This window comes from Saimiri boliviensis, chromosome 14 (genome assembly GCF_048565385.1).
Source record: "Saimiri boliviensis isolate mSaiBol1 chromosome 14, mSaiBol1.pri, whole genome shotgun sequence".
Classification (NCBI taxonomy): Eukaryota; Metazoa; Chordata; class Mammalia; order Primates; family Cebidae; genus Saimiri; species Saimiri boliviensis.
In genome coordinates, this window is record NC_133462.1 from 30,103,274 (window position 1) to 30,221,479 (window position 118,206).

Genomic DNA, 118,206 nt, shown 5'->3' on the forward strand with positions numbered 1-118,206 from the left:
CAAGGCGGAGGCGGCCTCGCGGGCCTGGGGAGGCTGGGCCACTTCAGAGGGTGGGTCAATTCAGTGAAGTATGTAAGGCAACGAGACTCACACAAGTAGTGCATTTTAAAATCAGTAGCAAATTAAGAAAACTATTCCATTTACCATAGCATCACAAAGACTAAAATTAGAAATAAATTTTTTTTAGAGAGAGTTTTGCTCTTGTTGCCCAGGTTGGAGTGCAATGGCAGGATCTTGTCTCACAGCAACCTCCATCTCCCAGGTTCAGTCGATTCACCTGCCTCAGCCTCCGGAGTAGATGGAATTACAGGCATGTGCTACTACACCTGGCTAATTTTGTATTTTTAATAGAGACGGGGTTTTGCCATGTTGGTCAGGCTGGTCTCGAACTCTGGACCTCCGGTGCTCCACCCGCCTCGGCCTCCCAAAGTGCTGGGATTACAGGCGTGAACCACCATGCCTGGCCGGGAATAAATTCAATCAAAGAAGTACAAGACTTTGTACACTGAAAGCTGCAGCTAGGCTTGGTAGCTCATACCTGTAATCCCAGCACTTTGGGAAGCCACGGTTGGACCTGGTGGCAGCTGCCTGTGGTCCCAGCTACTTGGGAGGCTGTGGTGAGAGGATCACTTCAGCCCTGGAGGCTAAGGCTGCAGTGAGCTGTGTTCCTGCCACTCCACTCCAGCCTGGGTGATAGAGTGAGAACCTTTCTCAAAACAAGCTAAACTAAACTAAAACTTTGCTGAAAAAAAGTTAAAACGTGATCTAAATAAGCGGCCAGACATCCTAGTTCATGGATTGGAAAGTATAATGTTGTTAGGAGGGCAGTACTCCACAAATTGGTCTACAGATGCAATGTAATCCCTTTGAGATTTACAACATTTTTGTAGAAATTGACAAATTGATCCTCAAATTCATTATAAATTGTAAATGGCCCCCAAATACCCAAACACTCTTGAATAAAATAGGAGGACTAATACTTTCTCATTTCAAACTTAATAAAAATGTATATTAATCAAAACAGCGTGGTATTGGCATAAGGATATACATGTAAATAAATGATTGGAACAGATACACAAATAAACCCACGAGTATATGATCAACTGATCTTTGCCACGGGTGCCAGGACTATTCAAAAAGAAAGGACTAGTCCAGGCTCGCTGCCTCACGCCTGTAATCCCAACACTTTGATAGAGGCCAAGCCAGGCGGATCATCTCAGGTCAGGAGTTTGAGACCAGCCTGGCCAATATAGTGAAACCCTATCCCTACTAAAAACACAAAAATTATCTGGGTGTGGTTGCACGTACCTCTGATCCCAGCTACTTGGGAGGCTGAGGCAGGAGAATCGCTTGAACCCGGGAGGTGGAGGTTGCAGTGAGTTAGATGTGCCACTCACTGCACTCCAGCCTGGGTGACAGAGCAAGACTCCGTCCCTCCCCCCAAAAAAATGTACTTGCTTATCTGCACACAAGAGTCACCCCCTCAGTCCGCTTTCCCAGCAAATGCTTCTGTCACTTCCTTCCCCTGAGGGAGAGACAACAGGAGGTCAGCGTTATGACAGGGGAGGGGACAGCAGAGGTGAGAGTCAGTTGAGAACACAGTAGTCTCCTCTTATTCAAACTTTGTCTTTCTGAAGTTGCCACAGTTCAGGCATAGTAAATGGAAAATTCCAGAAATAAGCAATTCATCAGTTTTAAACTGCGTGCTGTTCTGTGGAGCACGATGAAATCTCGGACTGTCTTGCTCCATCCCTCTCTGTCCCGCCCAGGGTCATGAATCACACCTTTGTCCAGCGGATCCATGCTGGAGACGCCACTCCCCCAGCGCCCACTCATTTGTCACATGGTAACCTCCTGGTTATAGGCTCAAAAAACCTGTATAAGCTGGGCATGGTGACTTACACCTGTAATCCTGGCACTTTGAGATGCTGGGGGTGGGAGGACTGCTTGAGCCCAGGAGTTGGAGACCAGCCTGGGCAATATAGTGAGACCTCATCTCTACAAACAAATCAAAAAATTAGCCGGGCATGACGGCGCACGCCTATATAGTCTCAGGCATGCCGGAGGCTGACGGAGGATTCTTGAGCCGGGCAGGTCAAGGCTGCAGTGAGTTATGATCATGCCACTGTACTCCAGTCTGGGCAACAGCATAAGACCCTGTGTCAAAAGATAAAATTAAAAAGGAAGAGCGAGGAAAGGATGAAGGAAAGAAAGGAAGGGAGGGAGGGAGGGACGAAGGGAAAGAAGAAAACGAGCTGCATACGGTGTCTCACGTCTGTAATCCCAGCACTTTAGGAGGCTGAGGCAGGCAGATCACGAGATCAGGAGTTTGAGACCAGCCTGGGCCAACATGGTGAAACCTCTCTCGACTAAAAATACAAAAATTAACTGTGCCTGGTGCTGCGTGCCTGTAATCCCAGCTATTCGGGAGGCTAAGGCAGGAGAATCGCTTGAACCCAGGAGGCGGAGGTTGCAGTGAGCCAAATGTGTCATTGCACTCCAGTCTGGGTGACAGAGCGACTCTGTCTCAAAACAAACAAACCAAAAAAAAAAAAAAACGAAAGAATAAAAAAAGGAAAGAGAGGGAGAGAGGAAAGGGAGGGAGGGAAAAAGAAAAAGAAAGAAACGTATAGGGCTCAGTATTACAGTCAGTTGTAGGCATCCATTTGGGGTCTTGGGACATATTCCCCAGGGGTTGGGAGGAAAACTATAGACTCCTGAGCTTGGAGTCCTGGGTTCGAATCCCAGCTCAGTTGGCCACCCCAGCAGTCCTAGCAATTTTCACCCAGAGCTCTCACACCAGCCAGCCTGTACACAGAAGAGGACACTCCCGGGGCAGCCGCAGGTGCCAGGACACACCCTCTGATCTGGGCCACCCTGCGACACCTGCAGGAACCCCCGGGCAAATCGTCCATCCCTTCCGTGCAACCACAGAGGCCAACTTGTGGCTGTGAGGCCCAGAGGCTGCAGGGAGGCGCCTCCCCCTCGGAAGGCCAGGGAGAGGGCCAACCCGGGTGCCCCTGCACCAAGGCCCCTTCGGCCTTGCAGATGGGCCAGCCCCAGACTGTGTGGGTCCTGCCGCCTTTTTTTTTTTTTTGACAGAGTCTCACTCTGTTGCCCAGGCTGGAGTGCAGTGGTGCGATCTCAGCTAACTGCAACCTCCACCTTCCAGGTTTTTAAGCAGTTCTCTGCCTCAGCCTCCTGGAGGAGCTGAGATTACAGGTTCAATGCCCAGCTAATTTTTCTATTTTTTTTTTTTTTTTTTTTTTTTTTAGTAGAAACAGGGTTTCACCATCTTGGCTAGACTGGTCTTGAACTCCTGACCTCGTGATCCACCGACCTCGGACTCTCACAGTGCTGGGATTATAGACATGAGCCAATGCGCCCGGCCCTTTTTTTATTATTTTTTTGAGACAGTCCTGCTCTGTCACCTAGAATGCAGTGCTGTGTCAGGATAGCTCACGGCAACACCCACCTCCTGGGCTCAAGCAGTTCTCCTGCCTCAGCCTTCCAGGTAGCTGAAATGACAGGTGTGCACCACCACGCCTGGCTACTTTTTGCATTTATTTACTTATTTATTTTGGACCAGAGTTTCACTGTGTCACCCACACCAGAGTGCACTGCAACCTCTGCCTCCTGGGTTCCAGCGGTTCTCCTGCCTCAGTCTCCCGAGTAGCTGGGATTACAGGTGTGCCACACCCAGCTAATTTTTTTTTTTTTTTTTTTTTTTGTATTTTTAGTAGAGATGGGGTTTCACCATGTTGGCCAGGCTAGTCTCAAACTCCTGGGCTCAAATGAATCTCCCACCTCGGCCTCCCAAAGTGCTGGGATGCCAGACATGAGCCACTGTGCCCAGGGCCGGCCGAGTCCTGCCTTCTGAAACTCTGCAAAGGTTCTGTGCCACGTGGGGACAATGAATGAATGGGCTCCTAGCAGGCAGCAGGCAGTCTTCAGGTTTATTTCTTAAACCAATTAGAAAATAAAACCACAGTGCCCAGGGGAGTTCCCAGGAGACGCCATGGGGTCATTCACCACGGCCCCACCATTCCAGGGGCCAGGAGGTGCTGCTGGAGGGGAGACAGACGCACGGGCGGCCTGGGTGGCCGGCCCCAGAAAGACTGGCATGGGTGTCCGTGATGAGCCACTGGCGGGCCCACAGGGACCTTTGGGCTGACCTGGTGGGCTTGTCTGGGACATCACCACCAACACAGCGTCAGAGCCATCAGTGGGGACAGCATCATACCCCAGGTGGGGTATATTCAGCAGGCTAGAACCCCTGAGGCTTGAGAGGTCAACCCCAGACAGGAGACCTCCCTGATCCCACTGCTGCCTCTCCCGTTGGACCCTCCAGTAGCCACAGCAGATGAGGACACCCAAGAGGCCTGCTCCCGGAACAGGAAGCAGCCATCTGGGCAGCCACGCAGTGCAGGGTTCAGGGCCCTCCAGCAGGAGCCCATGGAGATGGCTAAATGGGGACATCGAGGCAGGGGCTGGCAGTGGCGACATTCAAGCAGTCACAGTCAATTCCGGAAGCTTTCAGGGCATCGGGAGGGGAAGGTGGGGCTGGGGAAAGGCGCCAGGAACGGGGAAGTGCAAAAGGCAATTGGCCTGGCCTGGCCTGGGCGACGTGTCCAGCTGGCCCCTGGGGCCCCAGCTCCTCCGTTCAGCAGGGAGGGCGGAGGCCTGCTTGGAACTCACACGGGGCTGTGGCATCTGGAAGCCAGCCGCTGCGGGAGGCCTGGGCGGGGCTCCGTAAGGCACAGCCGGGAGGGAGGTGGGAGGCCCCAGTCCGAGTCCAGGGCCCCGCGGTTCGAGCCCCGAGAGCAGATGGGCCCTGCGCGAGACGCAGCTCCCCGCACACACGTTCCACTCAGCAGGAGAGAAGAGGAGGGAGAGAGGAGAGGAAAAAGAGGAAAGCCGGGCGCGGCGGCGCACTACAAAAATTAGCTGGTCGTGGTGGCGGGTGTCATCCCAGCTACTCTGGAGGCTGCGGCGGAGGTCGCAGTGAGCCAAGATCCCACCATTGCACTTCAGCCAGGCGACAGAGCGAGACTGTCTCAAAAAAAAAAAGAAAAAGAGGGAAGAGTTAAGGCCAGACAGGGACAGGGATGGAAGGAGCCAGAGGCCGAAAGGCAGGAAGAGGGGACAGACGCAGGAGTGCCAATGCAGCGGAGAGGCATGGCTTCACCCCAGGTTCCAGTTTCTCAGTCCAGGACGGGCCCGCCGGGTACAGCTCAGCCAGGTGGCTGCGCAGGAGGCCGCCACCCCTGGGCTGGGCTGGGCTGTCTGGCTCAAGCCGGCCTCTCCCACCAGGCCTGGAGTTTCTGGCCAGCAGGGGAGGAGCTTCAGAGGGAGAAAGTGCCCGAGCAGATGCGAGTGTAGACCGCCTCGTTCAAGGGCAGGTAGTGGCCCTGCTTCAGGTCCAGGAAGAAGAGCCGGTCCGAGGTCTGGCGTGGGTCAAAGCCCTCTCGCTGCAGCCTCGTCTTCTGGATCTTGAAGGTGCCTGTAGTGGGGGTGGGGGCAGGTAAGGGCTGAGCAGGTAGTCTTGGGGAACGTCTCTCCTGCACCTCTGGGCCTCTACACAGGCTGTCCCTGGGCTGGAATATTCTCCATTTTGCCTGGTTGATTCCCCCTTCTCTGTCAGATCCTGGCGTCATGCCCCCTCCTCCAGGGAGGCCTCCCTGACCACTCCTCACCAGAGCAAGAAACAGTGTGCACCCTGCCTGGTCATGTGTGTATTCCCCACGTGACAGGCAGGGCTGTGTCTGTTACACAGTGGATCAGAGTTTAGCACCTTCCATCCTGTGGGCCAAATTTGGCCCTCCACCTGTTTTTATAAAGTTTTATGGGGGCCGGGCACGATAATTGCTCATGCCTATAATCTCAGCACTTTGGGAGGCCGAGGTACAAGGGCCCCTTGAGCCCAGGAGTTTAAGGGGATGCGATTTCACGATGTTGATCAGGCTGGTCTCGAACTCCTGACCTCAGGTGATCCACCCACCTCTGCCTCCCAAAGTGCTGGGATTATAGGCGTGAGCCACAGCGCCCAGCCAAGTATTCTTTTATAGCAAGAGGAAATGGACCAAGACACGAATCAGCAGACACGCTGATGAAGAGAGCGGTTGGGGGTGAGGGGACTTGCACCTGTGGTGTCCACCTGGGGCAGGAGGCGCAGGAACATGGGCCGGGCATAGGGCGCCAGCACCTTCTGCAGCTCCTGGTACATCGCATTGGGGTCCAGCAGGCTCTGGGGATCCGCGATGGCCGCCATCCCTGCCTTACCCTCCACTCCTGGAAGCAGAGGCTCAGTGAGGACGCCCCACCCCTCCGCCTCCCCACCAGCAGGACTCAATCCACTGTCAGGCAGTAGCCCTTGGTCTCTGATCTCCAGTCTCTCCCCGCCTGGGATGTCGTTTATGGAAGCAGCACACACTTTACGGAGCTCCTACTTGGCTCGTTGAAGCCCTTAGACGGGACGGCTTTCTTGATCCTATTTTCTGGATGACAAAACTGACGCTCAACATCACCCAGGTGAACTGACTCCAGATCCAGTGCTGCTTCCTGGGCTGCCATGAGCAGCTGTCTAGGTTGTGCACTGCCCAAGGGCACCTGTACCTCCAAGCCCCTTTTGGCTGAGCTCCCTCAGGACCACCCCCTGCAACCCCAGCTTGCCTGGAACAGCCACCCCATAGACGGCCACGTCTGTCTGGCCCAGCAGGCGGCTCAGGACACCCTCCACCTCGGTGGTGGAGACGTTCTCCCCTCGCCAGCGGAAGGTATCCCCGCTGCGGTCCCGGAAGTACATGTAGCCCAGCTCATCCATCACCAGCACGTCACCTGGCGGAGGGGAGAGGGGCAGATGGGTGGCGGATCCCCATCCTCACAGCCAGTCACCAGGGCCTAGCGGGCCGCACACCTGAGAGATAGACGCTGTCGCCCTTGCTGAAGACGCTGTGGGCGATCTTCTTGCTGGTCGCGCTCTCGCTGACATAGCCATCGAAGCGGCGCAGCGGGTCCTGCTGGTTGATCTGACCCACGAGGAGGCCGGGCTCCCCTGGGGAGGAGGCCACACTCAGGCTGCGCCAGGCAGGCAGAGCGTGGGGACCCCAGCTCCCGGAGGGGACCACATGGGGGCCGTGCTCACCGGCCTGGCAGGGGATGCAGAGGCCCCGGGTATCCCGCAACAGCTCCATCGTGTCCTCATTGACCTTCACCAACCGGATGGGGTACACGTGGGGCAGGATGCGGCTGTTGAAACCACAGGAGCCGACCTGGGGCCGGGCGAACTGAGTTGGAAGGAGCCGGGGTACGCCAGGTCCTTCGCACTAACACTTTGCCTGCCTTGCCCCGGGGCTTGCAGTAGCACCTCCAGTGTGGCGCTCAGCTCTGTGACCTTGGCTGACCTGCAGAAGCAGGGCCCTTCCTCTCACCTTCCCGGCCTGCATGCTGTCCAGGGAAGACCTGCAGCTGGCGACCACTTCCTGGCCCACAAAAGCCTCCATGCTGGCAGGAAGTGGACGCCATGGTGACCCTACACTACGTGAGACCCTGCAGATTCCCCTGCTGCCCGCTGCCCTGCTTGGCATGGTTCTATGAACAGACATGCACGGCCAACATGTTTGAGCCACCACACCCTGTCCAGTGTGTTTCTTTCTTTTTTCCTCTCTCTTTTTTTTTTTTTGTCGCCTAGGCTGGAGTGCAGTGGCGCAATCTCAGCTCACTGCAACCTCTGCCTCCCAGGTTTAAGTGGTTCTCATGCCTCAGCCTCCTGAGTCTGGGATTAAGGGCACATGCCACCAAGCCCAGCTAAATTTTTTGGTTTTTTAAATTATTACTATTTTTTTTTTTTTTTCTTGAGACGGAGTTTCGCTCTTGTTACCCAGGCTGGAGTGCAATGGCGCGATCTCGGCTCATCGCAACCTCTGCCTCCCGGGTTCAGGCAATTCTCCTGCCTCAGCCTCCGGAGTAGCTGGGATTACAGGCACGCGCCACCATGCCCAGCTAATTTTTTGTATTTTTAGTAGAGACGCGGTTTCACCACGTTGACCAGAATGGTCTCGATCTCTTGACCTCGTGATCCACCCGCCTCGGCCTCCCAAAGTGTTGGGATCACAGGCGTGAGCCACCGCGCCCGGCCTGGTGTGTTTCCTATGCAGCAATCTGAGCTACAGTGAGCAAAAGTGCCCGGGGTGGCGGGGGATGGCCATCCAACACCAAGCACAGTGAGGAAGGAGCGTTGTTCTTGGCACTGGGGACCCAGCTCCCATGGCACTTGCTGCTTTATTTCCTTTTTAGAGAGACAGAGTCTCACTCTGTTGCCCAGACTACAATCCAGTGGTATAATCATAACTCACTGCAGCCTCCATCTCGTAAGCTCAAGTGATCCTCCCGCCTCAGCCTCCTTAGTAGCAGTGACTACAGGCACCCACCACCATGCCTGGCTAATTTTCTATATTTTATAGAGAAGGGGGTCTCACTACATTGCCTACGCTGGTCCCCAACTCCTGGGCTCAGGTGATCCTCCTGCTTCCGCCTCCCCATTTGTTAGGATTACAGGTGTGAGCCACCAAGGCCAGTCGACACTTGCTTTATGCTCATTATTTTGATCTGTTCTTGGTCTTGGATGGAGGAGGCTTGGGAAAGGAGAGGGAGATTCATGCCAGCACAGGATGGCACTCATTAATACAGTAAGTAGTTGCCAACCACGAACGTCTCTGTGCTGCTACTTAGGAGGCTGAAGCAGGAGGATTGCTTGAGCTCAGGAGCTGAAGGCTACAGTGAGCTAGGATCACGCACACTCCAGCCTGGGCAACAGCAGGATTCTGTCTCAAACAACAACAACAACAAAAAAGAGTAACAGCACGGTACCCAGAGCCCTATTATCTTTGCTGATCGCCACACGCAGAAACTGCGGCTCAGAAAGGCTGAGGCTCCTGCCAGGGCACACAGCCGCACCTGGCCTGCAACTCTCCTGACTGAAAGACCGCAGTCACACTGTGCAGGCTGGAGGATTGTCCCTGCGTGCCCTGCACTGACTCTCTGCTGGTGCACCCGGGGTCCCAGGAATTCGCCTTAGGCCCCACCCTGTGCGCGCCCTTGGCGGAGCCTTCCACCAGTCGAGGCTGTTTTGTGGATCCCAGGGGCCCCGGGAAGAGGAGGCAGTGGTCTTCCCTGAACTCCGAGACCTCCCCGGGGCCCTCCAGGCGCGCACCTTGCCATCCATGTTGGCAATGCTGCAGTTGCACTCCGTGGCGCCGTAGAACTCCCCGATCTGGCGCACGCCGAAGCGCTGAGTGAACTCCTCCCAGATGGCGGGACGCAGACCGTTCCCCACCGCCAGGCGCACGCGGTGTCGCCTCTCCGCCTCGCGCACCGGCTGCTTCAGCAGGTAGCGGCAGATCTCCCCAATGTACTGAACCACCTGAGGGGGTTGGAGAAGTGGGCGATGGGCCCGGCAGGTGATGGGGGGTCCTAGCCAGAGGAGAGACCCCGAGATTGCCCCATCCAGGGAGCTAATCCTATGAGCGAAATAGCCTAAGGATGATGATAGCTGCAGAATCGTCCACACTCTATTAGGGTCCACATTGACTCCTAGGACTTGATCAGTCTCTTGCAAAGGTCTAGGATGCAGCTTTAATTATTATTTTTTTTTCAGCTGGAGTCCCCTGTGTCACCCAGGCTGGAGTGCAGTGGCCTGATCATGGCTCACTGCAGCCATGATCAAGTGATCTTCCAGACTCAGCCTCCCAAGTAGCAGAAACTACAGATTTGTTTATGGAGATGGGGGATCTCGCTCTGTTGCCCAGGCTGGTCTTGAACTCCTGGCCTCAAGCAATCCTCCTGCCTTAGCCTCCCAAAGTGTGAGATTTCAGGCGTGATCTACTTGTGCCTAGACGGATGCAACTTGTATCCAAGCAGATGCAGACAGTGTCTTCTACCCGCCCCCCGCGGCTCCCCCAGTGCCTCCCCACCCAGTCCGTTCATGGTCCTTCCTTTCCCCCAGGCAGCTTCCTGGAGATACCACATCCGAGGCTTTGCCTCAGCAGGCACACAGGGCAGGACTAGCAGGAGAGCTGACACCCCGCAGGGCAACCCTCGGCCTGGAGCCTGCTGTCCTGCAGAGCCCCCTGGCTGAGCCTGGGCTGGCCAGAGCCTCACCCCTGGGCCGACCACTCCCGGGTGCACAGGCTAGTCTGCGCTGCATCTACACTGAGCCCCAGGTGCCGACGGAGCCGCCTGCTCATTGGCTCCCCCTACAGGACATCCTCCCTCCCTGCCACACATTCTCCAGCCCCGCAAAGGGCTTCCTGGGGTCATCCGCCAGGTGCCCCACGGTGCCTTTGCGTTCTCATCTCCAGGCGGGCTTCACACCCAACTTTACAGATGGAGAAACCCTGAGTCACAGATAAGGAACTGGAAGGGGATCACAGAGCTGGGAAGCGGCAGAATGATTTGAACCCAGGCATCCTGGCCCCGGAGTGGGAATACAACAGTTGCATGCCAGGGATTACCCACCGGATGGATCCTAACAGCTGCAGATGTGCTGGGGCTTCCCAGTCGTGCACAGGATGAAGCCCACATTTCTGCCTGTGGCCAGCTGGCTCTGGCCCTGCCACCCTCGCGCCCGCCTCTCCCTCCATCTCCCCGGAAAACTCTTGCCCCTCAGGGTCTGCACATGCTACGCCTCTTGCCTGAAGCAGTTTTCCCCAGATGCGTCTGCTGGGACTCTTCAGTCTCAGCTCAGACTTCACTGAGAGGCATTCCCTGTGCCCCAGCTGAGCCCTGGAGAAGCAGGACATCCTCCCTCCCTGCCACACATTCTCCAGCCTGGCAAGGGCTTCCTGGGGTCACCTGCCAGGCGCCCCATGGTGCCTTTGTGTTCTCATCTCTGGGTGGGCTTCCTGAGAAGGCACTGACTAAATAGCTGATGATTAAACCAATGTGCTGAGCAGACACCACTGCCACACTCTGAGCTGAGTTTGGAATGAAGGCACTGAAGCCCAGCGAGGAAACACTCAAGCAGCCCTCCCACCTCAGCCTCCCAAGCAGCTGGGACTACAGGCAGAAACCACCACATCCAGGTAGTTTTTAAGTTTTTTTTAGAGATGAGGGTCTCACTATGCTACCCAGGCCAGTCTCCAATTCCTGGGCTCAAGTGATCCTCCTGCCTTGGCTTTCCAAAGTGCTGGGATTACAGGCATGAGCTATCGCGCTCAGCCAAGAATTCTTATAAGACACATCAACCAATCATAATGCTGGCTGTGTATTTTTTTTTAATTGTGGAAATAAAAAACACATTTTTGACATCGTGAGACAGGATTGAGCCACTGCCCAGATTGCTGACAACACTGAGAAATCACTGTCACTTAAAAACAATCCTTACTAGACACAAAAGGCTACAGTTTCTGACTCCATTGATCTGAAATGTTCAGAACAGGCAAATCATAGCGACAGGAAGCAGATAACTGGTTGCCAGGGGCTGCGGGTAGGGAAAGGGGGAGCACGTAGGGATGGGGTTTCCTCTGGGGAGCGGGAGAATGTTCTGGATCTAGATAGATCTGGTGATTGTACGTTGTGAATGCCACCAAATTATTCACTTTTTATTTTTTGAGATGGCATCTCACTCTGTCGCCCAGACTGGATTGCAGTGGCACCATCTCAGCTCACTGCAACCGCCGCCACCCGGGTTTAAGCGATTCTCCCACTTCAGCCTCCCGAGTAGCTGAGATTACAGGCGCCCGCCACCACGCCAGGCTAGTTTTTTGTATTTTTAGTAGAGACAGGGTTTCACCATGTTGGCCAGGCTGGTCTCAAACTCCTGACCTCAAGTGATCTGCCCGCCTCAGCCTCCCAAAGTGCTGGGATTATAGGCATGAGCCATCACGCCCAGCCCAATTATTCACTTTAATATGGCTAATTTATATGAATTTCATTAGAATTTGGAACAAGTCCTCATCCTTCAAAGGTTAGACTGAAACGGCTACACAGGAAACACGAAGCTATCTCAGGGATGCTCTATGCCACTGCCTAGTGAAGGCTGTGGAAAGGAGCTGAGGGAAGGGCAGGATATCTAATCGCCCCTGGTCCAGCTGAGGGATGCACCAGAACTCTCTATGCTTTTCTGTTCACATTTATGTGTATTTGCTACCCTCTATAATTTTTTTTTTTTTAAAGATACGTTTGGACTGGGTGCAGTGGCTCACTCCTGTAATCCCAGCACTTTTGGAGACCGAGGTGGGTGGATCGCTTGAACCCACGAGTTTGAGACCAGCCTGGGCAACATGGCGAAACCCCATCTCTACAAAAAAAAAAAAAAAAAAAAAAAAATGAGCTGGGCATGGTGGTGCACACCTGTAGTCCCAGACACTTGGGAGGCAGACGCTGGAGAATCGTTTGAGCCCAGGAGGCTGAAGCTGCAGTCAGTCGTAAGGCCACTGTACTACAGCCTGGGTGACCGAGTGAGATCCTGTCTCAAAAAATAATAATAATAAATAGGCTGGGGGTGGTGGCTCACACCTGTAATCCCAGCACTTTGGGAGGCTGAGGCGGATGGATCACCTGAGGTCAGGAGTTCGAAACCAGCCTGACCAACATGGAGAAACTCCATCTCTAGTAACGATATAAAACTAACCAGGCGTGGTGCCTGCCTGTGATCCCAGCTACTTGGGAGGCTGAGGCAGGAGAATAGCTTGAACCTGGGTGGCGAAGGTTGCAGTGAGCCAAGATCACACCACTGCACTCCAGCCTAAGCAACAACAGCAAAACTCTGTCTCAAAAATAATAATAAATAAAATTAAAAGATGCTTTTGTATTTCAACATGCAGATTAGTAACTTTCCCAAGACCTTCCAAGCAGAACCAAAACTCCTCAAAAGTGGAGCCAAGCACAGCTGTGGACCTTGTGGTGTACCCCAGGATGCTCAGCCCAGAGCCCCCCATCCCTGCTCAGCTGTGTGACCTGCCCAGGTAGGTGGCCGGACCTCTCTGGGCAGCATCTGTCCAATCTGCATCTGCCAACTTGCCACAGTCCCTTATTTTTGAGAGGGAGTCTTGCTGTGTCACCCAGGCTGGAGTGCAGTGGCGCGATCTCTCCCCCAATCCTTACTCAGCCAGCCTTGCTACTTCCTGCGGGCTCCACACCTGTTTCCTGTACCTCCCACCTGTATTTCCTGTATCCCCTCTTACAGCACGGAAACCCTCAGCCTGGTTTCCTCTCACCATGGAGGGGAAAGGAGAATCCCTGTTCTTAACCTCCACCTGCTCTCCTCTCCGAGACAGCAGATGCCTCCACCTCCGCCTCACGCATTCCTCACCTGGAAGCCCCAGCCTCGTGTAGCTCTTCCCACCCCAGGGTACCCACTGGTCTCAATTCCCTACAGTCAACAGCAGGGAAGACCCACGGGGCAGGAGGCAAAGGGAAGGCATTGCCTTAAGGAGCTCAGGCACCCTGGGCCCAATCATCGTCACATTATAAGCCTCAGTTTCCTCATCTGCAAAATGGGTGTGATACCCTTGTCCATCCACCAAGCAGTTATAAGGGTTGCATTGAGTTTACAGATGGAAGGTTAGACCCTCGTCTGGACACAGAGCAAGCACGAAGGAAACACTGCCATCTCTGTCCCCATCCTGGACAGCCATTCCTTCCCCCAACGCCCAGAGATGATCACGCCAGCAGGTGGACCGAGGGCGCACGTAAGGAAGTAGAGCCTGGTCGGGGGCGGGGCCAGGCTGGGAGAGGGCGGGGCCTGACCAGGAGGAGGTGGGGCCTTGCTGGAGGGGGCGGGGCCTCACCAGGAGGAGGTGGAGCCTGACTGGGAGGAGGTGGGGCCTGGCTGGGAGGGGCGGGGCCTGACCGTGCAGTTGTACTTGACGCAGTCGTCCCAGAAGCTGCTGGCCGAGAATTTCTTGCGGAGGACGACTGTCAGCCCATAGATGAGACACTGTCCCACACCTATGATGTTCCCTGCAGAGGGTGGCCTCGGTGAGGGGTCCCCCGCCCCCACCCACCATTCCCTACCCAGGCTGCCCCGTAGTACCTGCGGAGTGGTACAGGGGCAGGCAGTCATAGAGCACGTCAGCCGCCTGCATGCAGTAGGCGTGGTGGCCGAAGGCTGCGATGCGGTAGTACCTGCGGGGGGCGGGGAGGTGGAGCCGGGAGGGCAGGGGCTAGGACCAAAATCCCCCAGGGCATGGGCACGAAGAAGCATGCTGGGTGTGGACCCAGGCAGAGCCAGCACAACTGGGTTCACAAGCTGGCAGGAAGAAAACCCGCAACGAACAATTGGTGGTGGTGTTAGGTGTTACGAGGGATATAGTCGGGTCAAGGGGCAGAGGCGCTGATGGTGACGCAGCCCCGGGGCGTTGGGGGATCCTGTCTGGGAGGGTGAAGCCTGATCTGAGACCTAGCAAGAAAGAGCTGTAGGGCGAGCTACGGGAGAATGCCCAGGCACAGAGCATGGAAGGGCCCTGAGGCTAGAAGGAATGTATGGGTTTGAGGAAGTTTGAGGAGCTGAGGAGGAGTGAGCGAGGGGTGAAGGGGAGGAAAATGACATCAGTAGTAGTAGAGGCCACGCCAACTAAGAGAGGGGTTTTTTTTGTTTTGTTTTTTGTTTTGAGAAGGAGTCTTACTGTGTCACCCAAACTGGAGTGCAGTGGCGCGATCTCAGCTCACTACAACCTCCGCCTCTGGGTTCAAGTAATTCTCCTGCCTCATGAGTAACTGGAATTACAGGCATGCACCACCACATCCGGCTATTTTTTGTATTTTTAGTAGAGACGGGATTTCACCATAATGGCCAGGCTGGTCTCCAACTTCTGAAGTCAAGAGATCTGCCTGCCTCAGCCTCCCAAAGTGCTGGGATTACAGGCATGAGCCACCGCGCCTGGGCCGAAGGAGGGTTTTATTCCGAGGGTCAAGGTAAGTGCAGGGAGGTCTGGGGCAGGGCAGGTCTGATTTAGGATTTTCAGCCCTCCTGTGGCTGCTGGCAGGAGCTGGGCCATCTCGAGTGGCAGGAGAGTTGGGTGAGCAGGAGGAGCTTGAGGAGGGGGCTGGCACAGGTCCAGGTGGGGGGCATGGAAAACAGTAGACAGATGGAGAAGATGGGTTTTGCTGATGGGCTGGATGCGGTGAACAGGTGGGGTAATGAGAGGTGCCCCAGAGTACTGGGCACAGGGCAACCAGGTCCCAAGATGGCTGTGGGTGTGAAAATGGGTGTGATGCCCTCATCCAGCCCCAAGCCCTTAGGGTTGCAATGAGTGTACACGTGGAGGGCTTAGCCCTGTTCTGGACACAGAGTAAGTGCTCAGGAAACATGGGCTGCCCTCTCTGTCCCCATGGCAAGGTGGAGATGCCCACTGACCCCACAGGAGCTGAGGGGCAGATTGGGCTGGCAAGACAGCCTGGGTCACTCTCAGCTGTTGAAAACGCTATGCCCGTGGGCCCCTCACCTGCTGTGCACGACGATGGCAGCCTTGGGCAGCCCCGTGGTCCCCGACGTGTAGATGTAGAAAAGACGATCTGCAAGAGATACAGGTGTTGGGGGTGGGGCCTGGGATTTGGGGCGTGGCCTAGTAGCTGGGGTGGGCTCGGCCTGGGAGTTGGGGGCGGGGCCTTGCGGGTAGGGAACGGGGAATAGGGCAGGCATGGAAGGGTCCCACCCTTGACTCACCGTCCATGCCCTTGCTGGGGATCTGTGCCAAAGGGGCAGTGGAGGCCTCCTTCAGCATCAGGTCCAGGAGGTGGGTGTCCGGCAAGACGCCCTCAGGCCCCACGTTTCCGGAGCAGAACTTGATCAAACTTTTCCCCAGATGCCCGCTCACTTCGGCCACCGCTGTGGTCCCCAACACATGGGTTATAGTCACCGCCAGACAGACCCCCTCCCAAACCCTGGGATGCACCAACTCCCTGCTCGGGGCATACCCAGACCGTGCACCTCATGGCCACGTCCAGGGCGGCCGCCTTCCGAGGCCTGGGGCGCAGCATCTCTCTGCCCGCCCGGGGGATGCCCCAGGTCCCCGCCCACCTGATGCCCGCGCCTGGCCTCACCCGCTGCCATTTCTCCACCAAAGATGAGGGCCTTGGCGCCCGAGGTGCCCAGACAGAAGGCCAGGGGTTCGCGCCGCAGGTTCACGTTGAGCAGTGCGGCCTCCACGCCCGCCTTGGCCAGGCCCAGCCACAGCCCCACGAACTCGGGCCGGCCCTCCAGGAAAACGGCCACCACGTCACCCGGCACAAAGCCCAGCTGGAGGAAGAGGTTGGCCACCGCATTGGAGTAGGCGTCCAGCTGCGCGAAAGTCCAGCACTCGCCGGTCCCGGCGTCCACCAGTGCCAGGCGCTCGGGCTGCCGCTGCACCACCGCCTGAAAGATGCGCGGGACCGTGTGGCCGGCGCGCTGGTGCCGCCGCAGCTCCAGGCGCACGCGGATCAGCACAGAGAGACCGCTGGGAGGGGGGATGGAGGGGACAGCGTCACTGGAGCCCTGCCCGGCCTGGCTTTCGGAAGCCTCAGCCTCCCCCCTGGAGGATCCCAGGGCAGCCCGGGCTTTGATGAGGTGTAGGGTGAACCTTTCGGTAGCTGGATCTCTCAGAGGACCAAGGGCAAGGGCCAGTTACCAGCCAGCCAGGAAGTAGGTAGATTTTCAAAGCATAACAAATAAATCAGTCACCCTGTCCTCCCCCCGACACCCCAGCTGGCTTGGTGGCCCTGGTGGAGCTGGGATCTGATCCCATCCTCCCTTCCGTCCCCCTGAGACGTCCGGAGCACTTGACACCATCCCCCACTTGCCTTCAGCCTGGATTCTTCATGTTCAGACCACCCCAACCAGGACCCCCAGGGTCCAGCCCCGAGCTAGGCAGCTGCTCCGCCCCCAGGTCACTCGGTGGCACCAGGGACAGATGACTGAAGCATTCAGCATGTGTGCCCCCAATTGGGCAGGGGGTGCCCCTGCCCCAAATAGGGCCAGGAGTTGCGCGAGTAGATTGGGGGTGTAGGAACAAATGCTAAGCCCTGCTAGAGGGTTCGATGTTCCGCTTCCCCACTCGCTAGTGGATATGAAGGGCAGAGGCCCCAGAGCCCCCAGTGAAAGGAGATGGGCTCCTGAATGACTATATGGAGGTGAGCCGGCACCACTTGGCTATTAGATGAATGATAATAAAACTTTTTTTTTTTTTTTTTTTTTTTTTTTTGAGAGGGAGTCTCACTCTGTGGCCCAGGCAGCCGTGCAGTGGCCTGATCTCAGCTCATTGCAACCTCCATCTTCTAGGTTCAAGCAATTCTCTTGTCTCATCTTCCAAGTAGCTGGAACTACAGATGCATGCCACCGTGCCCGGGTAATTTTTGTATTTTTGGTAGAGATGGGGTTTCATCATATTGGTCAGGCTGGTCTCGAACTCCCACCCTCAGGTGATCCACCAGTCCCCACTTCCCAAAGTGCTGGGATTACAGGCACGAGCCATGACGTCCAGCCGAGAATGAACTTTAAAAGCAAACAAACAAACAAGAAATGCTTTAGGCCAGGCGCGGTGGCTCACACCTGTAATCCTAGCACTTTGGGAGGCCAGGCTGGTGAATCACCTGAGTCAGGAGTTTGAGACCAGCCTGGCCAACATGGCGAACCCTCGTCTCTACTAAAAATACAAAAAGTAGTCAGGCGTCGTGGTGGGTGCCTATAATTCCAGCTACTTTGGAGGCTGAGGCAGGAGAATTGCTTAAACCTAGGAGGCGGAGGCTGCAGTGAGTCAAGATCCTGCCACTTCACTCCAGTCTGGGCAAAAGAGCAAGACTCCGTCTCAAAAAAAAAAAAAGAAAAAAGGAAAAAACTGCTTCAGATCACAGAATCTGGAAATTCAGAATTTATTTATTTAGAAGTTGGGAAAATAAGTGGTCCTCACCCCTTCCTGGCTCACTGCCTCCGCCCTGCACCCCAGCTCTGGGAACCAGTTACCTTGTGTTGGGCTAAGCCACTGGCATGTGTGGTGTGTTTGTTACAGTACCCGCCCCTGCCCAGCCCTGACCAGCACAGGGCAGGGGCTCGACCCCACCTGCCCCTGATTCAGCCTGGCCCAGTCACCACCTCCCTCGAGCTTCCACATCAAAACTATCATCATCGAATCCATCCTTCGGATCTCCCCTGCCTCTCCCAAGGCTCCCCAAATCCCTGCAATGGTTCCTCACACCCCTAAACATGTTCACAGTGGACCTCAGCACCAGCGTTCACTCATCCTCTCTGTCGTTCATTCATCCGCTCCTTCATTCTTTCCCTCTTTCATTCCCTCCCTCATTCTTTCTCTCCTTCATTCATTCCCTCCTTCATTCAATCCATAATTCATTCCATCTTCACTCACTCATTCCCTACTTCACTCACTCTTTCCCTCCCTCATTCATTCCTTCCCTCCTTCACTCATTCAGTTTCTGTTTTTTTGAGACACGATCTCACTCTGTCACCCAGACTGGGGTACATGATCGTGGCTCACTGCAGACCTCCCAGGCTCAAGGGATCCTCTCACCTCAGCCTCCCTAGTCACTGAGACTACAGGAGTACACCGCACACCCAGCAACATTTCTGTATTTTTTGTAGAGATGGGGTTTCACCATGTTGGCCAAGCTAGTCTCGATCTCCCGGGCTCAGGTCGTCCTCCCGCCTTGGCCTCAAAGTGCCGGGATTACAGGCATGAGCCACCACGTCCGGCCTCATTCCATCCTTATTCATTGTCTCCTTCACTCATTCATTCCCTCCTTTGTTCATTTATTCCCTTCCGCATACATTTATTCCCTCTATCATTCACTCCCTCCTTTTTTCTTTCCCTCCATTTATCAGTTACTCCCTCTTTCATTCATTGATTCCCTCCTTCATTCATTCAGGCAGCCGGTGCATACCAGTGCCTGTTGTGTTTTAGGCACTGTTTCTGGCTCTGGGGACAGACACTCAGACCACCAGGCCCCACCCTCTGGGGTTCACAGTCCTCTGGGGAGAGAGACCCCTTATGTGTACATGACTGAATACCAGACAGTGCTGGATAGTGACAAGACTGCAAGGGGTGATGTGGTCAGTCACGTGGACCAAGGGCAGAGGCAGGGGAGGCCCTTGAGAGAGGCAGGTGGTATCTGAGCAGGGCCTGGTGAGGCAAAAGGGAGCAGCTGTGGGTACCTCCAGAAGGCGGCCAGTGCAAAGGCCCTGGGGTGGGAACAGGCTTGGGAATGGGACCAGAGTGGAGGTCAGTGCTGGGGGAATGGGGAAGGCGAGATGAAAGGGGGATGAGGTCTGAGGTGGGCTCACAGGCCCCAGGAGGGGTTCACAATGAAAACTGTGGAGATGTGAGGGTGGTGGGGTCTGCTGGGGGAGAGCATCTGGGGGAGAGGGCCAGGGTTTTCATGAAACGTCCTGCATGGGTCAAACCATTTATCCTGGAAGCTCCTAGAAGGCACCTCTAGATGCTTTGGGGATATGATCAGGCTGCTGAGCTCCTAGTGACAATGCCTCCCTACCCCCAGTGGCCACGAGCTAACTGAGCTGAGCAAAGCCCCCCCACACCCACCCCCTCACTGAGCACCCCCAGCATCCTCATCGCCTCCCTCAGGAAGCCTTCCAGGCACCACATGGCCCATGCATGCTTACTGTTCCCCCATCCCAGCTCTCCCTAAATGGGGCCAGGCATGGTCAGTGGGGCACGCTGGTCTCAGGGAGTTCTCTTGTCCATCCTGGGAGCCCTCCCTGTCCCCCTTCACTCTTCCCCTCAAAGCCTTGCACAGAGCCCCCAGATCATGGGTCTATTTCCCCCTCATTCATTCACTCACTTCACTCATTCATTCCCTCACTCATTCATTCCCTCCTTCACTCATTCCCTCATTCATTCATTCCCTCCATCACTCACTTATTCACTCATTCATTCATTCCCTCCATCATTCAATGGCACCCAGGAGATCTATGCATCTGTGTGTCTCTAGCATCTGTGCACCTGCTGGAACATGTGCTCAGTCAACAGAGGCTGGACCAATGTTCATTTCATGTGCCTGAGTCCAGCACCCAGCCAGCTGCAGATATATGAACTCCGATTCCTGAAATGGTGAGCACCTACTGAGAGCCAGGCCCACACCAGCTGAGACCCTGTGGTGACAGAGACAGACCCTCCTCCCACTCCATTCTCTCCCCCACTTTTTTTTTTTTTTTGAGACAGAGTCTTGCTCCGTCGCCCAGGTTGGAGTACAGTGGCGCGATGTCATCTCACTGCAACCTCCGCTTCCCAAACACGAGTGATTCTCCTGCCTCAGCCTCCCAAGTACCTGAGACTCCAGGTGTATGCCGCCACATCTGGCTAATTTTTGTATTTTTAGTAGAAATGAGGTCTCATTATGTTGCCCAGGCTAGTGTCAAACTCCCGAGCTCAGGTGATCCACCTGCCTCATCTTCCTAACGTGCTGGGACTACAGGAATGAGCCACCACGCCCAGCCATCTCTCCCCTCTTCATCTCCCCCCATCTCCGCTCCATCTTCCTTTTCCTCCAGCTTCATCTTCCTCTCCATCCTCCCCTCTCTCCATCTCCCTCTCCCTGGCTCGCTCCAGCCACATCCAACGTTTCGCTGTTCCTTGAACACACCCGGCATGTTCTGCTCCTGCCTCGGGGCCTTTGCACAGTCTGTGCACTCGGCCGGGAACACTCTTCCCCAACATCCGCATGACTCCTCCCCTAGGGGCTGGCTCAAGTGTCAGCTTCCCATGTGGCTGTTCTTTCTGTTTTTGAGATGGAGCCTCGCCCTGTTGCCCAGGCTGGAGTGCAGTGGCATGATCATGGCTCACTGCAGCCTCCACCTCCCAGGTTCGAGTGATTCTCCTGCCTCAGCCTCCCAAGTAGCTGGGATTACAAGCATGCGCCACCATGTCCGGCTAATTTTTGTAATTTTAGTAGAGACAGAGTTTTGTCCTGTTAGCCAGGCTGGACTCGAACTCTTGACCTCAGGTGATCCACCCACCTCGGCCTCCCAAAGTGCTGGGGTTACAGGTGTGAGGCACTGTGCCGGGCCTCAGTGGCCATTCTTGGACCCCCATCTGTTACTGATCCACTACCTACATTCCCTTTGCTTGTCCCTGTTAGATTGTTTTCTCCACGGCACCTCTAGTCTTCAAATGCCGTGTTCAATGTCCTCATTTACCACCTTGTCCTTGACCTGTCTCTCCCTGCTCTGGGCAGACAAGGGCTTGCATCTGCTACATTCTAGCCCCAGAGAGACAGCAGAGGAGGAGACAGCCCAAGACCCTGCCCTCCCGGAGCACGGAGAGCTTGCTACAAATAATCTCTAGGGAAGAGAGGTGTCTGGGGCTCTCAGATCAGGCTCAAATCCTGCGGACCTAGGAGACAGCAGCCACCACGGCCCCTGCCCCATCTCAGAAGCCTGGGCAGGTTCTGGCCCACCAGGTCTCCCTGTGGGGACCTGCCCTGCTGCTCTCTGGGTGGCTCACAGGCTGCTGATGAATTAACATTTCCAATTGGAGAGTTCTCTGCTGAAAAGGAGACCTTCAAAACATGTCAAACCGACTGGGCGTGGTGGCTCACACCTGTAATCCCAGCACTTTGGGAGGCCGAGGCAGGTGGATCATGAGGTCAAGAGATCGAGACCAGCCTGGCCAATATGGTGAAACCCCATCTCTACTAAAATACAAAAGTTAACCAGGCGTGGCGGCGCCTGTCTGTAGTCACAGCTACTGGGAAGGCGGAGGCATTAGAATCACTTGAACCCAGGAGGTGGAGGTTGCAGTGAGCCAAGATCTCACCACTGCACTCTAGCATGGTGACAAAGGGAGACTCTGTCTCAAAAAAAAATTAAAGAGTCAATCAGCCAGATAGATATGCTGGCTCACGCCTGTAATCCCAGCACTTTGGGAGGCCAAGGTGGGAGGATTGCTTGAGCCCAGCATCTCGAGACCAGCCTGGGCAACGTGGTGAAACCCTGTCTCTACTAGAAATACCATAACTAGCCAGCGTAGCGGCGTGTGCCTGTAGTCCCAACTACTCGGGAGGCTGAACAGGAGGATCGCTTGAGCCCAGGAAGTCAAGGCTGCAGTGACCCGAGATGGTGTCACTGCACTCCAACCTAGATTACGGGAGTGAGACCCTGTCTCAAAAATTTGTTTAAATCATTTTTAAAAATGTAAATGGAGGCCAGGCATGGTGGCGGGTGCCTGTAATCCCAGCTACTCGGGAGGCTGGGGCAGAAGAACCCCTTGAACTCGGGAGGCAGAGGTTGCAGTGAGCTGAGATTGCGCCACTGTACTCCAGCCTGGGTGACAGAGCGAGATTGTCTCAAACCAACCAACCAACCAAAACTAAATCCTGTGCTTCAGAGCAACATGGATGCAGCTGGAGGCCATGAGCCGAAGCCAATTAAGGCAGGAACAGAAATCCAAATACCACATTTTCAATTATAACTGGGACCTAAACACAGAACACACGGACACAAAGATGAGAACAGACACTGGGACCCTCCATAAGGGGCAGCTGAAAACGACCTATTGGATGTTCTGTAAACGACCTGGATGATACGATGATTCCAAGCGCAAACCTCAGCATCATGCAATATACCCACGCAACAAACCAGCACATGCACCCTGGAGCCTAAAATTAAAATTTTTACAAAATTGAGTGGACAGTGGCCCACACCTGTAATCCCAGGACTTTGAGAGGTCAAGGTGGGAGGATCCCTTGAGCTCAGGAGTTCGAGACCAGCCTGGGCAACAAACTGAGACCCTATATCTGCAAAAACAAAACAAAAAATTAGCTGGCCATGGCATGGCGGCATGTGTAGTCCCAGCTACTCGGGAGGCTGAGGCAGGAGGATTGCTTGGGCCCGGGCAATGGAGGTTGCCATTAGCCATGGTAGCGTCCCTGCAATTGAGCCTCAGTGACAGAGTAAAACTTCAAGAAAAAAATGACAATAGAAATATATGTCTCAAAAATTTTTTTAAAAATAGGCCAGGCTCATATCTGTAATCTGAGCACTTTGGAAGTCAGAGGTGGGCGGATCACCTGAGGTCAGGAGTTAGAGACCAGCCTGGCCAACGTGGTGAAACCCTATCTCTACTAAACATGTGATAATTAACCAGACGTGGTGGTGTGTGCCTGTAAGCCCGGCTACTTGGGAGGCTGAGGTAGGAGAATCACTGGAGTCTGGGAAGTGGAGGCTGCAGTGAGACGAGATCGTGCCAACTGCACTCCAGCCTGGGCAACAGAGTGAGACTCTCTCTCAAAAAAAAATTTTTTTTAATTTGGCATCTTAAAGTCACGTGGGGTGCTGTTCATTGTAGCTCCCCAAGAGCAGATCAGGCCAGGCACGGAGGCTTATCCCTATAATCCCAGCACTTTTGGAGGCCAAGGTAGGCGGATCATTTGAAGACGGGAGATCAAGACCAGCCTGGCCAACATGGCAAAACCCTGTCTCTACCAAAAATACAAAAATTAGCTGTGCATGGGTGGGTGCCTGTAATCCCAGCTATTCAGAAGGGTGAGGCACAAGAATCGCTTGAATCTGAGAATCTGAGGCAGAGGTTACAGTGAGCCAAGGCTGTGCCACTGCACTCCAGCTGAGCCACAGAGCAAGACTCCTTTTTTTTTTTTTTTTTTTTTTGGAGAATTGCTAAGTCTCACAAGACTCCGTTTTAAAAAAGAAAGAAAGAAGCCGGGTGCGGTGGCTCAAGCCTGTAATCCCAGCACTTTGGGAGGCTGAGGCGGGTGGATCACGAGGTCGAGAGATCGAGACCATCCTGGTCAACGTGGTGAAACCCCGTCTCTACTAAAGATACAAAAAATTAGCTGGGCATGGTGGCACGAGCCTGTAATCCCAGCTACTCAGGAGGCTGAGGCAGGAGAATTGCCTGAGCCCAGGAGGCGGAGGTTGCGGTGAGCCGAGATCGCGCCATTGCACTCCAGCCTGGGTAACAAGAGCGAAACTCCGTCTCAAAAAAAAAAAAAAAAAAAAGAAAGAAAGAAAGAAAGAAACAATATGAAATATGTCTCAAAAATTTTAAAAATAAAAAGGCCAGCATATGAAAGTCACATGTGGGAAATAACAGTACTATTCACCGTAGCTTCCAAAGTGCAGATCAGAAAAACACCAACCGCCCTACAGCAGGGAAGGGATGACCTATACACAATGGCTGGATTTTGCCACAGAAGACTGGGCAGCCCGCGCGAGAATCGGGCCCCCCACCGCAGGCTGATGACTAGCAGGGCTCAAAGCATGTGGGAAAATTCAGTGATTTCATGGCAAAGACAGCAAATCCAGTACAAAGACACTGACTGGCCTTTGTGCCTCCCTGGGTCTCCAAAACTGCCAGTAAAGGGATTTGTTTTGTTTTATTTTGTTTTTGTAGAGAAGATCGCATGTTGTTGGCCAGGCTGGTCTTGAACTTCTAGCCTCAGGTGATCCACCTGCCTCGGCCTCCCAAAGTGCTGGGATTACAGGTGTGAGTCACTGTGCCCACCTGAGAATCTTTTTATATTTTGCTTTTTAGAGACAGGGCCTCATTCTGTCACTCAGCCTGGAGTGCAGTGGCATGACCTCAGCTCACTGCGACCTCCTCCTCCCAGGTTCAGGCCATTTCTCCTGCCTTAGCCTCCAAGTAGCTGGAATTACAGGTGCCCGCCACCACAGCCACCTAATTTTTTTTTTTTTGTATTTTTAGTAGACATGGGGGTTTTACCATGTTGGCCAGGCTGGTCTCGAACTCCTGACCTCAGATGATCCACCCGCCTCAGCCTCCCAAATTGCTGGAATCACAGGCGTGAGCCACCGTGCCCAGCCCGGAGCACCTGTTATACACCCAGTTCCGCTCTGAGGGCTTCCTGTGAGTGAACTTGACAGAGCATCCTGAGAACCCCATGATGGGGTACAAATGTTCCAGCCCTGGGAGGAGGGCCGTTATTGGGGGAGTAACCACAGGAAGCAGCCCCAGGCAGCAGGCTCCCCGTCCAGAGGCAATAGAACAAGAAACAGGAACTGAGGCCACAGCTGGTCACTCTCGGGCAAACACCAGGGCTAGATGCAGGAACACGAGGATTCGTCCCCAGCCTCCCGCTCTCTTGGTCTCACTCGTTCTCTCTCAAGGACGCCCACACGGGCAGGCAGTGGATTCCGGTGCTTGGTTCCAGCCACATGCCTGGGCAGCCCTGCCTGGTGGCTGCTCAAGCCACCCCCACCCCAGGGACAATGAGCCCACTGTCCGGCTCTGGGCCCAGGACTCCGGGGGCGGAAGAAATCAACAAGGATGAATACGATCAGATTTCATGCAGGAAGTACAGGGCACGTTAGGAGAGCCAGGGCAGGGTGCTGAAATATTTTCTGAAGCCAGGGTCTAAATTTAGCACCCCCACCACACCAGTGTGGCACAGTGGCTAAGAGCACACACTCTGGAGGCCTATCCTTCCCCTGCTGTGTGTTCCTGGGCAAATGACCTCCCTTCTCTGTGCCTGGGTTCTCTCATATGTAAAATTGGATTTGTCAACATCCCTTCATTTCTTTTTTTTTTTTTTTTTTTTGAGACGGAGTTTCGCTCTCGTTACCCAGGCTGGAGTGCAATGGCGCGATCTCAGCTCACCGCAACCTCCGCCTCTTGGGTTCAGGCAATTCTCCTGCCTCAGCCTCCTGAGTAGCTGGGATTACAGGCACGCGCCACCATGCCCAGCTGATTTTTTGTATTTTTAGTAGAGATGGGGTTTCACCATGTTGACCAGGATGGTCTTGATCTCTTGACCTCGTGATCCACCCGTCTCGGCCTCCCAAAGTGCTGGGATTACAGGCTTGAGCCACCGCACCCGACAATATCCCTTCATTTCTTGAGACAGAGTGTTGCTCCCTCGCTCAGGCTGGAGTACACGGGGCAATCATAGCTCACTGAAGCCTTGACCTCCTGGACTCAAGCAATCCTCCCACCTCAGCCTCCTGAGTAGCTGGGACTTCAGGAGACCACTCCTCCAGCTAATTTTTTGTGTGTAGAGATGGAGTCTCACCATGGTGCCCACACTGGTCTTGAACTCCTGGCCTCAGGAATTCCTCCCACCTTGGGCTCCCAAAGTGCTGGAATTACATACATGAGCCTCCACACCCAGCCTCCATCACTTCTGATGTATTCTATTCAATAGAAGGGAGTCACTAGGGCATGGTGGTTCAGCCTGTAATCCCAGTACTTTGGGAGGCCAAGGCTGGCGGATCACCTGAGGTCAGGGGTTCAAGACCAGATTGGCCAACATGGCAAAAACTTGGCTCTACTAAAAATACAAAAAAATTAGCTAGGCATGGTGGCAGGCACCTGTAATCCCAACTACTTGGGAGGCAGAGGCAGGAGAATTGCTTGAACCCGGAAAGTGGATTTTGCAGTGAGCCAAGATTGTGCCACTGCACTCCAGTCTGGGTGGCAAAGAGAGACTCCATTTCAAAAAAAAAAAAAAAAAAAAAGTCAGGTGCGGTGACTCATGCCTGTAATCCCAGCACTTTGAGAGGCCAAGGCGGACGAAACACAAGATCTGGAGTTCAAGATCAGCTTGACCAACGTGGTGAAACCACTGTCTCTACTAAAAATACAAAAATTAGCCAGGCATGGTGGTGCACGCCTGTAATCCCAGCTACCTGGGAGGCTGAGGCAGGAGAATCGCTTGATCCTGGGAGGCGGAGGTTACAGTCAGCCTAGATTACACCACTGCACGCCAGCCTGGGCAACAGAGAGAAACTCTTTCTCAAAAAAAAAAAAAAAAAAAAAAAAAAAAAAAAAAGAGCCACTAGGTCCAGCCCACACTCAAAGGAAGGGGACCATGCAAGAGCAGGAAGAGCAGGAGACAGGGGTCCCTGGGGCCATCTGCAAGGCTGCCTCCCACAGGCAAGTATGTCCGGCCATGTCAGGGACTTGGAGTGGACCCATCTCCTGCCCTGTCCCCAGGGGAGACAGAACCAGGCATGGACACCCCAGGGGCTCCTGGGAGCAGAGCTGAAGAGGGAGGGATGGGCCCGGGTGAACCCAAGAAGGCAGGGACAGCCTTTCGCCTAACAAACATGTCCTGCGCTACTGCTATGTGCCAGTCCTGAGGGGCACAGGGCCACAGTGCCAAGACCTACACAGTCTCCTTCTGTGCCCCTACAGCGCCCACCACCTAGAAATAAGCCTAAGACTAAAAGGCAAGAAAACAGCCCAGATGTGGTAGTTCACACCTGTCATCCTAGCACTTTGGGAGGCTGAGGCAGGAGGATTCCTTGAACTGAGGGGTTCAAGACCAGCCTGGGCAACATAGCAAGACCTCTCCTCTACAAAAAATAAATAAAATCTGCCTGGTATGGTGGCGCGCACCTGCAGTCCCAGCTACTTGGGAGGCTGATGGAGGATCACTGGAGCCTGGGAAGTTGAGGCTGCAGTGAGCTATGATCATACCACTGCACTCCAGCCTGGGTGACAGAGTGAGACCTTATCAAAAACACAAGAAACTTCTAATCCCAAAGCAAGGAAAGAAAAGAATAAAACAACACTAAAAATTCAGGGTTAAAATGAGTTAACTATTTTTTTCTTGTTGTTTTGTTTTTTTGAAACAGGGTTTTGATCTTGTTGCCCAGGCTGGAGTGTAGTGGCCCAATCTTGGCTCACTGCAATCTCCGCCTCCCGGGTCCCAGAGATTCTCTTGCCTCAGCCTCCCAAGTAGCTAGGGTTACAGGCATGTGCCCCTACACCCAGCTAATTTTTGTATTTTTAATAGAGATGAGGTTTCGCCATGTTGGCCAGGATGGTCTCAAACCCCTGACCTCAGGTGATCGGCCCACCTCGGCTTCCCAAAGTACTGGGATTACACGTGTGAGCCACCGGGCCTCGACAAGTCAAATCTTCATTAAAGTAGAAACAAAATGATCAGAAAATAAGGACCAGTCAGAGGCCAAAATGTCATTGTGGTCCCAGGATGGGGACAGCTTAGGTGTCAGACGAGGCAGGTTTGAATCTGATAAAAACTCAAATGATGCCCATTCAACATAAAGGTGAACTGAAAATCAAAATAAGATCTTCCTTTTTTTTCTTTTTTTCCCTCCAAGACAGAGTCTCACTCCGTCGCCCAGGCTAGATAAAGTGCAATGGCGCAATCTCAGCTCACCGCAACCTCTGCCTCCCAGGTTCAAGCAATTCTTCTGCCTCAGCCTCCCGAGTAGCTGGGATTACAGGCACCCACCACTATGTCTGGCTAATTTTTGAAGTTTTAGTAGAGACGGGGTTTCACCGTGTTGGCCAAACTGGTCTCGAACTCCTGACCTCGTGATCTGCCTGCCTTGGCCTCCCAAAGTGCTGGAATTACAGGCATGAGCCACTGTTCCCAGCCAAGATCTTTCCTTAACATACACACCCCAGGAACTGAAAGGAAGGTTGGTATCTCAGAGCCTTTGCTGTTAGGAGGAAGGGGTGAAATCTCTGTGGTGACTCATAACCTCACATGAGTTGGCAACTCCAACCACCCCATCTGGGTGCCTGAAAGTCCTCAAGTAGACAACATGGATGAAAGCAGCTCAGGCTGGGTGCAGTAATCCCAGCACTTTAAGAGGCTGAAGCGGGAGGATTGCTGAGGCCAGAAGTTCGACACTAGCCTGGGCAACATGAGAAAACCACAACGCTGCAAAAAATATAAATCTGCCCGGTGCGGTGGTGTGCACCTGTCGCCCCAGCTACTCGGGAGGCTGGGGTAGGAGGGCTGCTTAACGCCAGGAGTTCCAGACCAGACTGGGTAACATACCAAGACCCCATCTCTAAAGAAAACAATCTTGTAACTGTCCAGGAGCGGTGGCAGGTGCTTGTAGTCCCGGCTAGTTAGGAGGCCGAGGTGAGAGGATTGCTTAAGCCTGGGAGATGGAGGCTGGTCCAGCTTGGGCAACAGAGGGGAGACCCTGCTTCAAAGAAAAAAAAGGGGCCAGGCACAGTGGCTCACGCCTGTAATCCCAGCACTTTGGGAGGCCAAGGTGGGTGGATCACCTGAGGTCAGGAGTTTGAAACCAGCTTGATCAACATAGTGAAACCCCATCTCTCTTAAAAACACAAAAATTAGCCAGGCATGGTGGCATGTGCCTGTAGTTCCAGCTACTTGGGAGGCTGAGGCAGGAGAATCACTGAAGCCAGGAGGTGGAGGTTGCAGTGAGCCAAGATTGTGGCACTGCACTCCAGCCCGGGCCACAGAGTGAGTCTCTGTCTCAAACAAACAAACAAACAGGGAGTAGCCAAGAGACAAGTGCAGCTGGAAGGGTGACTAGAAGGAAGCAGGCGGAGGCTGAGACATCGTCAAGGACCTCAATTCTGAGGGCAGCAAGGAGCTATGAGAGGGTGCTGAGCGAGAAAATTCAGCAAAGGTTCCCAGAGGGGGAGGCTGACCCAGCTAAAAGGGGCCCAGTATGTTCTGGGCAGCTTCAGCTTGACACTGTAGCAAGTCCTTCTGGGTGAACATATGGAGCGGGGAGTGGTGAACGCGTCGGGAACAGACAGTAGGACCTTCAGCGCCTAGCTAGGGGCTGAGTCTTCCTTCCGCAGAGGATGGGCTGGCCACTGGAAAATGTGAGAGCAGAGGGCACAGGCAGATTTGCACATCAGAACAACCGAGGGCTGGGGCCATGGTGTAGAGAAGAAGGGGTGAGTTTTAGAAAGTTCAGAACTGGCTGGGCGCAGTGGCTCAGGCCTGTAATGTCAGCGCTTTGGGAGGCCAAAGCGGATGGATCACGAGGTCAAGAGATCAAGAGCAGCCTGGCCAACATGGTGAAACTCGTCTCTACTAAAAACATAAAAATTAGCTAGGCGTGGTGGTGCACACCTGCAGTCCCAGCTACTCGGGAGGCTGAGGCAGGAGAATCGTTTGAACCCAGGAGGCAGAGGCTGCAGAGAGCTGAGATTGTGCCACTGCACTCCAACCTGGCAAAAGAGCAAGATTCCATCTCAAAAAAAAGGAAAGTTCAGAACCAGTCAACTTACAGTGGGACCCTTCCTATCTCCACACCCTCTGCGCCCCCTTACGATGGGTTCTGTCCCTCTTGCAGTCCATCTTACAAGGAACTAGGACAGCGCTGAACCCTGCCCCCACTCAGCGGTGCTCACCTGCTCCCATGTGGGGCTGTTCCTGAGATCTGCTCTGATAGGAACCTCCAGCAATGCCTGCTTCATCCCAGAAGGACCCCCAGCGGCTCATTTGATTGAGCCGCTCAGAGACACTGCAGAAACCCTCCAAGCATACTTGCCCAGGACACCAGAAGCTGCCCCCCTAGCCTGAACCCAGTGTCCCAGTCTCCAGAAGAGACCTCCAATCAAGTCCTGGAATACACAGCAGCCTCCCCACAGACTCCGAACAACTCCCAAACCCAAAGTCCCACACACACTCGAAACTCTCAAACAGTGCCCCAGCTGTAAACGGTCCCGAGGAACGACACACCTTTAGAGACCCTGCAAGTCCTTTAGGGATTTCCTAAACAGCTCGCTCATCCCTCAGAGAAAGCCCTAGACCGACCCAAAATGTCTTGGCAGTCCCCAGTGACTATCTATTGGGTCATCCCTGTGAGCCCCGGTGACCCACTGGAGAGCCCCCAGAAGTCTCTCACAGTCATCAAGCCTCCAAAGAGACCCCCACACCGCCACAGCTTTCCAATCAGCCCCAGCTCCCTGGAACTTCCACCAGCTGCCCAAAGACCCCCAAGTTGCCCCCAAATACCTCAGATCTCCTAAGTAGCCTGCAACACCCCAAGACCCTGGAGGCTACTCGTCTCCCCCGAGAAACCCTTAAGTGTCCCCTGCAGTCCGCTCAGGGCCCCCCAACTGGTCACTCTCTCAGGCCCCGTCCCCGCCCCGCCCCCAAACTACAAAGCACCCCCCACTCTCCGGACCCTCCAAGCTATCCCTGCAATCCAGCCCCCTCACCGTGCGCCCTAGAGCCCTCAGCGCCGCCCCCGGCCCTGGCCCTGGCCGGATACCCTCAACACTCACAAGAGGTCTCGCCTAGCCGTCTTGCAGACGATGCGCAGGAAGCGCCAGCCGCCGCTGCCCACGTACACGCCGAGCGCCGCTGCCGCGCTCCAGGTCCACGGCAAGCCCAGCAGCCACAAGAGCGCCAGCGAGACCACCGAGGCAGTGCCCGCACCCGGAGCCCGCATCCTGGGGAGGCAGAGAGAGCTGAGGCCGCGGGCCTCTTAGGCTCCGCCCCACCACCGGCCCCGCCCCATCCCTAGGGCAAGCCCCGCCCCCAGAACGCGGCTCCGTCCCCGCGAGTCCGGGAGCCGCGCTCCGAGTCAGACTCCGCCCCCAGGCCTGCGATTGGTCAGGTCCTCAGGCCAGGCACAGCCCCCTTTCCAGTTCTAGTTAACGCCCCATAACTAGAACCAGACCCGGCCCCCAGGCCTGGAATTGGCCAGGTTCCGGTCAGGCTCCGCCCCCGGACCTTAGCTCCACTCTATCACGTATTTTTGAGCCCATCCTTCCCTGCCAATCTTACAACGGGCCCCGCCCCCAGAGTCAGCTTGTCCACTCGGTCACTGTCAGGCCTCGCCACGTGCCTTCACCTAGCTTCTAACCTCAATTCCCGAATTCCCCTTCACGTTCTGTCCCCTTTCCTCCTGGTCCTGTCTCTACCCCGTGGCCTTCTCGCCGGTCGCTGGGCCCCGCCCTCAGTTTGGCTCCTAGCCCCACGCACAGGCACAAGACCTCTGCCTCAGAGTCCCGCCCCTCTTAGCCAGGCCCCACCCCTAGGTTAGATCCACAGCACCCCCCACGCGCCCCGCCCTCCCGGAACTAGATCCCGCCCGCGTCCGTTCAAGCACCACCCCAGTCCCGGGCCTAGACCAGGTTCCTAGGCTCAGGTTCTGTCGTGGCCACGGGCCCCGCACTCAGGCTTCGGCCGGGTCACCACCTCCTGGGTTTCACTCCGGCTCAGCCCGCAGAGCCGAGGAGGACCCTCTTCCAGAAGCCACGACCATAGAGACGCAACTGGGCCAGAGAGGCAACGGCCAACGAGATGTAGGGGCTAGAACGGCGCGCCGGGGACGGCCGCTGTCTCCATGAGAACCAAGCCTTGCCCCGCCTCCTCTAAGGAAACGCGCGCGTCTTGCAGCCTTGGGGCGTGGCTCGCAGGATCGCAGGACCCGAGCCCTAGTTGGCGTGCAGGATGCCTACCCCCGGGGACCAAAAATATCCCAGTCCACACCCACGGCCCGCTGGGCTGGATTCTTGCCCCAGTTTGTCCTAAATCCAAGCCCCAAAGCCTCTTTCCGTCTTAAAAACACATTTCAGAGCCCCGGGGAGTGCTCAACTCAAACCTCGGAGCCTCAGAAGTTTCTAATTGTAAGCCCCGCCGCGGTCTTAAACGTGTAATTTAAGGACACAGCTAATTCTTAATCCATGTCCCGAAGCCTAGTCGTTTAAGCCTCAACGTCACACCTCAAGATCCCAGGGAGGACAAAATCCACACGCCAGGTCCCCATCCTTCCTAGAAGCACCCACAGGCCCTTTCCTTGCACCCTAGGGTCCTAGATGCTCCCCCCAGCGCGGTCCAGCGCTGCCGTGGGGAGCACCCACAACCCTGTTCTCTGGCTGACCTTAAGCTGCAAGCGGTGCCTTCAGTCTCCCAGAAGCTCAGGCAGGAGGCAGGCAGGGACTAGGAGTCTGAGGCCGGGAACCTTTCTGTTTCTGCAGACTCTTGAGCCCCTCTTGGGTGCGATGTGCCCACTCTGCGGGCTTCTGCTTTGCGGTTCTTCCCTTCCAGCTCCCCCTCCTCTGCCCAAATGCCGACTCTGCCACTGCTTGTTTTCTGCCCTGCTTGGCCGACCTTTCCAGCGTTCTCCTTGGGAGGCCGCCCAGGGCCTGTTTCCAATGCATTTGGAAGACAGGGCTGGGCAGGCGCTCACTCCCTACGCTGCCATTGGTCCCTGGCAGCTGGGTGGCTGGAATGGGGAACCACGAGGAAGATCCAGAGGACAGGCCCAGAGCCAGCCACCGGCCTGTCGCTTTCTGGGCCTGGAAGAGTCAGCAATCTTTTTTTTTTTTTTTTTTTTTTTTGAGACGGAGTGTTAGGTAGAAAGGGCCCATTCCCCATGCCCGGGACCCACGCCTCCGGAGCCCATCCCCTCTTGCCACATGGCTCTTCCTTCTTCTTTGTTTAACCTCCACCAGTCACTCCATAACACCTCACCTGTACTCCCCACCTTAGCCCGCCAAAGCTAAGCCAATCCCTGCACTCCACAATACTCCCCCTTCGCCCATGCCCAACCGCCACCAATCACTTCACAACGCCTTGCCCAAACAGGCCGCCGCCCCTATAAAAACCCTCTCCGGCAGCTGCTGGGTGCAGCTCTTCCCTCTCCCGCTCGAGTTGCCCGCAAACCCCAATAAACCTGGACTCGGCTTAACAGCTCCTCGCTCTCATTTGCTTTGGGAAGGGTCTCTGCGGGTCGCACACGGAGTTTCGCTTTTGTTACCCAGGCTGGAGTGCAATGGCGCGATCTCGGCTCACCGCAACCTCTGCCTCCTGGGTTCAGGCAATTCTCCTGCCTCAGCCTCCTGAGTAGCTGGGATTACAGGCAAGCGCCACCATGCCCAGCTAATTTTTGTATTTTTAGTAGAGATGGGGTTTCACCTTGTTGACCAGGATGATCTCGATCTCTTGACCTCGTGATCCACCTGCCTCGGCCTCCCAAAGTGCTGGGATTACAGCCACCACGCCCGGCCTATAGCTGCACTCTTACCTGGTCAGGTAGCACTGCTGTGATCACCTCATTTGACAGGTAAAGAAACTGAGTACAGGCCAGGTGCGATGGCTCACCTCTGTAATCCCAGCACTTTGGGAGGCTGAGAAGGGCAGATCACTTGAGGCCAGGAGTTCGAGACCAGCCTGACCAACATGGCGAAACACTGTCTCTACTAAAAATACAAAAATGAGCCAGGCGTGATGGCTCACACCTGTAATCCCAGCTACTCAGGAGGCTGAGGCAGGAGAATTGCTTGACCATGGAACGCAGAGTTTCCAGTGAACCAAGATTGAGTCACTGCACTTCACCCTGGGAGACAAGAGCACAAACTCCATCTCAAAAGAAAAAAACGAAACAAAACAAAGTTCTGGCGTTACAGGCAGGAGCTACCACACCTGGCCAATAAACGTTTACTTTGTGTTTATTTGTTTGTTTGAAACAGAGTTTTGCCGTAATTGCCCAGGATGGAGTGCAATGGGGTGATCTCAGCTCACTGCAACCTCCACTTCCCGGGTTCAAGTGATTCTCCTGCCTCAGCCTCCCAAGTAGCTGGGACTACAAGCACCTGCCACCATGCCTGGCTAAATTTTTTTTCTTTTTTTTTTGAGACAGAGTCTCACTCTGTTGCCCAGGCTGGAGTATAGTCACACGATCTCAGCTCACTGCAACCTCTGCCTCCCAGATTCAAGCAGTCCTCCTGCCTCAGCTCCCTAGTAGCTCAGATTAGAGGCATGTGTCACCATACCTGGCTAATTTTTATATTTTTAGTAGAGATGGAGTTTTGCCAGGTTGGTCTCAAACTCCTGACCTCAGGTGATCCACCTGCCTTGGCCTCCCAAAGTGCTGGGATTACAGGCATGAGCCACCACACCCAGCCTAATTTTAGTAGAGACTGGAGTTCACCTTGTGGCCTAATTTTGTATTTTTCGTAGAGATGGGGTTTCACTATGTTGGTCAGGCTGGTCTCAAACTCCTGACCTTGGGTGATCTGCCCGCCTCAGCCTCCCAAAGTGCTGGGATTACAGGCGTGAGCCACCACGTCCGGCTTTCTTCTTTTCTTATTTTTGGAGACAGGGTCTCTCTCTGATGCCCAGGCTGGAATGCAGTGGCGTGATCTCAGCTCACTGCCCCCTCAACTTCCCAGGCTCAAGTGATCCTTCTACCTCAGCCTCCCAAGTAGCTGGGACTGCAGGTGCACACCACCCTACCTGACTAATTTTTGTATATTTTGTAGAGGCAGTCTCATGTTGCTTAGGCCGGTCTCCAACTTCCCCAGGCTCAAGCGATCTGCCTGCTTCTGCCTCCCAAAGTGCTGGGACTACAGGCGTGAGCCACCACGCCCATCTGTTACCTGTTTTTCTTAATGCATTTGCAGCTCTGGGAGCCCTGACCCTTGCGCTTAGAGGCCCCTCGGGTTAAGGTTTAAACAGATTAGTGAGGTCCTAAACTGGCTTCTTAAAGAGTTCTATTTCTGGAAGAGGAGCCAGTCAGCAGACCGGGCAACGCACAGCGAGCTGTCCCCAGCACCCAGCCCGGGTTACCATGGCCTCCTTGTTCTCTGGCCGTGTCCTGATCCGAAACAACAGCGACCAGGACGAGCTGGACACAGAGGCCGAGGTCAGTCGCAGGCTGGAGAACCGCTTGGTGCTGCTGTTCTTTGGCGCCGGGGCTTGTCCGCAGTGCCAGGCCTTCATGCCCATCCTCAAGGACTTCTTCGTGAGGCTCACAGATGAGTTCTATGTGCTGCGGGCGGCGCAGCTGGCCCTGGTGTACGTGTCCCAGGACCCCACGGAGGAGCAGCAGGACCTGTTCCTCAAGGACATGCCAAAGAAGTGGCTTTTCCTGCCCTTTGAGGATGATCTGAGGAGGTGAGGAGGGGCGGGGAGGGCTTCCTGAAGGAGGGGGCATGTTCACTGAAAGTGAAGCATCCATCCTGACTGGAGTGAATGAGCAGCCCCTGTGTGCCAGTCCATATACTGGGAACTAGGGGGTCCCCACTTCCATGTGCTGGCTTCCATGCCACCCCAGGGAGCTTATAGCTAAGTGAGAGTAACAGGTGCAAAAGAGAGACTCAACTATGTAATAGCAAGGCCAGGCATGGTGGCTCACCCCTGTAATCCCAGCACTTTGAGAGGCTGAGGCGGGCAGATCATGTGAGGTCAGGAGTTTGAGACCAGCCTGGCTAACGTGGTGAAACTCCGTCTCTGCTAAAAATACAAAATTTAGCTGGGTGTAGTGGTGCATGCATGTAGTCCCAGCTACTTGGGAGGCCAAGGCAGGAGACTTGCTTGAACCCAAGAGGCAGAAGTTGCACTGAGCTGAGATCTACCACTGCACTCCAGCCTGGGCAACACAGCAAGACTCTGTCTCAAAAATAAAAAGTGTGGCCTGGTGCTGTGGCTTATGCCTGCAATCCCAGCACTCTGGGAGGCCGAGGCAGGTGGATCACAAGGTCAAGAGATCGAGACCATCCTGGTCAACATGGTGAAACCCCGTCTCTACTAACAATACAAAAATTAGCCGGACATGGTGGTGCAAGCCTGTAATCCCAGCTACTTGGGAGGCTGAGGCAGGGGAATCACTTAAACTGGGAGGCAGAGGTTGCAGTGAGCCGAGATTGGGCCACTGTACTCCAGCCTGGTGACACAGCAAGACTTCCCCCCAACCCAAAAAAAAAAAAAAAAAAAAAACTGGGCGTGGTAGCCAACACCTATAATCCCAGGGAGGCTGCTCTGTGTTGGCAAGAGCCTGTAATCCCAGGTACTGGGGTGGCTGAGGCAGGAGAATTGCTTCAACCAAGGAGGCAGAGGTTGCAGTGAGCTGAGATCACACTATTACACTTCACTCTGGGCAACAACAGGGAAACTCCATCTCAAAAAACAAAAATAAAAAAGTAGGTTGCACACAGTAGCTCACACCTGTCATCCCAGCACTTTGGGAGGCCGAGGTGGGTGGATCACATGAGGTTAGGAGTTTGAGACCAGCCTGACCAACATGGTGAAACCCCGTCTCTATACAAAAATTAGCTGGGCATGGTGGCAGACACCTGTAATCCCAGCTACTCGGGAGGCTGAGGCAGGAGAATCGCTTGGACCCAGGAGATGGAGGTTGCAGTGAGGCGAGATTGGGCCATTGCACTCCAGCCTGGGCAATAGAATGAGACTCCGTCTCAGGAAAAAAAAAAAAAAAAAAAAAAAAAAAAAAAAAAAAAAAAAAGTAAATAAATAATATATATAATTAATTATAAAACAAAAGCAAAGAACCGTGGGTTGAGCCCCACACCTGTAATCCCTGCTATTTGGGAGGCTGAGATGGGAAGATCCCTTGAGCTCAGGAGTTTAAGACCAGGGGGAAAAAAAACCCAGAAATCTGGTTGATAGGTCCAGTCTGGCAGCTGCCTCCACTCCAGGATGAGAGGGTGGGAGTGTGTAGGATTAGGGCCTAAACGGGAGGTTTGGTCCAGGGTCTCCTAGGGATATGGAGAGCTTCCCATTGCCTTCCCTTAAGATTTTGAACAAAATCGAGGCTGGGCACTGTAGCTTGTGCCTGTAATCCCAGCCCTTTGGGAGGCTGAGGCAGGAGGATCATGAGCTCAGGAGTTTGGGATCAGCTCAGGCAGCATAGTGAGACCCAGACTCTAAAAAACAATTTTAAAATTACCCAGGTGTGGTGATGCGAGCCTGTAGTTCAGCTACTTAGAAAGCTGAGGCCAGACGATTGCTTTAGCCCGGGAGGTCGAGGCCGCAGTGAGCTATGACTGCACTCCAGCCTGGGTGACAGAGCAAGATGCTGTCTCAAAGCAAAAGAAAAAAAGAGCCAGGCGCGGTGGCACGTGCCTGTAGTCCCAGCTACTCGGGAGGCTGAGGTGGGAGGATCGCTTGAGCCCAGGAGTTCTGGGCTGTAGTGCGCTATGCCGATGGGGTGTCCGCACTAAGTTTGGCATCAATATGGTGACCTCCTGGGAGGGAGGGACCACCAGGTTGCCTAAGGAGGGGTGAATCGGCCCAGGTTGGAAACGGAGCAGGTCATAAACTCCCATGCTGATCGGTAGTGGGATCGTGCCTGTGAACAGCCACTGCACTCTAGCCTGGGCAACATAGCGAGACCCTGTCTCTAAAAAAAAAAAAGAAAGAAAAAAAGAACAAAATTGAAACTCCTTACCATGACCCCACATGGCCTGTGTGATCAGGGCTGTACTCCAATGACCATCCCACCTCAGGGGCTTTGCATGTCCAATGCCTATTGCCTGGGATATCTTCCCCCAACTCTCCAGCCCTCCTCATCCCATAGATCTCAGCTCAGAGACTACCTCCTTGGAGCGATGCTCTGTAGCCAGCAACCCCTTACCCTGCTTAATCTCTCACTCTCAATCTCTCTCTCTCTCTCTCTCTCTCTCTCTCTCTCTGAGATGGAGTCTTGCTCTGTTGCCCCGGCTGGAGTGCAGTGGCACAATCTTGGCTCACTGCAAGTTCCGCCTCCCCGGTTCAAGTGATTCTCCTGCCTCAGCTTCCAGAGTAGCTAGGACTACAGGCACTCGCCACCGCACCTTGCTAATTTTTTTTGTATTTTTAGTAGAGACGGGGTTTCACCATGTTGGCCAGGCTGGTCTCGAACTCCTGACCTCAGGTGATCTGCCCATCTCGGCCTCCCAAAGTGCTAGAATTACAGGCATGAGCCTCCAAGCGGTCTCTCTGACTTTTAGCTATATTCATTCATCCATTCATTCATTTATCCTGTGTACATTTCCTGAGCACCTACTCTGTGCCCTTTACTACTTCAGGCACTGGGAACACCAGGGGATGGTGACAGAAATGTGTGTCCTTAAATCTACAGTTCTGTTATAGGAGAAAATCATAAAGCAGTATAATTTCTTTTTTTTTTTTTTTTTTTTTTTTTTTTTTTTTTTTTTTTTGAGATAGAGTCTTGCTCTGTCACCTAGGCTGGCACAATCTTGGCTCACTGCAACCTCCGCCTCCCAGGTTCCTGCCTCAGCCTCCAGAGTAGCTGGGACTACAGATAGGCGAATGCCACCACACCTGGCTAAATTTTTTGTATTTTTAGTAGAGACGGGGTTCACCATGTTAGCCAGGATGGACTCAATCTCCTGACCTCGTAATCCACCTGCCTCAGCCTCCCAAAGTGTTGGGATTACAGGCGCGAGCCACCTCGCTTGGCTTTTTTTTTTCCCCTCCGTCTTCCAGGCTGGAATACCGTGGCACAATCTTGGCTCACTGTAACCTCCCCCTCCCGGATTCAAACGATTCTCCCGCCCCAGCCTCCCCAGTGACTGGCATTACAGGCTCTCGCCACCAGGCCTGGCTAATTTCTTTGTATTTTTAGTAGAGATGGGGTTTCACCACGTTGGCCAGGCTGGTCTTGAACTCCTGACCTCAGGTGATCAGCCCATCTTGGGCTCCCAAATTGCTGGCCAAAGCAGGAGACATTTTAAAAACCATACATGATGTTGGATGCTGAAAGGCACTTCAGAGAAAAACACGGCTTTGGGATGTTATTTCATTTTATTTTTGAGACAGGATCTGGCTCTGTCACTCAGGCTGGAGTGTAGTGGTGAAATCATAGCTCACTGCAGCCTCAAACTCCTAGGCTCAAGCAGTCCTTCTGCCCCAGCCTCCTGAGTACTACAGGAGTGCACCACTATACCCTGCTTTTTTTTTTTTTTTTTTTTTTTTTGGTAGAGACAGGGTTACCCTGGTGCCTTGCGATTTGAGGTCTGCATACTACAGGGTTGGTTTTTTGTTTTTGTTTTTGAGGTAGAGTCTCACTCTGTCACCCAGGCTGGATCGCAGTGGCAGGATCTCGGCTCACTGCAACCTTCACCTCCTGAGTTCAAGCCATTCTCGTCCCTCAGCCTCCCCAGTAGCTGGGAATACAGGCACGCGCCACCACACCCAGCTAATTGTTGTGTTTTTAGTAGAGACAGGCTTTCACGATGTTGGCCAGGATGGTCTCGATCTCCTGACCTCGTGATCCACCCGCCTCGGCCTCCCGAAGTGCTGGGATGACAGGCGTGGGCCACCACGCGGCCACTACAAGGCCTTAACCTGCCAAAGTCTGAGGAGAGCTCTCCAGGCGCAGGGCACAGCCAGTGCAAATACCCCGAGGTTGCAGCATGCCTGGGGTGACGGAGGCATAGCGCGGGGACCACAGTGTCTGCCCCGTCCCGGTCCTCGCCTGCACCCACCCAGTGCCCGGCAAGAGACAGTACACACAGAAGGCGCTGCCTAAGGACTGGGGGGGGCTGGACGTGGGGGCTCTCTGGTTCCGGATCAGGGACGTGGAACCGCCCAGACTGACCTGCGCGCCCCGCAGGGACCTCGGGCGCCAGTTCTCCGTGGAGCGCCTGCCGGCGGTCGTGGTGCTCAAGCCGGACGGGGACGTGCTCACCCGCGACGGGGCCGACGAGATCCAGCGCCTGGGCACCGCCTGCTTCGCCAACTGGCAGGAGGCGGCCGAGGTGCTGGACCGCAACTTCCTGCTGCCCGAGGACCTGGAGGACCAGGAGCCTCGGAGCCTCACCGACTGCCTGCGCCGCCGCAAGTACCGCGTGGAAAAGGCGGCGCGAGGCGGGCGCGACCCCGGGGGAGGGGGCGGGGCGGGGGGCGGGGCCGGGGGGCTGTTCTGACCCCCGAGGGCGGAGGAGAGGGGAGAGGAGTGGAGTTTGGTGATGAACCTCCACCCCCGCCCACCCCCGCACGCCTGTAATCCCAGCACTTGGGGAGGCCCAGGCGGGAGGATCGCTTGAGCCCAGGAGTTCGAGATCAGCCCGAACAACAGAGAGTGACCCCGAGTCCACAAAAATTCACAATGAGCGGGGCGTGGTGACACGCGCCTGTGGCTTAGCGACTCCGGAGGCTGGGGTGGGAGGATGGATCTGAGTCCGGGAGGCTGCGGTGAACCGTGATGGCACCAGGACACACGGCACTTCAGCCTGAGCGACAGAGGGAGAGCCTGTCCCCAAAAAGCAAACTCTCCTCCCCCGCCCGCCTCCGTCAGAGAGCGGGATGGGGGTGGGGAGGGTGGAGCCAGGGCGGAAAGCAGGGCCGAGGGGAGCTGTTATGACCCCCTAGCGTGGAGGAGTTGGGGTTTAGTGATGAACCCCTCCGCTCCGGAGGTAGAAAGCTGGGAGGGAGTAGGGGTGGGGATGTGGGGTAGGGGACCAGGGTGGAGGGTATGGGGGGGCAGGGCGGAGGGCGCGGCCGAGCGTGGCTGTTGTGACCCCGCAGTTGGGGAAGACAGCTGGTGGCGGGTCTAGGAAAACCCTGCCCCCCACTGCGGGGAGAGAGGGCTGGATGCAAGTGGGGAGGCTGTTCCGAGTCCTCCTCTGCCCCAGGTGGGCAGGCTACGGGAGGCGATTCCGTAATGAGCCTCTTGGGAACGGAGGCGAGGGGCGGGGGAGGGGATTGTCCGAAATCTCCGCAGGAGTAAGGCGGGTCGGAGCTCAGTGTGGGAGCACGTAGAAGACTGTCTGGGTTTCGAGCACTCCTCTGGGGGCACGCGAGGTTGCGGGGCTGTTCTGAGCTCCCGCGATGAAGAGGGGTGGACGCGAAGTGGGGAGGGGGAGGGGTGATGTCTGTTCTGAGCTCACCCCCAAAAGGGCTCAGGGCAGAGGGGCTGTGATGAGATCCCCAGGAAGAAGCGGGACAGGACCTGGGGAGTCCTTTCTGATCCCCATGCTGAGGAGGGTGGGAGCTAGGATGGAGCGAGTGGCAGGCAGTTTTCAGTCCTGAGACATCCTCTCGCCCCCAGGGGCCAGGTGCGCATCTGAGCCTCCCCGGCCAGGGCGGTAAAGTAGGGACAGCTGTTCAAGGATCTCTATAAACATTTCTGAGACCTGGCTGAGGGGGAGTAGCTAATGGCTCCAAAAATGAGAAAATGCAAACGAAAATAGAACAAACGTACTGAAAACGCCGAGTTGCCCACATATTTCACACGCAAAATCACAACAATCCTTTAACAACAGATTTCTATGATACACGGGATGCATTTCAATATTTGGTACCACGTGCGCTGGGGTCCCGCGCTGCCAGCAGGAGCCAAGTCTCCCAGGTCTCCTGTGTCCCTCGTGGACCCGGAGCATCATCAGGGGAGACAGCAGGATATAGAAATCAAAAACTCCGATCTAGAACTATGTCCTCGCTTTCTGACTGTGAGATCACCTCCCTTATCTGAACCTAAAAGCCAGGTCCTCCCAGGCAGGTCAGCGGAGAAGGCGGAGCAGGTGCTCGCTCTGCACACCAACTGCTTGGTTTGGCCTCTGGCGCCCCCTAGCGGCAGAATGAGATAGCACACCTTCGGGGCGTGGCCTAACATGCAAATAACATGCAAACCCCTCCTCTCGTGCCCAGTCTCCAGAAAGGGTTTCCTGGGAGGCCACGCGTGTCCGTGGAAACTAGCAAACATAACTACGGTGAGCGGGAATCTGGCTTGCTGGAGGAAAGAGGCTGGGGGCCTGGGAAGCCAGAGGGGCCTGAATACCCAACGACCGCCTCATTTCATGCTCACCTCCACTCCCAAAGTCCAGGTTGGAAAATGGAGGCTCAGGACCCTCCCTGGTGCTACCTGATGCTTCATGCAGCCTCTGATGCTTCCAACAGCCCTCTCTGGACTTCACTAGGTGCATCTGTGAAATGGGTGCATTGAGGCTGGGCGTGGTGGCTCACACCTGTAATCCCAGCACTTTGGGAGGCCGAGGCAATCAGATCACCTGAGGTCAGCAGTTCGAGACCAGCCTGGCCAATGTGACAAACCCCGTTTCTACCTAAAAAAAAAAAAAAAAAAAAAAAAAAAATTAGCCAGGCTTGGTGGCACGTGCCTGTAGTCCCAGCTACTCTGGAGGCTGAATCACAAGAATCGCTAGAACCCAGGAGGGAGAGGTTTCGATGAGCCAAGATTGCACCCCTGCACTTCAGCCTGGGCGACAGAGACACCGTCTCAAAAAAAAAAAAAAAAAAAAAGTCAAGGCAGGGCACAGTGCCTCACGCCTGTAATCCCAGCACTTTGGGAGGCTGAGGCGGGTGGATCACGAGGTCAGGAGTTTGGGACCAGCCTGGCCAGGAGGGTGAAACCCTGTCTCTTAAAAAAAAAAAGAAAGAAAGAAAGAAAAGAAAAAGAAAAAGAAAAAAAATCACTTAAATTATCTGTATTGCATACTGTCTCATACCAGGTTGCCCTTTTCCAACAAGTCACGGGCCATATAACCTGTCAACATTGTTACTATTATTCCAGCCAACGTGCAGTCCCTAGCTGTCCCTATCTGGGTGGTGACGTTGAGGGAACCCACTCTCTGTCCCCGTCGGGCAGTGTGACTTGGACTGTATGCTGGAACTCTCCAAGCCTTCTCCTCCTCTCTCCGCCTCCCCACTCCCTGCCTGTCTGAGCTGGAATGAGAAGGCCACTTAGCAAAAGGCCAAGGTAGATAGCTTGGAGCCTGCTTGCAGGGTTAACTTTCCAAGTTGAAGCCAGACACCCCCAAACTAAAGAGTCATCCCACATACAAACAGCAGGACCAGACCTTGGTATCTGTGTTCCCCCAACCCCCAACAAATAATGGCTAAACCTGACAGCACTGTAGTGAATTTTGGCCATTTTAGATAACTGTCCCCTTATGGTGGGGTTTCCTGTGTGCTTCCACCTCCCTCACCAGGCTGTGGGCACCAGAAGGGAGAGCTGGGCCTGTCTTGGTCACCCCTTGGTCCTCAGAGCCCAGCACACAGACGGGCTCTCCACTGGTGTTTGTTGAATGAATAAATGAAAGTATCATACATCTCTGTATTCCCACCACCCAGAGCAAAACTGGAGCCCTGATCCTAATAAATTGCTGAGTCCCTCAACTTGGGACTTTTCCTTACCTGAAAAATGTGGAAAACTCACCCTAACACTGGTGATGATGAAAGAGTGAGGGTTGGACTGAGGCCTGATGAATGAATGAATGAATGAATGAATTGAAAGAAGGAACAGGTTCCTCCTACAGATGAGGAGGCCCAGAGAGGTTAAGGGATGTGCCCAAAGTCACACAGCAAAGGAGGCCACCCAGAAGTGAAGGGTCACCCCATACTCTTCCTTAGGGCCATTTTACCTACAAGGCTGAGGTCACAGGGCCCACAAACTCTTCTCAAGGGACCCCCAAAATTTCAAACCTGAAAAAAATAATCAATTCCAGGCCAGGCACAGTAGCTCATGCCTGTAATCCCAGCACTTTGGAAGGTCCAGGAGGGTGGATCACTTGACCTTAAGAGTTCCAGATTAGCTTGGACAACGTAGTAAGACCCCATCTCTATGAAAAATTAATAATTCATTAAATTAAAATGGAGAAAGGACTTTAACTGACATTTCTCCAAAGATACGTGAACTGCCAAAAAGCTCATGAAAAGATGCTCACTATCGTTAGTCATTGCAGATGCGAAGGAAAGCCACAATAAGCTATTATTTTATAAGCACCAGAATGACCATTGTCAGGGAGGAGGAGCCTCCCGCAGCACTTTGGGAGGCTAAGGTGAGAGGATCACTTGGGCATAAGAAGTTTGAGACAAGACCAACATAGCAAGACCCCATCTCTACAAAAAAAAATTTTTAACTGGCTGGGTGTGGTGGCTCGCACCTGTAATTCCAGCACTTTCAGAGGCCGAGGCAGGAGGATCACTTTTGGTCAGGAGTTTGAGACCAGCCTGGCCAACATGGTGAAGCCCCGCCTCCACTAAAAATACAAAACTTAGCTGAGTTAGGTGGTGGGCACCTGTAATCTCAGCTACTGCAGAGGCTGGGGAAAGAATCGCTTGAACCCGGGAGGTGGAGGTTGCAGTGAGCCAAGATCTCACCACTGCTCTCCAGCCTGGGCAACAGTGAGACTCTGTCTCAAAAAAAAAAAAAAAAAAAAAAAAGAATGGCTATTGAGGGAGGAGGCTGGATGTAGGGGCTCACTCCTGTAATCCCAGCACTGTGGGAGGCTGAGGTGAGAGAATCACTTGGGTATAAAGAGTTTGAGGCCAGACCAACGTAGCAAGACCCCATCTCTACAAAAGACAGCTGGGCGTGGTGGCTCACGCCTGTAATTCCAGCACTTTGGGAGGCTGAGGCGGGCAGATCACAAGGTCAGGAGATCGAGACCATCCTGGCCAACACAGTGAAACCCCATCTCTACTAAAATACAAAACAAATTAACGGGGCACAGTGGCACACGCCTGTAGTCTTGGCTACCGGGGAGGCAGAGGCAGCGGAATTGCTTGAACCCGGGAGGTGGAGGTTGCAGTGAGCCAACATCAGGCCACTGCACTCCAGCCTAGCAACAGAGTGAGACACCTTCTCAAAAATAATAATAATAATAATAATAATAATAATAATAATAATTTTAGCCAGGCATGATGATGCTTGCCTGTGGTCCCAGCTGCTTGGGAGGCTGAGGCAGGAAGATCACTTGAGCTGAGGAGGTGGAGGCTGTGATGAGCTGTGATCACACCACTGCAATTCAAAATCGAGCCTGGGTGACAGAGCAAGGCCCTGACCAAAAAAAAAAGAAGAAGAAGGAGGAGGAGGAGGAGGAGGAGGAGGAGGACAGTTGGAAACGTGTTGGGGAGGATGTGAAGAAAATTATTTTTAAAAACCTCAGACGTTGCTGGTGGGAACGGAAGACAGGTGCAGCTGCTGCGGAAAAATTTGAGCGTTTCACAAATAGTTAAATTCGAGTAATCACGTGACTCAGCAACTCCACTCCTAGGAGTCCACACCCCACACGAATGAATGGCAGTGACTCAAGAAGACACCTGTGCACAAATGTTGATAGCAGCATGACTCACCTTCGCCAAAAGAAAGCAACAACCCAAATACCCATCAATGGATGAATGGATGGACACAATGTGTTCCAGACACACTGCGGAATATTACGCAGCTGTAAAAAGGCACGAGGCACTGATCCATGCTGAAACCTGGATGAACCTTGAGTATATGATGCCGAGTGAGAGAAACCAGAAGCAGAATGCCACCTCTTGTTCGAGTCCGTTGCTATGAAATACCCAGAACGGGGAAATCCACAGAGACAGGAAGTAGATTAATGGTTGTCAGCTGTTTGAAGGGGGGGCATGGGGAGTGACCGCTAATGGGGATGGGGGGTCTCCTTTTGGGGGTATGAAAATGTTCTAGAACTAGACAGAGGTGATGGTTGTACAACTCTAAATGCCACTGAATAAAGTGGTTAATTTTATGTTTCGAAATTTGTTTAAAGTACTGTGGGAATAATTTGGGACACCAGTTGGGGAAGGGGACCAGGACTCTCCCTAGCCTCCTGGAGGGAAGGAGGTAAGCGGAGGGGAAATAGTAGCCAATGACAGAGTCCCTGGGTTGAGATCAAATGAAAAGTGAATTTTTCGATTTTGTTATTTCTTTTTTTTTTTTTTTTTTTTTTTGAGACAGAGTTTCGCTCTTGTTACCCAGGCTGGAGTGCAATGGCGCGATCTCGGCTCACCGCAACCTCCGCCTCCTGGGTTCAGGCAATTCTCCTGCCTCAGCCTCCCGAGTAGCTGGGATTACAGGCACGCACCACCACGCCCAGCTAATTTTTTGTATTTTTAGTAGAGACGGGGTTTCACTATGTTGACCAGGATGGTCTCGATCTCTCGACCTCATGATCCACCCGCCTCAGCCTCCCAAAGTGCTGGGATTACAGGCTTGAGCCACCGCGCCCGGCCAATTTTGTTATTTCTTTTCTGAGACACAGCATTGCTCTGTCGCCCAGGCTGGAGTGCAGTGGCATGATCCCAGCTCACTGCAGCCTCGACCTCCTGGGCTCAAGCCATCCTCCTGGCTCAGCCTCAAAAGTAGCTGGGTACACAGGCGCGCCCCACCACACCAGGCTAACTTCCTTCTTTTTTGTAGAGATGGGGTCTGGCTATGTTGCCCGGGCTGGTCTCAAACTCCTGGGCTCAAGCCATCTTCCTGCCTCAGCCTCCCAAAGTGCTGGAATTACAGATGTGAGCCACCTCACCTAGCCCTTTCTCTCTCACTCGCTTTTCTAGACGGAGTCTCACTCTGTCACCCAGGCTGGAGCGTGTGGTGGCGCAATCTCAGCTCACTGCAACCTCTGTCTCTGGGTTCAAGCAATCAATCCTCCCACCTCAGTCTCCCGAGTAGGTAGGATGACAGGCGTGCACCACCACGCCTGGCTATATATATAATTTTTTTTTTTTTTACTTTTTTTGTTTGTTTTTTCAGTAGAGACGGGGTTTCACCAGGTTGGCCAGGCTGGTCTCGAACTGCTGACCTCAAGTGATCCGTCACAGCCTCGGCCTCCCAAAGTGCTATAATTACAGGCGTGACCCACCGCGCCCGGCCCCTTTCTCTTTTTTTTTTTTTTAACAACAATAAAATCGATACTTAGGGCAGCAGGGGGCGGGGTGGTGTCCCTTTCTGAACTTAGAGAGCCACGGGGTTCCCACGATCCAGCCCCTCGCGGGGCCCCGCCCCCCGCCCCGAGCCCCGAGCCAGGCCCCGCCCGCCAGGCCCAGCCGATCAAGAGGGGGCGCCCGCGGGGCCCCGGGAGGGAGGAGAAAAAAAGACTTTGTCCCAAGTTTTCGCGGAGACTCGGCGTCCCCGCTGCGACCAGCACCCCGGAGCCCACGTCCGTCCGGCGACCCCTCAGCCCAGCCCCCCGAACTTTCATACGCTCCCTCCGGCCCCGCCCCCTCGGGGACCCCCCCCGGGGGCCCTCGGGCTCCCCCCAACTCCCCTGCCCCTTGAAACCCCTCGGATTCCTCACCCGTTCCCCGGGCCCGCAGGGACCCCCGCCATGGCCCGCTCGTACGGCGGCCGGGTGCTGGCCGCGGTGACCCTGCTGGGCATCGCGGCGGCCGTGCTGGCGGCGCTGAGCGCGCAGCTGCTGTTCCAGCTCCAGGCGGGCCGCGCGGAGCTGCGGGGGCTGCGCGCCGACGGGCTGGGCCGGGGGCTGGGCGCCGGCCCGGGGCTGCCCGAGGACGCGGCCGGGGCGCTGCTGCCTCTGGCCGCCGCGCTGGCCGCGCTGGTGCTGGTGCTGGCGTTCACCTGCCTGCTGCTCGCCGCGCTCTGTGGCCACCTGGGCGCGGAGCTGGCGCGGGGGCCTGGCCCCAGGAGGTAGGAGGACCGGCCTCACCGCCCTGGAGGCTCGGCTGGGGGCGAGGGGAGCCTGGATGAGCCTCTACCCCTCTTTTGGCCTCAGGCTGGGGGGGGACAGCTTCCCTCCCCACTTCCCTTCCCCCCCAACCCCGCCACCCCATGCATCTCCGCCTTCCTCTTTTCCTCCCCCCCTCCCTCCGTCCATTCTGTATTTGTTAAATTTTGCAGCGGGTGCAACCACTGCTGTGTCCCCCGTTTTGCAGATGAGGAAACTGAGGCTCACAGAGGGCCCAGGATCAGTTTGCCTGAATCTCAAACAGGGGAGGCTGAGCTCTCAGGCCGTCTGGCTTGGAAGTGGGGTGGGGAGGGCGAGGGAGTGCTGGACTTGAACTTGGTTCTGGATAGCGCCAGCCAGAGCCTGTGTCCTGGCCTGGAATTGAGGTCCTTCCTCAGGGACCTGAACTCAGGGATGTGGTCATTGAGGGGCCTCTCTCAGGGGCAGTGTGGTTGTGGAAGGAGGAACCCCCTTTGAGTCCAGGACTCTGCTGTCCCACGTGGTAGTGTTTCCCTCCAGAATGCCGGGAGAGAGGAGCCCAAATTCTGGCCCTGAATTCTGTGAATGTGAGCAGATGAGAATTTCCACCATTGGGGTAGATTTTGTCCAGACCACACAGCTTCCACCCAAGGGACAATGAAATAAATCCATGGTCCCATGGGTCAGCAAATGTGTGTCGGGTGCCTGCCTGCAGGGGCTGGGTCTGGCTCAAGGCATCAGAGACACAGCAGGGAACAAGTGGACACAGATCTGCTCTCATGGAGTCACAGAAAATAAGGAATCATAACAAGGGCCAGGCGTGGTGGTTCACACCTGCATTCCCAGCACTTTGGGAGGCAGAGGCAGGAGGATCACTTGAGGCCAGGAATAGTTTTTTTTTTTTTTTGAGACAGCCGGGAGTGCAGTGGTGCTATATCGGCTCACCGCAACCTCCGCCTCCCAGGTTCAAGCGATTCTCCCAACTCATGTTGGCCAGGTGGTCTTGAACTCCTAACCTCAAATGATCCACTCACCGTGGCCTTCCAAAGTGCTGGGAAGCCAGGAATTGAAGACCAGCCTGGGTAGTAATATAGCAATACCTTGTTTCTACAAAAAGAAAGAAATTTAATGGCCGGGCACAGTGGCTCACGCCTGTAATCCCAACACTTTGGGAGGCGGAGGCAGGCGGATCCACCTGAAGTCAGGAGTTCAATACTACCCTGACCAACATGGAGAAACCCATCTCTACTAAAAATACAAAAAAGAAAAAAGAAAAAAAAAAGCTGAGCATGGTGGTGCATGCCTGTAATTCCAGCCACTCGGAAGGCTGAGGCAAGAGAATCGTTTGAATCCTGGGGGGGAGGGGGGGGCGCAGAGATTTCGGTGAGCCAAGATCGCACCATTGCACTCCAGCCTGGGCAACAAGATTGAAACTCCCGTCTCCAAAAAAGAAAAAGAAAAAAGTGTAATTAGCTGGGTGTGGTGGTGTATGCCTGTAGTCCCACATACTTGGGAAGCTGAGGCAGGATTCCTTGAACCCAGGACGTCAAGGCTACAGGGAGCCATCATCATGCTTATGAATAACCGCTGCACTCCAGTTTGGGCAACATAGTGAGACTCCATCTCTAGTAATAATAATAATAATAATAATAATAATAATAATAATAATGGCAGATCGTGATGAGCATCAGGAAGAAAAAAAAACAGAGATGGGATAGGACTTCGGGATTTCTCCTACTTAGGAGGGTTGTGAGTGAGGAGGAAGGTGACCTGATTTAGGTTTTGAATGACCACCTTTAGCCACTGTGCTGAAAAGGGGACAGGAGGGAAGGCAGCAGGAAGACCGGGAAGGCATCCACTTTCATTATACTGATGGGAGCCAAGTGAGGATGGAAGCTCTCAGAGTCTCCATTTCCTCCTCGATCAGTGTCATCTTTTGGAGTCTCTGTTTGTACCATCAATAAGCACATGAAACTGTCTCCTCATCTCTCAAAGAAGCTTATGGTCTGTAAAATAATGGAAGCCGGGTGTGTGGCAAGTATCTGCACATAGCAGCTGCTTCCCAAGTATTGGGTGTTTGAGTGGACTCATGTATACAGGTGGATTATAAGGGAAAGAGAATGGATGGTGGAAAGAAGGAAGGAGGGAAGGAGGGAAGGAGGGTAGGAAGGAAGAGAAGAGGTTGGATGGATAGTGAATGGGAGGTGGATGATCAGCGGATGGGTGGGTGAGGGATGGATAGATAGGATAGTGGAGGGTGTTGGAATGAATGGATAGATGGATTAATAGCACACGGTTAAATGGATGGAAGACTGTATATGAGTGCTGGTTGCATAATCAATGAATATGGATGAAAAATGGATGGTGGACACTGACTTGGAAAAATGGAGGGGGATGGGTGGAGCATAGATAAATGGATAGATATCGAATGGGTGGATGGTGGGTCTCTAAATAATTGTGTGGCTGGATGAATGGATGGGGCTGATGGATGGAGATGGGTAAGTGGATGTATGAATGAACTGGTAAGTGGATGGATGGATGAATGAGTAGATGGGTGACTGGGCTGATGGATGGACAAGTGGATGGATGGGTGGGTGGATGGATGGATGAGTAGACAGATGGATAAATGGGTGGGTCGGTGGGTGGGTCGATGGATGCACTGATGGATGAATGGGCAGATGAATGGATGGGTGGGTGGACAGACGGATGGATGAGTAGACGGATGGATGAATGGGTGGACAAATGGATGGATGGATAAATGGGTGGACAAATGGGTGGGTGGTGGATGGGTGGATGGATGGATAAATGGGTGGGTTGGTGGGTGGGTGGGTGGATGGATGGATGGATAAATGGGTGGGTGGTGGATGGATGGATGGATGGATAAATGGGTGGGTGGATGGATGGATGGATAAATGGGTGGGTGGTGGATGGGTGGATGGATGGCTAAATGGGTGGGTGGTGGATAGATGGATGCATGGATGGATGGATAAATGGGTGGGTGGTGGATCGATGGATGGATAAATGGGTGGGTGGCTGGGTTGGTGGATGGATGGATGGATGGATGGAGAGTGGATAAGTAAATGAATGTAAATGTGTGGGCAAGTAGAAGGATGATAGTTAGGTACTCTAGATTTTTGGTCCCTGAAAGGTGGGTCCTTGTCTCATTTAAGCAGCTCTCCCTCCCTCTCCTTACCGACCTCCTCCATCAGCTCCACTTCCTGAGCCCTTGTTCTTCCTGCTCCCCTCCATCCCAGGTCTGACTGGTTTCTCTACGACTGCCGCCTCCTCAGACACGTGGCCCTTGGCCTTTTCTGCTGCGGTGTCTCCGTCTACTTAGCAGGTGTGTGCTGGAATAGAACACAGGGCATAGGGTCCTGGGTGGGGTAGAGAGCAGTAATGGTCCCCTGACTGCGATCAACTTCACAGACAGCCTGCTTGAGTTCAGCTCCAGGCTCTGATACTTCCTTGCTTTGATGCCTTGAATGAATCTCTCTGTGCCTTGATTTCCTCAGCAGTACACTGGGAATAACTGTCTTTACCTCACAGAATCACTTGAGGAGATTCTGAGATTTGTTTATTTATTTATTTATTATTTCATTTGTGTATTTGTTTGTTTATTTTTTGAGATGGAGTATTGCTCTGTCACCCAGACTGGAGTGCAGTGGCACGATCTCCACTCACCACAACCTCTGCCTCCTGGGTTCAAGTGATTCTCCTGCCTCAGCCTCCCAGGTAGCTGGGATTACAGATGCCCGCCACCATACTTGGCCAATTTTTTGTATTTTTAGTAGAGATGGTGTTTCACCATGTTGGCCAGGCTGGTCTCAAACTCCTGACCTCATAATCCTCCCACCTCAGCCTCCCAAAATTCTGGGATTACAGGCGTGAGCAACCATGCCTGGCCCGAAATTCTGAGATTTAACCTTTATGAAAGTCCATGGGGACCGGGAGCAGTGGCTCACGTCCCTTATCCCAGCACTTTGGGAGACTGAGGTGAGAGGATCGCTTGAGGCCAGGAGTTTGAGACCAGCCTAGGCAACATAACAAAATCCCATCTCTACAAAAATAAAATAAAATAAAATAAAATTAGCTCAGTGTGGTGGCACACACCTTGGGAGGCTAAGGTGGGAGGATCACTTAAGCCCAGAAAGTTGAGGCTGCAGTGAGCCATGATTGTAGCACTGCACTGGTCTCTAGCCTGGGTGATACAGTGAGACCCTGTCTCATAAAAATATATATATATAGCCCATGGATGGCATCTGAATCCAGCAGGAACTCCACAAATGCTAGTTGTCATCAGAACATTTTTGATTCATCAGTTTTTTGGGATTTTTTGAGACAGAGTCTCACTCTTGTTGCCCAGGCTGGAGTGCAATGGCGTGATCTCAGTTCACTGCAACCTCCACCTCCTGAGTTCAAGCAATTCTCCTGCCTCTGCCTCCCTAGTAGCTGGGATTACAGGCACGCGCCACCATGCCCAGCTAATTTTTGCATTTTTAGTAGAGATGGGATTTCTCCATGTTGGTCAGGCTGCTCTCGAACTTCCGACCGCAGGTTATCCACCCACCTCGGCCTCCCAAAGTGCTGGGATTATAGGTGTGAGCCACTGAGCCCGATTCATTAGTTTTGTACATTTGGTTTGAACAAAAATTTTCATGGCCTGGGTGGTATCTAAAGATAGCATTTCGGTTGGGCACAGTGGCTCGTGCCGGTAATCCCAGCACTTTGGGAGGCCAAGGCAGGCAGATCATGAGGTCAAGAGATCCAGACCAGTCTGGCCAACATGGTGAAATCCTGTCTCTACTGAAAATACAAAACAATTAGTTGGGCGTGGTGGCGGGTGCCTGTAATCCTGGCTACTCAGGAGGCTGAGGCAGGGGAATTGCCTGAATCCAGGAGGCAGACGTTGCAGTGAGCCAAGATCAAGCCACTGCACTCCAGCCTGGGCAACAAGGGCGAAACTCCATTTGAAAAAAAAAAAAAAAAAAAGATAGCATTTCACAGGTTGAAATGAAATGAGTATTTGGATTATAAATATCACTTTCCAGCCCAGCGAGGTGGCTCATGCCTGTAATCCCAGCACCTTGGGAGGCCGAGGTGGGTGGATCACAAGGTCAGGAGGTCAAGACCAGCCTGGCCAAAATGGTGAAACAGCGTATCTACTAAAAGTATAAAACTTAGCCGGGCATGATGGCACAAACCTGTAATCTCAACTCCTCGAGAGGCTGAGGCAGAGAATTGCTTGAACCCAGGAGGTGGAGGTTGCAGTGAGCCGAGATTGCACCACTGTACTCCAGCCTGGCCGACAGAATGAGACTCTGTCTCAAGGGAAAATAAAAATCAATTTCCAGCCCAAAAATGGCTTAAGAAAAAAAAAAAAAAAAAAGAATAACCCAGATGCCAGAACACACGACACCATCTTTCCTTCCTGATTTGTAATAACTGTTCTTCAATCAGCTTTCTTTTATTCATCGGGGCTAGGAAACAAATCAAATCATTAAGTGTCTTTCACGAGACTCCTAATGCCTTATCTTTGGTTTTAATCTTGAAACAGATGTGTTGATGATGCTGCAGACTCGACACTGAATCATACATAAGTCCCTGCCAGCCCTGTAAATGATCCATTTTACAGGAAGAAAAAATATCCTGCTGATTAGAAAGCAGGATTTGCTATTACTATTTTTTTCATAGTCCACCATAGAAAAATAGAAGTCTAAAAAGGTATTTAGGCCGGGTGCACTGACTCACACCTGTAATCCCAGCACTTTGGGAGGCCAAAGTGGGTGAATCACTTCAGGTTAAGAATTCAAGACCAGCCTGGCCAACATGCTGAAACCCCTTCTCCACTAAAAACACAAAAAAATTAGCTGGGCATGGTGGTGGGCTGAGACAGGAGAATAGCTTGAACCTGAGAGACGGAGGTTTCAGCGAGCAGAGGTCACACCACTGTACTCCAGCCTGGGCAACAGAGTGAAACCTCATCTAAAAAATAGATAGATAGAGCCGGGCGCGGTGGCTCAAGCCTGTAATCCCAGCACTTTGAGAGTTCGAGGCAGATGGATCACTTGAGGTCAGGAGTTCAAGACCAGCCTGGGCAACATGGTGAAATCCCATCTCTACTAAAAATACAAAGATTAGCCAGGCATTGTGTCGAACCCCTGTAATCCCAGCTACTCCGGAGGCTGAGGCAGGAGAATTGCTTGAACCCAGGAGGCAGAGGTTGCAGTGAGCCAAGATCCCACCACTGCACTCCAGGCTGGGCGACGACAGAGTGAGATGCCATCTCAAAAAAAAAAAAAAAAAAAAAACGATAAAAGAAGAAAGAAAGAAAGGAAGGGAGGGAGGAAGGAAGAGAGGGAGGGAGGGGGGGAGGGAAAAGAAAAAAGAAATGAGCCAGGCGTGGTGCTATACACTGGTACTCCCAGCTACCCAAGAGGCTGAGGCAGGAGAACCACTTGAACCCAGGAGGCAGAGGTTGCAGTGAGCCGAGATCGCGCAACTGCACTCCAGCCTGGGTGACAGAGAGAGACTCTGTCTCAAAAAATAATAATAGTAATAACAATAATAATAATAATAAAAGAAAAAAGAAAAAGAAATGCTTCTCACTTCACTGCTTCATCTGCTGTTGCCTAAGTGGGCTTCTCTCTGGGAAAGATGCCTGTATGTGGGCACTTCCGACATGATGCCTGGAGCCTGGGTCTTTGCACAGGCCAACAGAAATATTCAAGACCTAGGGAATATCCTCATCCTAAAATACAAGAACAATTACAAAAGCAAAAAAAAAAAGGTAATATTATGTCAGCCTCACTAAGCGTAAAATTGAGAATTCATTCACCTCCTATTTAGATTGTTTTTGAGGCTAGGTGACCTCATTCAGCAAGAATTCCCAAGCACGTCCAACTAATCATCCATTCATTGCTAGCTAGAACTAAAAGAATAATTACAAAATCTCTTTCAAAATGTTTCCAGCAAAAAAAAAAAAAAAAGGAAGAAAAATCCTTGGCCTTGCTTTCATATGTCGGACATCATGCAGTGCGGTATCTTCCAAAACAATAGTACAGAGCCAGAGAACGCATAAAAACAGTCTGGAAAGGGCCAGGCGCGGTGGCTCCCGCGTGTAATCCCAGCACTTTGGGAGGCCGAGGCAGGCGGATCACAAGGTCAGGAGTTCGAGAACAGCCTGGCCAGTAGGATGAAACCCTGTCTGTACTAAAAATACTAAAATTAGCCAGGCATGGTGGCAGGCACCTGTAGTCTCAGCTACTCCGGAGGCTGAGACGGGAGAATCGCTTGAACCTGGGAGGCGGAGGTTGCAGTGAGCTGAGCGAGATCACGGCCACGCCACTGCACTCCAGCCTGGGCGGCAGAGCGAGGCTCTGTCTCAAAACAAACAAACGAACAAAAACACAGCCTGGAAAGTGCCCCAAAAGAGTCCCCCATCCGTTCCGGGCCCCTCTCCTACCAATACCAACAGCCCAGACGCTGCAGGAAAATTGCTCTGTCCCACTAGCCCAGGCTAATGTCCCAAGACTGCCTCTGATAGGCTGAGCTGGGGCCATGTAATATTCCTCCACCAATCACTAACCTCAGGAAAAGTAATGAAATGCTCTGATTGGCTGAGCCTGGTCCAATGAGGACATCACTGATGCCAAAGTGGGTCGGTGATCCCAGATCCATTCCCCAGTGTAGAGATGGGGACCAGACCGGGGAGTCTCCATTGAGAGTGATTCTGGCCTCAGTAGAGTTTTTTCACTGCCTAGGGACCTTTTTGGTGGTCGCCACTGAGTTGAGGGTGGGACGCTACTGACATCTAGTGGGTAGAAGCTGCTAATGGTGCCAAATTGCATGCTGGAGAGGCTGATAGAGGCCTAGCTAGTTCAGGTGCTCAAAGGTCCCCCACCCCTTTTTTTTTTTTCTCCTCTGAGAGAGTCTTGCTCTGTCGCCTAGGCTGGAGGTGCAGTGGAGTGATCTCAGCTCACTGCAACCTCCACCTCCCAGGTTCAAGCGATTCTCCTGCCTCCACCTCCCAAGTAGCTAGGATTACAGACGTGCACCACCACGCCCGGCTCATTTTTGTATTTTTAGCAGAGACAGGGTCTCGCCATGTAGCCCAGGCTGGACTTGAACTCCTGGCTCAAGCTATCCTCCTACCTCAGTCTCCCAAGTAGCTGGGACTACAGGCATGCACCGCCATGACCAGTTAAGTCGCAGTTTTTTTTTAACTGTGGCAAAATACACATAATAAAAACATTACCATTTTAACCAGTGTATTTTATTTTTATTTTTTGAGACAGGATCTTGCTGTCACCCAGGCTGGAGTGCAGTGGTGTGATCACAGCTCACTGCAGCTTTCTTTGTCCTGGGCTCAAGCAGTCCTCCTGCCTCAGCCCCACAACTAGCTGGGACTACAGGCAAGCACTACCATTCCCAGATTGTTTATTGTTTTTTTGTAGAGACTGGTCTCTGTATGTTACCTGAGCTGGTGTCCAACTCCTGGCCTCAAGCAGTCCTCTCACCTTGGTTTCTGAAAGTTCTGGGATTACAGGTGTGAATCACGGCGCCCAGCCTTTAACCACTTTAAAGTGTACAGTTCAGTGGGAGTTAGAACAAAAAATTAGCCAGGCATGGTGGCACATGCCTGTAGTCTCAGCTAAGGCTGAGGCAGCAGTATCGCTTGAACCTGGAAGGCAGAGGTTGCAGTGAGCCATCGTGCCACTCCAGCCTGAGTGACAGAGCAAGACTCCGTCTCAAAAAAAAAAAAAAAAAGAAGAAGAAGAAGAAGAAGAAGAAAACCCAGTGGGGAGCAGTGGTTCACCCCTGTAATCCCAGCCCTTTTGGGAGGCCAAAGCTGAAGGATCACTTGAGCTCAGGAGTTCGAGACCAGCCTGGCGACAAGGCCAAACCCAAACTCTACTAAAAATACAAAAATTAGGCTGGTCGCAGTGACTCACGCCTATAATCCCAGCAGTTTGGGAGTCTGAGGTGGGCAGATCACTTGAGGTCAGAAGTTCGAGACCAGCCTGGCCACCATGGTGAGACCCTGTCTCCACTAAAAATACAAAAATTAGCCAGGTGTGGTGGTCTATGCCTGTAATCCCAGCTACTTGGGAGGCTGAGGCAGGAGAATCGCTTGAACCAGGAGGTGGAGGCTGCAGTGAGCTGAGATTGCACCATTGCACTCCAGCCTGGGCAACAAGAGTGAAACTTCGTCTCAGAAAAACAAACAAACAAACAAACAAACAAACCACCTCTGTCTCTTCCTGGCTGTGTGGCTTTGAGGAATCCCCTAACTTCTCTGGGCCCCAGCTTTCTCCTCTGTAAAATGGATGTGGTCATGATGTACCACGTGTGGGGTGTAGGAAGATTAGATGCTTATTCCATGTGCCCAGCAAGTGGCAGGATTTTTTGTGATGTTCCCCCTGTGTGCAGAAGTTCCCTGAGGGCTTGGAGGGCAGATGCTTGTTGACTGAATAAATGAGAGTCGTTTCCTTCCCTAGCACTGTCCATCTACGCCTTGCTACTTTTCGAGATCGAGACAGGCGCAGCAGCCGCTTCGATCCTCAGCTCGGGCGCTCTGGTTCTGGTGGCCATGCTGACCCACACTCTCCTCCGGGCCGCCCGGGCCACCCGCCGTGGGATCCACGAGTTGTCCCCGCCATCCTTTGAAGATGACCTCACCCGCCCTGCCGACGTCTCCAAGGCCAGCCCCAGAGCTCAGCCTCAGCAGGGTACCCACCGTCGGACCCCCTATTCAACCCGTCCAGAACCTGGGGACCCCCTTGGGTCCATGGCCACTGCCACAGCACCTGCAGCCCTGGGGGGAGGCTGGGAGAGTGGCCTGCCGGCGCCCCGAATGCACCGGACACTGTCGACCGGCCTGGGGCACTGGGATGGGGTCACCCACGAGATGCATCGAATGCTGAGCCACAGGCTGGGGAGCACAGGGAGCACGGGGAAGGACTCCACGCTGGTGTGAGCCCAGGGATGAAAAATAGAGATCTGGTGTAAGAAGAGGATACCATAGAGATAGGTTAAGGTTCAGCTGCAGTAGCAGAAGGACTTGATTTTTCTCTCATCTCATTGCATCCTTGGCTTTTGTCCTCAGGGTTGCCTTGTGGCACAAAATAGTTGCCAGAGCTCCAGCCTTCACCTCCTCTTTATGAGGGAAAGTCAGAGGCCAGTGCTGGCTGGGGGTCTCCTGTAAGAAGTCTTCCCAGGAAGCCTTAAACTCTCTCTCTTTTTTTTTTTTCCTTTGAGACGGAGTTTTGCTCCTGTTGCCCAGGCTGGAGTGCAATGGCGAGATCTCAGCTCACCACAACCTCCGTCTCCTGGGTTCAAGAGATTCTTCTGCCTCAGCCTCCCGAGTAGCTGGGAGTACGGACATGTGCCACCATGCCCGGCTAATTTTGTATTTTTAGTGGAGATGGGGTTTCTCCATCTTGGTCAGGCTGGTTTCAAACTCCCGACCTCAGGTGATCTGCCTGCCTCGGCCTCCCAAAGTGCTGGGATTACGGGTGTGAACCACCACACTGCACCCAGCCGTAACGCTTCTTTTTATATCCCACTGGCAAGAACAGAGCAAAATGACCACACCTTGCCGCAGGGGAGGCTGGGAATGCGGCTGCGCAGATGAATGAGACTCTGTTACTGGCAGAAGGGGAGCAGGGGGCTCAGGCAGTGATTCTCTAAGTGTCTCCATCCATTTTACAGATGAGGAAACCGAGGCCCCAAGAGAGGCAGTGACTCACCAGGGGGCCCACGGCCAGGACTGAGCGCCAGAGCCAGGATTCTCACCTGAACCCCGTAATCTCCAAGCTGCTGATGTGAAAGTCTCAGACTCTGCAAATCCCTGCTGCACCCCTCAGGTTGGGACCATTTCAAACCCCCGTGTGCCAAGCTCAGAGCAGGCCAGGGCCAGGCGCATGGCTGGAGGGCTGGACCCAGGTTCCTGGCTGTGGACTCATGGCTGAGGGCTTAGCCGCTTTGTGCCTCAGTTTCCTCATCTGTACTATGGAGACAAGAAGGGGCCCCGCCTCCAAGGGTTCCCACAAGACACGTGACTTCGTGTGAGCCATTCTGGGGGGGGGGTCCCGACACAATAGGTCCTCAAGGGTATTAATCATTTTCATGCTGCTGCTGCTTGGGGTATAGATATGGGTAGTTTCTGGGGCTCCAGGAAATGACAGAGGGGTCTCCAAAGGTCTCCTGTCTTGCACAACCCACAAATAAACTCTGATAGTCACTATCTGTGTGTTAATCAATGTTCAGTTGTGCTGGGTGACCAAGCCCAGGCCCATGGGTGAGACTTGGGTGGGGTGTGGGGAGGGCAGGGGTGAGGTCCAGGGCATGGCCGTGGTAGACCCCAGTCTGGGACGCGTGTTCAACCCGTTTTTTTCATTTGGTTTTGAGATGGAGTCTTGCTCTGTGACCCAGGCGTCATCTCACCTCAGGCAACCTCCGCCTCCCAGGTCCAAGCGATTCTCCTGCCTCAGACTTCCGAATAGCTGGGATTCAAGGCCTGGGCCACCACACCCAGCTAATTTTTGTTTTTTGTGTTTTTGAAACAGTCTTCTGTGGCCCAGGCTGGAGTGCAGTGGCGTGATCTCGGCTCACTGCAACCTCTACCTCCCAGATTCAAGAGATTCTCCTGCCTCAGCCTCTTGAGTAGCTGGGATTATAGGCACGGGCCACCACACCCGGCTACTTTTTACATTTTTGGTAGAGCTGGCATTTCACCATGTTGGCCAAGCTGGTCTCGAACTCCTAACCTCAAGTAATCCACCCACCTTGGTCCCTTCAAAGTGCTGGGATTACAGTCGTGAGCCACCACACCTGGCCTGAATTGTATACTTCTAAATGGTTAATTCTAGGTTAATGTGATTTTCACTTCAACATTTTTTAAAAAGAGGGGTTTGGCTTTCACCCCGACTGGAATGACGTGTTGTGATCATAGCTCACTGCAGCCTCGACCTCCTAGGCTCAGCATCCAGAGTAGCCGGGACTCTAGGTGCACGCCACTACACCTGGCTAATTTTTGTATTTTTTATTTCGTAGAGATGGGACTCCCTAGCTAAAGCAATTCTCTTCACTCAGCTTCCAAAGAAGTTAGGATTAGAGGGCCATGCCATCATGCTCCCCCCTCCCCTCACAAACATAAAACAAGGCCGGCCTACAATCCCAGCACTTTGGGAGGCCAAGGCAGGTGGATCACCTGAGGTCAGGAGTTGGAGACCAGCCTGACCAACATGGAGAAACCCCGCCTCTACTGAAAATACAAAATTAGCCGGGTGTGGTGCCAGGTGTCTGTAACCGCAGCTACTGGGGAGGCTGAGGCATGAGAACTGCTTGAACCCAGAAGGCAGAGGTGGCAGTGAGCTGAGATCGCACCACTGTGCTCCAGCCTGGGCCACAGAATGAGACTCCATCTCAAATTAAAAATAGGAGAGAAGGATACGTCCGCATCCTGGACCAAGTGCTGTGGTTCCTGGGGGCCTCCACTCCCCCTTCTGTAGCCCAAGACAGTGTAAGTTCAGCCTAGAAATTTTAGGATCAGTGAGACCCAAGTCAGGAACAGGTGGGGAGAGCGCCATCGGGCCCCTCCAACCCATGTGGGATGCAGTCCCCAGGCCTGCCTGGGCTCAGAGGGCTGGGATTTTGCAGGGTGAGTGGCCCTGTCATCAGTGACAATTGGTCTAGTCGGATCCAAGGCCAGGATGGATCATCCTCAGGCCCCTGGTCACACACAGACGCCCCGAAATGAGATCTGGGGCTGCTTTCGGGGCAGCAGAGGACGGCAGAAAGGACAAATGTCATTTGCTTTCTGGCTGGATCGGATTCCCTGGCCGGCGCCAGAGGAGCCTGGGCAGGACCTGGCAGACGCCCCATGCACTGGGAGCCAGGAAAGGCAGGCAGGTGCCTTAGCACCAGAGACCTAGTTTTTCCAAGGCAGCTGAAAAGTTTGGGGAGAGGGGGTACATTCTGCATCATCCCCGCTCACCTCCCCTTCCAGGAGAGCTCACTGTCCTTCCTCTCAGATTCCCAAGGCCAGGCCAGGTCTCCTCCCTGACAAAGACTCTCTTCTTGACAAACCTGAGTCCTAATCCTCTGAAATCGCTCCTTTATTGGCCCCTGACCTTGGCTCCTGTCCTGTCTTTGATGTTTCACCCAGTCTTAGCAAGAATCCTGCTAAGTCAGTTTCTTGATATCTGATCGCCCTGGCCTGCCTCCAGCAAGGATCCTGTTAAGCGGGTTTAAGGTGACTCCCCAAGCCTTTCTAATTTTCTAGCCACTGACCCGCCTCGCCCTGCTCCATGGCTATAAATCCCCACTTGTCAACAACTTTGTGGATTCAGAGTTGAGCTCAATCTGGCATGCAGTCGTCTTGAATAAAGTCTTGTTTACTTTTAACAATCATCAGGCAGCAAGGCACCGTGGCTCACGCCTGTAATCCCAACACTTTGAGAGGCTGAGGCAGGAGGATCACCTGAGGTTAGGAGTTCGAGACCAGCCTGACCAACACGGGGAAACCCGTCTCTACTAAAAATACAAAAATTAAACGGGCATGGTGGTGCATGCTTGTAATCCTAGCTACTCCAGAGGCTGAGGCAGGAGAATCGCTTGAACCCGGGAGGCAGAGGTTGTGGTGAGCCAAGATTGCACATTGTACTCCCGCCTGGGCAACAAGAGTGAAACTCTGTCTCCAAAAAAAAAAAATCAGAATTATATGTGTGTGTGTGTGTGTGTGTTTCACAAAGATGGTGTTTCACTGCTGCCCAATCCTTGATCTCCTGAGCTCAAGAGATCCTCCCAGCTTGGCCTCCCAAAGTGCTGGGATTACAGGCGTGAGCCACTGCTGCACCCAGACCTAGATTTTCTTTCTTTCTTTTTTTTTTTTTTTTTTGAGACAGGGTCTTGCTGTCACCCAGGCTGGAGTGCAGTCATGTAATCATAGCTCACTGCTCTGGCGTGCGCTGCGTCCCACGCTGCACAAGGGGTCAAAGACCTCAGAGGGAACAGTGGGGGATAAAGAGACATACAGACAGACATATAGAAAGCTGGGCCAGGCGGTCCGAAAAGCTGATGATGTCAGTCTCTTCGGCCCCGACCTGCCTCAGAGTACTTTATTTTATATGTTTACAAAGCACATAGCAGAGGGAGGGTGTACTTACTTAGAATAGCCTGTGGTTAAAATTCTCTTACTTTTAGTTCACATGCTTCAGCCAACAACTATCTTGCAGCGAGGTCAGTGAGAGCCGGTTTTCTTTTTCGAGGCCTCTCTACACTTCTCCAAGACAGACACATTCCCCTAGTAAGGGTCTGCTGCTCTGGAGTCACCCGAAGTTCACAGCAGCCTTGCTGCTGACTCCCCCAGAGAGAGTGGGCTACTCTGCATCTCTACAATTGCAGCCTTCACCTCCTAGACTCAGGCAACTACAGGTGGGAGCCACTACACCCCTCAGCCTCTCGAGTAGCAGGGACTACAAGCACGTATCACCTTGCCAGGCTAATTTTTAATCTGTACAGACAGGGCCTTGCTGGGTTGCCCAGGCTGGTCTCAAACTCCCAGGGTCTCCAGTGATCCTCTCGCCTTAGCCTCCGACAGTGCTGGCATTCCAGGCATGAGCCACCACGGTGGCCAACTTTTTTTAAAAGCTGGGATGTTTCTTTAGACGACACTGTGCTCACTGTGAGATGAAATAATAGCCTTCCCCTTAGGTGGGATTCTGCACCACTACCTAACAAAGTCTGTTGTTGCTGAGAAATAAGCCTTAGCTCTGCTATTTATTTATTTACTCATTTACTTAGAGACAGGGTTGTGCTCTGCACCCAGGCTGTTGACTTATTAATGATTTAGAGACAGGTCTCACTCTGTACCCAGGCTGGAGTGCAGTGGCGTGATCCCGGCTCACTGCAACTTCCGTTTTCCAGTTTTAAGCAATTCTCCTGCCTCAGCCTCCTGAGTAGCTGGGACTATAGGCATGTGCCACCATGCCTGGCTAATTTTTTTGTATTTTTAGTAGAGACGGGGTTTCACCATGTTGGCCAGGCTGGTCTCAATCTCTCGACCTCGTGATCCACCCGCCTTGGCCTCCCAAAGTGCCTGTAATCCCAGCACTTTGGGAGGCCAAGGCGAGCAGATCACCTGAGGTCAGGTGTTAGAGATAGCCTGGCCAACATAGTGAAACCCTGTCTCTACTAAAAACACTGGGCATGGTGGCACATGCCTATCATTTCAGCTGCTTGGGAGGCTGAGGCAGGAGAATCACTTGAACCCGGGAGGTCAAGGTTGCAGTGAACCAAGATGGCACCATTACACTCCAACCTGGGCAACAAGACCAGGTGTGAGCCACCGAGCCCGGCCCTCTTCCCCCTGCATCCCCCCACCAAGATGAAGTTTCACTCTTGTCGCCCAGGCTGGAGTACAGTGGTGCCATCTCGGCTCACTGCAACCTTAACTCCCAGGTTCAAGTGATTCTCCTGCCTCAGCCTCCCAAGTAGCTGGGACTATAGGCATGCATCACCATATCCGGCTAATTTGTTTGTACTTTTAGTAGAGACGGTGTTTCACCATGTTGCCCAGGCTGGTCTCAATCTCTATCCGTTATCCGCCCGCCTTCACCTCCCAAAGTGCTGGGATTACAGGTGTGAGCCACCGAGCCTGGCCCTCTTTTTCCCCCCACCCCAAGATGGAGTTTCACTCTTGTCGCCCAGGCTGGAGTGCAATGGCGCGATCTCGGCTCACCGCAACCTCCGCCTCCTGGGTTCAGGCAATTCTCCTGCCTCAGCCTCCTGAGTAGCTGGGATTACAGGCACGCGCCACCATGCCCAGCTATTTTTTGTATTTTTAGTAGAGACAGGGTTTCACCATGCTGACCAGGATGGTCTCAATCTCTCGACCTTGTGATCCACCCGCCTCGGCCTCCCAAAGTGCTGGGATTACAGGCTTGAGCCACCGCGCCCGGCCTCTTTTTTTGTTTTTTTGAAACAGAGTTTTACTCTTGTCGCCCAGGCTGGAGTGCAATGGTACGATCTCGGCTCACGGCAACCTCCACCTCCTGGGTTCAAGCAATTCTCCTGCTTCAGCCTCCAGAGTAACGGGGATTACAGGAATGCAGCACCACGCCCAGCTAATTCTGTATTTTTGGTAGAGATGAGGTTTTACCATGTTGGTCAGGCTGGTCTCGAACTCCTGATCTCAGGTGATCCACCTGCTTTGACCTCCCAAAGTGCTAGGATTATAAGTGTGAGCCGCTGTGCCTGGCCACGTTCTTGTGGTTTTTGTTGGCTATTGAAATGGCCCCCGATACCAAAATGCTGTTCAGGGTTCCTGAGTACCAAAGGCCATGATGGCTGGGCTCGGTGACTCAAGCCTGTAATCCCAGCACGTTGGGAGGCTGAGGCAGGATGATGGCCTGCAGCCAGGAATTCAAGGCCAGCCTGGGCAATACAGGGAGACCCCATCAGTACTAACAAAATTTTTAAATTAGCCCATTGTAGCCTGTAGTCCCAGCTACTCAGGAGGCTAAGATTGGAGGATCCACCTGAGCCTGGGAGGTCAAGGCTGCAGTGAGCTATAATCACGACAAAAATAAAATATTTTAAAAAAGAATAAAAGGGCCAGGTGCGGTGGCTCACAGGTGCAATCCCAGCACTTTGGGAGGCTGAGGCAGGCAGATCATGAGGTCAGGAGTTCAAAACCAGCCTTGCCAACATGGTGAAACCCCATCTCTACTAAAAATACAAAAATTAGCTGGGCATGGTGGTGCGTGCCTGTAATCCCAGCTACTCCGGAGCCTGAGGCAGGAGAATGGCTTGAACCGGGACCGAGAAGCAGAGGTGGCTGTGAGCTGAGAGCGCACTACTGCACTCCAGCCTGGGCCACGGAGCAAGACTCCGTCTCAAAAAAGAAAAATGTCTGTGATACACCTCAGGAAGAAAATCTGTTTTAGAGAAGCTTCATGCAGACATGAGTTTCAGTGCGGTTGGCTCTGGGTTCAAGGTGAAACCACCATAGGTTTTAAATAAGGTGTCTTTTTAAAAAGTACATAAAACAAGGTTGTATGCTGGTGGATGAAAATGGTATGGCCTGGGATGGGCGCCATGGCTCACACCTATGATCCCAGCACTTTGGGAGCCCAAGGTGGGCAGATTGCCTGAGGTCATGAGTTTGAGACCAGCCTGGCCAACATGGTAAAACCCCGTCTCTACTAAAAGCACAAAAAGAAAAAAAAATTAACTGGGTATGGTGGCCCAAGCCTGTAGTCCCAGCTACTGGACAGCAAGGGGCAGGAGGGGGTGCTGAGGCAGAATTGCTTGAATCTGGGAGGTGGAGGTTGCAGTGAGCCGAGATTGTGCCACTGTACAGATCCTGGGTGACAGAGGGAGACTCCATTTAAAAAAAAAAAAAGGCAAATTTCTGGATTTGATTCCTCTCTCAGTTTCTCTATCTGGAAAATGGCAACACAACCTGGGTTTCTCAGTGGTTGGTGGTTAGACTACATGAGGTAATAACGGTGCCTCACGTGTTGGGGCTGTGGCCACTGCAATAGAAACAGTACTTGTTTTATCATGCCCAAGGATGGAGGGCCAGGACAACGCGATCTTCTGTATGATCTAGAATCTGGACTTACTCACTCCCTGAGGCTGTTTCTCGCTCTGCAGAATGAGAGACCCAAGCCAGGCACAGTGGTTCACGCCTGTAATCCCAGCACTTTGGGAGGTCAAGGAGGATGGATCACCTGAGGTCAGGAGTTCAAGACCAGCCTGACCAATGTGGCAAAAACCCCATCTCTACTAAAATATATATATACATATATACAAAATTAGCCAGACGTGGTGGCCGGCACCCGTAATCCCAGCACTTTGGGAGGCCGAGGCAGGCAGATCACCTGAGGTCAAGAGTTCAAGACCAGCCTGGCCAACATAGTGAAACTCTGTCGATAGAAAAACATTAAAAATTAGCCCCGTGTGGTGGTGGGCGCCTGGAATCCCAACCACTCGGGAGGCCGAGGCAGGAGAATCACTTGAACCCCGGAGGTGGAGGTTGCAGTGAGCCAAGATCATGCCACTGCACCGCACCCTGGGCCATAGACGAAGACCCCGTCTCAGGAAAACAAAACTAAACTAAACTAAAAACCAGAAATAAACGAGACCCAGCAGAACCGCCTCCCCACCTTGATTCCACCCACTTGCCCGATGCAAGACCGGCAGAGTCTCAGTTCCACGGGCAGGATCAGGACTCCAGAGGGCGAGAACCGGGTAGTGTTTATTGGCAGGAGGACACCCGCGCAGCCTCCAGACCCCAGAGGGTTTTGACACGAACGACTTAGAGGCACTGGCTTCCGTCCAGCTGCAGCCCCGCCCGGCAGGGCCTGGGGGTGGAGACCCCATCACCACGAAGCCGCGACCCGCCCACTCCTCCAGGGCTCCAGCTCCGCCCAGTGGCTGAAGATGGCAAATGCCTTGCAGGGCGGAGGTTCCCAAGATGTAATGAGGCGGGGTGGCCCCCAGGGTCGGGGGTGGTGGCTGAAAGGGGTTCTTTCTGCGGACAGCTGAGGGACTACGAGACGCTGGGGGGCAGTCGGGCAGCCGCGGTTTTCTCCACCACGAAGCCGTAGTTATACTTGGGGAAGGAGAGAGCGAGGGTGAGCAGGTGCCAGGGTGAAGGGAAGGCCAAAGGTGGGGTGCTGAGGAATGGGGGGATACTGAGGGACTCAAGTGGTCTTTGGCCCGGGAGAGATGGGTGTGTCTGGGGGTCAGGGGAGATGGGGAAGATTGGGACAGCCTGGGGCGGGATGGGGGGGTCCCACCTCCTCCAGTACCTCCTCCCTAGCCCTGCACCCACCTCCTCCTCAATGTCCGCCAGAGACTTGATGGTCAGGTCCCCAAATGCAGAGAAGGTCTGGCGGGCAGAGGTGGGTCAGTCTTGGGCCCGATCCCAACCTGAAACCCTCTTTCCCTCGTATTCAAGGAGTCCTGTCCCCCGCCCCCCTCCCCCCCCAACTCCCTAATACTCGTCGCCCAGGCTGGAGTGCGATGGTATGATCTCGGCTCCCTGTAACCTCTGCCTCCCGGGTTCAAGCAAGTCTCCTGCCTCAGTTTCCCGAGTAGCTGGGATTACAGGCATGTATCACCATGTCCGGCTATTTTTATATTTTTAGTAGAGACGGGATTCCTCCATGTTGGTCAGGCTGGTCTCAAACTCCCGACCTCAGGCCATCTGCCCACCTCAGCCTCCCAAAGTGCTGGGATTATAGGCATGAGCCACCGCACCCAGCTAATTTTTGTATTTTCAGTAGAGACCCAGTTTCACCATGTTGGCCACGCTCGTCTTGAACTCCTGGCCTCAAGTGATCCACCTGCCTTGGCGTCCCAAAGTGGTGGGATCACAGGTGTGAGCCACCTCACCCAGCATCCCTCCCCATTCTTGCCACAGCCTCTAGCTACTGGGGTCCACCTGCTTCTCTGGATGGACTCCTCCCCATTCTGAGACTGAGGACCTTCCAGCTGCCACCTGGAGGTGACACACTCCAGCCTCAACCCAGGACATGGCCCTCTGTGGTGGGGCGCTGGATACAGGAATGCCCTGGCACCCGGAGTGGTGATGGCAGGCGCAGACCCCGGCTCCTGGAGACCTGACTCACCAGGGGGCTGCAGCTCTTGCCCTCGAATCGGGGGTGGAGTGTGAAGGGAACCCCATCCATAGCTGAAAAACACGCCAGGAGAGGAGGTGAGGTGGAGGGAGCTGCCCACTCTGCCCAGAGAGGCCCACCCCACACAGCCCGGCTATCAGTCTTTACAGAATCAGCCCTTCCTGCCGTGAAATCTCAAGCCAGTCACACCCTCCGCTCCCAGGCCTCAGTTTCCCCACTCTGTGCTCACCTGAGATGCCATAGAGGCTGGAGGCCTCGTAGATGGAGTCGTTCCTCCGCAAAGTGGATGCCCGAGGGCCCAGCCTTGATAGTGTCCGCTCCAGGAGGCCGCCCTTGCTGAAGGTGGGGTGACCCAGGTCAGACCTCATCCTCGGGCCACGGCCACCCCCACTGCGGTGCCTGAGGGCTCACCTGGGCGGGCTGGGTGCATCCAGAGAGAGGCTCTGCATGTCCCGGCTGAGACCTCGGGGCTTGGGCACCGGCCTCGGGGCCTTCGCTTTCTTACACCAGATGGCAAAGCCGCCCATGTCCCTGGAGTGAGAGGGAAGGTGGGAGGGGTGCTGGCCCCGTGTGGAGCCAGGGTTGAGGATGGCCCCCGGGAAGGCAGGGGACCTGGGCCTCCAGGTGACCTTGTCTTTTAAGGGATGATTTTTTTTTGAGATGGAGTTTTGCTCAAGTCGCCCAGGCTGGAGTGCAGTGGCATGATCTCGGCTCACTGCAATCTTTGCCTTCCCGGTTCAAGCAATTCTCCTGCCTCAGCCTCCCGAGCAGCTGGGATTACAGGCACCTGCCACGATGCCCAGCTAATTTTTGTCATTTTTTTTTTTTTTTTTTTTGAAACAGGGTTTCACCATGTTGACCATGATGGTCTCAATCTCTTGAACTTGGGTGATCCGCCCACCTTGGCATCCCAAAGTGCTGGGATTATAGGCGTGAGCCACCACGCCCTGCTGTATTTTTCTTTTTTTTTTCTTTTTTTTTTTTTTTAGACGGAGTTTCGCTCTTGTTACCCAGGCTGGAGTGCAATGGCGCGATCTCGGCTCACCGCAACCTCCGCCTCCTGGGTTCAGGCAATTCTCCTGCCTCAGCCTCCTGAGTAGCTGGGATTACAGGCACGCGCCACCACGCCCAGCTAATTTTTTGTATTTTTAGTAGAGACGGGGTTTCACCATGTTGACCAGGATGGTCTCGATCTCTCGACCTCGTGATCCACCCGCCTCAGCCTCCCAAAGTGCTGGGATTACAGGCTTGAGCCACCGCGCCCAGCGTATTTTTTTTTTTTTTTTTTTTTTTTAGTAGAAATGGAGTTTCATCATATTGGCCAGGCTGGTCTCTAACTCCTGACCTCAGGTGATCCAGCCCCCTCAGCCTCCCAAAGTGCTGGGATTACAGGCGTGAGCCACCGCACCCAGCCTTATTTTTATTTTTGAGACAGAGTCTTACTCTGTCGCGCAGGCTGGAGTGGCATAATCTCTAGTCACTGCAACCTCCACCTCCCAGGATCAAGCAATCCTTGTGCCTCAGCCACCGAGTAGCTGGGATTACAAGTGTGCACCACCATGCCCAGCTAATTTTTGTATTTTTAGTAGAGTCAGGGTTTCACCATTTTGGCCAGGCTGGTCTTGAACTCCTGGTCTCAAGTGATCCACCAGCCTCGGCCTCCCAAAGTGCTGGGATTATAGGAGTGAGCTCAGTTTCTGTCTACGTTAGACACCAAGTCACTGACTCCTAATTACAGTCCTACAAGATGGTACACACGTCCCATTGTGTTTGTTTGTTTGTTTGTTTGTTTTGAGATGGAGTCTCGCTCCATCGCCCAGGCTGGAGTGCAGTGGCGTGATCTTGGTTCACTGCAACCTCCACCTCCTGGGTTCAGGTGATTCTCCTGCCTCAGCCCCGCAAGTAGCTGGGACTACAGGTGTCCACCGCCACGTCCGGCTAATTGTTTTCTATTTTTAGTAGAGACAGGGTTTCATCACACTGGCCAAGCTAGTCTCAAACTCCTGACCTTGTGATCTGCCCGCCCCGGCCTCCCAAATTGCTGGGATTACAGGTGTGAGCCATCGCAAACGGCCGTGTCCCTGTTTTAACATGCAGAATCTGAGGTTCAGAAGGTGGCCGAAGGAGCCGGGAGTGGTGGCTCACACCTATAATCCCAGCACTTTGGGAGGCTGAGGCGGGTGGATCATGAGCTCGGGAGATCAAGACCATCCTGGTCAACATGGTGAAACCCCATCTCTACTAAAAATACAAAAAAAAAAAAAAATTAGCTGGGTGCACACCTATAGTCCCAGTTACTTGGGAGGTTGAGGCAGAAGAATTGCTTGAACCCAGGAGGTGGAGGTTGCAGTGAGCCGAGATGGAGCCAATGCACTCCAGCCTGGGCGACAGAGCCAGACTCCATCTCAAAAAAGAAAAAAAAAAGGAAGGTGGCAGAAGAGACCACAGGGGTCGGATGGGTGAGATCACAAGTTGGGAGGGCAGAGAAGCTGAGGAGACACCAGGGGGTGGCCTACCCTACTCGAAGGTATCCAGGCACTGTCTTTGTCTTCCCACTCAGCCGGACATCAAACACGGCGGTGTCCGCAGCCCCCAGGGGTAACAGCTTCACGCACATGCGTTTCTTCTTGGACACAGAGGCCTCTGATGGGGGTGGCAGTGGAATGAGAGATGGAAGCCAGGAAAGGGTGGGAGGACCCCAAGATGGCTCTAGGATGAGGCTCGCCAGGGTGCTGTTTAAGGCAGCCACACAGACAGAACTAGGGATGGGGGTTGGGAGGAGTGGTTAAATCATCAGTGGTACAGATGAAGGAGGGGATTCCAGGCAGCTTTTAGGGGCCACTGGAGCAGGCTGATCTTTGGTGATATGGAGGTGCATTCACGGAGGGGTTAGCTGTGGACTCAGACAAAGCTGGGTGCCCATCCTGGCCCTCAAACCTTACTTTCCCTAAGTCTCGTAATCCTATAGAGGTTGGCCAACTAGCACCCAGGAGCCAAATCTGGCTCAAGGCCTGTTTTCTTATTCTTTCTTTCTTTTTTTTTTTTTCTCACTCTGACACTCAGGCTGGAGTGTAGTGGCGCAATCTCGGCTCACTGCAACCTACACCTCCTGGGTTCAAATGATTCTCCTGCCTCAGGCGCCTGAGTAGTTGGGACTACAGGCGCCACCCCCACCACGCCCAGCTAATTTTGTATTTTTATTTTATTTTATTGGTTTGAGATGGAGTCTCACACTGTCGTCCAGGCTGGAGTGCAGTGGCACAATCTCAGCTCACTGCAACCTCTGCCTCCTGGGTTCAAGTGATTCTCCCAAGTAGCAGAGACTAGAGATGTCTGCCACCACACCTGGCTAATTTTTATATTTTTAGTAGAGACGGGGTTCCACCACATTGGCCAGGCTGGTCTCGAACTCCTGACCTTGTGATCCACCCACTTTGGCCTCCAAAAGTGCTAGGATTACAGGAGTGAGCCACTGAGCCCAGCCTAATTTTGTATTTTTAGTAGAGAGCGGGTTTCACCATGTCGGCCAGGCTGGTCTGGATCTCCTGACCTCAAGTGATCTGCCCGCCTCAGCCTCCCAAAGTGCTGGGATTACAGGCCTGAGCCACTGTACCCAGCCTAAGGCCTGGTTTCATACAGCTCATGAGTTAAGAATGATTTTTACGTTTTTAAGGAATTGTTAAAAAAACAAAACAACAACAAAAAAACCGAATATCCTGTAAAACCTAAAATATTTAATATCAGGCCCTTTACATAAAAGTCTGCCAACTCTAGGCTGGGCTGGGTGGCTCATGCCTGTAATCCCAGCACTTTGGGAGGCTGAGGTGGGTGGATCACAAGGTCAGGAGACCATCCTGGCCAACACGGTGAAACCTCATCTCTTAAAAAAAAATATATATATATATATAAAGAAAAAAAGTTTAAAAAGAAGTTTGCCAACTCTAACAAAAAAAAAGCAAAAAGAAAAAAAAAAGTTTGCCAACTCAACTATGAATGAATAGAGCGCCTGAGTCAAATAAAAATGACAAGAGAGGGTGGGAAAGTTCGGTGGGGCTGGGAGGGCCGCGCTAGGGTTGTGGGTCCCGGAAAAGAAGGGTGAGGTAACTAACAGCTGAGGGAGAACAAAGAATGAGCTGCAAAGAGGAGAGAAAAAGTGCTCCAGGCAGAGGAAATGGCGTGTGCAAAGGCTGGAAATGAAAAAGAGAACTCCGCAGTGGTTTTGCTGGGCCGTGGTGTACAGACACAGGTAGCACAACAGTAATGAAACAGGTGGAGTGGACTGAACTCTTAACTCGAGAACGGAGGCTGTGCCAGTCACATCACACACTTTGAATCAGGACAGATGTCGGTCCACCCTAGGGCAGGGCTCTGAGTCCTCAGCCAACCCTGTCATCACCCCGAGTGCCAGGGGGCAGCCGAGACTCAGATTCCGCGCGCCCGTCGTCCCTCCTCCCCGCTCCTCCCTGCAGGGATCCAGACAACTCTCGCCTCCCACGCAGGCCTTACTGGAGTCCGTGGGGTCGCTGACCGGGGAGAAGCCCAGCGGCAGGGGGCTCTTGTCCACCACGATCTGGATATCGCCCACCACGTTCTCCAGCGGGTTCTGCGGGTGGAAGGGGGACACGGCGAGGGTGGTCCAGCAGCGGAGACAGCGCGCCTGGCATAGGGCATCGTGACCCCAGAGGAGGTGGGCGGACCCTGGTGGGCACCCCTTACCTCTAGGCTGCCCAGAGTACTAAGGCACAGGAAGTAGCCAGATTTCTGCGCGAAGCTCTTGCCAAAGTTGGCGGGTGCCCCCTCGACCGTGCAGGAGATCTACAGGGAGGATGCGGGTCAGCGCCGGACTCCCACCCACCCCACAGCGGCTGCCTCTGCCCCCATTCGACCCCCCGCCCCTCGACGCCGCTCACCGCGCTGAACCCCCGAGGCGGGGGTGCAGAGGCCGACGACCAGGCCAGGCCAGCCAGCGGCGCCGAGTCGGTCCCGGGTAGGGGATCCATCCTGAGAGCCGAGCGCCGAAGACCGGGTCGCGGGGTTCAGCCTGGGTCCTCAGGGCAGCCTCCCGACGGCAGCGCTCACGATCGAACTACAACTCCCAGAAGGCCATGAGGGGCGGAGCTCGCCCGGAAGCGCAGTCTACGCGTGCCCGAGGAGCTGCTGGCCAATGGTGTGGGGAGGCGGGGCCTCGCCCCCACGCATCGCCCACGTGCGCGCGGGAGCGACGATTGCGGAAAAAGGGCTTGCTGGCTTTCCACGCCCAGCAACTTCCGCCGGAAATACTACGACGTAGGACCGAGGGACTCGTTCTCTGCAAATCCGCGCTGCGTTCCCCAGAATTGCTTGCGACCTCTGTTGCTAGTCTAGAGAAAAAGCTCGGTGTTTACCGGAAAAGTTGGGAGATTTGTGAAGAATCTGCAATTTCAGTTCTGGGAAATCATCCCAAAGGAAAATCGTCGTGGGATATGCAGCTATTGATTTAAAGAGCGAAAACTATGGACCATCATGAGCCACGAAATCTTGGTTATAACTTGAAGACTTGTTCACAGGAACCATACGTTTTTAAAAGCGAGGTATAAAAGCATTTACTGCCTGTAGTCCCAGCTACTTGGGAAGCCACCAGCAAACCCAGTTCTTTCCCCACTTTGTGTAGCTGGAAAAGAAGGAACATCCAGTCGGAAAAGGCAGTCGGGTTTTACTCACTGGACAGGGATGGAGGAGAGGCTCTCGCTCTAACAGCCCCTTCTCCCTCAACAATAAAAAGCATAACGTTTTATTGTTTCCTTCCCTGAGTACAGGAAGGGAGAGGAATGTTAACATGTGTATGGTGGGACTGGAGACACGCAGGCTCAATTCATGAACATACGTCTTCATACAACCCATGTGCACAAAATGGAGATTTTCTTCTAAGAGAGGGAATTTTAGCATTATAATGATAATATTGGTGATCTAAAGTCAACCAGAGGCCGTCTGTTGCAGTTTGGACCGATTTAGAGGTCTTACCTTCCTCTGGCATCTGGTCAGGGGTCAAGAAGCTCTGTGATGTCACCCCTGGCTGTCTGGAAATCTTTAAGTAGCTGTGCTTTTTTTTTTTTTTTTTCCTTATAACTAAAAAAACTTTACCAGTTATTTTATCAGGGCTCTCCTAGTAATGGTAACAGGGAGGCTGAGGTGGGAGGATCACTTGAGTCCAGGAGTTTGAATCCCAGCACTTTGGGAGGCCAAGGTGGGTAGATCACCTGAGGTCAGGAGTTGAAGACCAACATGGCCAACATGAAGAAACCTCGTCTCTATAAAAACGCAAAAATTAACTGGGTGTGGTGGTGGGCACCTGTAATCCCAGCTACTAGGAGGCTGGGGCAGGAGAATCACTTGAACCTGGGAAGCAGAGGTTTCAATGAACCGACATCACGCCACTGCACTCCAGCCTGGGTGACAGAGTGAGAGTGTCTCAAAAAATAATAATAATAAAATAAATACAAGAAGGATATTGCTAACTATAAGTCTAAAGTAAAGTTTGATGGTACAGAGGGTCCTGCTAAAGTTGTCTGGAAAAAAGTAGAAGAGGAAGATGAAGAAGGAAGAAAAAAACTTTATATGCCAGGCAGGATGGCTCACTCCTCATTACTTGGGAGACCAAGCTGAGTGGAGGTCAGGAGTTAAAGAGCAGCCTGGCCAACAATGGTGAAACCCCGTCTCTACCAAAAATACAAAACTTTAGCAGGGGATGGTGGTGGGCACCTGTCACCTCAGCTAGCCTGGAAGCTGAGGCAGGAGAATCGCATGAACCCAGGAGGTGGAGGTTGCAGTGAGCCGAGATCATATCACTGCATTCCAGCCTGGGTGGCATAGTGAGACGAGTCCTCAAAAAAAAAAAAAAAAAAAAAAAAAAAAGGGAAAGTAGGAAAATACATTGCTAGGAAGACGGTGGGAAGCCAGCAGAAAGAAACTGGTTGTAAAGAAACAAAGGCTTGCTAGAAATTTTATAGGATAGGGTTTATGCTGTCTGTTGAAAAGGGCTTTGCGCAGTATTGATAACGCCAAGGTTGCAGTGAGCCGTGATCACACCACTGCACTCCAGCCTGGGCGACAGAGTGAAATGGTGTCTCAAGAAAACCCCAAAAACCTCACAAAGCTAAGAGGGGTTTTCAAGGACAGTTTGGGGAATGGGGTGGGGGTGACCAGGTAATAGGTGATTGCTGTTTGAAGTGGTTGGGGCAGAGATGAAATCGTAGGGGGTTAAAGCTGACCTCCGACAGGCTGAATCGCTTTTTGGTGGGGCCACAAGAGCAGGGATGTCTGTCCAGTTGTCTCCATGGGTGTCAGACCTGCAAAAAACTTGGAAAGACTTCTCCAAAGGCCAATCTACAACAGCAGTGGTATTTGCAGGAGTAATTGGGTAAGTTGCGTATCTTACAGCTTCTGGAATAATGACTGCTCTTCTCCCATCAAAAGTGGTTCAGGCCGGGCGCCGTGGGTCATGCCTGTAATCCCAGCACTTTGGGAGGCCGAGGCGGCTCGATCACCTGAGGTCAGGAGTTTGAGACCAGCCTGACTAGTATGGTGAAACTCCATCTCTGCTAAAAGTGTAAAAATTAGCTGGGCATGGTGGCGTACACCTGTAGTCTCAGTTACTCGGGAGACTGAGACATACGAATTGCTTGAACCCAGGAGGTGGAGGTTGCAGTGAGCCGAGATCATGCCACTGCACTCTAGCCTGGGTGACACAGTGAGACTTCGTCTCAAAAAAAAAAAAAAAGACAGTTAAGGCCTGGCACAGTGACACACCTGTCACCCTAACACTTTGGAAGGCTGAGGTGGACAGATCACTTGAGGCCAGGAGTTGGAGACCAGCCTGGCCAACACAGTGAAACCCCATCTGTAGTAAAAATGCAAAAAAATTAGCCAGGTGTGGTGGCGGGTGCCAGTAATCCCAGCTACTCTGGAGGCTGAGACAGGAGTATTGCTTGAGCCTGGGAAGTGGAGGTTGCAGCAAACAGAAATGGTGCCTCTGCACTCCAGCCTGATGCAGAATGAGACTCTGTCTCAAAAAAAAAAAAAAAAAAAAAAAGCGATTGAGTTTTTGGCAAGGCCTGTTATTTAAACCATAGCCTTAATGTCTTCCAAAGGTGGCTTGGCCCAATAGTGCAGAAATAATTACAGGAAAAGTTAGGTGGGGGTTGGGTTAGCTTAGCTTACTGTTCTAATTTTCTCACTGATACAACTTTTACAATGGTGGTTTCAACAGGTGGGTGCAGGAAGATTGGCGTTTTTTGTTTTGTTTTGTTTTGAGGTGGAGTTTCAGTCTTGTTGCCCACTCAGGAGTGCAGTGGCGTGATCTCAACCTCTGCCTCCCAGGTTCAAAGGCTACTCCTGCCTCAGCCTCCACTGGAATTACAGGCTCATGCCACCACGCCAAGCTCATTTTTGTATTTTTAGTACAGATGGGGTTTCACTGTGCCACTCAGGCTGGTCTCAAACTCCTGGACTCAAGTGATCCACCAGCCTCTGCCTCCCAAAGTTCTGGGATTACAAGTGTGAACCACCCCCCGATCAGAGGAAACATATTAATACTTTGTTTATTTTAAGAGGGAGTCTCACTGTCTTGCCCAGGCTGGAGTGCAGTGGCATTATCTCAGCCCCCTGCAGCCTCCACCTCCCGATTCAAGCAATTCTCCTGCCTCAGCCTCCCGAGTAGCTGGGATTATAGGCATGCGCCACCACGTTTGGCTCATTTTTGTATTTTTAGTAGAGACAGGATTTCACTATGTTGGCCAAGCTGGTCGTCAACTCCTGACCTCAGGTGATCCGCCCCCCTCAGCCTCCCAGAGTGCTGGGATTATAGGTGTGAGCCACCACGCCTGGCCAAATTCTGAATTCTTCTTTAGGGGAAGTGAGAGCTTGGGACGTAGGCATCCCCTTGGACCCAGTAACCCCACTTTTGGGAGTTCAATCTAAGAAAAGGCTGCAGTCAAGTCCGAAACTTATCAAATGACAAGAGCGAACTCTGACGGGGAGCTGTCATGTATGAAGTGCTAAGCTAAGCTCTTTCCTGTCCAAGAAAATAAAAATACGAGGACCTTCCAAAGGCATTATGCCCAGGAAAAGTTACGGCTGTTGTTTGTGTTGGCTTGTTTTTCTTGTTGTTTGTTTTTGAAATGGAGTCTCACTCTCTCGCTGCGGTGCAGTGGCACAATCTCGGCTCACTGCAACCTCTGCCTCCCGGGTTTAAGCGATTCTCCTGCCTCATTCTCCCAAGTATCTAGGACTACAGGCACCCACCACCATGCCCGGCTAATTTTTGTATTTTTAGTAGAGATGAGGTTTCACCATCTTGGCCAGGATGGTCTTGAACTCCTGACTTTGTGATCCACCCGCCTCAGCTTCCCAAAGTGCTGGGATTACAGGTGTGAGCCACCGTGCCCAGCCCGGTTTGTTTGTTTTTGAGACATGGTCTCACTCTGTTGCCCAGGCTGGTGTGCCGTCGAATGAACATGGCTCACTGCATTTTCCACCTCCTGGGCTCAAGGGATCCACCCACCCAGCCTCCCGAGTAGCAGATCGCCTGAGGTCGGGAGTTGGAGACCAGCCTGGCCAACATGGTGAAACCCCATCTCTACTAAAAATACAAAAATTAGCAAGATGCAGTGGCTCATGCCTGTAATCCCACCTCTTAGGGAGGCAGAGGCAGGAGGATAGCTTGACTCTAGGAGTTTGAGGCCTGCCTGAGCAATATAGCGAGACCCCATTCTCCACAAAAAGGAAAAAAAAAAAAAGACAAAAAATTAGCCAGGCATGATGGTGGGTGCTTGTAATCCCAGCTACTCAGGAGGCTGAGGCAGGAGAATCACTTGAGCTCAGAGGCTTCAGTCAGCCAAGATCACGCCACTGCATTTCAGCCACCACAGACACAGCCACCACACCCAGCTAATTTTTAAATGTTTTGTTGAGATGTGGGTGGGGGATGGGGTGAGGAGAAACTCACTTTGTTGCTCAGGCTAGTCTTGAACTTCTGGGCTCAAGCCATCCTCCTGCCTCAGCCTCCCAAAGTGCTGGGATTACAGGCATGAACCACTGAGTCCGTCCCAAAGGGAAAGTTTGGTCTAGAGACTGAGCCACGCAACGCTGACATTCCTTTCCCCGTTTCGCAAATCCAAGGCTGTCGTTAAGTGTTGTACATTAAGCCAGATGCCTACAAAAAGAGAGAGAAAAAAAGTCCTCACACATCTCCAGATGATCGCCCTCGCGAATTGTTCATACATAAATTATTTGCTTAGCCCCTAAATCTTTACAAGATGTCCAGCCTGTCATAAACAAAGATGTGTTGGCAAGACATGTAACTTCAGGCTCGCAAGCTCTATCTGACCCCTTGTCTACGGAACCAGTCTATTGAATTTCATACTGACAGCACAGATTACAAGTTTACTTTCCCCGGTGCAAAACAAAGACAGGATAACATCCATCAACCCTCCACCAGACCCTGAGAGAGCTGCAAAATTAATCTTTCCTTTCCCTCTCAAATGTTTGCTTTATCTTATATATAGTCATAGTTTCAGTTTCCCTGGGCACCAATTAAAGTCGGAAGAATGTAACTAATGAGAAATCTCATTGCCTACTCCCTTTTTCTTGTCTTCTGGTTGATGGAGATACTGTTTCAGTCTCTAACTTGCATAAACATTCCAATAGACTGGGAAGCAGCTGTTACCACACCCCAGCTGTAAGAAAGCAGAGGTTGGCCGGCTCGGGGTAGCTCACACCTCTCATCCCAGCACTTTGGGAGGCTGAGGCGGGTGATCATCTGAGGTCAGAAGTTTGAGACCAGCCTGGCCAACATGGTGAAACCCCATCTCTACTTAAAGTATAAAAATTAGCCAGGCATGGTGGCACACACCTATGATTCCAGCTACTCAGTGGGGGGGGCTGAGACACAAGAATCACTTGAATCTGGGGGGTGGAGGTTGCAGTGAGCCAAGATTCCACCACGGCACTCCAGCCTGGGCAACACAGTGAGACTCTATCTCAAAAAAAAAAAAAAAAAAGAGAAGAAAGAAAAGCAGAGGCCGGAGGGAAAGGAGCTGGTCCACCATGATGAAATCTGAGCCCAAGTCTGACTCCAAATGTTACAACTGAGCGAGTTAGAGAAAGCACCACACTTTGAGTTTCGATTCAGAGCTCAGAGCTTTTTATTGCCGTTGACCAAGAGGCAGCTAACACTTAACATTTTTTGGCCCGAAGGAAGGGACTTGATTTTTTTATATATATACCTTTCTTAGGGTAGGGGAGGGGAGCCTAGCTGAAGCGGAATTTTGCAGAAGCAGAACAAGCAAGTCAGTAGGAGGAGGCTGGTAACCAGGACGCAGGAGGTTTCCATAGCTGCTGGTTACTAAGAGTATTTTTATACAATTATTAAGGGGGGTAGCAGGGGGGACATTTTATACAATTACTTACCAAGGCGGGGTTCAAGGAGAGGTATTTACAGTAGCAGGCAGGCTTGCCAAGCAGGGCATGGTTCCATTGGTTACAGGTACTGAGAACAGCATGACCCAAACCTCAATGATTCAAGGCTCTGAGTAGAGCGTGACCCAGCAATGCACCTGAGGGAGAAATGGCAGGGAGGGAGAGGCTACAATGGAGTTCACAGCTAAGATGGAGTCAGGGAGGCTAGCTCAAACCTGCACTCAGGCCTCCCCAGGGTAGGGCTTGTCACCCTCGGTGGCACCTCTGACACTTGGGGCTTGATCATTTACTATGGGGGCCGATCTGTGCACCAATGTGTGTACAGCAGCATCCCTGGATGCCAGGAGACAACATGTATAGGCATGTCACCCTGTACAGGCATGGTGACAACAAAAATGTCCCCTGGAGCGGAACCACCCCTGCGCAGTGAGCCACCTGGGGCCAGCACCTTCCTACAGGAATGGACACGTCCTTAGATGCACACGGAGGGCCACATCTCAGTAGCCCAAAGTAAGTGAAATATACATGTAGTGTGATAACAAACAGAAATGAAACAACTGAGGGTCGATTGTGGATGATCTTTGCTTCTTAAATGTTTTTTTAAGTAGTTTATTTTATTTATTTATTATTATCATACTGGGGTGCAGGATTGTTACAGAGGTACACACATGCCATGGTGGTTTGCTGCCTCCATCCCCTCATCTCCTACATTAGGTATTTCTCCTAATGTTATCCCTCCCAATCTCCCCACTCAATTTTTTTTTTCTTAGCCAGAGGCAGTGGTTCACACCTATAATCCCAGCAATTTGGGAGGATGAGGAGGGAGGATTACATGAGCCCAGGAGCTGGAGACCAGCCTGGGCAACATAGGAAGATCCTGTCTCTACAAATAATACACAAATTAGCTGGGCATGATGGTGGTGAGCGCCTGTAGTCTCAGCTACTCAGGAGGCTGAGGCAGGAGGATCACTTGAGCCCAGGAGTCTGAGACAAGCCTGGCCAACATAGTGAGACCCCCATCTCCACAAAAAATAAAAAATTAGCCATGTGTAGTACTGTGTATCTGGTCTCAGCCACTCAGAAGGGTGTGGTGGGAGGACTGACCACTCAAGCCCAGGAGGTCAAGGTTGCAGTGAACTATAATCGTACTCCAGCCTGGGCAACAGAGCAAAAGCCTGTCTTTAACAAATAAATAAAAGGCTGGGCTTGGTGGCTGACGCCTGTAATCCGAGTGCTTTGGGAGGCCAAGGTGGGCAGATCATAAGGGCAGGTATTCAAGACCAGCCTGGCCAATATGGTGAAACCCTGTCTCTACTAATAATACAAAAATTAGCCAGGGATAGTGGCGCGCGCCTGTAGTCCCAGCTACTCAGGAGGCTGAAGCAGAAGAATAGCCTGAACCCAGGAGGAGGAGGCTGCAATGAGCTGAGATCATGCCACTGCACTCCAGCCTGGGCAACACAGCAAGACTCTGTCTAAATAAATAAATAAATAAATGATAGGAAATTGGGTGTAGGGAATGAGGAAAATTCTTTGTACCAGGCTGACTGGTTTTTTTTGTTGTTTTTTTTTCTGCAAATCTGAAACTATTCTAAAATAAAATGTTTCTTTTTCTTTTTCTTTTTTTTTTTTTTGAGACAGAGTCTCACTCTGTCACCCAGGCTGAAGTGCAGTGGCACAATCTCAGCTCACTGCAATCTCCACCTCCAGGTTCAAGCGATTCTCATGCCTCAGCCTCCCGAGTAGCTACAATTATAGGCACCCACCATCACGCCCAGATAATTTTTGTATTTTTAGTGGAGACAGGGTTTCACCATGATGGCCAAGCTGCTCTCAAACTCCTGACCTCACGTGATCCACCCACCTTGGCCTTCCAAAGTGCTGTGATTACAGGCATAACTACCGCACCCAGCTAAAACCAAAATAGGGCTGGCGGCTGGGTGCAGTGGCACACTCCTGTAATTCCAACATGTTAGGGGCTGAGCCAGGAGGATCTTTGGAGCCCAGGAGATTGAGACCAGCCTGGGAAACATAGTAAGACCCCATCTGTACAAAAAATAGAAATTAGCCAGGCATGGTGGTGCACACCTGTAGTCCCAGCTACGCAGGAGGCTGAGGTGAGAGGATCGCTTGAGCCCAGGCGGTCAAGGCTGCAGTGAGCTATGACTGCACCACTGTACTCCAGCCTGGGTGGCAGGACAAGACTGTCTCAAAAGGAAAGAAAGGATAAAAAGAATGGCAGCCTGACAGTTTCCATTTGTAATTTTATTGTAAAAGTAATTGTGGTTTCTGCCATTACTTTTAATTAATGTAATTGATACCATTACAAATAATGGCAGGCCAGGCGTGGTGGCTCACACCTGTAATCCCAGCACTTTGGGAGACCAAGGTGGGCAGATCACAAGGTCAGGTGTTCGAGACCAGCCTGGTTAACATGGTGAAACCCCGTCTCTACTAAAAATACAAAAATTAGCCAGCCATGGTGTTGGGTGCCTGTAATCCCAGCTACTCAGCAGGCTGAGGCAGGAGAATTGCTTGAACCCAGGAGGTGGAGGTTGCAGCAGGGAGCCGAGATCATACCACTGCACTCCAGCCTGGGCGACAGAGCGAGACTCCAAATAAAAAAAAAAAAGTAATGGCAGAGGCTGGGCGGGGTGACTCATACCTGTAATCCCAACACTGGGAGGCCAAGTCGGATGGATCACTTGAGGTCAGGAGTTTGAGACCAGCCTGGCCAACGTGGCGAAACCTAAAGTCTCTACTAGAAATACAGAAAGTAGCCGGGCATGGTGGCCGGCATCTGTAGTCCCAGCTACTCGGGAGGCTGAGGCAGGAGAATTGCTTGAACCCAGGAGGCAGAGGTTGCACTGAGCCGAGATCACACCACTGCATGCACTCCAGCCTGGGCGACAGAAGGAGACTCAATCTCGAAAGAAAAAAAGCGATGGCAGAACCCGCAATTACTTTTGCACCAACCTAATATATAACTACATATGTATATATATTTTAAAATGTAAAATAAAATATAGGCTGGATGCCATGGGTCACATCTGTAATCCTAGCACTTTGGGAGGCCGAGGCGGGTGGATCTGGCCGACATGGCAAAACCCCATCTCTACTAAAAGTACAAAAAATTAGCTGGGCATGGTGGGGGGCGCCTGTAATCCCAGCTATTCAGGAGGCTGAGGCAGGAGAATTGCTTGAACCTGGGAGGTGGAGGTTACAGTGAGCCTAGATTGCGCCATTGCACTCCAGCCTGGGCAACAAGAGCAAGACTATCTCTCAAAATAATAAATTAATTAAATAAAATAAATATATAATTATATACTACATATATATATGTATTTTTCTAAATAGAGATAGGGTCTCGTTATGTTGGCCAGGCTGGTCCCAAACTCCTGGCCTCAAGCAATCCTCCTATCTCTGCCTCCCGAAGTACTGGGATTACAGGCGTAAGCCACTGCACCTGGCCCACCATTTATAATTTTAAAGGAAAGAGCAACAGACTTTCAGTTTGGAGGGCTGGGACTGTTTGCAAGTACAAAATTTAGGGAGGACACCAATCTATTATTGTTATTATCATTAATTTTTTTTTTTGAATCAGAGTCTCACTCTGTTGCCCAGGCTGAAGTGCAGTGGCGTGATCTCCGCTCACTGCAAACTCCGCCTCCTGGGTTCAGGCGATTCTTCTGCCTCAGCCTCCCAAGTAGCTGGGACTACAGGTGCATGCCACCACGCCCAGCTGACTTTTTTGTTTTGTTTTTTGATATTTTGGTAGAGACAGGGTTTCACCATGTTGGTCAGGCTGGTCTCGAACTCCTGACCTCGTGATCTGCCCGCCTCGGCCTCCCAAAGCCAATCTATTATTATCCACATTTTACAGCTGGGGAAATCAATGCTAAGAGAGAAAAGTCATTTACTTAGGGGTGCACCACCCAGGCCTCCAACCCGCAGTTCATGAAATCGTGACTTCTGACCTGGTCCCAAACTGACTCTAAAGTTTCCAGGCCTGAACAGTGCCCGCTCAAATAAATCAGCTTAGTCAAGTAAGTCAGGCAAAGGTCGTGTCTGTGAACCTGGAGTCCTGGCAACGCTGATAGGTCCCTCCTCATGGGACAAGTTCACCCTTGGACTTCTCAGCAAGATCTTCTCCCACCACTTGTTAATTGGTTCTTGGTTCTAAGTGATTTGTTTGTTTGTTTGTTTGTTTAAGAGATGGGTTTCCACTCTGTCACCCTGGCTGGAGTGTAGTGGCACAATTCCAGCTCACTGCAGCCTCAAACTCCTGGGTTCAAGCAATCCTCCTGCCTCAGCCTCCTGAGTAGCCGGGACCACAGGTATGTACACCACCATGCCTGGCTGTAAATGGCTTTAATGGGGTCCTTTTAGGAAGAGGGATACTGGAGTAAGGGTCTGGGGGGAGTTCCCCAGGCCTTCTGGGAGACCTGGGCTCTGGCTTTGACCTTGCCTGCCATCTGGCCCTGCTGAAAACTAAAAACCTGGAAATGGGTGGGGTGTGGTGACTCACACCTGTAATCCCAGCACTTTGGGAGGCCAAGGCAGGTGAATCACAAGGTCAGGAGCTGAAGACCAGCCTGGCCAACTGGAGAAACCCTGTCTCTACTAAAAATACAAAAATTGCCGGGCGGTGGCTCACGCCTGTATTCCCAGCACTTTGACAGCCGAGGCAGCCAGATCACGAGGTCAGGAGTTCGAGACTAGACTGACCAACAAAGAGAAACCTGCTAAAAATACAAATCACTAAAAATACAAAAATTAGCCAGGTATGGTGGTGCATGCCTGTAATCCCAGCACATTGGGAGGCTGAGGCCGGTGGATCACGAGGTCAGGAATTCGGGACCAGTATGCCCAACATGGTAAAACCCCATCTCTACTAAAAATACAAAAATTAGCCGGATGAGGTGGTGGGCGCCTGTATTCCCAGCTTTCAGGAGGCTGAGGCAGGAGAATGGCTTCAATCCGGGAGGCAGAGGTTATGGTAAGCTGAGATCGTGCCATCGCACTCCAGCCTGGGCAACAAGAGCAAAAAACTGTCACACACACAAACACACACACACACGCACACACACACACACACACACGGAAATGGCAGACCCAACAGAATCTGGGCTGTGGTCAGGCTGTGGCAGAAGAAGCTACAAGAAAAATATGCAGCCCCCTTCCTGTGGTCATGCCCAACAGTTGGGCACCGATAATGGTGCTGATTTCCTCCAGGAAGCCCTGGCTGTCTTAGCCACATGGACAGCAGCTCAGTGCAGCCTGAGTGCGCTCCCCACCCCAGTGTCCGACCCCCACAGCACCCGCCCCATCCCAGGTTTCTTCCCCGGATGTCTCCCGGGCCTGTTGGGTTTAGCACATCCCAAATGGAGCCAACTATCTTTGCTCAAAGAAAAATCCTTGTTAGGCGGAGCATGCTGGCTCATGCCTGTAATCCCAGCATTTTGGGAGGCCGAGGCAGGCAGATTGCCTGAACTCAGGAGTTCGAGACCAGCCTGGCCAACATGGTGAAACCCCGTCTCTACTAAAAAAAACAGAAGAAATTAACCTGGTGTGGCGGCGTGCACCTGTAGTCCCAGTTATTCGGGAGGCTGAGGCAGGAGAATTGCCTGAACCCAGGAGATCGCGCCATTGCACTCCAGCCTGGGTAACAAGAGTGAAACTCCGTCTCAAAAAAGAAAGAAAGAAAGAAAGAAAGAAAGAAAGAAAGAAAGAAAGAGAGAGAGAGAGAGAGAGAGAGAGAGAGAGAGAGAGAAGAAAGAAAGAAAGAAAGAAAGAAAGAAAGAAAGAAAGAAAGAAAGAAAGAAAGAAAGATCCTCACTATTATCTTCCCATCCATCTGTCCTGAGCCACAGACCTGGCAGGTGGTGTGTGCGTCCATTGAGCACCTACTGGATACCAAAGCACTTCACTGGCACCTCCTCCCTCGCCCGTCCTGGAGAGGCTGGCCCTGTTATTGTTCCTTTACAGATGAAGAAGCAGGCTCAGAGAGTTTACCTGGCATCCTGGAGTCCCAGGAGCACTTTTTCTGGAAGTAGGAGCCCGTTTCCTGCCGGTGCCAGGACAGAAACCAGTATCGTTTGTTGGCTGGGGCGTCCCCTGGTGGCCAGATGCAGAACGGCAGCCTGGGCCATGTATGCCTATGGGGTCTCCCAGCTTTCCGGCTGGCTCCAGTCTCACCTCCCACTCACACACCCTCCATGGCTCCCACAGTCCCCTCGGTGGGGACAGGAGCACAGAATGAAGCCCTGCTCATCACCACGGAGACACCTGAACACAAAACCTAGTCTCTAGGGTCAGGCCCAGGCCCTGCCCCCACTCCACCACTCAACTGTGCAGCCTCAGTTTCCCCAGGTGGGAACTGGACCAGCGATCATGGCCTCTGCCTCTTCAGGGCATGGTACAGATGAATGCAAGCTGGCATGGCCTAGGCACCCAGTAACTCACAGGAGAGGTGCGGGGACTTGAGATGGAGTGTCCCAGGCAGCCACAGCTTCCCTACTACAGGAGGTCTGGCTGGCACCCAGTTGGGAAGGGCCCAAGGCCTTTTAAAGTAGGATGGCAAAAAGCCCATCTCCCTTCTGGGAAACTGAAACTAACAGCCTAAGAATCTTCTGCCTGTAGGTGGCCCACGCCGAGCTGCCGCTAAGAGAACTTCCTGAAACTTGCTATTGGTCAGGAGGGCTTCTATGCTAATAACCGGGAGGCGCGCAGAAGATTCCAGGACCCTCCTCTAACTCCAGGCCAGACTCCCTTCAGCTAGTGGGGAGATCACGATGGCACCCACTTTGTTTCACTATCCCCTAGTGCCCATAGATGACTTTCTGAAGCATGAGAGGAAGGAGCGCTATAAGCTTCTAGTGGGGATAGGAGTTGTGGTGCTCCTGGTCATAGTGGTTATGGCTCTGGGGACGCTCCTGATCATCTACGTCAAAAGGGCCAACAGCGAGGACTGCCAGGAGGGCCACCGGGCAGTGATGGAGTGTCGAAATGCCACCCATCTCCTGGAACAAAAGCTGACCCTGGCCCAGGACGGCTTCCGGGATGCTGAGGCCCAGGTCGCCACCTACAACCAGACTGTGGTAAGCATCTCAATTCTTTTTCTCTTTTTTTTTTTTTTTTTTTGAGACGGAGTTTCGCTCTTGTTACCCAGGCTGGAGTGCAATGGCGCGATCTCGGCTCACTGCAACCTCCGCCTCCTGGGTTCAGGCAATTCTCCTGCCTCAGCCTCCTGAGTAGCTGGGATCACAGGCACGCGCCACCATGCCCAGCTAATTTTTTTTGTATTTTTAGTAGAGACGGGGTTTCACCATGTTGACCAGGATGGTCTCAATCTCTTGACCTCGTGATCCACCCGCCTCGGCCTCCCAAAGTGCTGGGATTACAGGCTTGAGCCACCGCGCCCGGCAGCATCTCAATTCTTTTGGATGGCCTCGTGCTGGGGGCCGAGAAACTCTCCCCAGAAATCTGACACAGGGTGGGTCTCCAGGGAGATGCAGGGGAGGTCTTGAAACTGTTCCTGGGTCCCCATGTCAAGAGACCTAGGTTTACCTACCAGGGTTTGGGGCCCTCTGACCCAGTCCGGGGCACTAGTGTAGGGGCAAGGCGTTAAAAGTCCCCAGAGCCCCCAAATCAAGGATCTCCACTGGGACTTAGGTGAATTTATAAATTCTTTCCAGGGCACTGGTATGGGGGGGCTTGAAACTCCTCGTGCACACCAGTCCTGGGGGAGTAGGAATCCCTGTTCAGGGTTGAATGGGGACCTCGCCAGACTCTGAAAAAGGAGGTTCTTGAAATGTCCACTTCATCCCCGAGAAACAAATATATTCACCCCGGTCCCGATATGGGGGCTCTTGAAACTGTCACCGGGCATGTCACTTGGGCTGGAAAGTCCCACTGCGTTCTGGATTTGGTAGGGCCCTCTAACTTTTCTTGGGCCATCTGGAAATGTCTACTAAAGTTTGGTTATCCAGGGCCTCCAAATTGCTATGTCGGGGGGCGGGGGGCTCACATGCTTATGGGTGGCCCTGGGTGAGTGTGTGGTTGTGGGTGTTCTTCAAGTTTAAAGATCACGGTGCAGAAGAGGGTTGGAAGAAAACCCGAAAAGGGTTTGCACTTAAGCCCCGGAACCTAGGGAGGAGGTGCAGGTCCCAGGGGCAACAGTCCAGGGCCAGAACCCCGGATTCTGACCCTTCCCTCTGTCCTAGATGACCCTAATGGCTTCCCTGGATAAGGAGAAGGCGCATAGCCTGGATGTGGAGAAGAAAGTGGAGGAGCTTGAGGGTAAGGAAGAGGGAAGGGAAGGGGCTGGGGAGGGGTAAGTCAGGAATGGAAGAGAGGGTGGGAGCAGGGAGACCAGGGTTGGAGGTTGGGGTAAGGGGGAGGTCCTGTCCCAGAGTGGGGCAGGGCCAGAGCCTGGCCACGTGCCCCTGATTCTGTTCTCCCACCCCACCAGGAGAGATCACTACATTGAACCAGAAGCTTCAGGATGCCTCTATGGAGGTGGAGCGACTGAGGTCAGAGATAACCTTTCCCTCTGCTACCCTCCACCCGCCACACCCCTCTCACCCCCGCGTTCCTACCCCAAGACCGAGCGTCTCCTTGGCTCCCCAAATCCCCATTGCCCTAAGGGGTAAGGTTTGAGTCCCACAAAAGGACAACTTAGCCCCTAGGGTCACAGAGCCCTGGGTGGCCGCCGTCCATTCCCTCCCCAGGGACTTGGATTGGAGCGGTGCGGCGGGGGGAACTCCGGGGGGCGATGGACTCACAGGGAGGGCGGCAGGAGCCCGGTCGGGCAGATGCCTGATTTGCCCCTGTCTATACCGCAGGAGGAAAAACCAGGACTTAAGCGCGAAAATCGCGGACCAGAAGGACTCCGCCAGCTCCCTGAAGGACACCAGCTCGGCGGCGAAGCTCCTGCTCCTGATTCCGCTGCTGGGCCTCGGCGCTCGGCTCCTCTGAGATCCCGGGAAGCCGGTCAGTGAGAAGGGGGCGGCCCCGGGAGGGAGAAGAAAGCTGGGGAAGGGGAGCAGGAAAGCAGGGACTTCGAGGTCTAGAGAGAGGAGCTGCAGGGGAGGGGACTGGGCGCAGAGGAGAGGGGTCTTGGGGAGGGAAGGCGAATCCAGTGAGAAGAGAAGGGCGCCCCGGAACGGGGCGGGGCTTACCGCTGTATGGGAGGGGCCTACAGCTGTATGGGCGGGGCCTACAGCTGTATGGGCGGGGCCTACAGCTGTATGGGCGGGGCCATCAATGGAGGCGTGTCTATCGGTGGAGGGAGGGGCACATAAATGGTTGGGGGGCTGGTCTATGGGCGGAGGGGAAGGGCATGTAAATAGATGGGGCGGGTCTATCGATGGGGGCGGGGCCAGGGTCTGCTTCCTCGGGTCGGCCCTTAGTGCCCCTTCTGGTCCTTTAGGCACAGCTTGGAAGGGCCGGTTCCTGCTCAGCTTTTCGCTGGGACAATCCCGTGATCTCATCGGTTCTGGGAGCGTCATGGGGCAGCAGGTCTGGAGGGGCCATGGAGCAGTCCTGGGTGTGGGGACACAGAGCTGCCTCCCCGCAGAGCCGGGCAGGAAATGATTCCGTCTTGTCTCCTGCCCTGAGTTTGGGCATGGGGTGCGGTAGGGGCGTTTTTTGAGGGGGAGGTGCTTTTTTCTGGAGTCTTGGAGCTCCAAAAATAAACGCTTCCTTTGGGGGTAGCACACCTTACTCGAGTTCCTGGAGTGTCATTGTGTTAGTCCCCAAGCGTCTGGGGCCTCCCCTGCAGGTGAGGGTGGATCCCCGTGGACGACAACACCTCGCCTTCCCTGCCCCAGGGCGTTTTCAGGAGCCCACGGAGTTCGGGCAGGCACCACCCCAGTCCCTCCCAGGCCTCTTCTCTGCTGAGATCCACATAAGGATGGACTACCTACCCTCATCAGGACTCATCCTTTTCCCGGTGTTATATTCTCATTTCCTCCCTGCAGCCTCCTGATGCCTGGGGTTCCAGGGAGGAAACTGAGGCTGTATCTGAGAGAAACCTTGTCCTGCTTCCCTCCCGCCTGCAGAAAATGCTGGGCTGGGATTTAAACCGGGATCTGTACGCACACACAGGCCATACCTTCGTCAGGAAATTTCCCCTTCCTTCATCCACCAAACTCTCTCTTTTTCTTTTTTGAGACAGAGTTTCACTCCTGTTACCCAGGTTGGAATGCAATGGCGCGGTCTCGGCTTACCACAACCTCTGCCTCCCAGGTTCAAGTGATTCTCCTGCCTCAGCCTCCTGAGTAGCTAGGATTACAGGCATGTGCCACCATGCCCAGCGAATTTTTTTGTATTTTTAGTAGAGACAGGGTTTCTCCATGTTGGTCCGACTGGTCTCGAACTCCCGACCTCATGTGATCCACCTGCCTCAGCCTCCCAAAGTGCTGGGATTACAACCATGAGCCACTGTGCCTGGCCTTTTTTTTTTTTTTTTCTTTTTGAGATAGGGTTTCACTCTTGTTGCCCAGGCTGGAGTGCAATAGTGTGATCTCGGCTCATTGCAACCTCTGCCTCCTGGGTTGAGGCAATTCTGCCTCAGCCTCTCGAGTAGCTGGGACCACAGGCATGCACCACCACACCCGGCTAATTTTGCATTTTTAGGAGAGAGAGGTTTCTCCATATCGGTCAGGCTGGTCTGGAAGTCTTAATCTTAGATGATATGCCTGCCTTGGCCTCTCAAAGTGCTGGGATTACAGGCATGAGCCACCCATTTTTTTTTAAAAACAGAATTTTTCGGCTGGGCTCACGCCTGTAATCCCAGCACTTTGGGAGTCCGAGATCGGTGGATCACGAGGTCAGGAGTTCAAGGCCAGCCTGGCCCACATGGTGAAACCTCATCTCTATTTTTGAAAAAAGGAAAGAAAAAAAAAAAAAAAGCATTTTTCTCTGTCGCCCAGGCTGCCATAGAGTGGCAAAATCTCGACTGACTGCAACCTTCGCTTCCTCGGTTCCAGTGATTATTATCGTGCCCCAGCCTTCCGAGTAGCCGGGATTACAGGCATGCACCACCACACCTGGCTAATTTTTGTATTTTTAGTGGAGACGGGGTTTCATCATGTTGGCCAGGCTGGTCTCCAACTCCTGACCTACCCGCCTTGGCCTCCCAAAGTGCTAGGATTACAGACATGAGCCATCGCACCCGGCCCCATTCCCCAAACTCTCACTCATTCTGCAGTAACCAGCTCTGGGAACCCCTCCCCCAGAGAGTCTCTCTGCTTCTCCACAGCTGAGGGCTGCAGTCCCAACAGACCCTTCACCTACCTTGTTGGTCCTCGAAGGTCCCATAGTCACTTCCCTCTCTGCTATCTTCCTTCCTCCAAGTTCTCTCAGAAGCCGAGCTGTTGTTTCTGCAACTGCAACTTCCTGTTTGCAGTCATGGGACCAGGATCCCCTTGTCCCAGACTCCTGCACTGTTCCCAGTCCCACAGTCCCTGGCCCAGATGGTCAGTGAGATTAAAAAAAAAAAAAAAAAAAAAAAAAAAAGGCCAGCCGGACGCGGTGGCTCACGCCTGTAATCCCAGCACTTTGGGAGGCCGAGGCAGGTGGATCACGAGGTCAAGAGATCGAGACCATCCTGGTCAACATGGTGAAACCCCGTCTCTAATAAAAATACAAAAAAATTAGCTGGGCATGGTGGCACATGCCTGTAGTCCCAGCCACTTGGGAGGCTGAGGCAGGAGAATTGCTTGAACCCAGGAAGCGGAGGTTGGGTTGAGCCGAGATCGTGCCATTGTACTTCAGCCTGGGTAACAAGAGCGAAACTCCACCTTAAAAAAAAAAAAAAAAAAAAAAAAAAAAAAGAGGGAGAGAGATCCAAGATGGCTGATCACTAACAGCTCGGGATTGTAGCTCCCACTGAAAGCGCAAAGAACGAGAGGACGCCACACCTTCACATGAATTCTTGTTGCTCACGCACCAGGAGATTCCCAGCGGAGGAGCCCCACGGGTCGCCAGCGCGACTCTTGTGACCGGCGAGGCGGTTTTGCCGGCGCCTTGGAGCGACGGTTCTTGGTGCAGAGTCGGAAAAGCACCATCAATCTTAACGCCGCTGATTTAGTCGGTGCAGTGGGTTGCTCAGATTTCGGCGCTGAGAATCAATAAGTTGGACGTCCACTCAGAAACCTAATTACAAAGATGGTGAATTCAAAGACCACAGATGGATAAATTTATAACGAAGGGAGGAAAACGGCCAAAAAAGGCTGAGAATGCCCAAGATCAGAACGCCTCTCCCTCGGCGGGGGATCCCAGTTCCTCATCAGCAACGGCACGAGGCTTGATGGAGAACGAGTGTGTTCCAATTACAGAAGCAGGCTTCAAAATGTGGATAATGAGAAACTTTTGTGAATTAAAAGAACTTGTTTTAACCCAATCTAAAGCAACTAAGAACTTTGAAAAAAGATTTGACGAAATGTTAACAAGAATACACAATTTAGAGAGGAATATAAGTGAATTGATGGAGCTGAAAAACACAATACGAGAACTTCGTGAAGTATGCACAAGTTTTAACAGCCGAATTGATCAAGCAGAAGAAAGGATATCAGAGGTCGAAGACCAACTCAATGAAATAAAACTAGAAGACAAGATTAGAGAAAATAGGATAAAAAGGAACGAGCAAGGTCTCCAAGAAATATGGGACTATGTGAAAAGACCTAATCTACGCTTGATCGGTGTACCTGAATTTGACGAAGAGAATGAATCCAAGCTGGAAAATACGTTTCAGGACATTATTCAGGAAAATTTTCCCAGCCTAGTAAGACAGGATAATATTCAACTCCAGGTAATACAAACAACACCACAGAGATATTCCTCAAGAAGAGCAACTCCAAGGCACATAATCGTCAGATTCACCAGGGTTGAAATGAAGGAGAAAATACTAAGGGCAGCCAGAGAGAAAGGTCAGGTTACCCATAAAGGGAAGCCTATCAGACTTACAGCAGATCTCTCAGCAGAAACCCTACAAGCCAGAAGAGAGTGGGGGCCAATATTCAACATCCTTAAAGAAAAGAACTTTCAACCCAGAATTTCACATCCAGCCAAACTAAGCTTCACATGTGAAGGAAAAATAAAGTTTTTTGTGAATAAGCAAGCACTCAGAGATTTTATCACCACCAGGCCTGCTTTACAAGTGCTTCTGAAAGAACCACTACACATAGAAAGGAACAAACAGTATCAGCCTTTCTAAAAAAATTATCAAAAAGAGCATCAATATAATGAAGAATTTACATCAACTAATGGACAAAATAGTCAGCTAATGGCAGTATTAAACTCACATATATTATTATTAATTCTAAATTTAAATTGACTAAATCCCCCAATCCAAAGACAGGCAATTTGAATAAAAAACTAAAACCCATCAGTATGCTGCATCCAGATCCATCTCACATTCGAGGATACACAAAGACTCCAAACAAGGGATGGAGAAAGATTTACCAACCAAACAGAGAGCTAAAATAAATAAATAAAAAGCAGAAGTTACAATTAAGCAACAAAGATCAAAAGAAGCAAAGAAGGACATTATATAATGATAAAAGGATCAATGCAACAACAAGAAGAGCTAAAGATCCTAAATATATACGCACCCAATACAGGAATACGCAGACATACAAGACTTATAAAGAGACTTAGACTCCCACATAATAATAGTGGGAGACTTCAACATTAATATTAGACAGATCAATGAGACAGAAAATTAACAACGATATTCAGGACTTGAACCCAGATCTGGAACAAGTAAATGTAATTAACATTTATAGAACTCTGCACTTTAAATATACAAAATATACACTCTTATCAGTACCACATCATATCAACTTAGAAGTTTAAAAGAAATCTTGGTTGGCTCCTTGTTTGCTATTCTCTTCCCTCATTTTCTTTCATGTCTCCATTATTAAGGACAATTATAGGCATACCCATATTTAGACTGCATTCTAGCCCGGGCAATAAAGCAATACCCCCATCCTCTCTCCTTCTTCCTCTTTCTCTTTCTTCCTCTTCTTTATTCTTTAAAAAAAAAAAAAAAAAAAAAAAAAACCCTCTCGCTAGTCACAGTGGCTCATGCCAGTAATCCCAGCACTTTGGGAGGCCAAGGCGGGTGGATCACTTGAGCTCAGTTGGAGACCAGCCTGGCCCACATGGTGAAACCTCATCTCTAATAAAAATACAAAAACGATGAGCTGGGGGTGGTGGCACGTGCTATGGTCCCAGCTACACAGGAGGCCGAGGCAGGAGAATAGTTTGAACCTAGGAGGTGGAGGTTGCAGTGAGCTGAGATTGAGCCTCTGCACTCCTGCCTGGGCGACAGAGTAAGACTGTTTAAAAAAAAAAAAAAATAGGCCTCCACCTCTCTCAGAGAGAGGGTCCCCAAATACCTCCCCTGCCCCAGGCGCCCCGGGCCCTCTCACCCCCACTCCCCCTTGCTCGCCGCCTCCGCCTTTCCTCGTGCCATCCCCCTTTTTGCCTCAAGGCCTTTGCCCGAGCACTGCCAGCTGCCTGGAGTGCCCATTCCCCACTCCCAAGGTCTAGGGCAGGGTCCCAGCCTCAGCACTGCTGGTGGTTTGGGCTGGATGGTTCTCTGGGTGGGGACCATCCTGGTGGATTGTAGGATTTTTTTTTGGCTTTGGCGTTGGTGTTTTTATTGTTGTTGTTTGTTTGTTTGTTTTTGAGACAGAGTCTCACTCTGTCACCCAGGCTGGAGTGCAACGGTACGATCTTGGCTCACTGCACCCTCCACCTCCTGGGTTCAAGCAATTCTCCTGCCTCAGCCTCCCGAGTAGCTAGGATTACAGGCACTTGCCATAATGCCTGACTAATTTTTGTATTTTTAGTAGAGACGGGGTTTCTCCATGTTGGTCAGGTTGGTCTCGAACTCTCGGCCTCAGGTGATCCGCCCACCTCAGCCTCTCCAAGTGCTGGGATTACAGGCATGAGCTACCACTCCTAGCCTTTTTCTTTCTTTCTTTCTTTTTTTTTTTTTTTTTTTTTTTTTTTTTTTTTTTGCTTCTTTCTATTTTGAGACAGAGTCTCACTCTTGTCACCCAGGCTGGAGTGCAATGTCACAACCTCGGCTCACTGCAACCCCTGCCTCCTAGATTCAAGAGATTCTTCTGCCTCAGCCTCCCAAGTAGCTGGGATTACAGGCATGCCCCACCATGCCCAGCTAATTTTTTTTTTTTCTGTATTTTTAGTAGAGATGGGGTTTCACCGTGTTGCCCAGGCTGGTCTCGAACACCTGACCTCATGTGATCTGCCCACCCTGGCCTCCCAAAGTGCTGGGATTACAGGCATGAGCCCCTGAGTCCTGCCTGGCTGTTGGGATTTTGACATGAACAGCTAGCTCCTTGAGAGGCCGAGTTGGACAGGTCACTTGAGGTCAGGAGTTCAAGACCAGCTTGGCCAACACAGTGAAACCCCATCTCTACTAAAAATACAAAAATTAGCCGGGCGTGATGATGTGCACCTGTAATCCCAGTTACTCGGGAGGCTGAAGCAGGAGAATCACTTCAACCAGAGAGGCGGAGTTGCAATGAGCCAAGATTGCACCATTGCACTCCAGCCTGGGCGACAAAATAAACAAATAAGATTTTAAAAGAATGGGAAAAACATAACCCCAAATGATAGCCAAGCACCTGCTTTGCAGATGCGGTCTTCAGGGCTTTCCACAAATGTGCCGGCTTGATTCCTACCAAACCCTACCAGGCAGGAGTTAATAGTCTCCCCCTTTCACAGAGGGGGAGACTGAGGCATAGAGGAGGGCAGCATGCTCAGGATGCAGGAACTCAGGAACCCTAGTTCTTTCTTGGAATTGATGGGATGGACCAGCCCCTGGAGGGGGTCCAACCCCTCCCAACGGACTCGGGAAGCCATGGCCAGGCTGGGCGGAACCGTGGGTGTCCCTGGCGCCCCAAGGTGCCAATTAAATGCTCGTGGCCGTCTGGGGCCAGAGCTGTGGACGGCGGCATGGCCGAGCCGGGGCCGGAGCCCGGGCGTGCCTGGCGGGTGCTCGCCCTGTGCGGGGTGGCCGTGTTCCTGGCCGCAGCGGCGGCCGGCGGGGCCCTGGTAGCCTGGAATCTGGCCGCCTCAGCCGCTCGGGGACCTCGCTGCCCCGAGCCGGGGGTCAATGCCACAGTGCCGCCCGGGGACCCTCCGCCTGGGGTCGATGAGCTGCGGCGCCGGCTGGCAGAGGCTGCCGAGAGGGAGGAGGCCCTAGCCAGGCAGCTGGACCAGGCAGAGAGTATCCGGCGCGAGTTGGAGAAGGCATTAAAGGCCTGTGAGGGCCGCCAGGTAGGTGGGCCGGGTGGAGGGGGAGCTTGGGAATCCAGGATGTTGGGGTAAGAGAGGGCCTGCCCACACATCCCTAGGTTTCCCTCCCTGTGCCTCAGTTTCCCCACTTCCTCAAATTGAGAAGGCATTGAGAACGGCACCCTAATGCCTTCCAACTCTTATGATGTTAGTTCGCCATGGAGTCTACCTTCTGGTCAAAAAGGTGGATCACCTGAAGTCAGGAGTTCAAAACCAGTCTGGCCAACATAGTGAAACCCCATCTCTACTAAAAATACAAACATTAGCCAGGTGTGATGGTGCACACCTGTAATTCCACCTACTTGGAAGGTTGAGGCAGGAGAATCACTTGAACCCAGGAGGTGGAGGTTTCAGTGAGCTGAGATCGTGCCACTGCACTCCAGCCTGGACAGCAGAAGGAGATTCCGTCTCTAAAAAAAAAAGTCTCACTGTCCTCTGCCATTTGCCAGATAAATGGTGTCTGGAGAGACCCCGGACCACCTCAGGCCCTCCCTCATGCCCCCGTGTCCCCACTCAGCCCCACTCCAGTCAGTTTCCAGCAGCCCTATTTTGAGAGCAGGGCACACGAGTCACCTGTAATTAGGAGGCTAAAGTTGGCCTCTTGGGGGAGGTACCTGCTAGATCCTGCTCTGGCTCACCCTTCAGACTTTTTCTTAACCCTTTCCAGCCCTGAGCCTGCCAAAAGAACTGTCCTAAAAATCCCAACCATTTCCATTTATGGAGTGACTACTGTATACTGTGTACACCTCCCACTCCACCCCACCCTCCTAGTCCAGCCAAGCTAGGGCATCATCTGAATTTTAAAAATCAGAATGGGGCCGGGAGCGAGCGGTGGCTCACGCCTGTAATCCTAGCACTTGGGAGGCCGAGGTGGGTGGACATTTGAGGTCGTGAGTTCCAGACCAGCCTGGCCAATATGGTAAAACCCTGTCTCTACTAAAACTACAAAAATCAGCAGGGTGTGGTGGCAGGCACCTGTAATCCCAGGCGGAGGTTGCAGTGAGCTGAGATGCCACCACTGCACTCCCGCCTGAGCGAGACCCTGTCTCAAAAAACAAAATAAATAAAAATAAACCCTTACCCCTTTTCTGCCCCCACCAAGAAGGGAAGGGACTAGAGCAGTCAAGGTTAACAGCAGCCTACCCCAAGTTCAAATTCTGGCTCTGCCACCTTGCTGTAAGATGTACTGAGGCTGGACCAGCCCTTTTGCAGAGTGTCCTACAGAGACAACAGACACAACCCCAGAAATTAATTCAATCATTGTCAAGCATCAAATTGCCCTGTGTTGGTGTCTGTTGCTGCTGGGTTTTGGTGTGTTTTGTTTTGACACAGAGTCTTGCTCTGTTGCCCAGGCTCAAGTGCAGTGGTAGGATCTCAGCTCACTGCAACCTCCGCCTCCCAGGTTCAAGTGATTCTCCTGCCTCAGCCTCCCGAGGAGCTGGGATTTGAAGTGCCTACCACCACACCCAGCTAATTTTTGTATTATTTTAGTAGAGACGGGGTTTCACCATGTTGGCCAGGCTGGTCTCAAATTCCGGGCCTCAAGTGATCCACCCACCTCAGCCTCCCAGAGTGCTGAGATTGCAGGCGCGAGCCACAGCGCACCCGGCACCCTGTGTTCGTTTGTATCCCCATCAGCGAGTCCCAGATGGAGCTGAAAGTGGAACTTCAATTTGACTGCAGAACTAAGCAGTCTCCACTTTCCGGTGGCTTAGGGTTGCTGGTGTTGAATCTGGGCGGAGATCTTCCTCCAGGCAGGCAGCTGTCACCACTCGGTGCCCCAGGCTTCAGAAGCCACTTCTGTATTCTACAATTTCAAGGCCCAAAGGACATTCCACACAAAGTTCAGTACACAGGGTCCTCGGTGGCTTCTCACTGTCCCCAAAAAGGCCAGGCCTATTCACTCCTCCCCTCCTCTGCCTACACCCCCTCCCACTTCCCCTCCACTCCTCAGAGCCGGCTTCAGACCCAACTAACGACACTGAAGATTGAGATGGACGAAACCAAGGCACAGGGGACCCAGATGGGGGTCGAGAACGGGGCGCTGACAGGTGCGTTGCGGTGCAAGGGAGTGGGCAGGGATTAAAGGTGGGAGGAGCCTAGATGAATACTAGTTATACAAAAAGACACGCAAACGTAATGCAAATAACACGGTAATAAACACGAAAACTTATGAAGGGAATGCAAACAACATGCAGAGACCATGCAAATGTCACAAAACAACGCAATTGCCACAACACATGCCAACGCCTTTTAAACGACTCACAAAAGCAATGCAAACCTATGAGAAGCTATGCAACTAACACGTGGAGCCAGGCAATGGCACACACAAATTTAATTCAAATAAAGCAAAGCATGCAAATGGCCTGCAGAATTTCAACTCGGATTCCGGCTTGCCTGGGGCGGGTGGGGGCGGGGTCTCCGGCCTGACCCCGCCCCCTGCGCCCGCAGAAGCCTTGGCGCGCTGGGAGGCGGTGGCCACGGAGTCTGCGCGGCGGCTGGACGAGGCTCAGCGGCGCGCAGGTGTGGCGGAGGCCGAGAGCGAAGCCTGCGCGGCCCGAGAGGCGGCGCTGCGCGAGCGCTTGTGAGTGAGGGGCGGGCCCGAGGGCGGGGGCTGGGACACGGGGAGGCGCGACCAATGGCTGCCCAGGGTTACGTGTTTCGGCCAATCATGACTTTGGTGTGGCATTGTGGGCGGGGCATCGTTTGATATCCTGGGCGGATTCTGGAGTTGGAACCTGAGGATGGAGAGGGGAGTGGACTCTCTTGGGGTTCCAGGCTGGGGCGGGCATTCTAGAAACTTGGGTCGCCAGGATCCAGCGTCGGTGGGGGCCCTGAGAAGGACGGGGAACGGAAGAGAAGGGTGCAAGGAAAAGGGAGTATGGAGGGAGAGGCTGGTGGCCTGCGGCCAGAGCTTCTGGGGATGGAGCTGGGAGTCTCTAGGGAGTGGTCCCGGGAATGGCTGCGGGTAGAGAACGGATGACGGATCCTGGGGACCGGAAACCCTGGGAGATGCAGATCTCTGGGGATGGAGTTCCCAGCAAAGGGGCGCTCGGGCGGAGGAGGGCTGGCGACGCCTGGGGTCAGGGGTCCAGAGGCTGACAGCCCCCTTCCCCTTCCCGGCAGTAACGCCCTGGAAGCCGAGATGAGCCACCAACGCAGAGTGCCCCGGCCGCGGCCCCGCTCGGGGTCCCGACCCCGGCCCAGCCCTCGCTCGCGATCTCGCTCCGGACCCTCCGGGGGCTGCCGGCGGCCGGCGCGGCGCGCACGAGGGTGAGTCGGCCCCAGCCGGAAGGGGGCTTCGGCCAGGAGGACAGACATTGGTGGGGGGGACTCTGCGGGACATGTATAGAGGCGCCCCCACGCTGGATGCGACGCTCGGCTGTAGACCCTGGAGCCGCCCTGAATGGACACTGCACAGAAAGGAGCCTCAGCCCTCTCTCTCCAACCGTGTAAAGTGCTTATTCTACAGACAGGGAAACCGAGGCCCACGTGATCATGCAGTGAGCTAGTGTTGAGCTGAGATTTGAAGTCTCCTCTAACAACAGTGTTGCCCTCAATTTTTGAGGACTTGAGGGCTAGCCCTGGCTCAGGAGTGACATGAAACGGTCACTTTCCCTCTCTGCGTCTCAGTTTATCCTATCTGTAGAATGGGTGATTGGACTCATGATAGGGAGCTGATTTGACAAGAAAAGCTGACGAAGGTGGCCCAATAGGAAAACCACAAATCCCTAACCCTGTGAGAAGGATACAAAACTCCCAGATGGAATTTAAACAAAAAGAACCAAGTAACGTGTTTGTTGGGCTGGTTTGGTTTGGTTTTGAGATGGACTTTCACTCTCGTCGCCCAGGCTGGAGTTCAATGGCACGATCTGGGCTTGCTGCCACCTCTGCCTCCCGGGTTCAATTATGCCTCAGCCTCCCAAGTAGCTGGAATGACAGGCCCCTGCCACCATGCCCAGCTAATTTTTGTATTTTTAGTAGAGATCGGGTTTCACCATGCTGATCTCGAACTCCCGAACTTAGGTGATCCGCCTGCCTCAGCCTCCCAAAGTGCTGGGATTACAGGTGTGAGCCACCATGCCCAGCCCATGTTTTTAACCTACACTTCGACAAAGGTGACATGCCTGAGATGGAGCAGTGATTCGATATTCCCAAGTCTGTTAATCACTACAGTAATAGATCAAATGAGAAAATTTATAAATTGTGGGGGAAAAAACACATCAAAATCAGTGCCACGGTAAGGACATCCACTGTCAAGTAGTTATTTTTCTGGGCGTACAATGCAATTACACAAGAAAAATAAAAGGTACAATGAAAAGGAAGAGTCATGAAAGTGCTGTTCCTATGGGTCAAAAATCATTGAAATATGGACACTTTTATATTGCTCAATTTCACATGACTGTATTGGTGGGTTTTCTTTCTTTTTTCTTTCTTTTTTTTTTTTTTTTTTTTTGAGACAGAGTCTTGCTCTGTCTCCAGGCTGAAGTGCAGTGGCACGGTCTTGGCTCACTGCAGTCTCTGCCTCCCGGGTTCAAGTGATCCTCCTGCCTCAGCCTCCCAAGTAGCTGGGACTACAGGCACCCACCACCACACCTGGCTAATTTTTGTGTTTTTAGTAGAGACGAGGTTTCACCATGTTGGCCAGGTTGGTCTCGATCTCCTGACCTCGTGATTCGCCTGCTTTGGCCTCCCGAAGTGCTGGGATTACAGGTGTGAGTCACCGTGCCTGGCTTATTTTTCAAACCTTTAAACATTTTTAGCTTGTTATCTAAATGTAAACTTTATGTTTGGCGTAACTACAGACTTACAGAAAAATTGGTGTATTCGTACAAAGAAGTTCTGGATATCCTTCACCCAGATTCCTGAAGCGTTAACTTTGTTTTCGTTTTTGTCTTGTTTTGGGTTTTTGAGATAGGGTCTCTATATATCAGCCAGGCTGATCTCCAACTCCTGAGCAATGCCAAGGTTCACATGTTACTTCGATTCCTACAAACTCAAGGCTGGCCAGCTCTGGTGGCTAACACCTATAATCCCAACATTTTGGGAGACCAAGGCGGGAGGATCACTTGAGCCCAGGAGTTCGAGACCAGCCTGGGCAACATAGAGAAAACCTCTCTATAAATAATAACAATAATTAGCTGAGCATGGTGACATGCATCTGTAGACCCAGCGATTCAGGAGGCTGAGGCAGGAGAATCACCAGAGCCCAGGACGACAAGTCTGCAGTGAGTCGTGATTACACCACTGCACTCCAGTCATAGGAGTGACAGAGCAAGACAGACACACTGATCACAGCCTCTGCCTCTGAGCCATCCAAGGGCCTGGGAATTGTCGGGGGACATATTCTCAAAACTTGAAAATTTAAAGCCATATATATATATGTGTATATGTATGTGTATATATATATATATATATATATATATATATATATATATATATATAGAGAGAGAGAGAGAGAGAGAGAGAGAGAGAGAGATGTGTATATATATATATATATATATATATATATTTTTTTTTTTTTTTTTTTTTTTTTTTTTGAGATGGAGTCTCACACTGTCAGCAGGCTAGGGTGCAGTGGTGTATTCTCAGCTCACTGCAACTTCTGACTCCCTGGTTCAAGCAATTCTGCCTCAGCCTTCCGAGTAGCTGGGATTATAGGCACGCGCCACCACGCCCAGCTAATTTTTTGTATTTTTAGGAGAGACGGGGCTTCACCATGTTGGCCAGGATGGTCGCAATCTCCCAACCTCTGATCCGCCTGCCTTGGCCTCCCAAAGTGCTGGAATTACAGGCATGAGCCAGAAAAAAAATTATTTAAAAAATCATGAGGCAGTCACAATGGCTTATGCCCGTAAGCTCAATACTTTGTGAGGCTAAGGCAGGAGAGCATCTTGAGCCTTGAAGCTCAAGACCAGTCTGGGCAACATAAGGAGACCCTATCTCTACAAATAACTTTTTAAAAATTCTTTGGGGCTGGGCGCGGTGGCTCACACCTGTAATCCCAGTACTTTAGGAGGCCAAGGTGGGTGGATAACAAGGGCAGGAGTTCGAGACCAGCCTGACCAATATGGGAAAACCCTATCTCTACTAAAAATACAAATATCAGCTGGGCATGGTTGCATGCACCTGTAGTCCCACCTACTCGGGAGGCTGAGGCAGGAGAATTGCTTGAACCCGGGAGACAGAGGTTGCAGTGAGCTGGGATCGTGCCATTGCACTCCCGCCTCGGTGACAGAGTGAGACTCTGTCTCAAAAAAAAAAAAAAAAAAAAAAAAATTCTTTGGGAGGCTGAGGCAGTGGATCACTTGAGCTCAGGTGTTTGAGACCAGCTTGGGCAACATGGTGAAACCCTATCTCTACCAAAGATACAAAAAATTAGCTGGACGTGGTAGTGTGCACCTCTGGTCCCAGCTACTCAGGAGGCTTAGGTGGGAGAACCGTTTGAGCCTGGGAGGCAAAGGCTGCAGTGAGCCAAGATCACACCACTGCACTCCAGCCTGGGTGAGGCTGAGGCAGGAGAATCGCCTGAACCCAGGAGGCAGAGGTTGCGGTGAGCCGAGATCGTGCCATTGCACTCCAGCCTGGGTAACAAGAGCGAAACTCCGTCTCAAAAAAAATAAAAAAAAGAAAGAAAAAAAAAAAGCTGGGCGCAGTGGCTCACGCCTGTAATCCCAGCACTTTGGGAGGCTGAGGCAGGCAGATCACAAAGCCAGGAGATGGAGACCATCCTGGCTAACATGGTGAAACTCCGTCTCTACTAAAAATACAAAAAATTAGCCGGGGGTGGTGGCACACACCTGTTGTCCCAGCTACTAAGGAGGCTGAGGCAGGAGAATCGCTTGAACCCAGGAGGTGGAGGTTGCAGTGAGCCGAGATTGCGCCATTGCCCTCCAGCTTGGGCAACAGAATGAGACCCTGTCTCCAAAAAAAAAGGAAAGAAAGAAAGACAGAAAAAGAAAAGTGTTTGTCCATCCGCACAGTGAAACACTATTCAACCACCATTTAAATGGCAAAGCAGATCTTCTCTAAGATACATTAATATGAAAAGCAGGAGAGTGATATTTTGTGTATTTTTTTTAAATGCAGGGCTTGGGGAGGGGACTTTTATTCAAATATCTCTGAAGGAGACACTGATCACAGCCTCTGCCTCTGGGGAGTGATCCAGGGGTCTGGGAATTGGTAGCGGACATATTCTCACATTTCTCTATGTACCTTTTATAAAGATTGCATTTTTTAAAAGCATGCACGTGTATTACTCACTCAAAATTTAAAACTAAAATTTGTTTGTTAAAATGTCCAGGCTGAGTATGGTGGCTCCTGTCTGTAATCCCAGCACTTTGGGAGGCTGAGGCAGGAGGTTCATTTGAGCCCAGGAGTGGGAGATCAGCCTGAGCAATGTAGTGAGACCACCGTCTTTACACAAAGTTTAAAAATTAGCCAGGCATGGTGGTGCACACCTGTAGTCCCAGCTACTTGGGAGGCTGAAGCAGGAGAATCACTAGAACCCTGGAGGTGGAGGTTGCAGTGAGCTGAGATCACGCCATTTCACTACAGCCTGGGCGACAGAGTGAGACACTGTCTCAAAAAACTACATAAATAAGTTGGGCACAGTGGCTCACACCTGTAATCCCAGCACTTTGGGAGGCCAAGGCTGGTGGATCATCTGAGGTCAGGAGTTCGAGACCAGCCTGGCCAACATAATGAAACCTCATCTCTACTAAAAACACAAAAATTAGCTGGGCGAGGTAATGGGCGCCTGTAATCCCAGCTAAGGCAGGAGAATCACTTGAACCCAGGAGGCAGAGGTTGCAGTGAGCCGAGATCGCGCCACTGCCCTCCAGCCTGGGCAACAGAGTGAGACTTCCTCTCAAAAATAAAAATAAAAATTAGCTGGGCATGGTGGTGCGCACCTGTAGTCTCAGCTACTCGGGAGGCTGAGGCAGGAGAATCTCTTGAACCCTGGAGGTGCAGGTTGCAGTGAGCCAAGATCGCAACCGCTGCACTCCAGCCTGGGTGGCACAGTGAGACCCTGACTCAAAAACTAAGTAAATAAAAATAAATTTAAAAAATTCCTAAGAGGCTGGTACAGAGAGGGGAGTGGAAACCCTTGGAACTCTGACACCACCTGGTTTAGTCCGTTCTGCTCATGATCCCTCCACGCACCTAAGGCTTGTACGCGCCTGATCAGGGCCTTCACTGGAGAGGGGGCCCACCTGGAGCCCCTGCCCATGGGGAAGATGAGGCTGCGGGAAGGGGAGATCTGGCCGTTGTGTTCCGCTACCGCCACCAGGGGCCGCCCCAGCCAGCAGATCCAGTTGCTGCCTCCTGAGGGCCGAGAGTTTGAGAGTCGGACAGGGTGGGTCTGAGACCCCCTCCCCCGGACCTGACGTCAATCCAGAAGCCAGCAGGAAACGGTTCCTCCTTCTGGAATCTGCCAGAGCTGGAAGCCTGGAGACTGGCCTCGCCCCCGTCCGAACCCCAGGGATGCAAGACCCCCTGACCACAGACGGGGCTGTGGGGTCCAAGAACGGGCCCATGTGGGGCCGGGCACAGGGCTGTCCAAGGCAACTAAGTCATCGTCGCCAATTATGCATTTATTTATTTATACTGCTGGCTCCATCTCGACCATACCCGAGGGACCCCTGAAAATCAATTCTGAGACGGGCACAGTGGCTCCCGCCGGTAATCCCAACATTTTGGGAGGCCAAGGCGCGCAAGTCACTTGAGATCAGGAGTTCGAGACCAGCCTGGCCAACATGGTGAAACCCTGTCTCTATTAAAAATACAAAAAGTAACTGGGTGTGGTGGTGGGTATCTGTAATCCCAGCTACTCCAGAGGCTGAGGCATGAGAATCGCTTGAACACGGAGGCAGAGGTTGCAGTGAGCCGAGATCGCGCCATTGCACTCCAGCCTGGGTGACAGAGCAATATTTCATCTCTTTTTTTTTTTTTTTTAAAGATGGGGTTTCACCATATTGGTCAGGCCGGTCTTGAACTCCTAACCTCAGATGATCCGCCCACCTCAGCCTCCCAAAGTGCTGGGATTACAGGCGTGAGCCACCTCGCCCAGCTGATTCCATCTAAAAAAAAAAAAAAAAAAATCAATTCTGAGGATGGAGGTGACAGGGAGCCACCGCAGATGTGTGAGTGAGAGGGGCACAGGCAGAAGTGGTGTCAAAGACTGTTGGGAAGACGGAATTTGAGGCTGGAGGTTTTGAGCTCCCAGGAAGTCATAAGGCAGAGAGTTGGTGAATATTCCTGGTGACAAGGAGAGAGGCAGATAGGCCCCGTCCTTGGGCTGCACTGAGCCTCCCCAGATGCCCAGGGAGGCCAACAGCACTTCTCAGTGAGACCTGCCTCCCGGCATAGAGCCAGCCCCTGAGCTGTCTTTGTCCTGTCTCCCTGCCTCCACCCCTCTAAAGATCCCTCTTGGACTCTGTTGGTCATCTCTCTACCGCTCTTTTTTTGGTGGGGGACGGAGTTTCATTCTTTTTGCCCAGGCTGGAGTGCAATGATGCAATCTCAGCTCACTGCAACCTCCACCTCCCGAGTTCAAGTGATTCTTCTGCCTCAGCCTCCCGAATAGCTGGGATTACAGGTGTGTGCCACCACGCCCAGTTAATTTTGGGTTTGTTTTGTTTTGTTTTGTTTTGTTTTGAGACGGAGTTTCGCTCTTGTTACCCAGGCTGGGGTGCAATGGCGCGATCTCGGCTCACCGCAACCTCCGCCTCCTGGGTTCAGGCAATTCTCCTGCCTCAGCCTCCTGAGTAGCTGGGATTACAGGCACATGCCACCATGCCCAGCTAATTTTTTGTATTTTTAGTAGAGACGGGGTTTCACCATGTTGACCAGGATGGTCTCGATCTCTTGACCTCGTGATCCACCCGCCTCGGCCTCCCAAAGTGCTGGGATTACAGGCGTGAGCCACCGCACCTGGCCTCTGCTGGTCATCTCTCAAAGTGTCTTTCTGTCTCTGGTTATCTCCGTCTGTCTACTCCTGTCTCCAGGGCACCATCATGGGTAACCCCTATACGTGGCCACGCTGGAGCTCCCCTCCCATAGTTGGAGTACAGGGGTAGAGGACAAAAATGGAAAGCCCAGAGTATCATGGCAGGAGGGGACGTGGGCCAGCTGCAACCTGACTTTCCAGCCCCCAAATCACAGGCAAGGAAGTTGGTTTCTGGTTTTCAGCAGGGAACACAGAGTCCCAGAGAGCACAGGCTTCCGCCACCCCACAGAGAGACTCTTTGCTGCCTCCGTCACCTCCAAAAGCACAAAACTTAACTTTACTTCAGTTAACCAAAAACCAAACACGTGGACATAAAAGTGGAGGGCTGGCTGGGCACAGTGGCTGGTGCCTGTAATCCCAGCACTTTGGGAGGCTGAGGCGGGCAGATCACGAGGTGAAGAGTTCGAGACTAGCCTGACCAACCCGGTGAAACCCCGTCTCTACTAAAAATACAAATATTGGCCGAGCGTGGTGGCACGTGCCTGTCATCCCAGCTACTCAGGAGGCTGAGGCAGGAGAATCGTTTGAACCCGGGATGAAGAGGTTGCAGCGAGCCAAGATTGTGGCACTGCACTCCAGCCTGGGTGACAGAGTAAGACTCCATATAAAACAAAACAGAAAAATTAGGCGGGGTGGTAGTGCATACTTGGAGTCCCAGCTCCGCAGGAGGCTGAGCCAGAATTGTTGCCACCTGGGAGGTGGAGGATGCAGTGGGCTGAAATGGCGCTGCTGCACTCCAGCCTGGGTCACAAAGTGAGACTCCGCCTCAAAACAACGAAATAGTGGAGGGTTTTCTGGACTTCACTGAAATCTTTCTTCACCAGAAATATCACTCCCTCAGGGACCTTTCTGAAGTCCTGAGTGATTTTTTTTTTTTAAACCTCATGTCTCCATGTGTCAGTTTTCAGGGAGTGACACAGAGTTGACTTCCTCATAACAGTCTTCCCTTCTCCACTCGAACAAACAAATGTAACCAAGTCAATTGTCTTCAGTCTAGAAAAACAAAAGGCTTTAAAATGCAAGCCTGACTTTCTGATGCCCCTCCAAGGGAATTTGAAGGGATTCATGTGCCAAATTTCCTGTAAACATGACAAATTGTTTTCAGGAAAAAACCAATGCTCACATCAGGGCTGATGCATCTGAGCTCATGCGGATTCTCAACCAGGGACTCGCGATCTCCCCACGGATTCTTCTGGCCAAAAACAGACAGAACATTTTCATAAAGTCCCTGTTTCGAGATTTTAGACATTACAGGCAAAGAAGTCAATGAAAGCAACCTCTTTGAAGGATAAACTGGTGACAACCATCAAAATGTAAAAGACCCACTAATTTCTTTTCTTTCTTTCTTTTTTTTTTTTTTTTTTTTTTTTTTTTTTTTGTGAGACGGGGTCTCACTCTGTCACCCAGGCTGGAGTGCAGCGGCGCAATCTCGGCTCATGCAACCTCTGCTGCCCAGGTTCAAGCAATTCTCCTGCCTCAGCCTCCCAAGAAGCTGGGATTACAGGTGCCTGCCACTGTGCCTGGCTAATTTTTGTATTTTTAGTAGATTCGGGGTTTCACAATCTTGGCCAGGCTAGTCTTGAACTTCTGACCTCGTGATCTACCTGCCTTGGCCTCCCAAAGTGCTGGGATTACAGGTGTGAGCCATCACACCTGGCTGAGACCCAGTAATTTCATTTCTGGAAGTTTGATTTTTTTTTTTTTTTTTTTTTTTTTTTTGAGACTGGGTCTCACTCTGTCACCCAAGCCCCAGGCTGGAGAGCAGTGGTGCGATCTCGGCTCATTGCAACCACTGCCTCCCGGGCCCAAGCTTTTCTCCCACCTCAGCCTTCCAAATAGTCACCTGCAAGCACACACCACCATGCTTGGCTAATTTTTGTATTTTTTATAGAGGCAGGGTTTCAACATGTTGGCCTGGCTGGTCTCGAACTCCTGGACTCAAGCGATCTGCCTGCCTTGGCTTCCCAAAGCGCTTTGAATTACAGATGTGAGCCACCGGACCCAGCCAGGAAATTTGATTTTCAATCTTCTTTCATTTATTGAAACAAATAACTTAGAAACCATTTAAGTGCCCATTTGTAATTTCATGGTAATGTATCTGGTGAAAAGCTAAACAGCCGGCAAAAGGAGTCAATGAATCTCAAACACATAATATTGAGCAAAAAGAGGAAGGCCTATCTTTACCTCTTTTGTTTAAAAAAAAAAAAATCAGGCTGGGTTCGGTGGTTCACACCTCTAATCCCAGCACTTTGTGAGGACAAGGTGGGCGGATCACCGGAGGTCAGAAGTTCAAGACCACCCTGGCCAACATGGCAAAGCCCTGTCTCTACTAAACAATAGAAAACAAAAAAATTAGCTGGGCATGGTGGTGTGCACCTGTAATCCAGCTACTAGAGAAGCTGAAGCAGGAGAATCACTTGAACCTGGGAAGAAGAGGTTGCAGTGAGCTGAGATCGAGCCATTGCACTCCAGCCTGGGCGACAAGAGCAAAACTCTGTCTTAAAACAAAACAAAACAACAAACAAACAAAAACATAAGTTACAAAGTTAAATCAGCTAATAAAAACAAATTCAAAACAAACATTACAAATTAAAACTGTGAGATCAAATTAGGAAAGGACATCAAATATTGTTTTTGAGCTTGATACAAATGACATTAGTATGTATATTTAAAACTCTGCTTCTCACACAGTGACAACTGCTCAAAATTGTGGCACATCAGTACCATCAGGTCCGGGGAGGCTTTTTGGTTTTCTGGGAGTTTGAGATTGCCTTTATTTTTCCTTGTCAACTGATATCACATTCATACCTACAAAGATGCAACATCTTCGAAATACAACGGAGAACAGCCAAGTCCTTAAGTGCACACCAATACCCAAACCTCCTGGCATTGGCCCAGACACTGCACCCAGCCTCAGCTCCTCCACTGGACCCTGGTCACCCACACTTCATCCCATCATGCCCTCCTTTCCCCAGTGCTCTTGCAGGCCTGAGGAACCATTAGCTGAAGATACTGCCCCTCCCCTGTGTCTCAGTTCCTCAGCGTGGCATCAGAGGCCAAGCACGATGCAGCCCTCACATCTTAAAAAATGCCATCATCACCAGACATGGTGGTCCATGCCCATAATCTCAGAACTTTGGGAAGCCACGTCAGGTGGATCACCTGAGGTCAGCAGTTCATGACCAGCCTGACCAACATGGTGAAAACCGTCTCTACTACAAATACAAAACTTAGCCGGGTGGTGGTGGCACACACCTGTAATCTCAGCTACTGGGGAGGCTGAGGCAGGAGAATTTCTTGAACCTGGGAGGCGGAGGTTACAGTGAGCCAAGATCGCACCACTGCACTCCAGCCTGGGCGACAGGGCAAGACTCCATCTAAACAAAAAACAAACAAATCAAAAAAAGCCATCGTTTATTAAGACGGAGAATGTTCCAGGCATGGTGTCAAGTACTTCAAAACTGGCTATGCTGTCTTCACTTGCTTTTTGTTTTGGTTTTGGTTTTGGGGGGCGGCTTTTTTTAGAACAGGGTCTCACTATGTTGCCCAGGCTTGTCTCGAACTTGTGAATTCAAGCGATTCTCCCACCTCTGCCTCCCTAATTGCTGGGACTACAGGTGTGAGTCACTGTGCCCAGCTATCTCCACTTCAGACAGCAGACAGCTGAGGCCCAGGGAGGGAAAGTCACTTCTCCAAGTGGTAGGTGACACAGTCAGAACTCAACTCCAGAAGTCTAAATTGTAACGCTGGGTTCCCTCACACTACATTGCCCCCATTGCAGAAGATGCCCTCCTCCTGCCCTGCTCTGGGGGGCTCTGGGTGCGTCTGGCCAACCTGGAGAAATGGCTGGTTGGGCACCCGTGGCAGCCCCCAGCCCTCCTTCCCCGACTCGACTCGCAGCCGCTGGCTGGGAAGGGTCCAGGAACCACCCGGTAGCTGCAAAGGTCAAAAGTCAGATGTGGGTTTCCTGCCAACCCCTGGGAACTTCCTTCTTCCTGACTCGACGCTCCCCTCACTGCGCACCACCCTGGAGGACCCCTCCGCTCTGTACACCATCCCTCCCACTTCGTTACCCTGGCTCACGCGGGGACAGGTCCCCGCACCCCAGCCTTCACACTGCCGGACAGAGGACAGCGATTGCAGATTGTCACCTTTCTGGGATCCAGCCTCCTTTCCAGCTCCCGGCTGCTGTCCCTCCAGCCCACCCTGACTCCATGGAGCAAGGGGTGTCTGTCCCAGTCTGTCTCCCAAGACAGGGAGTTGCTTGTGGCTGGGCTTAGGGCTGACGCCTCTTGGGGGACCTGGCATCAACCAGCATGAAACAAACATAGCAGAGACTGCAGGGAGGGTTTCCCTGGAGCTCCTGATTCTGGGAGATGGGCAGGACACACAGAATCCTTTGCTTCCTGGTCCCCAAATCCCCTCCAGGCCCACCAGGGAGGTGACCCACAGTGACCCCCATGGTTTCTTTGTTTTTGTTTTGGTTTTGAAACGGAGTCTTACTCTGTCTCCAGGCTAGAGTGCAGTGGAGATCTCGGCTCACTGCAACCTCTGCCTCCCGGGTTCAAGTGATTCCCTGCCTCAGCCTCCTGAGTAGCTAGGATTACAGGTGCCCGCCATCACATCTGTCTAATTTTCGTATTTTTAGCAGAGACAGTTTTGGCATGTTGGCCATGATGGTCTCGAACTCCCGACCTCAGGTGAACCACCCACGTAGACCTCCCAAAGTCCTGGGATTCCAGGTGTGAGCCACCGTGCCCGGCCGCCCATGGGGTTTTGAGCATCCGGGGCAGGAAGCTGAGCCCCATCTATCCACCGCTTGTCAGTCACCATCTCGTGGAGCCCCCAGCAGTGCCTCCAGCAAGAAATGACCCTAATCATAACAACAGCTGCAGAGTGACCAAGCACCGGGCATGCCTCGTCTCACACAGGGGTACACTGAGGCACAGACATGTGAGGCCTCTTGCCCGAGCTCATGCAGAGCGGAGCCAGCTCTTCCCAGCTCCAAGCTCATTATTTCTTGTGCCGCAGTTTCCTGGAGCATTTATTGAGCACCTAAGTGAACAGGGCATCGGGGAGCAATGACAGAGCTTGGGGAGCCAGCGCCACCACCATCCATGACTCAGCCCTCTGTGACGCCCTCCTGTGCAATTACTGATCACCTACTGTTTGTCCCTCCCTGGGCTAGCTAAGCATTTCACACCTTTTTAAAAACAAACAAACAAACAAACAAACAAAAACAAAAAAAAACAGCGTCTCGCTCTGTTACCCAGGCCGCAGTGCAGTGGAACAATCTAGGCTCACTGCAACCTCCACCTCCCGAGTTCAAGCGATTCTCCTGCCTCAGCCTCTCAAGTGGCTGGAATTACAGGCGTGCGCCACCACACGCAGCTAATTTTTGTATTTTTAATAGAGATGGGGGTTTCACTATGTTGGCCGGGTTGGCCTCACACTCCTGACCTCAGGTGATCTGTCCACCTTGGTCTCCCAAAGTGCTGGGATTACAGGGTCAAGCCACCTCGCCCGGTGCCTTTCCCACATTTTGTGGTATTTAATTGAAAGCACCGTCCCAGGGAAGTGGGTCCACGTCTGTAGCCAGCCTGTCTCGAGGTAAGTGAAGCTCCGTGAGACCCCGAGGCAGCCCCTTCTTTTCCCTGTGCCTCAGTTTCCCCCACCACACAAGAGAGACAGTAACAGGCCTGGCATGACTCAGTGACCTAATCGCAGCAGGTACTGAGAACAGCACCCGCCACCAAGTAAAGGCAAAAGCGAGGCTCCAAAAGGCCGAGAAAGCCTGAGCAGCCAGCCAGCGCCCCACCCAGCATTAGTCAGAGGTGTCCAGCCATGCCCTGCCCTGGCTCCGGGCCCCCAGCCCCTCCCCCGAGCTCTCACAGCCAGGGTGGGAGTGTTGCGATAACCCGCAGCCCCCGTTTCCTCCGGGCCAGGAAGGAGCCAGGCAGAGGAAGTATTAAGCGGAGTAATATAAGAACTCCCCTCTGCGAGGCGGGGGCCAGAGCAGGCCGGGTGGCGAGCGGGGACGGTGCACCAGCTGGCAACGGGAGCACATGGGTCTGGCGATGGAACACGGAGCATCCTACGCTCGGGCGGGCAGCAGCTCTCGCGGCTGCTGGTACTACCTGCGCTACTTCTTCCTCTTCCTGTCCCTCATCCAATTCCTCATCATCCTGGGGCTCGTGCTCTTCATGGTCTACGGTAATGTGCATGTGGCCACCGAGTCCAACCTGCAAGCCACCGAGCGCCGAGCTGAAGGCCTGTACAGCCAGGTCGTGGGGCTCTCGGCCTCCCACACCAACCTGACCAAGGAGCTCAACCTCACCACCCGCGCCAAGGATGCCATCATGCAGATGTTGCTGAACGCCCGCCGAGACCTGGACCGCATCAACGCCAGCTTCCGCCAGTGCCAGGCCGACCGGGTAAGGCTGCGGGCAGGACACTCACCCTAGGGACCCTGGGCAAGCCACCTCACCTCTCTGAGCCCGAGTTTCCTCATCCAGGAGACGGGGACCATCACAGGACCAATACTCTCTTTTCTTTTGAGACATGGTTTTGTTCTGTCGCTCAGGCTGGAGTACAGTGGTACAATCTCGGCTCACTGCAGCCTCCGCCTGTCAAGTTCGAGTGATTCTGCTGCCTCAGCCTCCCGAGTAGCTGGGATTACAGGCACGTGCCACCATGACCAGCTAATTTATGTATTTTTAGTGGAGATGGGGTTTTGCCATGTTGGCCAGGCTGGTCTCAAACTCCTGACCTGAAGTGATCTACCTGCCTCAGCCTCCCAAAGTGTTGGGATTACAGACGTGCACCAGTGCCCAGCCAATAGATTTTTTTTTTTTTTTTTTAAGAGACAGGGTCTCCCTCTGTCTCCTGGGCTGGATGGAGTACAATTGCGATCATAGCTCCACTGCAGCCTCCATCTCCTGGGCTCAAGCAATCCTCCTGCCTCAGCCTCCTGAGCAGCTGGGACTGCATACAGGCATGCGCCACCATGCCCAGCTAAAATTTTTATATTTTGCAGAGATGGGGGGGGGGTCTCACTATGTTGCCCAGGCTGGTCTCAAACTCCCGGGCTGAAGCAATCCTCTCCCCTCAGCCTCCCAAAGTGCCGGGATTACAGGTGTGGGGCATTGCGTTCAGCTAATTTTTTTTCCTTCCCTTTTTTTTGGAGACAGTGTCTCACTCTGTTACCTAGGCTGCAGCATAATCATGTGAGCAGAGCTCACTGCAGCCTTGACTTCCTGGGCTCAAGCATTCCTCCCACCTGGACCTCCCAAAGTGCTGAGATTATAGGGTAGGTATCACCATACCTGGAGAATTCTTTTTTCTTTGAGATGGAGTCTCACTCTGTCGCCCAGGCTGGAGTGCAGTGGCGTAATCTCGGCTCATTGCAACCTCCAACTCCCAGGTGCAAGTGATTCTCCTGCCTCAGCCTCCCAAGTAGCTGGGATTACAGGTGTGTGCCATCACAACACCTAATTTTTGTATTTTTGGTAGAGATGGGGTTTCACCATGTTGGCCAGGCTGGTCTCAAACTCCTGACCTCAGGTGATCCATCTGCCTCAGCCTCCCAAAGTGCTTGGATTACAGCATGAGCCACCATGTCCCACTCTGGGCCCTGGCTAACTTTTTTTTTTTTTTAAGAGACAGAATCTCACTGTGTTGCCCAGGCTAGTCTTGAACTCTTAGCTTCACCCTCGTATGCTAAGATTAAAGGCACGAGCCACCATTCCCAGCCAGCAACATTTTTTTTTTTTGAGACAGAGTCTTGCTCTGTTGCCCAGGCTGAAGTGCAGTGGCGCAATCTCAGCTCACTGCAACCTCTGCTTCCCAGCTCCAAGCGATTCTTCTGCCTCAGCCTCCTGAGTATCTGGGACTACAGATGCGTGCCACCACATACAGCTAATTTTTGTATTTTTAGTAGAGATGGGGTTTCATCATGTTGACCAGGCTGGTCTTGAACTCCTGCCCTCGAGTGATTTGCCTGCCTTGGCCTGCCAAAGTGCTGGGATCACAGGAGTGAGCCACCGCCACCAGGCCAGGAGAAATTTTAAACCCTTTGCAGAGGCCGGGCATGGTGGCTCACGCCTGTAATCCTAGCAGTTTGGGAGGCCGAGGTGGACAGATCACAGGGTCAGGAGATGGAGACCATCCTGGCCAACATGGTGAAACGCTGTCTCTACTAAAAATACAAAGATTAGCTGGGCGTGGTGGTGTGTGCTACCCGGGAGGCTAAGGCAGGAGAATCACTTGAACCTGGAAGACAGAGGTTGCAGTGAGCCAAGATCCTGCCACTGCACTCCAGCCTGAGCGACAGAGCGAGACTCTATCTAAAATTAATAAATAAATAAAAGCAAATAAATACCAAAATTAGCCAGGCATGATGGCATGTGCCAGTAGTCCCAGCTACTCGAGGCTGAAGTGGGAAGATCACATGAGCCTGGGAGGTCAAGGCTGCAGTGAACCAAGATGTTGCCACTGCACTCCAGCCCGGGCAACTGAGTGAGACCCTGTCTGGAAAAAAACAGGAACAAAAAAAAAGATGGACTGGATAAAAGCTCAGAATGTTTTGTTCCTATTCAGTTCTAGCATGTATAAACAGTTCATATTTGCTGTATGCTGGGTGTTGAATTTAGAAATATCAACTCATTGTCAAATCCCAGGAAGTAGTGAGAAGTTTATTTTGTTATGTTTTGCAGTGTTTAAGACAGGATCTCCCTCTGTTGCCCAGGCTGGAGTGCAGTGGTGCGATCTCGGCTCACTGCAATCGCTGCCTCCCAGGCTCAAGCGATTCTTCTGCCTCAGCCTCCTGAGTAGCTGCGACTATAGGCACACACCACCATGCCCGGCTAACTTTGGTATTTTTAGTAGAGATGGGGTTTCACCATGTTGGCCAGGCTGGTCTCGAACTCCTGACCTCAAGTGATCTGCCCACCTCGGCCTCCCAAAGTGCTGGGATTACAACCTCTGGACTCACTGCAACCTCCGCCTCCTGGGTTCAAGTGATCCTCCTGCCTCAGCCTGACCGTGCTGACCACGCCACTGTACTCCAACCTGGGCAACAGAGCGAGACTCCATCTCAAATACAAAAATAATAAATAACTTTTTAAAACAGCTTTATTGAGATGTAATTTACATAGTATACAATCCACCTAAAGTGTAAAATTTGATGATTTTTTTATACATTCACAGAGTTGTACATTCATCACCACAGTCCATTTTAAAACATTTTCGCCTTCCCAAAGGAAAACCCTACTCCCTTAGGCTGGGCTCGGTGGCTCATGCCTGTAACCCCAGCACTTTGGGAGGCCAAGGTGGACAGATCACGAGGTCAGGTGTTTGAGATCAGCCTGGCCAACATGGTGAAACCCCATCACTACTAAATATACAATAATTAGCCAGGCGTGGTGGCACGTGCCTGTAATCCCAGGTACTCGAGAGGCTGAGACAGGAGAATCACTTGAACCCAGGAGGTAGAGGCTGCAGTGAGCCGAGATCTCACCACTGCATTTCAGCCTGGGCAACAGAGTGAGACTCTGTCTCAAAAAGAAAACGAACCACCCTGACCAACATGGTGAAACCCCATCTTTAAAAAAAAGAAAAGAAAAGAAAACAAAAGAAAACGAATGAGAGAGAGAGAGAAAGAAAGAAAGAAAGAGAAAACCCCCAGCCGGGCGCGGTGGCTCACGCCTGTAATCCCAGCACTTTGGGAGGCCGAGGCGGGTGGATCACGAGGTCAAGAGATCAAGACCATCCTGGTCACCATGGTGAAACCCCATCTCTACTAAAAATACAAAAAATTAGCTGGGCATGGTGGTGCATGCCTGTAATCCCAGCTACTCAGGAGGCTGAGGCAGGAGAATTGCCTGATCCCAGGAGGCGGAGGTTGCGGTGAGCCGAGATCACGCCATTGCACTCCAGCCTGGGTAACAAGAGCGAAACTCTGTCTCAACCCCTGGCAGTCACTAATCTGCTTCTTGTCTCTATGGATTTGCCTGTTCTGAGTGTTTCATGTCAAGGGAATCTCACACTATGTGGCCTTCTGTGTCTGGCTTCTCTCACTTGGGCATCGTGTTTTTGGGGTTCACCCACACTGCAGAGTGGATCAGTGCTTCCTTCCTTTTTATGGCTGAATCATATTCCACATGTGGAAGGAACACATTTTGTGTGTCCACTCATCTGCTGACAGGCATTTAGGTTGTTTCCACCTTTGGCTACTTGAATTGAGCTGCTCGGCACATCCCTGGCAAGTTGATATGAGGATACATGTTATTGTTCTGGATATATGCTGAGAAGTGGAATTGCTGGGTCATATGGTAATTATGTTTAACAGTTTGAGGAACTGCCAGACTGTTTCCCAAAGCAGCGGCCACATTGTATATGCTCACTAGCACTGTCTGAGAATTCTGATTTCCCCACATCCTCATCAACACCTGTTACTGTTCATTTTGGGGTTTTATGGGTTCTTAAAATAGCCACCCTAGTGGGTGTGAAGTGGTATCTCACTGCGGTTTTGATTTGCATTTCCGTAATGGCCAAATGATTTTGAATAACTTTTGAGATTTTGATATGTTTCTTGGCCATTTGCATATCTTCTTTTTTTATTTTTTATTTTTTGAGATGGAGCTTCGTTCTTGTTGCCCAGGCTGGAGTACAATGGCGTGATCTCAGCTCACTGCAACCTCTGCCTTCTGGGTTCAAGCGATTCTCCTGCCTCAGCTTCCAGAGCAGCTGGGACTACAGGTGCACACCACCACACCTGGCTAATTTTTGTATTTTTAGTAGCGACGAGGGGTTGCCACATTAGCCAGGCTGGTCTCGAACTTTTGACCTCAGGACATCCACCCGCCTTGGCCTACCAAACTGCTGGGATTACAGGCGTGAGCCACCAAACCTGGCTCATTTGCATATCTTCTTCTGAGAAAAGTGTATTCAGATCCTTTGCCCTTTATTATTATTATTTTGTTGTTGTCGTTTTGTAAAAAACGATTCTCCAGCTAGGAATGGTTGCACATGCCTGAGCCACCATGACTGGCCCACCCATCTCAATTTTTTAAAATTTTTTGGCCAAACTCAGTGGCTCAAGCCTGTAATCCCAGCACTTTGGGGAGGCCAAGGTGAGCAGATCACCTGAGGTCAGGGGTTCAAGACCAGCCTTGCCAACATGGTAAAATCCCATCTCTACCAAAATTACCAAAAAAATTAACCAGTTGCGGTGGCGAGCACCTGTAATCCCAGCTACTCGATAGGCTGAGACAGGAGAATCACTGGAACCAGGAGGCAGAGGTTGCAGTGGGTGACAGCATCAACAGCAAAACTCTGTCTCAGAAAAGAAAAACTTTAGTTGACCGTAAATGTAGATGTAATATTTTAAAAGTTAATCTGTGTTGTAGCATATATTTATACTCTGTGCCTTTTTATTTCTAGATAGTAGCAACTGTAAAAACCTTTGAAGATCAGACAAGCATCCGATACATTTTTATTTTATTTATTTATGTTTGTTTGTTTGTTTCATTGAGATGGGGTCTCGTTACATTGCCCAGGCTGTTCTCCAACTCCTGGGCTTCAGTGATCCTCCCATCTCAGCTTCCCAAGTAATTGGAACTACAGGGGTGAGCCACCACACCTGGCTTCCAACATCCCCTCATAAAGGGACCATGCCCTTGGCCAGGCGCCTGTAATCGCAGCACTTTGGGATGCCAAGGTGGGTGGATCACGAGGTCAGGAGATCGAGACCATCCTGGCCAACGTGGTGAAACCCCGTCTCTACAAAAAATACAAAAATTAGCCAGGCCTGTTGGCAGGCACCTGTAGTCCCAGCTGCTCAGGAAGCTGAGGCAGGAGAATCGTTTGAACCCGGGAGGCAGAGGTTGCGGTGAGCCAAGATCGCCCATTGCACTCCAGCCTGGCAACAGAGCGAGTCTCCATCTAAAAATAAAGAAGGAACCATGCCCTTGTGAACTCAGCTCACTCTGGCCACCTGGGTGTCTGATCTAGGTCTGACCCCCAGGAGCAAGACGCTAAGCTCTGTCCTGCGTCCTTCCCCTTCCTCCCGGGCAGGTAGTCTACGTAAATGATCAGGTGTACGTGGCCGCCATCATCTTGAGTGAGAAGCAATGCAGAGATCAGTTCAAGGAAATGAACAAGAGCTGCGATGGTGAGTGCTAAGGCTGGGGTGGTGGACTCCCCGTTCAGTGCTCTCGACAGCCCGCAATCTTCCTGAGTCTCCTGATCCTGTTTCCTTAGCCTTACTCCTCATGCTGGGTCAGAAGGCGAAGACGCTGGAGGTGGAGATAGAAAAGGAGAAGGCCGTTTGCGCGAAGGATAAGGAAGGCATGCTGCTGAGCAAGCGCATGGCGGAGGAACAGCTGGCCGAGTGTGCGAAATCGCAGGAGCTGCAGCGCCAGGAGCGCCAGCTGGCCCAGGAGCAGCTGCAAAAGGTGCAGTCCCTCTGCCTGCCCCTGGACAAGGACAAGTTCGAGACGGATCTTCGTAACCTGTGGAGGGACTCCATTATCCCACGCAACCTGGACAGCATGAGTTACAACATCTACCATCCCCTGGGCCCGGAAGTGGCCTCCATCCGCAGAGCCTGTGACCACATGCCCAGCCTCATGACCTCCAAGGTGGAGGAGCTGGCCCGCAGCCTCCGGACCGGTATCGACCACGTGGCCCGCGAGAACTCGGACCTCCAACGCCAGAAGCTGGATGCCGAGCGGGGCCTGCGGGCCAGTCAGGAGGCCAAACAGAAGCTGGAGAAGGAGGCTCAGGCCAGGGAGGCCAAGCTCCAAGCCGAATGCTCCCGGCAGACCCAGCTGGCACTGGAGGAGAAGGCGGCATTGCGGAAGGAACGAGACGGCCTGGCTAAAGAGCTGGAAGAGAAGAAGAG

General features: G+C 52.5%; 7 protein-coding genes across 11 annotated transcripts in view; 5 read left to right on the top strand and 2 right to left on the bottom strand.

Moving 5' to 3' along the window:
* Nucleotides 1-5,254: 5,254 nt before the first annotated feature.
* SLC27A1 (solute carrier family 27 member 1) lies at nt 5,255-33,271 on the bottom strand. 3 transcript variants are annotated; one of them, XM_010330136.3, is made up of 13 exons: nt 32,567-33,271; nt 30,963-31,130; nt 16,045-16,439; nt 15,668-15,829; nt 15,447-15,516; nt 14,036-14,127; nt 13,853-13,962; nt 9,212-9,421; nt 7,145-7,271; nt 6,917-7,054; nt 6,673-6,837; nt 6,145-6,291; nt 5,255-5,503 (listed from the first exon to the last, which is right to left on the bottom strand). In XM_010330136.3, exons 2-13 carry the CDS (start codon nt 31,127-31,129, stop codon nt 5,346-5,348), a joined length of 1,941 nt encoding a protein of 646 aa, XP_010328438.1. In that variant the 5' UTR covers nt 31,130; nt 32,567-33,271; the 3' UTR covers nt 5,255-5,345. The 3 variants fall into 3 exon arrangements, with proteins under 3 accessions (XP_010328438.1, XP_074240520.1, XP_074240521.1); XM_074384419.1 differs by lacking the exon at nt 32,567-33,271 and adding an exon at nt 31,547-31,697; XM_074384420.1 differs by lacking the exon at nt 6,145-6,291.
* A 1,929-nt stretch (nt 33,272-35,200) lies between these two features.
* NXNL1 (nucleoredoxin like 1) lies at nt 35,201-40,580 on the top strand. The gene is made up of 2 exons (XM_039465875.2): nt 35,201-35,583; nt 40,046-40,580. The coding sequence occupies exons 1-2, from the start codon at nt 35,258-35,260 to the stop codon at nt 40,356-40,358; spliced, it is 639 nt and encodes a 212-aa protein (XP_039321809.1). The 5' UTR covers nt 35,201-35,257; the 3' UTR covers nt 40,359-40,580.
* A 6,679-nt stretch (nt 40,581-47,259) lies between these two features.
* Nucleotides 47,260-59,143, top strand: TMEM221 (transmembrane protein 221). Of its 2 annotated transcripts, XM_010330200.3 has the most exons (4): nt 47,264-47,830; nt 51,101-51,186; nt 57,344-57,574; nt 58,557-59,123. In XM_010330200.3, the coding sequence occupies exons 1-4, from the start codon at nt 47,511-47,513 to the stop codon at nt 58,616-58,618; spliced, it is 699 nt and encodes a 232-aa protein (XP_010328502.2). In that variant the 5' UTR covers nt 47,264-47,510; the 3' UTR covers nt 58,619-59,123. The 2 variants fall into 2 exon arrangements, with proteins under 2 accessions (XP_039321807.1, XP_010328502.2); XM_039465873.2 differs by having other exon boundaries at nt 47,260-47,830; nt 57,344-59,143.
* Nucleotides 59,144-61,891: 2,748 nt separating this feature from the next.
* On the bottom strand, nt 61,892-79,089 carry MVB12A (multivesicular body subunit 12A). Of its 2 annotated transcripts, XM_074384421.1 has the most exons (11): nt 78,944-79,089; nt 77,481-77,687; nt 72,409-72,858; nt 72,215-72,313; nt 72,005-72,101; nt 70,015-70,141; nt 67,910-68,029; nt 67,728-67,834; nt 67,490-67,551; nt 66,691-66,747; nt 61,892-66,468 (listed from the first exon to the last, which is right to left on the bottom strand). In XM_074384421.1, exons 3-11 carry the CDS (start codon nt 72,496-72,498, stop codon nt 66,406-66,408), a joined length of 822 nt encoding a protein of 273 aa, XP_074240522.1. In that variant the 5' UTR covers nt 72,499-72,858; nt 77,481-77,687; nt 78,944-79,089; the 3' UTR covers nt 61,892-66,405. The 2 variants fall into 2 exon arrangements, with proteins under 2 accessions (XP_074240522.1, XP_003942317.1); XM_003942268.4 differs by lacking the exons at nt 77,481-77,687; nt 78,944-79,089 and adding an exon at nt 74,746-74,994.
* Nucleotides 79,090-85,610: 6,521 nt separating this feature from the next.
* BST2 (bone marrow stromal cell antigen 2) lies at nt 85,611-88,678 on the top strand. The gene is made up of 5 exons (XM_003942267.4): nt 85,611-86,052; nt 87,178-87,253; nt 87,426-87,486; nt 87,799-87,946; nt 88,386-88,678. Exons 1-4 carry the CDS (start codon nt 85,747-85,749, stop codon nt 87,929-87,931), a joined length of 576 nt encoding a protein of 191 aa, XP_003942316.1. The 5' UTR covers nt 85,611-85,746; the 3' UTR covers nt 87,932-87,946; nt 88,386-88,678.
* A 6,220-nt stretch (nt 88,679-94,898) lies between these two features.
* Nucleotides 94,899-98,567, top strand: CCDC194 (coiled-coil domain containing 194). The gene is made up of 4 exons (XM_074384422.1): nt 94,899-95,272; nt 97,245-97,341; nt 97,742-97,874; nt 98,417-98,567. Exons 1-4 carry the CDS (start codon nt 94,949-94,951, stop codon nt 98,565-98,567), a joined length of 705 nt encoding a protein of 234 aa, XP_074240523.1. The 5' UTR covers nt 94,899-94,948.
* Nucleotides 98,568-111,289: 12,722 nt separating this feature from the next.
* PLVAP (plasmalemma vesicle associated protein) overlaps nt 111,290-118,206 on the top strand; it is a 19,455-nt gene continuing 12,538 nt past the window's right edge. The window contains exons 1-3 of the mRNA XM_003942266.4: nt 111,290-111,736; nt 117,378-117,474; nt 117,564-118,206. The exon at nt 117,564-118,206 is cut by the window's right edge and continues 70 nt beyond it. Of these exons, the coding sequence (XP_003942315.1) occupies nt 111,368-111,736; nt 117,378-117,474; nt 117,564-118,206 (1,109 nt within the window). The 5' untranslated portion in view covers nt 111,290-111,367. The remainder of the gene's footprint in view (nt 111,737-117,377; nt 117,475-117,563) is intronic.

Bases quoted from the DNA above. Each gene is read 5' to 3' on its own strand.
- SLC27A1 (XM_010330136.3), bottom strand. From the start codon at position 31,129: ATGCGGGCTCCGGGTGCGGGCACTGCCTCGGTGGTCTCGCTGGCGCTC. The intron at 15,830-16,044 runs GTGAGGCCAGGC...TGGGGACCACAG, and splicing joins TGGTGGAGAAATGGCAGCGG to CGGTGGCCGAAGTGAGCGGG. The intron at 7,272-9,211 runs GTGCGCGCCTGG...GCCCGGCCCCAG, and splicing joins TTGCCAACATGGATGGCAAG to GTCGGCTCCTGTGGTTTCAA.
- NXNL1 (XM_039465875.2), top strand. From the start codon at position 35,258: ATGGCCTCCTTGTTCTCTGGCCGTGTCCTGATCCGAAACAACAGCGAC. The intron at 35,584-40,045 runs GTGAGGAGGGGC...CGCGCCCCGCAG, and splicing joins TTTGAGGATGATCTGAGGAG to GGACCTCGGGCGCCAGTTCT.
- TMEM221 (XM_039465873.2), top strand. From the start codon at position 47,511: ATGGCCCGCTCGTACGGCGGCCGGGTGCTGGCCGCGGTGACCCTGCTG. The intron at 47,831-51,100 runs GTAGGAGGACCG...CCTCCATCCCAG, and splicing joins CGGGGGCCTGGCCCCAGGAG to GTCTGACTGGTTTCTCTACG. The intron at 51,187-57,343 runs GTGTGTGCTGGA...TTCCTTCCCTAG, and splicing joins TGTCTCCGTCTACTTAGCAG to CACTGTCCATCTACGCCTTG.
- MVB12A (XM_074384421.1), bottom strand. From the start codon at position 72,498: ATGGATCCCCTACCCGGGACCGACTCGGCGCCGCTGGCTGGCCTGGCC. The intron at 72,314-72,408 runs GTGAGCGGCGTC...TCCTCCCTGTAG, and splicing joins CGCCTCGGGGGTTCAGCGCG to ATCTCCTGCACGGTCGAGGG. The intron at 67,552-67,727 runs GTGAGCACAGAG...CGTGTTTTTCAG, and splicing joins CAGCCTCTATGGCATCTCAG to CTATGGATGGGGTTCCCTTC.
- BST2 (XM_003942267.4), top strand. From the start codon at position 85,747: ATGGCACCCACTTTGTTTCACTATCCCCTAGTGCCCATAGATGACTTT. The intron at 86,053-87,177 runs GTAAGCATCTCA...CCTCTGTCCTAG, and splicing joins CCACCTACAACCAGACTGTG to ATGACCCTAATGGCTTCCCT. The intron at 87,254-87,425 runs GTAAGGAAGAGG...CCACCCCACCAG, and splicing joins GAAAGTGGAGGAGCTTGAGG to GAGAGATCACTACATTGAAC.
- CCDC194 (XM_074384422.1), top strand. From the start codon at position 94,949: ATGGCCGAGCCGGGGCCGGAGCCCGGGCGTGCCTGGCGGGTGCTCGCC. The intron at 97,342-97,741 runs GTGCGTTGCGGT...CTGCGCCCGCAG, and splicing joins CGAGAACGGGGCGCTGACAG to AAGCCTTGGCGCGCTGGGAG. The intron at 97,875-98,416 runs GTGAGTGAGGGG...CCTTCCCGGCAG, and splicing joins GCGGCGCTGCGCGAGCGCTT to TAACGCCCTGGAAGCCGAGA.